The sequence below is a fragment of the Amblyomma mixtum genome, chromosome 5 (genome assembly GCF_055824585.1).
Source record: "Amblyomma mixtum isolate Tamu chromosome 5, ASM5582458v1, whole genome shotgun sequence".
NCBI lineage: Eukaryota > Metazoa > Arthropoda > Arachnida > Ixodida > Ixodidae > Amblyomma > Amblyomma mixtum.
In genome coordinates, this window is record NC_143016.1 from 128,757,569 (window position 1) to 128,900,712 (window position 143,144).

The 143,144-nt window shown below is 48.6% G+C and overlaps 6 protein-coding genes and 1 pseudogene across 9 annotated transcripts in view; 4 read left to right on the top strand and 3 right to left on the bottom strand.

Annotated features, from left to right (window-relative positions):
• Acsl (Acyl-CoA synthetase long-chain) overlaps nt 1-19,347 on the top strand; it is a 46,786-nt gene extending 27,439 nt beyond the window's left edge. Inside the window, exons 1-15 of one of the 4 annotated variants that reach the window (XM_089546004.1) lie at nt 2,827-2,960; nt 6,368-6,509; nt 7,531-7,734; nt 8,432-8,609; nt 9,068-9,174; nt 9,608-9,897; nt 10,499-10,516; nt 11,823-11,881; nt 12,043-12,107; nt 12,229-12,300; nt 13,483-13,622; nt 14,299-14,471; nt 15,516-15,779; nt 16,446-16,721; nt 18,135-19,347. In XM_089546004.1, the coding sequence (XP_089402130.1) occupies nt 6,375-6,509; nt 7,531-7,734; nt 8,432-8,609; nt 9,068-9,174; nt 9,608-9,897; nt 10,499-10,516; nt 11,823-11,881; nt 12,043-12,107; nt 12,229-12,300; nt 13,483-13,622; nt 14,299-14,471; nt 15,516-15,779; nt 16,446-16,721; nt 18,135-18,313 (2,160 nt within the window). In that variant the 5' untranslated portion in view covers nt 2,827-2,960; nt 6,368-6,374 and the 3' untranslated portion in view covers nt 18,314-19,347. Of the gene's footprint in view, nt 1-2,721; nt 2,961-6,367; nt 6,510-7,530; nt 7,735-8,431; nt 8,610-9,067; nt 9,175-9,607; nt 9,898-10,498; nt 10,517-11,822; nt 11,882-12,042; nt 12,108-12,228; nt 12,301-13,482; nt 13,623-14,298; nt 14,472-15,515; nt 15,780-16,445; nt 16,722-18,134 lie in introns of those variants that run through there. The other 3 variants (XM_089546003.1, XM_089546006.1, XM_089546005.1) reach the window with 3 other exon arrangements.
• Nucleotides 19,348-29,366: 10,019 nt separating this feature from the next.
• Nucleotides 29,367-44,955, top strand: LOC149343692 (uncharacterized). The gene is made up of 7 exons (XM_089547049.1): nt 29,367-29,375; nt 29,951-30,013; nt 32,098-32,200; nt 35,271-35,365; nt 37,002-37,106; nt 39,364-39,426; nt 44,824-44,955. The coding sequence occupies exons 1-7, from the start codon at nt 29,367-29,369 to the stop codon at nt 44,953-44,955; spliced, it is 570 nt and encodes a 189-aa protein (XP_089403175.1).
• Nucleotides 44,956-50,823: 5,868 nt separating this feature from the next.
• On the bottom strand, nt 50,824-52,497 carry LOC149343693 (solute carrier family 22 member 7-like). Its single transcript, XM_089547050.1, has one exon. It carries the CDS (start codon nt 52,495-52,497, stop codon nt 50,824-50,826), a length of 1,674 nt encoding a protein of 557 aa, XP_089403176.1.
• Nucleotides 52,498-57,180: 4,683 nt separating this feature from the next.
• On the top strand, nt 57,181-63,058 carry LOC149343694 (uncharacterized; annotated as a pseudogene).
• A 2,627-nt stretch (nt 63,059-65,685) lies between these two features.
• LOC149343695 (uncharacterized) lies at nt 65,686-87,417 on the top strand. Its single transcript, XM_089547051.1, has 7 exons — nt 65,686-65,694; nt 70,121-70,183; nt 74,216-74,318; nt 78,627-78,721; nt 80,231-80,335; nt 82,838-82,900; nt 87,283-87,417. The coding sequence occupies exons 1-7, from the start codon at nt 65,686-65,688 to the stop codon at nt 87,415-87,417; spliced, it is 573 nt and encodes a 190-aa protein (XP_089403177.1).
• Nucleotides 87,418-93,852: 6,435 nt separating this feature from the next.
• LOC149343696 (solute carrier family 22 member 7-like) lies at nt 93,853-95,526 on the bottom strand. Its single transcript, XM_089547052.1, has one exon. The coding sequence runs from the start codon at nt 95,524-95,526 to the stop codon at nt 93,853-93,855; it is 1,674 nt and encodes a 557-aa protein (XP_089403178.1).
• Nucleotides 95,527-131,616: 36,090 nt separating this feature from the next.
• LOC149343697 (solute carrier family 22 member 7-like) lies at nt 131,617-133,290 on the bottom strand. The gene has a single exon (XM_089547053.1). It carries the CDS (start codon nt 133,288-133,290, stop codon nt 131,617-131,619), a length of 1,674 nt encoding a protein of 557 aa, XP_089403179.1.
• Between the last annotated feature and the right edge of the window lie 9,854 nt (nt 133,291-143,144).

The window sequence follows — 143,144 nt, forward strand, 5'->3', positions numbered from 1 at the left end:
CGTTGTAGCGAAGCGTGGCAAAGCCGCTGCGATGGGTTTAGCGTAACGCGCGTCGTCGTGCTGTGGTCTTGCTTTTCGAGCGCTATTGTGAAGCTCTGAAACGAACTTCAATAAAACATGGTGCGGGGCTAGTTGGTAATTCATACTTGGTGGGAAGACAGCGCAGAAAACAACCACAGGGGAGGACAAGACACAAAAGAAACGACCCGTAGAGGGCGATTCTTTTCTTTTTTTTTTTTTTGACATACGCAGCTATTTTGGACTTTCTTGCACTTGTTACACGTCACCGTGCTGCGTCCCAAGAAGTAGTAGGCGGCAGGGCGCCGCCGGTCTGGTCGCCTTTTCGCGACTGTCTTACTTAAGCGAAGCGCTATAACGGAGGGTATACTATCGACGGCAAAAGTTAGCGGGACGCGATTTCTTGGAAAAACGCTAATTGTAGCTTCACCTCGATACCCAGCCACTTGATTTTGTTACCAGAGTAAGGAGCATGTTGGCCCCCCAGTACCTTCACACATTTCAGAGTTAGCTTGCGTGACTACGTCCGAATTCATTTTCTTCCGCATGCCCGCGTCCCGTAAACTTTTGCTGATGTTTTGAGGTTATATCGGTCCGGCCTGTTCAAGAGCAGTCCAGACAGAGCGCGCATGTCAGTCGCCCGGGTGTCCCGTGGGAACGCGGAATGCCCCCGAGTCGTTCCCCGGCTTCCCCTGTCCGCGGTTGTTGGCCGAGCCAGTGCCTCGAGAGGCGGCCTTGAACGGTCTTCGGCCGACAGCGAAACCATTGTCCCGTTCCTATATTCTCGATGATGCGTATAGGTGGTGAGGTTGTAGTATTCACGGCAGCAGCTGCAGGCTTTTCTTCCACGTGTGCCGGCGGAACCGGCGTGTTGCGCGCCTTGAAAATAAAGCCCCGCACTAAGCGCATTGTTCTTATCTTGTTCGCCGTGTGGACGCCGCGCATCTGGTGTGCGGAGACAATGGGCCTTCGCGCACCTGTGAGTGCGCGCAAGATGAAGCGAGGACAGATGGAGGGGGGAGTGCGAAGACGACAGTGACACGTCGTCACTTTCCCTCCGCAGAGTGTGCAGACCGATCTCGGGCCACTTGTACGAATTATAGGGGGAAAACTGTCTGGCCGCCTTTTTCCTGCGGAAATGCTATCCGTCTTCCGTTAAGAGCCCGGCGGCGGAGACGCGGAAAATGGGGGCGAGAAAAGTGTAGTGCGAGGTGACTCATCGTGGCGTTCTGGACTCGTTTCACTTTTTCCCTGTCGAGAACTTGGCCCGTGTATTAGCGACGGCATATTGCGTGGTACGAGACGGAGGTCCTTGCTTATTAGTTAGCGGCTCGTTTCGCGTCAGGCATAGCGTACGTGCGTGTTTCAGCTGAATAAGGTATTTCCTGCGCCAAAGCGCCCGGTTGTACCAATAGCCAGGCGCGTTATGCCCCCGTTAACCCGCGGCCGTCTGGTCGCGAGCATCACTCGGCAGTTTCGTCACAGGGTGTCTTCGTGGCATGTTTCAGGTGTCCGCCCGACGTGCGGGCTTCGGAAACGCGCAGCTACGTCGTATTCCCGTTACTTTCTGTGATCCTTCGCCTCTCCTGTCCAGTGGCCGCCTTTTCTGCGTTCCCGAGTCTTGTTCTGTTGCAGTGGTAGTATTACTGTTCAGCTCATCATCCGCTGGAATGCGTGCCGTGGACACAAGGTGCTATTGTTAGCAGCGGTGATCTGCGAGCCGCGCGGCTTCGGCACGCCGCGGTTACAATCTATCGGGTGTCGGTGCGGAACAACGCTGGGCTCGATGCGGCGATTGCTTAATGCTGCTGAGGGTTTGATCCGTTGCTTCATCTCTCTCTCTCGTCTCCCCATCAACGCTTTGTCTCGCCGCTTGTCTGCGATGAAAAGCTGCCTTTTAGCGCCGGTCATGGCGTGACGGGCAATTTGGCTTGAAGGAGTATTATTGGCTTTTTTTTTAGTCCTATTTCGACCGCTCATCGACGTGTCGTCTCGATCGTGATCGGTCGCCTGCCTGATTATAGTCCGGCGCCTAGCTGGCAGCGTCACCGCATTTCCCCTTACGCATACCAGGTCCACCATGCGAGGGACTTTCCATTTTGTGATGATGATGATGATGGGCTTGTGGAAAGATTTCGTCTCTCGTTCGCTTCGCGTGCACTTGGCTCTCGCCAGAGTTTACGTAGGAAATTCTGTACTCCTTGCCCGGGCTGCCCTGCTGCAACCTGTTGCCCGCGGCGGTGCTGCTGGTGGTGGTGGTCGCGTGGCTGTTTACCAGCCAGCGCACGTATCCACGTCGGGCTGGCGTCGTCTGCGCGGCCGCAATTATTCCGCTGTCGTCACGCCTACTCTCGTTTGACGTCATCGACGTCGCGCGTTTTCTTCTCCTCTCACTTTTCTCTCTAGCGCAGCCTTTCCCCCTCTCTCTCTCTCTCCCCCGCCAACCTGTCGTCTGCTCCATGCGCCGCCGCGAACTTGGCTCGCGCGCGCGCGCACCGTTTCTGCTGTGCTATCTATCCTGTGCCAGTGCTTGCGCACGCTACAAAGCGCGCCGCACACGAGCGCAGGTTGCGAAATCGCTCACCTGACGTTCGGCGCGCTGGTTTTCTGATCGGTGGCGTGTTCCTCTGGAACGGCGACTAGGGAGGGAGATTTATTATACGCGCGTCACATCGAATTCACTCCAATCGGCGCCAACTCTTTCTCCGATTCAAGTTCGCGCTCCCCCTCCTCCCTCGCCCGGTGACGGCGGAGGGAGTGCTTGGCGCGCGGGCTTTTCCTGCGTGTATCTTCGGCCAGGACGGCTATTTTTACGACGGTTTCCACCGCGGCGCGTGCATCTTTTTCCCCCGGATCGTTCTTAAGAGCAAGCTCGCGTGGCATATAGTGGAGCCGGTGTTTGCGCGCCCATTTCGTAGCATTGACGGACGCAGTGTGTACAGGTCAGTGGTTTCCGTTCGGCGCCCCTGCCGTTGCTTATTTTTGTTTACGCTCGCGTATACCAAGCTCTGCCGAGGCGCTTCAAGGACGGCCGAAGCCTGTGCTGCGGCGGTGTTTCTCCCCACTGTTGTTCCGGTGGTTCGTTTCGATCTTGAGGCACTTTTCGCGGTTTGGTCGAGTTGCGGTGACCACGATTAGGCGCCTGGCTCTTCTCCGTCTCATTCCCCTCTTGAACCCCGTCCTTCGGTACCGCGTAGACTGACGACGCTGCGGTCGAATTTCGATGGAGGCGAAATTCTAGAGGTCCGTGAGCTGTGCGATGTCAGTGCGCGTCAAAGAACCCCGGTGGACGAAATTTCCGGAGCCCTTCACTACGGCGTCTCTCATAGCCTGAGTCGCTTTGGGACGTTAAACCCCAATAAACCGAACCGGACGTATGTGGGACGCAGGTTACCAAGCGCTGGTCGTCTCATCCGGCGGGCTACGATAATTGAAATTAAAAAAGCGCTGGCCCTATTTGTGTTTGGCTCTCAGCAACTCATGGAAAGGCGGTGATAGCTCCCAAAGTCGATCCGCGCTGTCCGGTGACCACCTTGCCGCGCCTGGAAGCTTTTTCGCTCTCTGTTACAGAAACTCCCGCCGCGAAACTCGCGACGTTTTTCAGTGGCGTAAGTACGGTTAACGCACGTGGTTGCCTTGCAAGAGGCACTAATGCGCATTCGCGCTAGGCCTTGAATTATCGAGTTTGCCTTCGTTACTTTTATTTTTTTGCCCTGCTAATGACCGCAGCAAGCAGGTTCAGGTTTAGTGAACGGAGCGGTTTCACTTTGTTTCGCCAGATACAGTATGTCGTGAACGGTGGAATAGAGTAACACGTAGTTTCGTTTTCTGTTTTCTTTCCTCCGGCGCTCTATCTGCGTTGCAGTGCTGTTAACGGCTCCCGGGATTCGACACCGCTAGGATTTTCCAAGGATTCCCGCGAGGCCCTTCTCGCGCCTTACGCTCTGGGTTTTTTGTTCATTTATTATTTGGGGTTATCCCGGTCGGCCTCCCCCCAAGTCACTGATACCATCGACGCCGGTGACGGTTCGAAGCCGCTGCGTTTAGATATTATTTCGCTGGCGCTATTCTTAGCTGCCGCCCTGTGTCGTTTCGACTTCGCTTCAGACCTGTGCCGGTGCGTGTCGTTCTAGCCGGTTATCGTCAGTAACGGCTGCTTTGCTGGTACCGGTACCTGTGCATCATTTCTGGTAAGGTTTAAAATCCTACACTTCGGTAATGAGTGAAAGCCTCGTCGTACGGGGCCGGTGTCGGGAACACGAGGCGACCGGTCATGTCACGCTGAACTATCGCAGTCTGAAGCGGAGGGGGCGAGAGCACCTCGCGTTGAGGCTGCAGGCAGGTTATTTTCGGCGAGATCGTGATCTCCTCTGCTTATAACAGATCAGATCTTCGATGGCGTTCTGCGCCGAAGTTCGTCCTTTGTTTCAAGGAGACGCGTGTTTACATTTATTTCTTTCGTCGGTATACCGATGTTGCGGATTGTACATGCGTACTCGGCGCGAGAGCACATGCCCGATCGATGGCCTCGCCGATTCTTCGTTGTTGGGCCCCCGAGATTTGCCGAACCCGAGTCGGGTGCAGCTAGGGGATCTCGATTGCCGTGTTTCGATTGAGCGGAAAGGTGGTGTGGCGCTTTTGACGTAATTTCTGACGCCACGCACTCGGTGCGCGGTGAAAGAGGGACATTTTTTTTTTCTTTCCATATATCTGCTGCGATTTTGTGACCTAACTTGGTCCCACTCATGTGCGTGCGTGACTGAAATAGTGCGTAGCAGCGCCTCGTCTTCATTCTTGGCCGTAGCCTCTCGAGGAGGACCGATTACGGCCACTGATGAGCCTTGGACGCTTGCTGTCCCTGCTAAGTCATGTAATCGAAGCGAAGATTTCACTCACGCGAAGCTGCCCTTGGTGATGTTTGTCTCTGGACTGTTATCTTTATGCCTCAAGTAGGGACCCTCTTCAGCCTGGCACTAGTTCAAGATGTGTTGCATAATGATAGCGTGCTTCAGTGCTTGAAGGGTATTGTGTACAGTCAGGCAGCGTAGGCCAGGTATGCTTGCCTTGAAGCATGTTTACTCGCTAAATGCACTGCTAAATTCCACCTCCCCCTTTACTTAGCATGTGCACCATTTGGTTCGCTGCAGTGCACCTCTGCAGCTCCCTTTTGGTTCATAATTGGCTGCATTTGTGCTTCCAGTTCGTAAATCTCGGCACATTGAGTAAACCTCTCCTACTGTCCTCCTGAAATGTTGCATTGTTATGTGCATGTATATTTTAAACGGATGGCATTTCCTGTGCCCTTGTTATGCAGCATTATGTACACTGTGTTGAATTTTGTCTTCAGTATTGGCTTCATGTGCACTAACCTACTATGCGCTCAGATATCGTGCATGTTTGAGTTAAAAGTGCAAACCCTATCCTAAGTGCGACATTGCTTTGCAACGTTTTATGAACACAACTGAGAAAGCTGTGATGTGAAGTGCAGTGTTTGCTGCCGGCTGTTGTATTTTATTCGGACAGCCTCTTAATGATGGCTTTCATCCAGTGTCAAATTCAGCTAGTAACCGTAACCATAAGTGCTGCTGCAAAGGCTTTTCTGGGCTTGTGCATAGAGCAAATGGGACGTGCAGGCCTTCACTGCACCGCTGTGGCATCTCTTCCTTGAGCCTGTTGTTGTGGCGCAACATGAGATGCGTCCTGTCAGTTGCCATCAGTCACTGACTGGCTGCCAAGTTGCTTGTGTCTTGTGCCAGACCACTTGTCAGTGTGTCGTGCAAAACACCCTCTCGTCATTCACTCTCCAGAACATCTCTCCTGTGCTAGTCCTTCACACTGCCTTCTTTGCTAATTCTTTGAATCCACCCCAGTCTAATCTTAGTCGTATACTATGCCTGCCATATGAGCTTCACTCACTGATAAACGGGATCCTGTGTTCGCTGTTTCCATTTGTGGAGCAGTCTGTCTGCTAGAAGGGACCGCAGCAATCTTATCTTGCTCCTCAGTGTTATGTTTTTGCTTTAGCACGTGTCCCCCTTTTACTTTCCACTGTGCTTCCCAGTCCCTAATCTCCCTCCTTAGACCGTTGGATCTTGAGTGCTGTTCCGTTCCAAACATGTGTCCAAATTTTAGCAGGACCTGATAGAAGGCACAACTTGAGCAGAGTGGTGTGACACTACTGCCTCGTTGTATGTGTGCATATGGTGTTTTTTGGGCTTATCTTCCAAGTGATAAAAAAGTGGCGCGGCTTCTTAACTCCCGATCCACAAATGCTGCACTGGCTTTCGTGGCAGGGCAGTCCTTGGGGTACAGTCTGACTGAGCGTGCACATCGGTTCTGTCTCTCGCAGCTTGAACATGTCTAACCTGGGACTGGATTTGGCCCTGGGCCTCATAAAGGTCCTGGTGTCTGCGTACGACGTTGTCACACTCCCAGTCTACTTCGTGTGCCAGAGGCCGTGGGACTACTGGAGGAAAAAGAAGCTGACCTTTGTGAGTATAGAGCTAGTGTACTGCGTGCTTGCGGAAGTCATTTGTGTGTCTGGTACCAGCAACATTCTTCTGCCGGACATTGTAGCATATCGTGCTTGGGCCACTGATCATGGCAGTGCTGCATAGAATCTGATGTTTTCTGGTTATGTAACAAAGTTGAATACATTATTGAGGTAATTCCTGCGAAGCACATGTGAGAATTTATGCAAAAAATGTGGACAGGATAGAGGTGCCTGTCTTCTTTACTCTATGTAATTTTTAAAATATTTGCTTTAATTCTGCATCTGCATAAAATTCACTGGTCAAAATGAACACACCGCTGCTTGAGGTTTCACCTGTAAGAGGAATAGTACTGTAGCGGTTGCATTGGCAGATGTTACTTCAAGTAAAAAAAAAGCTAGTTTTAGCAGCTGAGTGAATTCACTTTTATCTTGGCACGTGAATCCTGCATGGTCCAGATGCACCATTGCTGCTAGAATTATTAAAAGTTATGCTATATCTATTTTGTGAACATATACTAGTCTTTCTAATTTTGTAGCCAGCTAGTGAAACATTTTTTTTAAGTGCTGTTAGCAGCAATAGCCTTATTGGCTTAACTGCAGAAATAGCCCCACAATCTGCAAAGGTCCCTCCTCCCCAAAATCATTTCATCAAGCAGACCCCAAACAGCACTTCCTGTTACTTGTTCCCTTGGTTGTCTCTTGCTGACATCACATCTCAGCAGTACATCATGGTGTTGCATGGCTTTTATGATCTGCGATGCTGCTATATGTCATAGGTGACATCTAAAAAGTATTCAGCAATGGCTTTCATAGTTTGTGCGTGGTTGTTTCTCGATGTCTGCCACTTATTTGTCTCGGTGAAGCTTCCGCATCCTGGCAAGCTTGGCCCTTGGGCGAGGACTTCTGTTTTTGCCTATGTGTGTCTCCTCTGAGTTATCGTACTGCTCTGGACATTCCTCTGGCTGGATGAGCTTATCAAGCTGCTGCCTGAGCCTCACCTTGGCCTCCCCTGTGTGCAGGCCAAGTGTGCGATCGAGGGGGACCCCAGTGCGCCCTATGTGCGCACCTACAGCAATGGGCTGGACAGCCTCAACGGAGTGCGCACCATGGACGAGCTTGCACGCAAGGCCATCCACACATTTGGCGACCGACCCTGCTTTGGCACTCGAGAGGTGCTGGGCGAGAGTGAAGAGAAGCAGGCTGACGGGAAGGTCTTCAAGAAGGTACGGGTTCTCGCACCCCTGTGACTACTATATTACTTTTCTTTAGTCTATCCTTGCTGCTCAAAACAGGCTTCCAGCCCTTGCAAATGGATTGCAAAGCTTGCAGTTGTCCATGCCTGGCGTTTGTGCAGTGTTTCGCTCTGTGCATGGCATTCATCACTTTAGTTGTGCTCAGTGCAGCGTTTGGGCCCTTGCTAAATTTGATGGGTATGCCATTGGGCAGCAACAAAACATGATAGATTACCCTGAGCACAAAACCATATAAGAGCTCTTTCCTGACAAAAGCAGATTTCGAGAATGCAAAATTTGTTTGTGGGAAAAACTCATTGTCCCCCCCTGTTATTTTTTTTTTTTTTTAAGAAACCTGAAGTAGTGCATGGTGCAATGACCCTCTCACCTTTCTAGAGTTGTTATACATTTACCTCTGGGTTTCGGTAAACACAAGTTAAAATGCAATGTTGACTCCCACTTGCGAACTGGAGTCAAAGCTGGGAAGGTGTTGCTTTCCTGTTCGTCATTTGCCTACTACAGCGCACCCTGCAGCCAGGTTTTTTGTTGTCATTGCGGATGCTCTTTGAAGCCCTGGGTACTTATACAGCCTCGGGCATCTCTGAGCAGTTTTGATGCGAAACTCTTGAGCATGCTCTTATGTGGCAGTTCCATAATTTTGGCTGCCTTTTTGCTACTCTGCCTGCAGCTTGTGTTGGGCGACTACAAGTGGCTGACCTACAACGAGGCAGATGAGAAGATTGACCTGATTGGACGTGGTCTGATGGCGCTTGGTGTGCGCCCCCGCCAGAATGTAGTCATCCTGGCCGAGACGCGCATTGAGTGGATGCTGGCTGCCCAGGCCTGTCTGCGCATCAACATCCCAGGTTGGTTGATGCCACTCTGGCCCTCTGTCTCACCATTTTTGCAGCTGTAAATGCAATGGTGCCAGTTATGGATGATATTCAGGTCACTAGTGGTGATGACGTAGCAAGCTTTAGAGGCCTTCAGCACTTGTTTTTCTCAGCAACTGCTAGAGTTGCATTCATAAGTATCGGTGACGTTTCATCGTGGCTTCCTTTTTCGTGCCGCTGTTCTCAAAGAACATGGAGCTATACCTTCCAAATGGGATGCCCATTCACCTAGCCTAGAGTTCGGGTAGTGATATTGTTTTATCTTGCCCATCCTACAGTTAAGACTTTGACTGACTGTCTGACTGCGGCAAGGCCATATGTTATACTTTTATCAAGCTTATGCTCGTTAACATGGCTACTCTCATTCCATTTCCTTGCATTCCTTGAATTGAATTGTTTAATATTCACTGTTCATGATGCTTTTTTTCCAGTGGTCACCCTTTATGCAACTCTTGGAGAAGATGGTATCATCCATGGCATCAACGAGACAGAGGCCACACATCTCATCACGTCCCATGATCTCATGCCCAGGATTGCAGTAAGTATCCTTTCATCATTCTTGCATTAGTTCTTATCCTGAGGCATTGAAGTGGCAATGCAGTTAAAAGGGTGCTGCTAATGAGTAGTATGCATGCACTAATAGGACTTGCTGCTCTGTGTGAGGCTTGAAATGCATTGTGCCATCACGCACAATACTGTAAAAAGAAAAAATACTGCCTTCATCTAGCATGAGCTTATAGCTGGTATTTTGTACGTAACGGGAGAAAACAGGGTCATACTTTGTGTCAAAACTTCTCTGGCAGATTTTCACTTAAAAGGGTTCAAGGTTTCATAGTCAAGCCAGTGGTGTGCAAATAGGGGCACATGGGAACGCTCGTATAGTTACATAGGATCACACTGTTGCTGAGCTACCCTTTGCAAACCATCATGATTGAGCTTCTGTGCCCTGCTTATCTCATCTTTGTTTTCAGAAAATTATCCACAAGATCCCATCGCTGACGCACGTAATCTACATGGAGAACCCGGTGGCCAAGGCTCCACCCGTGGCACCCGAGGGCCTGCGCATGATCCCTTTCTCCAAGCTGGAAGAGACAGGCCGCACGGCCGACACTGAGCTGCGGGGAGAGACCCCCACCACAGACGACATTGCTATCATCATGTACACCAGTGGGTCGACAGGCGTCCCCAAGGGAGTCATGATCACCCATGGCAACATCGTCACCACTGCTCGGGGCTTCAGCATCATCTGCAAGGATGTCGGGTAAGGTGCCATCCATCTTAACTGGTGCACGTAATTCAGATTATAGTTGTCCTTGCAAGAGATTCAGTGTCCCGTTGTGACAGTGCTGGTAGCCCACCATCCTCACTAGCTTTGGGCGGTGGAATGCACGTTGGGGCAGTAATGTAATCCCTGTTGCAGTGTGTCAGCACCAGCAGAATGTGTTCAGCTGCTGTTGATATGGAGTGTGCAGCACTGCCCCAACCTGTGTCACTCTCAGACTCAATTTTGTCTCCATGAAGCTAACAGATCTTGTGCTTGCAATTATTTGACTGACCATAACATTGGGATTTATGCTGCTACACCAAATAGCATGCCTTACTTCACTCTGACAAAAAAAAAAATTGTAAAAGCTTTTTATTATACTTTCCTCTGTGCTGACTCTTTGGGCTCTGATTGCACGCTGGTTTGTTAGGAGTAAGGCCCACGATAAGTATCTCGAGAGCTGTACAAGGCAGGTATTATGTCATGCACAAAATTTAGGAAAGCAAGGAAGTGGCAAAATGTAGCAATTTAACTGCTCTGCTGTGTCACCTAAGCTATTCTTCTTTTTTTTTTCCTTTGTGGCTTTCAAATGGAACAGCACGGAAGAGATATCTAGGTATTGTTGTTTTATGATTTTTTTTCCACCTGCACAGCGTGTGTGATCTGTTGCATAGAAAAAGCCTGTCGCTGTGCACTGTAACACGCTTTGCTACTGGTCATTTCGATCTAACGGTGTTCCCAGTCATTGCCCCGCTGAGTGTGTTGTTTTGGATCCTGTCCCGCCATCAAAGCCCTTCAGTGAAAACATGTTGCCGTTTCACTCCATGATGCTTGCGAATCTCTTGGCTTGCACCTTGGCGAACATGTGCTCCTTCTTGCCTTGATTGTCCTTTTTTTCAGCTGTGTTGTTACCAGTTGACAGCATCCTGAAGCCTTGCATTTTTAATGGCCAATTTTGCATTTTTTTTTTTCCTTTACAGCTTGGCCCTGTAAGCTTGTCCTTTCAGTGCTTATCCTATCCTTTTCTGCACGCATGGGCATGTCTTGTGTGACGATTCTGCATGTGACATTTTTTGCTGTTCAATATTCATATTTTTTAATGTGCGTTGAAGGGGCAGTAAAGCAGGTTTAGGACTTAATGGTGTAAAGAAGGTCTTATTAGACCTTATAATACATTATTGGACCATTCAGCTATACTTCAAAATTTTAATTTGTTTATAATGAATGCATCTGTGCAGAAAACCTCACGAAATTCTCCTGGTAACTTACACGAGCTTCTTTGATGGCATAATAGATTGCAAGTTGACCTTGTACCTCTGCCTTTTGCTGTTACGTATGCTATCATGGGCCAAATCGAGCCAAGCAAGTATATTGTCGCACTAGAGACCACCCAAAATCTGCACCTTCAAGGGTTTAATGTCTCAAATAACGTTGCCATTTAAGTCGCAGTGTCTGGAAACACCAGTTGCCTTATCTTATCTTTCTCTTCTGTGTCCCTTCAGCATGCAGAGAGTATGCATTGCATTGCTGTCACATAAAGCCATTAGCATATTTTGTGTTTTCACGCTTCTGGTGGTGTCCCAGTCGCTTCAAAAGCGAAATGGTACACAGTCCCGTGAACTGAGGGCGCTGCAATGTGGCCTGCTTGAACTTCAGGGCCATAGCAGACGTGTATGCGACTGTGCCGTTTAAATGTTTAGCACCCAGAAACTGTGTGCCCTTGACAAGGCTGGTGCACCCTCATTTCAGAACTGTGTCCGACTCGCTTTTAAGGCCACTCGTAGCATGTTCGTGTGCAAGCACTTGGGAGGGTCGTTGCGTGTGCGCCGTGTGGTACAAGCAGCTTTCCTCGTTGCCACAGCTTTCCCCCTCTGTGCTTTCTGAAAGCCTGACGTTTGCCCCCCCTTTCCTTTCCTCCACAGTGAGGCTGATTCATACATTGCATATCTACCCCTTGCACACGTCCTGGAGTTGGCAGCTGGTGAGTCTCTAATTATATCTCTTGAAATAAGTCAAGTTCAGGAGCTTTTTGTTTGTCAAGCTGTGCTGTTTTTTTCAATGTGGTGATTTCCTAGACCGCTTGATTTGAAAACGTTGCGCTACAGTTCTAAACTCTTTTTTTTTTTTTTTCTCTCTCTGCAGAGTGCCTGTCATTTGCCTTGGGAGCTAGGATCGGCTATGCCTCGCCCCTGACACTAACGGACAAGGTGTGTAAAGAGGCCTGGGCATTTTGCTTGTTGCATGCACCTGCGTCAATTCAAGCCCCAGGCAGTGTCTGTGCTCGGTCAGCATATTCATTGTTTCTCGTCCCACCCCTTTTTTTTGCAGTCTACCGGTATCCAGAAAGGCTGCAAAGGAGATGCAGCTCTGCTCAAGCCTACCATCATGGTGTCTGTGCCAGTGAGTTTTGGCTTTTTTTTTCTTTCTTGTTTTCGTGAAACGAGGGTCTCGTTCTTATTTTTAGTGGGCTATTTACCAGCTTAGTAGCTGCTACGCAAGAGATCCACAGTTCACAAAGCTTTTAGTGTTTTTAATAATGCTCCTGTTACAACCTTGCAACGCTAGTGATATGATGGGGGCGCCAATTTGTGCCGAAGTAGTGCGACTGCATGTGTCATTATAGCGCAAAACTTCACCTTGTTTGGAAATTTCTTCCGACACCCTCATCATGGCTGCTAATCTAAAAGCTCCCCTTAAAGGTGCACTGAAGATGAACCTGAACTTGTCTTTTTGCAGCGGGAACTCAATCTACACGTTCCGAGCATTCTTAGAAACTTCGATTTATTGCCCTGTGTGGCCAATTTCCGCAATTGAATCAAATTAACGCCTGGCTCCCGCCTTTCTTTTTAATTCTCCCTCGTACGGTGGGCGGAGTCGACCAACGCGGGGAGTGCCTTTCACCTAGTCCCGTGGCGGCTTGCCGCTCTGCCATCGGCGGAGTAATACGTAGTAGTCCGTAGAAGCAAATAGTCCGCACATATTTTTATTTCTGCGGGCTTATTTTGCGGTTATATTATCTGCAAATGAAACTATTTATTCACGGAAACCTAAACAAAATGAAGCGAAAGCAAAGCCTCCACCCGTGTTGGTAGACTCCGCCCACCGTACGAGGCAGAATTAAAAAAAAAAGGAAGGAGCCGGGCGTTAATTCGATTTAATCAGGGAAATCGGCCACACAGGGCAATAAGTCGCAGTTTCTAAGAGTGCTCAGAACGTGTAGATCGAGTTCCTGCGGCAAAAAGACGAGTTCAGATTCCTCTTCAGTGCACCTTTAAGAGAGCTCTCCCTATGAATACAGAGGTGGCAAAAGACTGGTGCCACTTTTCTTTCTTAAACAAGTTACCAGTCTAGTGTAGTTGTGGCATTTTCATGCCATGTAACGTGACACATCCTGTGCCTGCAATGCCGTACTGGTTCAGCTTTTATTAACAAAGCCCATAACCTAGGCTTGCAAAGATTCAAATTTCAAGCAGAGGCTTGTGCTGCGAGTAGAGGGCATCTGTTAGAAGTGCATATATTGCTGTTGAGGCTTTGGTGGACCTTTGCTGAAGGCTGTGCTCCTCTGTCTCTCTGCGCGTGCAGCTCATCCTGGATCGGATTCGCAAGAGCATCACAGAAGTGGCTGCTGCAAGGGGGCCTTTCTTCAAGCGCTTCTTTGAATATCTCATTTCATACAAGGCCTTCTGGCTTCGCCTGGGCTTCAACACGCCGCTGCTCAACAGGTGAGGCAACACTCCTGCTTAGTCGCGGCTTCGTGGTTTTTACTGATGTTTGGTGCAAGTTAAAGAAGTGACATGATGTGTACAAGTCGACACATTAAAAGGGCCAGTTTCTACAAGAAATTCCAGTGGCTGTTTTGGGGTCCAGGTTTCTTGAAAGAGTGAAAGTAGCTAATCTCTCGGTAAGACCTGAGCATTATCACAAGCTTCATGCAGGAAAACCTTAGGTATCTGCATGCTGTTTTGGCTTTTCTTTTTAAAAAAGTGAGCTCCGCAGTAGAGTGCAGGTCATCGGCATTCACTTGGCAGTGTTGATATAGCTGGCAGTTAAGAAGCATATTGGCATCCTGGGTAGCAGTTTTAAAATGGTGAATTGCAGATTTTTGTGAATTGCAGATTTTTTTGGGTCCATTTTTTATTACTCTAAGCTCCTTAAAAGTTGCTGTGTTGCTACATTTTCCTGGGTTGGGGATGTGATGGTAAGCACTGAAGGAGTACTCTTCTTTGCCAAGGTGGTCTGCAGGAATTAAGTGAACTCTAATTTCCACGACCACCAAATTTCAGCCTGGTGTGGCTGCCCAGCCCAAATTGTACTCTTACATTTTTCTTCAATAAATGTTGCCATCCTCAACTTGCTTCTTTTCCTTTTTTTCTTCTTCCTTGTGTGTCTGGGGGGCAGGCTGGTGTTCAACAAGATGCGGGCCCTCCTCGGCAGCCAGCTGAAGGTGATCGCCACCGGTTCAGCGCCACTCTCAGCTGACACACACGAGTTCATCCAGGCCTGCCTCGACTGCTACGTGGTGCAGGGCTACGGGCTGACCGAGACGGCTGCCGGCGCCACCATCATGGACTGTGAGTGGCTGTGCCTCCCTTGCGTGTGTGCATGTTGCATCTCGTGTCCACAGCTAAATACCGTGCATACTTGTGTAAGTGTCGCACCCCAAACTCCCGAACTTGGCAGCTGGTAATTTAAAAAGTCGACCAAAAGAATTTCTGTATGCACAAATTTGCTGCCCGCGTGGTACGTTCCACTGGTAGGTAATAGACGATAACTGCCTGAGACACTCGGTACAACCCCAGACTCGTCCCGCGCGCCAGACCCCGGAATCTCCTGGAACTGCAAACCACGGTGCCTCAGTGCAGCTCTAACCTGCCTTGTGCACTCAGTGTTGGCACCAAAAAGGACAAAATGTTATGCTGCGCAAAAGCTAATGGGGTGCACCCACACTAGGGGAGCATTTCCTTTTAGGGACACACTGCCCGCTAGGCTTGGCCACTGGCTGAATGTGTGTCGTAGTAGCATGCCATTCTCCTGATGTGTTGCTGGGTGTAGCATGCTTGCATTGAAACCGCAGCGAAAGTGCTTTGAATCCAGTCGCACCTTATCATGAGAGGCTAACCTTGTTACTGGTTTGCCATTGGGCAATGACTTCACATGAAAATGAATGCATAATTTATTTCCATAGGCTTTAGAAAAACAGGGAAGTGCACTGAAAAGCAGGCATGGCAAAAGCCACTTTATATACTGATGGCCGCGAGTCGCGCCCATGGAGCGCCACACTGAAACCTTGGTCAAGGCGTCGTTAGTGCCAGTTGATCGCAATATCTTCAGGGGATCTCAGTAACTTAGAATGGCATGACGTGTGGAAGTGAACTGATTTAGCGGCGTGTTTTACTTTGGGCGGTTAGCGGAGGTGCGTCTAATCATCTATGCGTTCAATTCGTTAATGTATTTGAAGGGTTCATCAGGGCTGCGCTAATTAATCATAAAAATGCATGTCAGTATAAAAGGGGGGATGCTACTGAGTTAGGTTTGCAAGAGTGACTTTTTTTTGTTTATTTGCACGAAGCACTGCAGCACTGTTCTGAAAGGGGAATCTCTTTTTTCACTTTCAGTGGATGACATGAGCTTTGGCCGTGTGGGAGCACCTCTGGTGGGTTGCTACATCAAGCTGGTGGACTGGGACGAGGCCAACTACCACGTGACGGACAAGCCGTACCCCCGCGGTGAGATCCTGGTTGGGGGCCCCTGCATCACCAAGGGCTACTACAAGAATGAGGCACTCACCAATGAGTGCTACAGGCAAGAGGACGGCATCCGCTGGTTCTACACGGGTGACATTGGCGAGATGTACCCGGATGGAACGGTCAAAATTATCGGTGAGAGTCTTCTCTGCTGCAATAGTAATGCTGTGCAGTTTCGCTACAAAGCTACCGGGTTCAATCCCGGCCGCGGCGGCAGAATTTCGATGGAGGCGAAATTCTAAAGGCCTGTGTACTGTGCGATGTCAGTGCACGTTAAAGAGCCCTAGGTAGTCGAAATTTACGGAGCCCTTCACTATGGTGTCCCTCATAGCCCGAGGACGTTAAACCCCAATAAACCCATAAACCAACCAATTTTACTTTTTTTTTTGTCTTTCAAATTTTTGAACAAAAGAAGCTGGAGCAAGGCTGTGGTTGAAATATGGTAGCTAGGCCTCTTTCTGAGGCTGGATTATGGTTCCACATGCTCCCTCTGTGCCCTTCAGATGCCTAGTATCTTCCTTTTCGCAAGCTGTGTATATTAATGTTATCCAAAAAATGGCCACTTGTAGGCACAGTTAGCAAAATCGTGGTACAACAAGGATATAGCGTATAAGATAAAACCATGTTGAAGTTCTTCTAAAACCAAGAGTTTAGCTATGCCTGTTTATCCTATGGCACAGACAGGATTGTGGTGTAAAGCGGAGAGACTTTCATCAAACGGATTTTGCTTTCCTGAAGCACTAATGGTGAAACTTTCTTGTTCCCTCCCCCAACCCCGCCCTCTACTGTTTCCATCCAAAGATCGCAAGAAGGACCTGGTGAAACTCCAGTTTGGCGAGTACATCTCTTTGGGCAAGGTGGAGACTGAGCTGAAGACGTGCCCGCTCATTGACAACCTGTGTGTGTATGGCAACTCGTTCCACACGTACCTCGTGGCACTCGTGGCACCAAACTCCAAGCAGCTGCAGCTGCTGGCCGACAAGCTGGGCAGGGGTCACCTGACCTTCGACCAGCTCTGCAACGACCCTGTTGTGGTGGAGGCGGCAGCAGAGGCCATCATCTCTCACGCCCGCAAAGGTAGGCACCACACTTCATTTGCTGCACTTAGGCACCCCACATCTGAGGACGAGTTGAGTTTCTCAATACAGTGGAACCTCAATTATACATCCCCCGGTCATGCGACGACCCGCATTTTACGACGAATTTGTGCGGTCCCGGCAAAACCCCCATAGGGGGTCAGTTTAGATTTTTCGAATTTAAGCACCCCCTCTCACTTTGGGCATCGCGATCGTGAAAAAAAGGGGGTGCTTAGAATCGAGTAAATACGGTAGGCACACTTTAGCCAGTCGATAACCGGGGCGCCTTAATCTTTCCGCCTAGCAAGAAAACCGCATGAGCCGCTGCTCCGCTGGCTGCTCCGCTGCTCACGGCAGCCTCAACGGCCATTTTATCTTGTTTGTTGAAGACTAGCACTCTGCCGGCAAAAATGTGCTGCATTTCTGTTCCGAAAAAAAAAAAAGTTAAAAAATATCGCGCTTGATTTTCGATTATACAACACCCGGATTATACGACGGTTTCGCGCAGTCCCCTGAACGTCGTATAATCGAGGTTCCACTGTATTGCCTAGAGGGCAAAGTGACACCACCGACTATGCAAGAGCACTTCATCCCCCTTGGGAATGCTGGGAAGAAGAGGTTTTGTATTTGGTTTGGTTAATGCTTGGCTGAAAACCAGTAGATGCACCGCAATGCTCTCTATGCGCATATAAGATTTTCAGTAGTGCGTTTCCTACTTCAATAAATTTGACGCAAGAGAAAGTACGGTGTTAGGCCGGCATGGGAAATTTCACACCATTTCTTCAAGGTTTGCCTCGTGAAGTCTTGTTAACGGCTGAAACCGTTTTATGCCCAACAGTAGCCAAGCGAAATGCGAAGCCTAGTCTTCCAGACATTCCTGCACTTCTCCAAAGTGGATGAAGTGTACTGCCACCAACCTTCTCTCTAGGTATAATGTTTGGAAATCATGACATTGTCTCTCTTAATTATGATCGTACTCGTGGGAGCTTGAGTGAAGAAGAGTGCATTTGTAGGAACAGGAACATGCAGTGCTACAGGGTGAACTTTGCACGACTTGGACAATGCCACAAAACAGGTTTCTCGAAGCACCATTGGTAGTTTGCTGACCATGTATTTACTTCAGATCCTTTGTTTCAGTTGGAGACTGATTGGGTGGCAGTGTTTTCTTCAGGACGAACAATTTTTTAGTGCATGAAAAGTCTGCTTAAGTGCAGTAGTACTAATTGCAAGCATACTTTAGCTGTCAGCGGCACGTGTATAACATTGGAACATTGGCTGTAGATATGCCACAACATTTAAAACCCGCAAGTCAGTGACAGTTTGATAGTATTCCTGGGAGGGTCTGTTGCATTCTGTGACTGGAGTGTCTGCATGGCAGCAGCAGCTTCATTCTGTCTCGTTGTTCTTTCGACAGCCAACCTGCAAAAGATGGAGATTCCAACGAAAGTGAAGCTGTGCCGCGAGGACTGGCAACCAGACACGGGCCTTGTCACAGCTGCCTACAAGATCCGCAGGAAGAAGATCCAACAATTCTACCAGAATGACATCGACGAGCTTTACGACACCTCGCTGCGGGCGTCCAAGTCCTCGTGAAGAACGGGTGCATACTGCAACGTGGGCACCACCACCACCATCAACCACCACGAGCAGCAGCAGTGCATTGCCAAGCACAAGCAACCACCGCCAGCAGCTGTTGTTTCGACTTGCATACGCACATGGGCTGCACGCACACACCACCCACGCGAGCGTTTCGGACTCTGTGAACACACGCGTGTGTAAATAGGACAGTCTGTACAAAGAACGACGGGAAAGATGCTTCTCTCCCCTTTCCTCCTCCTCCTCCCCTTGTTCCCGTGCAAGTGCAGCAAGCAAAGGAACTGTGATAACCGTTTGCATGGCAACATTGGAAACTGTGGGGGAGAGGGAAAAGACACCAAGCGCACACGGTCTTTTTTTTTTCTTTTTTTTTTTTCTTGTGCAGTGGCCAGTGCCGCTCTAGGCTGTTCTGAGGGGAGAAAACTGCTGGAACAGTGTTGCATATACACTTCCCCCTCCTTTTTTTTTTTTTTTTCTACCTCTGGTACGCACACTTTTCCCTTTATTTTAGAGTTGCGAGTCTTGTGTTCAGTTTTTGGAGGGGACTCTTGCATCCTTTGTTAATTTATTATACGCATGTAATAAAAAAACAAGGATGATTTTTGCATTTCCTGCAGAAGCAGTGTTCCCTGGTGAATGATGAGATTGGGGAAGTTTTTACCTAAAGGCTCAGAGGCCAATTTTTGTTAGTTTTTTTTCTTTTCTGTTTATCGCAACTACTGTTCTCACATTGTTCCTTGTATATAGCAAAAGCAGGTTTACTGCTCTATTTATGGCATTCTCTTATATAATACACTGTTGGCTAGTTCAGAGAACGGGGGACCATGTTGCGTGTTATTTGTGTGCTTATCCACTTTTATTCCTGGGGGCCTCTCTCTCTCTCTCACTGTTCTTAGTCTCTTAATTGTTCTTTCCTCTCTCAGAATGTGTTTGCTTGTCGTGACTTTTTAAAATTGCTCCGACTAATATTGTTGTGCCTTTATTTCCAACACCCCCAGCGAAAACAATAAATCTACAAGTGTTGGACAGCGGTTTCACCCCTCTATTTTCTGTGTGCATTGTCGTGGTGCACGAGGTGTGCGGCTGACCTTGGTGAAACAAGGCAAGCTTTCCTGTAATGTACACCATCTCTCAGCATGTGTGCGGCAAAGCGGGAGCTACAAGTGCAAGTTGATTTCTTCCAGCCGTGCATGGTTGACTTAGTGCACAAAAAAATTCCAACAATTACGATTCCCCCTAATGCGAAACTTCAGCGCAGCTTTGTTGGTGTCTCGCTTTGTAGGCTCATTGCTTTACTTTGCTGGGTTGTCTTCACATCTGGCGACAATATTAGTTTGAATGCACAGCATGCGAGAATGTTAAGTAGTTCGATGGCAGTATTAGAAGTCTAAGTGCAATGAAAAACGATCATGTGAAGAGACAGAGCAGAGTGGGTGAGGAAACAAACACGGGTTCTCTGGACATCCTAGTCAAATTCAAAAAATTGGCAGGGACAGGTCATGTAATACGAAGGCAAGATAACTGCTGGTCCTTAAGGGTAACAGAGTGTTCCAAAGTTGAACCTCAGAGTCACAAAATATCTTGCAAAAAAATCTCCAATACCCGCCAGATCACATTGATCTGGGTCCCCACCCATTCGGACCACCCTGGAAACGTTGCGGCGAACCAATTTGCCCGAGGATTCATAGTTAACCGGTGCGATACCCCAAGCTCAGGTCTGCCAAGGAGCAAGTGATAACCTACAAAGAAATTGCAACCCAATTCAAGAAAGACAGACATATCTTCCGTGAACCACATAGATCTCAAAGTAAAATAACAAATCAGTTGATGGCAGCTCCAGACACTTAAATACGTACACATGAGTTTTTTTTCGAAATGAGCCAAATCCACAAACCCGAAAGTAACGCAACCCCAACTGTAGTGGCAAGCTAAGCCAGTCAACTTTCCTTTAAAAAACAGATCAGAACAAAATGGGTCAAATTACACCAACTGAGCTAGCCCGCAGATCAAATTTCAAATCGAAAACGAGCCAAATCCTTCCACTGCGTGGATCGAAATGAGCCAAATCCGTTCAACCAATAGAAGACTGACCCGGATACCACGTGATTCAGCCAACATGGCAGCCTCCTTGTAGGCTCGTGCCGGCGGTGCTCGTGCGTGGTAGCGCGGACTGCGTGGTCTGTTTCGCGAGCTCCTTTGTTTTTTCAAGACTTTTGCTTTGACGTATTTAGTTCCGCATGGATTGCGACGGGTATGAAGAGGTCGGTGAACGTTCCCTGGAAGGCGTACTGTAAATGAGATCAACGTCCAACCTGAGTTTCAAGATTACTGAAGCGAAGGTTTTTTTACATTCAGAGAAATGTGACAGGCCGAAGCCCTCAAATTAGAGCCGAACCCCACTACAGGGTTTCGGCGTCTAATTTTGTATCGGTCCTAAAGAGGGGAAAGACCCTTGTACAAACTCCGAAACAGTGCGAGCTGTATGCATACCACCTCAACGAACTGAAGGTGAGAGACGTGACCAACCTTCTGGTGACTCACTTTGGTGTGTCATGAAAAGAAAACGAAGACCTTGCGTATTTTGAGGCTGCCTTTCGTCGCTGTCAAGAAAAGGAGCCCATGGCAAATTGCGAAGAAGGCTGCTTATGCTGCCAGGAAGACATGCCTGCTATCCATGTATGAGTGTAAGGCGGGTGACGCATACTTGTAATTTTTTTTCTGCTGAAGTCACAGGACAAGCATTTTTCCATATTGTTTTGAATGTAACCTGAAACATACTGCAGTTATAATAAAGTTTCGAGAAGAAAACTGGGTCGAATCTGATGCTTCACTTCGATATGAGCCAAATCCAATGTTTCCATTGTTGTATAGGCCAAACTATGCACGTAAATTTTTGGCGATTAAGGCTGTTCGACTGCTCTATCTGCCCCATAAGACTTGTGAGGTACTAGGTTGAATAGCAGCGCATTCCTTTCAGACAAGAAATTATGGCCTTGTTCTAAGTTTCTGTTTTGGTGGATCTGGCTCATTTCGAAAAAAAACTCTTCACATGTACTCCATATGGTTCCCAGAGCACTTAAACCCAATCTGTTTTCTCTGTGGGCACAAAAAGGAAGACAAGCCATCGCAGAGTGCAGCTCTCTACCCAATCGTAGTGGGAGGCCGCGCTGCTCAGCTCTGACCCGGAGGTTCAACTCTGAGGAGCGGCCGAAGAGGTCGCCGAATGATATCGTCGGTCGGCCACCTGCCGTCCGGCCTAGAAGAGCCCACCGCGGGGAGCGGAACATCTCCCCAACCCATGCCTAAGACCTCTTCTTTAATAAAGTTTACCTCCTCCTGCCCCCTTGGAACAGTGGACACCTCAGTCGTTTAAGCTACGTGGTGGTAGTGACAGATGGATGGATGGAAACAACTTTAGTAGACAAAAAAAATCTTCCAAGGTGATCTCCTACTGGTCCAAGAGTCCACAGGCTTCAGCTTCACATAAAGCCCGATCCACCAGCCATTTCTGGTGGGCAGGCTGAGCAGTCCCTAAAGCAGCCTCCCAGGAATGAGTGGTATTGGGGATGGGGGGTACTGCTTGTGGGGAAGGATATTCCCACATGTGGATAAGTGTGGCTCTGGGCACGCCAGAGGTGTTACAATGAGGGAGGAAGCTGACAGATGTGCGCTGCATGCGTTGGCATTGACAACGTGGCATAAACGCGGCACTGAAGCCATAGGGCGTCGGTGTTCGTTGTGTTCATTTAGACTCCGATGATTTTTAAGGAAGTGCGCATAACACTTCCTGGGTCAGTGGACGCCTGAATCACGCTTCGAGGTAGGTGGGGTGGTGAGAGAGAAATGTGGGCTGCATGCATTAGCGCTGACAACGTTGTGCCAGAAACGCGGCACTGCAGCATTCATTGGGTGAGCGAACTCGTGATCATCTATTAACTGCCAGGGTGGCAGGGTGGCCGTGCTGCCTATCCAGTGTCCAGAACGCTCTCAACGTTACTAACTTGGTGGACCGGTGCAACGCGGCTGCGCGCCAGGGGCCGTATTGCGGGACTGTTCAAAAAATTCGCTGTGGCTTAGCTTGGTTAAGCCCGGTAATTGCGAAAGCAATATCCGTACCTACGCCATGGTACAGCTGGTAGTGTAGCTGGTGGTGGTACTTGTGGTGATGCATCGGTTATCCAATCCAAACCAATGCAATCCCATCCATTCCAATCAAATCCAATTCAATCCACTCCTATGTAATCCAATCCAATGTAATCTACTTTAATCATGGATGAAGTTCTTTCCTTCCTCCATGACTTTAATCTAATCCAATTCAATCCACTCCTATGCAATCCAATGTAATCTAATCTAATCTAATCCAATGTAATCTAATGCAATCAAGGTCAATGGTGGTCACCGCCGCGGCACGGCAAAGGCGTGAAAGTGCAAGTAGTATTGCTTTGGTGGTCACCGCCGCGGTACAGCAAAGGCGTGAAAGTGCAAGTAGTATTGCGTTCGCAATAAAACGCCTCAATTAGCCCCGCCGTGGCCGGCGGCCATGTTGCTTTTTTGCTTCATGGGTGGCTGTCGTTTACGTGACGGGCATGACAGAAGTGATGACGTTGCACACCTAATTATGCTGGCGCAAATTGACTTTGTTTTGTGATCGCCTCGAGGCAGTACCGTGGCGTTTGTGACAAGTTTGTGGCAGAAAATGGCGGCGGCCGCGGCGACGCGAGCAACGGCGAAGGGGGTGCACGAAGACGCGTTTGACTTGCCGGACGAGCTGCTCCGACGCCTTTTTCGACTGGAGAAGCAGACTGCGGTGTGGCTGTGCGACGAACTCGCCGATGAACTGGGAGGGGTGCGTGCGAGTGCGCTGTCGGTGCAGCGGCGGGTGCTGTGTGCACTGCGGTAATTAGCGACCGGCGGTTTTCATGCTGCGGTTGGTAACGAGGCGCACGTCGGCATCGCACAGCCGACGTCACCTCTGTGCCACAGCTACATGCAAACAAAACATGCTTATGCTGGCAAAGAACTTTATTTTATGCGAAGCATATTACTAGAGCTACACTACAGCCCGTCGAGCGCGGCGGTGGAGCTACCATTGACCACGTGACGTTTAGCGTGACCACGTGACAACATGACGTCACAGCAGAGGAGAGATGGGCTGCCGGCTCGCGCGGTCGGCCGCGGCGGTGGAGGCTCCACATCAGAGGCGCGGCGGCTGACCACGTGACAACATGACGTCACAGCAGAGGAGAGATGGGCTGCCGGCTCGCGCGGTCGGCCGCGGCGGTGGAGGCTCCACATCAGAGGCGCTGCAGCTGACCACGTGACGCTACAGCAGCGGTATAAAGCTGAGCTTGCCTCGCTCTCCGGGCACTTACGAGGCGGCCAGGTGTTGGGATGCCGCCTAGAAGCAGGGCTGATTTGAACGAGAAGCGAAAGCTTCAGCGTGCCACAGAGACCGATGAAGAGCGGGATGAACGTCTGGGTAAGCGGCGTGCTCAATATGCGACTCGGCGACAACGTTCTACAACAACTGAAGAACAAAGCGAGGAACTTTACCAAACCTAGCCATCAATATGCTTCGCATCTGACTAGGCTTAACCTTAGCTAAGCCTCAGCCATTTTGTTGCTTGCAAATCGCTCTTCGTGGTCGTCTTCTGTTTCCCGATCGAGGAAAAAGAAACAGACGACCATACATCACACACTGCAACGCTTCACGCTTTGACACTTGTCATCGACCGTAAGAGCCGAACAACACAGACCTTAACAAGTTGGCTTCGTCGATTTTTCCGCACTTAGGTCAGCCTAGGAGGTAGGTGCACCGCCTAGGTCACGTGACCTTGTGGCGTCATCACAAAATGCCCACCGTATTGTGAGCAAACTGCCCACCGTGGCAGGTGTCTGTTAAATTATAGATTGGTCGCTCGGGTAAAGAAACCTGGGTCTCACAAGCCCCACCGGTGGCAGCACCTGCCATCGCAGGGCAGTACGGCGCATCGCTTAACCGCTGCACCAGAAGTGGTATGAGGACTCTCACGGATCTATGAATGTTAGCGGAGAGTGCCCAATTCTGCATATATGGGCATTTACCCATTAGCTATCGCGCCATATCCTTAAGACGTAGCTTATGTGCCCCTTCCATTTTTTTTTATTCTACGTCATCGCGCAAGTGACCAATCACTGTCATTGTTGTTTCGTCTTGCAGGCAATCAGCTGGAAGCCATCGTCATCCCGAAATAAATATCACCGTGATCTTCCTCGCAGAGGCTGTCTTGAACTTGACGGGTGGAACAGAATCCTTACGCTTCAAGGCCACCCTGTCTATGTCATTCTTAATTAGAATATTTTGGTTGTTTTTCTTTGTTTTTTTATGTGAATATTTTGTTCATCCAACGTGAACACACCTTGGACATGCCCAACTCTTCGCACCAGATTGTTTTCATGGACTGAGTAGCATTTTTAGCCTCGCTTCTGAATATAAATTATTCCTTACAAATATATTGCAAATGATGTGTTGCCTTTCTTTATCGTCCCACCTTTTTGCTCTGTTTTCGAGATGAAAGAGGCTACTGAGTAATATAGAAGCGCGTCAAGAATTCCTTAATTCACGAATCAGAGAAGTCCACGCGAGACCGATACCTGATTGCGTTGACATTCGGAAGGCCTGACCGCAAATAAACATGCGTTTTTGATACTTCAATGTCAAACTTTTAACTTAGTGAATCTTCTTTGTAGAAGGAAATGTTTTCCCGCAGTAATGCGTGCTAAATGTTTCCAACAGCCTTTCTCCGCTATCGACCTGCATCCGCGGAATTTCAATCATGGGAGCAATTACTGAGTGTAACCATATAGCTACAAAGGAAAGCAAAACCGGTTCTTCAGAAACTTCGCAGTTCACGAAAATTTCATCCCAGTACGGGGCTCGAACCAGGGACCGTCGACTCGCCAACTAAGCTGACCACAAAGTAAGATCAGCATATGACAAGGTGAAGCCACATTGATTACTACGCCCTCATCGTCGTCAATAACAACTCAAACCGGGAACTTGTTCAATGCGCTCGAATTTATAAAAGAGGAAAAATTACCCATTAACATCCATCCGAGCGTAGCCACACGTCTGCGCTAAGGGTTCTTCAACCTTGCTACTTCCTTCAAGTAACACTAGGCATGCCAATGAAAGCAATCTCAATGTATACCGATAACACCATGGGCGTCCGGAGGGGGGGGGGGGGGGGGGGGGGGGGGGGGGGGGGCAAGGGGGGGCGGCTGCACCCCCCTGGAAAATCACTCCCTCGAACCGTGAGTGATGGCCGCACGCCAGGGGCCGTGGTGGGCTCAGCCAAAAGGGTAAAAGCAGCTCCGCTTCCACGCTTTGGGTCACATCTGCGAAATGCCGCGTCCGGGCACGCGTCTTTATGCCGTTTTCAAACCACGCCATCGTTAGCTCTGTTGAAGGCCGACCTGTCGCAGACATACAGCGGCACCGGCGAGCATGTGTTTCAAGCCGTCTTGAAATGGGTGCCTGTTTCTTTGATCTCTAGACAGATAGCGACACGGAGGCAGACAGTGCACAGTGCATCTTGTTTTCGCCTTCGTTATGCCGGCCACCGATGAATTCTTCAGGAGGGAAAGACAAATCAGCCGTGTCCACCCCCGCTTTGTCGGGCTGCTCATGGGCAAGCGGGCGATCAGTTGGCGCCGCCGCCGCTCGCTGTGCCTCCGATCCACGGGAGAGCGCAGTGCGGTAGAAGCGCCGCTATCAGAATCTTCGGCAAAGGAGATTAGCATCTTTTGTTCACGGCGATGCAGTCTCCAGAGGCGCCCCCACACCAGCGTCCCTTGCGTCTTCTCCGAAAACCAGCGCCTTTGGTCAACGCAGCCCGATGGCGCCTGCCTGGCTCGCCTGTCACCTCTGGCTGGGCCTCAAATGACAACAGCGCCCGTGTACTGTGCGAGGTCAGTGCCCGGTAAAGAGACCCAGGTGGTCGACATTATCCGGAGCTCTGTACTACTCCGTTCCTCATAACCTGAGTCGTTTTGGGGCTCTGAACCCCATAAAAACACACAAAACAAATTTTCCTACCGGAGTGGCGAGTGTCCCTTCCCCTTGGAAGTCGCACGGAAGTAAGCCCTTGCACGTGTGCGCGCCTCTGTATTTGTGCTTCGGTGTTTTTAGTGGCCGTTTGTCAACGAAGCTGAGAACAACCAAGACAGTGGACGAGAAAACTACGAGCGGCGAGCAGTGTGCGTGCGGTTGCTCGACTGTGCGGATGCGCGAGCAAGATGGAGCGAGGTGTATGAAGCTGCGAGCGTGCATTTATCTTGTAAATAAGTTTTCGTTGTATGTATAGGCATCTTTTGTTTTCAACGTGCGCGTTCAACCGTTTTTCCAATCAATGTGTGTGACGAGTGTGCACCGAGAGCGTGTAATGAAGCACAGAAATGAATTTATCACCCGTGTAATCACGCAATTCGCCCAGAAAAATCCGTGGAGTCTACAGTTGCTGTTCAAGGAAGACTGACTGAGTGACTGTAGTTGCGTGTTTGTGACCATATTGTGCTGTGTGCTGGTCATCAATCCGGGTGAGTCGAGAACCCGTATGCAGCAATACTGAGCACTCTTCTCCACGAAGTGACAGTATATTTTTGGATTTTTTATTAATTTTAATTGTTTCTTCGTTGATAAACTGCAATGTATCTCTCCTAGCCACACTTTAATTTGCTGTTTGTAATTTTTATTTCATGTGTGTATTTCACTTATTTTTTATTTATATATAAATAAATAAATTCATACCGCAAATAGTGCCTTTTTGCTACGAACATGCCCCCCCCCCCTCCGGCGCCAACAACCAATGGGGCCCCCCCCCTGCAAAAAATTCTGCGGACGCCCTTGGATAACACGCAATATATACGGGCGTCGAACAGTATCAATTATCAACGCTAAAGCGTGGAATGTCATTCCATCTAGCATGAAACACTTATCCAACATTTCCCCCGCTTCAGAACGACACACATTAGCAGAACAGCGCACCGCACCCCTTAGTGAAATGTTCATATGTAGAAATATTGCATTTTTTAATGAACCGTAGCTAGCCACCGGCAAAGGATCCGGTTGTTTATATCAACGCGAATTTTGGGCATCTTTTCTGTGGATTAACAAAGAAAAAGTTACACAGCGTCTTCACAAACGCCTCTGGTATCTGCTCTTGAACGAATTTACAGCATCAACACTGAGCTCCTCTCTCGAATTCCGGCCTCTCCTTTACCCGTGGTGCAGTAAAGGGTGGCGATCACGCAAGCTTGAGGTTTCCTTCACGCGTCGACGTTGTCGCGTGCTTCACCTAAACTTCTACCTTCATAGATCTGGTCGGGCGGTCTCCCCACTGTGCCCGTTCTGCGGTGAACCCGAAACGATAGATACCTTCTTGTAGTCCTGCCGCCGTTTCTCCTCTTTACGGAGGCGCCTGCTAGAGCACCCCTTACGACAGCTCGGTCTAAGTCTGTCAGCTGGGGTTGTTGTGTCCCTTGGTGCTTCCTCCCTTGGGCACAGCAACTGGACTGCGCTCTCCGCCATTCAAACTTTCCTTTCAGACACTAAACGGCTGCCGTCCTAAGCTTGTCACGCCTCACAAGCTCTTACTTATGATCAATATTTATCTGCAACGAAAGCTTCCTAATCGTGGCACTTTTAGCCCCGTTCCCTCTTTCCGTCACCAGTCTCACAGTACTTGTTTACTTTATTTCAATTTGCAAATCTGAATCCCTTTAATTTATTTCCTTATTATTATTATTATTATTATTATTATTATTATTGTTATTATTATTAATTTGAAATTATTTTCCTGAGTAGGTAAATAAGAGATTTGCCGCCTGCTGCCGGGTTTTGCCCAACAAGCCACTGATGGCTTTGGCATGCCCGCAAATGTATTGTATTGCCTGACGGAAAATAAAATTATTATTATTATTACCGTCAGTTTTTTTATGTTTTCTTTATTTCATTGTTTAACGTTTTGAGCACCTGTCAGTCGCCGCCTGTGTCTTGGCCAATCCCCCCAGTGCTTACGCGCTATTGTTTTGAGGACAACAACAACAACAAACGTCGCCGTTGAAGAAAATCCACTCGCAAAATATCCATGCCCATTCATTCTGGACCTACCATCTAGAATCTACCATCTACCATCTAAACCTACCACAGGCACTGCGCATCTTCTGACTACGAAAACATTAACTCGGCTTCCTAGGCGCCTGTCGGAATGTCCAATATATTTAGGGCTCCGTAGGTTGAAGTGGATAGCGCTTGGTGTCGTGAAGCCAACTACTATTCTGAGGCCCAGCTTCTTACAAGTACTGTAAACGGGCGCAGACTGCGCAGAGAGAGAGATAGAAAGAGAGAAAAACTTTATTGAGGTAAGTGTGTTGACCCCCCCTTGGGTCCCTGGACGTCGGTCCCACTCTACGTCGAAACGTTCATTTGGCGTTTGTTCATGACGTCGGCACCACGAATCACGAGCACGACCTCCCAGTCGTCCCAACTTGATAACGCGGGCTGTGCCTGCGGGGGAGGATCAGCAGGGCAGCCGAAAAGGATGTGGGAGAGAGTGCTGTGAGGGTCGCCGCACAGGGAGCATGCAGGGGAGGTGCCACAGTTGTAAGATAGCAGCTGAGGGGATGAGAGAGAGCGGGTCTGGAGGCGTCTCAAGAGGATCGGTTGGGAGTGGGTAAGGACTAATGTTATCATTGCCGCTTCTGTTCCCTTCTTAATACCGGACAAGGGCTAAATCACGGAGAGCTCAATTTTACACCTGATTTTTAAGCAATTATTGCAAATGTTTAAGCTTACACGTCGAATATATTCTGCGTTCTAAATTTCTCTCTAATTAGTGATGCCTACAAAATTTTCGCTCGACTTCTGCAGCCGACGCTACAGCGTCCAGGTGCAGAGCACGTGTCTTTGCCACGCGAAAAGAAGTAGAAGAGGAGATCCGTCGCATTGGGCACCGCTGAGGATAACAACACTTTCATTTCCAACACAAAGAGTCCGGCCAACCGCACGAACATGATTGTGGTGAGTCCTTCTGCTGCTCACTTAGTTACCAGAACATGGGGCAAAATTTAGTGCACAGTGAACTTCTACTGAACGGACGCCCTTCGAGAACACGCGATGTGGCAACCACCGCTGCAGCGGAGCTAGTGAGAGGGCAGAAAACGCAGTAATGCTTCCCTTTTTATTCGTGCCGCATGCGCCTAGAACTAGCCGTTTTGGACGGCGCGCTTGGTTGCAATCAAAGTTCGTCCGAAACGGGAGGCGTGATGGCCAAGGACACCGGGTCCACATCTGCGAATTGGCCCAAAGACATGATCTCACACAGTGTTTTAAGAATTGTCAACTAGAACTTTGTTACGGGCAACTGCTTGCTCTCCTGGATCGAAGAAAAATCCTGAGTGATGCATTTTTCTGAGGCTCCTTCACCATGTTCATCACGGTCGCATAGTGCTTGTCAGCCCTTTTCCTATTCGGTTCCACTCCACCCCATTTTCTAGATTTCTAACATCAGCTGACAAGATTCCTGTGCATACTGCAAAAGTCTTCGTCGTCTTCGACTTTTAAGTGGCTTTCTCGCTACGTCTTGGTCTTTACAGGTCCCGATTTGCTGCACAGACCTGCCACTAACGTGGCTCCGCACTATTGCCGGATTCTGTGTGGTAAGGCTGAGTGTTCTTAAGCAGGCACTTACCACACTTTCTCTCATCCTCCGCTTTGTTGAACCGAACAGCGGGTACAATACTGACCCAAATACCTGTATTTATCATTATGGCTAAAGCGTGAGTACGAGTGCAGTGTGGGTTCTTGTCAATACATTAATGAACTTGAGCTCACCCCCTATGAACCTAATGTGCCACTTGATCACCTTTCCACTAATCTAGCTGACGAGCTCGATATTAGCCGGGGATGCCTCTACCTCATGAGCCACTAGCCTGCTTGGAATCGGCATGTAAAGAATGCACGCTTCCAACTTCCAGGAAGCAGCTTTTGCAGCCGTGATTAAGGACTCAGTCCTGAAAAAAGGCGCTGCCTTTGTGAACACGGCGACCATCAGCAAAGACCTTTAACTTGAGCTGCAAAGGGTTCTCTGATTAGTTGTTTTCTTCACACAACTCTTTTGCCTAAACGCAGTCGTTTATTGCGACACTGAGGTAGGCAACATTGTGAACGTAGTTCCCGTGTTTTCGTGAATAAAAATTTTGCCTCTGCGCGATATCCTTTGTATGGTTTCTGAAACACTGCTGCTGCGGGACAAAGTTCTTTGGATACAGCTTAGGTCTACATCCGGCAGTTTTCCAGCGAAGCTTAGTGTAGAGGCGGAGAAACTTCTTACACTTAAATTTTTGGCTAAAATTGTCTTAAGGCTATAGTACGCAGACAACATATTAACAAATAAGGTTTTTGAGGAGGGCTTATGAAATGTATGCTGTACACGTTTTGGACAAGAACCTCTAGCATTAATGGATTTACTATCAATGACAACTAGAGCTGTGTTTAGTTGTACCTTTTAACCTCTGCGACTCTAGCAGTGAAGCCTGACGTCACAATGCCTACGAACTTATCGGAAGAAGCCCTCTGTCTGTTTATTTCACGGGGATATTTTGCCACTGTTATTAGCTCGAAGAATTGAATCGATGTTGGCGATAGAGGGAACTCTGCCGCGATCGGTCTAATGCGTCAGCGAAAAGCTTTTCGGAAAGACATGAAATTCGAGTTCTGCGCAAGTCTTCAGTGACGCCTTTTTTACCTGGCGCAATGTTTCTTTTCCCTTGTTCCTTTTTTTTTTTCTGAGGTATGCCGGCCAAACCCACCGCAAGTAGAAATACGCGTCGTTGCCACCATCCATAGCCTCTGCACGCATGACAGCCCACGAATTTGCTGTTCAGCCCCCATGACTGGATCCTTCTTTTTGCACGCTTTTTTTTTTCATTGCGGTTGCATGCAGCATAGTTCTCTTACCGTGTGAAGCCCTTCCGCAACCCCCCCCCCCCCCCCCTTCACCTCGTCCCTTCCCGTTTCGTTTGTGTCGCGTTTGCTCTTCTTCAGCAGTTGTTAATAATGAAAATGCTTCGCCAACCACCAACCTCTCCACCTTCCAGAAGCTCCACCCACCACTCACCAACTTTAACCCTACAGAAAGCCTCCCCCCATCACCCACCCGTCTACCCACCAGAAGCCCCATCAGAAGCCCGTCACGAAAAAGTCACGAAAAAGTGACTCCAAAATCAAATGTAAAGCCGCAATAAGAAGGTGATGAGCGAAAAAGCCTAATTATTGACCAGTACTTCTAACACAGATTTGTAAAATCATATCGTATGATCACCTGTGCATATAGGTTTTTAAGAGCCCGTTACTGGGTTTCGCGTCGCAGTAGTTGCAGCGTGTTGTAGTCGCCGGCGTAACCGCTGGGTGCGTTGCCATGGGAACCACTCGGAGGACGGTTACCGTGGAAGGAGGTTGGTATAACGTAAGTGGAGGAATACGTAGCCAGTGTATAGCAAATGTATAGGGACAGCTAAAAACAGCGTTCTAGAAACCTACAGACAGAAAGTTGCTCTAATGTTTTCTACCTCACAATAACGTGAAATATAGATTCATTAATAGCTGTCGTTTAAACTCTCGTTATGCAGTGATAACCGTCCGGTGAATTTTTTACTCGCCAAACCTCTATTTCTTTTTGCTTCTTCACTGCACACGGCCGCTCTTTCCGCCACTCGGCTCTTCTTCCCCACTTCGTGCGCAGCTCTTCAACGTGGCCACGATCGGAGAATGCGTGTACAGCCTGGTCGAGAAGCGCGACTTTCCGATCACCCTGAAACCCTTTCCCACGTACTCCAAGGCCATTGGTGAGTGAGAGCATCGACGTCACTTGGATACGGCGAAGAGATCGCACAGCCATCACAAACGTTCCGCACTTAACCTTCTGGCAGACATGTACAAAGTTTCTGTGAAATCTGTCAGCGGTGATCAAATGATCTGTGCATTAGCTATACGAGGCACACGGGCTGTGCCTTAACAACATGCTGGTATTGCAAATTCAGTGTGACCAACTGTACGTACCTGGACCGCCAGCAAGTTTCTAGCAGAGTGACCCAGTCAATCATTCACTCATTCCGATCCGGCACTAGCTTACTCGAACAACCTATCGTTTACAGTGAATGCGTGAGTTGCGTAATATAATAAAGGGTTTCTCATGCCATTGAGTTTGGTTTAGCCTTCAAGTTGCTAGTCAATATAACCAAACAGCCCCGCCGCGGTGGCTCAATGGTTACGGCGCCCGGCTGTTGGCCCGAAAGACGCGGGTTCGATACCGGCCGCAGCGGCTGAATTTCGATGGAGGCGCAGTTCTAGAGGCCCGTGTGCTGTGCGATGTCAGTGCACGTTAAAGAACCCCAGGTAGTCGAAGTTTCCGGAGCCCTTCACTACGGCGATCCTCATAGCCTGAGTTGCTTTGGGACGTTAAGCCCCAGTAAATCAACAAACCAAGTATAACCAAACATCTTAGGTCGCAGAATGTTGCAGCCCTATCCTGATAATCGTCAGGTCTTCTAAAGACCAATTCACTGTGCAGCGCTTCCATGACTGCGATTTATAATAGTTCGTTTTAGTACTCATCTGCCTTTTAACTGTTTGTAGCTTGACTAAGCGCGCACATACTGGGCTGTGCTGCGCATTCGAAACAAGTTGCCTGTGTGAAATGCGCCAGGAGAAACGTTACTTCCCGGCATTGATGTAATATTCGGAGATTTTTTTTCCTTTTTAGGGAATTTTAGTAGTAAAATTGGTCGAAAATGGGATCTTCATGGGCTTCAGGGAAATTTTCGTGTTCTTTTTTCCAAATTGCTGGCTGGGAATGGAGAATTTTCGATTTTTTTGCTGTTGCATGGAACATCAAGTACTGTGCCACAGCCCTGTAGTATAGAATCACTGTGCCGGTAAGGTCGTTCCCGAAAGTGTGTAAAAACAACGCGCATGAACTTTGTAACGCCCGCCCTCATGGCGTTGGTGAAGAGAGACTCTCCTCATTGTTATTCTTATGGTTCTGTTTGGTTCTTCTATATTTATGGTAACAAAATAAAATTAGCTTTCGCAACAGTGACGGCTTTACATTTACAACCACCGGAGTTGTTGTGACGGCTTAAATAGCCCCTTCGTAATCGGATCTCTTTCGACTTATCCCGTGACCGCAACGCGATTTTATTATTTTTTTCTCCCTAATTCATCATTTAACGGCATGGTACTGAATAAGCAGGCTGGATTGCACGCCAGCTAGTCAAAACGTGCGAAACGACACGGGGTTTTCTAACTCGGGCAGCCATACCAGCGGTTAATAGAGAGATTTAGCATATCATCACCGTATATCGTATACCATCCAGCAGCCAACAGCTCACGGCCTTTAGTCGTGAATGGTATAAGATAACGCTGTGCTAAAGCTCTCTAATGATGACACTTCCGTTTGTCGCAAGTAGCCCTTATCTCGCGCGGGGCAGGAGAGGTTGGCCAGTGTGGGATCAGTTAATTTTCCGTTGAGGGCTTTCATTTTGCTTTCTCTTTTATTTCTCGTGTGGCTAAACGAACACGCCGTACTGTGCGTCATATGAGCAATGAGCACGCAAAAGCCAGAGGTAAATGTCATCCAGTGTGCATCATCCGAGGTGTACGAAGACCTGGATGTTAGAACATGTACCTTGTTTGTCATGAATTATTTGCTCCGTTTTCAAGTAAGGGATCCCAAGCTCCACGTCAGTGGTCAAGGACAGTGTTGGGTTCCCCGTCAGCGTGATCTATATTCAATACGCCTGAACTGCATCTATCGCTCCTGTCATCCTTCTCGTGTGGACGGATGCCACTGTAGCTGGTTTGGCATTAATGTATTCCGAACTTAAAGCAGTTACTCCGAACCTTCCTAGGATGGCGTGAATTCTTTTTTGAAGTCATACGTCCGATGCTCTTCCACATCCTCACGCCATCTTAATGTAGCCTTCGGAGATGCCGATTCATCCGCCAGAAACCCGTTTGAGTTGCCCTGTGTGGAACTACGAAAGCAATGTGCGAATAAAAGGCGAGGTGCCCTTGATGCAGCCCTGCCTTCATGAATGTGACTAAATTCCTGTTCCACTCGTTGTCCAATCATGCACGTGCGAAGTCTCTTTGATAATCAAAACTACTGACATCTGAGTCTCAAGAAATTAAAAGTTCACAAGTATCACGATATGAACGCTGTTGTCTACTAGTGTTTTTTTTACCAATCAACTCAAGGTGTTCATTCATCTCTCCGGCAAACCTACAATAATAAAGGAAGATATCGGTGTTCCGACAGGTCTGGAGGTATCTGTCACTGTAAAACGTGAAATAAATCGCAGCGTCACTCCGTATTAAACGGAGCCTGAAATAATTTCAATGGTCATGTTATAGTGCAAGAGGTCTGTAGAACTGGTCTTTGTGGGTATTCGAGTCAGATTTGAAAGGGCTGCATGGACCCTACAATATAGAAATAATATTTAAAAATCGCTGCTCGCAGTAGCTCGCAACCGATTGGGCGACACACCTCACCGCGCGTCCCCTAGCTACCCCGGTGACGTCAGTGGGGCAAAAGAGCCAGCCTCCGAGCTCACCCCGTCTGCCCCACTGACGTCACCGGGGTAGCTAGGGGACGCGCGGTGAGGTGTGTCGCCCTAATCGGTTGCGAGCTACTGCGAGCAGCGATTTTTAAAGATTATTTCTAAATTATAGGGTCCATGCAGAGCTTTCGAATTTCACTCGAGTACCCACAAAGACCTCCTCTACAGATCTGTTGCACTAGAAAATGCCGATCGAAATCATCTCAGGGTCCCTTTAAGTTCGTTCACGAAAAATAGCAAGGACACCTACGTGTTCCCTGCTACCAGCGGCATACTGTAAGATCCTGCTTTGCAGATGCCGCTACCACACGGAGGTTCACCATTGCCTACATCGTGATTTCCGCGTTCGCTGTCGGAGCGGACCTGGTCCTTCTGTTGCACGCCAGGAGGGTGCGTATTCCTTCGCCTTTGTGTGTTGGCGCAACGCATTCAGCGCTTTGACGCCTTATGGCTTCACTTTGTCAATCTCCTGTTGGCTTTGGTTTGTGGTAAAATTTCAGAGAGCGATCACATACCAGACGACACAGACGTTTTATACGCCAACTCAAACGCTGACGTCAAGGACCCTCGCCTCTGGACGAACTGGGCAGAGCACGAGTTGTGATGGACGAACTGGGGAGAGCACGAGTTATGAGGTAATACCCAGATACCCTCTCCTGGCCCCGCCCTCCACAGAAAGCAGGCGGCTCGAGAATGGAACATTCAGCCAGGACATCCACAAAAGACCGGCTTAGATAGAGCGAGTGCCGTGCGGTCACAGTTTAGCCTTAGCTGTGTGACGCATGGTCCTTTATCCGCGACCAAAGGCTGGCCTAGATATGTGAAGAAAGCAGACACTTGACCCCAAAAACACAGTGTCCTGATGCCATTGAGTGTCGCAAATGAGAGTTTTCGCACAGCCGCCGCGTTCCCTATTTGACTCCATTTCTCGTGGCGCTTGAGGTATATAACAGGGCGTTCCACGCCCACTGCTGTCGTTTGGTGTGGCACTGATGAAGGCTGTCATTGTTAGACTACACCCAACACAAAAGTACACCTATGAGTAAACGGCGAGACAGCCACCCCCATGGTTCAGATCTTTGAGCACCACGTGCGATATGTGCACGGAGGTCATGGGTTCGTATCCCACCGGCGGCTTGTGATTGCCTTTCCTATAATCTGTAAACGCGAGAAATCTGTAAACGCAAAAAAAAAATTGGCGAAGGCTTAGCTTTGGTTAAGCCTGGTAGGTTGCGAAAACAAAAGCGCAGCGCCTCCAACTGAAGGAACGCAGTGCGCCGCGTCTACAGGTCACGCGTGGCTACCGGCCGCCGCTGTGCGACGACTCAAAGCGTCTTCGGTATTTTTTTATATTTTGTTTTTGATGTTGTTGCGACTGAGAGGACGAAAACATAACCTACAGCTGGTATGACGTCACAGAGGCAGTAGCGCCACAGGTCCGCAACGCGGCAAACACACACCGTAACTGCAGCCGGGCTCTCTGAAGGAGCGAGTTGGTCGCCCATAATCTACAGCTGGTATGACGTCACAGCGGCAGTAGCGCCACATGTGCGCGGCGCGGCGTAACTGCAGCCGGGCTCTCTGAAGGAGCGAGTTGGTCGCCCATAATCTACAGCTGGTATGACGTCACAGCGGCAGTAGCGCCACAGGTGCGCGGCGCGGCGTAACTGCAGCCGGGCTATCTGAAGGATCGAGTTGGTCGTCCATATTCACTCCGCTAAAGGTCAAACGTAACTGCGGCCGGGTCACGCGAAGGCTTGAAAGCGCGAGTAGTATTGCTTTCGCAATAAAATGACCTGGCATACGGATCACGTCATCCAACGTCTTTTCAAAACATCGGTTCCGTTATCTTGAAGCCGCATTGCGGTTGCTGTCACGTGCGGCGCGTCTTACATAGAGTGTGACACGTGGCCACTGCAGCCTCAGCGATGCTCATTTGTGTTACTGCACTTGATGACCGGAATTAACTGGATACGAAGTGCGCTGTCTGGGAACAACACGCTCGCATCCGCCTTTTTTGTTCCAGCAACCAGTGAAGGCAGCACTGTGCGCGTTCCTGTACTGGAACATCTTCCACTTCTGCGCGGATCTCTTCATACTATCAGCCTTCTTTGTAGCCGTTCACAACAAGGTACGCACTCGTACAGCCTTGGGCGAAAGTCTTGATGCCAAGGGGGATTGCATTCCCGCCACGTAGCAGGGAGCTTGTCACGCCACTGAAGCTCTAAAACTCAGTAGGGTTAGAAGAACTTTTTCACTAACGCTTAAAAAAAAAGTTTTGTCTTTACTGGTGGGTGTTTAGGGCTCGACAGTCACTGTCAGCAGCAACCAAACCACGTACACTCAAGCCCAAAAACCCCTCGCATGTCCCTCCTTAATACCATCTCCTGTGCCAGATGCGGCCACCTTTTCCCCACGAACTACAAATTTACAACTGCAACTACAATTCAACACCGAGACGGCAAATGTCATGTCCAACATGACACTAAATAATGAACACTACCCCGTGTACTCGCCTTGGTTTCGATGGCTGTTGGGTTCCTTCAAAGGTACAACCGGCCAAATCTTTAACTGGTGTGACTTTTGCATTCCAAATTGCGCCTTGTAAAAGGGTTCTCGCGGGTAAACCGCTGGCATATTCATGCTTTAATATGACGCGCCTGATGACATTTGGCGGTCCATTCTTTTCATATTAAGCTGCAGCGGAGTAATTGCCTGATTATATCAAAATTATTAGTAATGTTCATCGTCTACTGCTACGAACAGCCAAAACAAGGAGGATGCGCTGCAATGGTTCCGGTGGCGGAATCGCGCTTACTCTGGGCAAATGACTTGTGTAGCATGGAAGGAGAGGTTGCTAGTTTACCCACAGGAGGAAGCGACATGAACCAGAACCACTGCTGCGTGTGCCGCTCATTTTGATTCTTCGTAGCTGCAGACGATGCGGATGTCTAATCATTTTGATCCAATCAGGCAAGTGCTCTACTTAAGCATAGCACGAAAAAAAAAATTGGCGGGGGCTTAGCTTTGTTTAAGCCTGGTAGATTGCGAAAGCAAAAGCGCAGCGCCTCCAAGTGAAGGAACGCAGTCCGCCGCGTCTACAGGTCACGCGTGGCTACCGGCCGCAGCTGCGCGACGACTCATAGTGTGTTCGGTAATTTTTTTTTGTATATTTTGTTTTTGATGTTGTTGCGACTGAGAGAAAGAAAACAATCTACAGCTGGTATGACGTCACAGCGGCAGTAGCGCCACAGGTGCGCAGCGCGGCGTAACTGCATCCGGGCTATCTGAAGGAGCGAGTTGGTCGCCCATAATCTATAGCTGGTATGACGTCAAAGCGGCAGTAGCGCCACAGGTGCGCGGCGCGGCGTAACTGCAGCCGGGCTATCTGAAGGAGCGAGTTGGTCGCCCATATTCACTCCGCTGAAGGTCAAACGGAACTGCGGCCGGGTCACGCGAAGGCTTGAAAGTGCGAGTAGTATTGCTTTCGCAATAAAAATAAGCCACCAAATGCCACAACACGCGTCAAATTACGGCATTAATATGCCAGCGGTTTAGCCGAGAGAAGCCTTTTACAAGGTGCGATTAAGGATGCAAAAATCACGCCAGTTAAACATTTGACCGGGTGTACGTCACAACGAGCCCGTCATGTCCCTACTCTTGGCTACGGAAGTCTGAGGTAGAATCCTATCTCACCCATCCGTTGAAAGGCACTACGGCGGTGACCTAGTGGTGGAGTAACCGCGTTTTATGCCGTATATTGTTACTTCGGGCACCGTTGCAGCCTGGAATTCACCGGTTTTATGCCGATTATACAGGTTTTCCGGTCAAGTACTCGTTTATCCTCAGGAGTGAGTCGCTCAGAAGAGATGGAGATGCCTGTACAGAACCTTCACGTCTCTATCAAGACAGCGCCCCTTTCAATGGCGTTCATCATATGACTACAGCTGACATATCATTCTTCCATCGCGAATATTTAACATAGTTGCATAGCTTTCCTCTACATAGCACTTTGGCTGGCCTCAGATAGATTTCAGTTTTCAGATTTCGATTTGTTTGAATCATTCCAGCACCATAGTATAGCAATAAGATCACTTCCGAATAACGTGAGATAGAGGCGTTTTAACAACGACCGCTGGAACCTACGCAGCTGAGCAGTCTTCTTTACCCTGGAATAGCTTTAAAAAAAAAAAAGAAATACCTCCATAAAGCTAGTGGTACGCTGTGTTGAGGCCGCCACCACGCTCCTTCGCTGTCAAAAGGGAAAAGAGAAGTTGGCAGGTCGTCAAATTGGTGCGAACACCGGTGGCTTAACAGTTGTATCAGTGTATCGCAGATTGCCATGACAACTGTTGACAGTCAGCGCTCTTCTTCTCGTCTTCTTGCAGTACAACACTGATGAAGCCATTAATTCGACACGTCCACATATCTTCGTGGCTACAGCGCTTCGTGTAAGTATGCCAGGGGCATGAGAACTGCATGCCAGTTCCCATTGCGGAAGATATAGTGCCTCGTTTAGAGCGCCAGCCTATAGCTTCCTTAGCCGCTGCGCTAATCTCAGTCAATTAATAGGCCACTTAATAGGAGTCAGTTAATAGGCTTTGCATACTAATGACGGCCTACGGTCTGTGCAGCGGAAGGATAGGGTGAGGGTTATAGGAGACCCCGTAAGCAACCACGGATAACGTCAGCATCGTACACTTTCTCTGGCAATGCCCGGCTTCGGCACTTGTCCGCGAGCACTATCTACAGACACATCTCATATCTCTGCAGGCGGAAGCCTCAGGCTAGGCAACACAACCGTTTTTTCGGCCTTGATGTGAAGAGTGGCTCGAGTGGCGGGAAAATTTCACTGCGCTAGCACTCAAGCCCACATTAACGGGAATAGTCGTTTGTCCTTCTGGTCCTTCTGGCAGGTGGTAACTTGTCCACCATGTTGTCGGTAACCTGACCAGGTGCGTGTATGTATACAAGGCGTCCAGGCTAACTTTAGCCAAGGGTTAAAAATTAAGATATTTGAGGAAGGCCAGCGAAACCACTTACATGCAGCTACCAGCCGGCTTGCGCATGTAGGCAATCTTTTGTATTGCTATTAATTAAGGAGTAATTAAGATAAGTTTTCTAAATGCTTAAATATTGACTCAGACGGCGGAGGTGAATAGCAAAGTTGGAGAGCCCCTTCAGAAACCCCCATTCTATTTATTTGCGATGAAGAAAGTCTCACGTGCATCTTTTTTCCGAGCTACAAAGAAAGTCCGCGAAATACAAAAAAAAAATAACCTGACTAGCGCATTCGCGCGCTACGATTGTGCTTCTCTCAATCCTAACTTGAGCTAACGAAATTAGCTGCTAGTATGGCGCGACGACCCCACTGGTCCGGCAGGCCGATATGTCGACGGTGGTTGCGACGCCCGCGCGAGCCAGACTGCAAGCGTGACGGCGCAAGTTACGCCGCAACCCCATTCGACATATCGGCCTTCCGGAGCAGTGGGGTAGTCGCGCCATACTAGCAGCTAATTTCGTTAGCTCAAGTTAGGATTGAGAGAAGCACAATCGTAGCGCGCAAATGCGCTAGTCACGTCATTTTTTTTTGTATTTCGCGGAATTTGTTTGGTGCTCGGAAATAGATACACGTGAGGCTTTCTTCATCGCAAATAAATAGAACGGGGGTTTCTGAAGGTGCTCGCCAACTTTGCTATTCACATTTGCTATTTAAAGTCAATATTTACGCATTCAGAATAATTACCTTATTTAGCAATTAATTATTTGCAAAACAAAAAAATCGCCTACGATGCGCAAGTCGGTTGGTAGGTGTATGTAAATGGTTTCCCTGGTCTACTTCAAATATTTTACTTTTAACCCTTTGCTAAAGTTAGCCTGGACACTCTGTGTATAGGAGGTATTCACATGACGTCATCCGCAAGGGGCGCTAGCGGCCGGCGCGGCATTCGCCATGTTGGTGGTCGCGCGCGCGGCAGCCGCAGCCAGCCGCAGCGTTTGAATAGCTGGTGATGGGTGAAATGTGAGTGTATTTCGCGTCTCGGCGCACGTAATTTCTGTCCGACCCGTGCCGCCGCGTGACTGAGTGAATATTCCGTGAACTGTGCGAAGCAGAAAAGAGCGGGCACGCTCAGAAGGTTCTACTTTGTGAAAAGGTCGACCCCCCGTAGGAATGCGGAGGCACCGGCATGGTGTGCGACGTATACAAGACTGCTGCCGCGCGTTGATTTCACCGGTATCGAGGCCCACCTTGTGCACGGCTTAAGTTTGCTGGCAGGCCAAGGAATTAAAGGATATAAACCTATGAGAGGGTGCAATTACTTGACAAGCGGGTGAGTCCAAGAGCCGTGCTGTGGGTGCCGACGTCCGCGGTGCCGACGGCCGAAGTGCCGTTTTTGAAGAGGTGAGTAATTCGAAGGGTCTGTTCACTTAGCTGTAGCTTAACTTGTCAGCTCTACCTGCTGAAAGTGACGTGTTACAACTGAATCTAGCGGAATGGCTGCACACTGCGTTGCTGCGAAAACGGTCTTGTGCATACGAAGCAGCGTTACGTAGCTACAATCAAAACTGCAAAACATTCTCGCTGTGTCTGCCGTTCGTGCTGCGAGCGCATGGCAGTATTTGTTTGGCCGTTCTGTCGGGTAAATAAGGCAGCTATGACGCTTTGCCTTTCTGCTGAAAGACCGTACGTCTGAGAAGCGTCAGCAGTTCGCGGACTACTTATCAATTTCTGCGGTGGCAGTTCTGGAATTTCGGTAATCAATCGTGATGTTTATCCACGATGTGCCCTGCATGACTAGCTGACAGTTATCAACTGATATTAAAAGCTGCAAGTCGTGTACGTTCTTGCGTGCAGCGCAGCCAGCCAGTTTTGCTGCCGAGTTGAGGCAGCTCGGTTATATCACGGCGCAGAAGAATTCTGCTGCAAGCTTCATGCACAATACGCGCTCCACAAAGATAAGTGGTCGCTGACGTATTCAACAACGTACAAATATGTTACGGATCACTAACAGTTCAGGGGCCGGGTACCTCACGGCGCACCGTGACACTGCGCGAGCTGGCCTGAAACGACCGCAAACATGGCGCGCCTGCCGCGACGACGCTCGCGCCGTCTGGTAGCGCGGCCTCAGTGAATACCTCCTATATACAGGCCGCCTTCTGTTATTCGCATCTGGTTTCGCCCGAAAATATGGCTACTACGTAGTTAACAAGTGTTTCCCTCCTGACAGGATGAGCAGAATGCGATGACGTCACACGGTAACATTTGTGAGGTAGCAACTGGACCACCTGCTTTTCAACTCACAACGCCGCCGCCATCGACGACGCCAGGTTTTAGCGTGACAGCGTTACGGCTGCTGTTCTGCAGAAAATCCTGCGTTTTTATCGGCGGCGTTATGAGGAGAAGCAACCTCGCTGGGCCATGAAGGTCACGTGGCCTGCGTAGCCACCCGATTGTGAGCAAACTGCCCACCACGAAATGTGGCAGTTAAATTAATGATCGCTCACGAGGGGTCGCTCGGGGAGAGCACCGTGGGTCGCAGAAACCCCACCGGTGGCAGCACCTGCCATCGCAGGCCAGTGGCGCATCGCTTAACCGCTGCACCACTGCGCCAGGAGTGATGTGAGGAATCCCAGGGAAGATATGAATGCATATATTGGTATTAAACCATTACCAATTTAGCGCCATACCCTTAGGCCCCCGTACCCTTAAAACCCCAGGTGGTCGAAATTTCCGGAGCCCTCCACTACGGCGTCTCTCATAGCCTTAGTCGCTTTGGGACGTTAAACCCCATAAACCAAACCAAACCAAACCTTAGGCGGAGCTAAAGTGTCACCTCCAGCTTTTTCTGCTTAACGGGAGCTGTGATTGATATGCATGCCTAGAATGTCTGTAATAAACAGTGTGTCATGCATAGGTACAGTCTTTGTCAAAATTAACCAGGCTGCATGGTTTTGCTCATCAGTCGTATATTTAAACTGCTAGGCTAGCCCACAGGCTCTAAATCTCTGTATGGTAAGGAGAACCCCTGTCCTCACCTTCAAAGAACTTTCCGACCTTATGGAAAGCCGTAAAGGCTCTACTATGCAAAGCAGAAGCAAGCCATGCAGCCTGGTTACTTTTGACAAAGACTGTACCTACTGTGCTTGATCCATGCCATGCAAACTCACAGAACACACAGAATACACGATGTACCTCTTCACTCCTATGGCAATATCATGAATGACAAAGCTTAACTCCGATAAACAATGCAAAAAAATGCCCACACAGTTAAATGCACCTAAATAACATATAACCTGACTACGCAAATCGACAATCATTTTTAAAAATTCAATTTTCTCGGCGATAATTTCGCCTTCTTTTTACTGCTTGTGAACATCAATATAGCCCGAAATTGTCGCAGAATTGATTTGTGCTCAGAACGCTGTAATTCGAAGGCGATCACTTTAGGCTTAACCTTTCCGGAATAAAGTTCTCTGCCGCAGCTGTTATCGCAAGAAGGCTAAGCAAACTACATCAGCCCAGCTGGCGTCTCGACTCCGAATTCGGCACTAACTTTTGTCAGAGACCAAGAGTCCATCACACCAGGATTGGTTTGCCGGTCTTGGTCCGCTTAAGCTGACATTGCTTGCGACCGTGCGTCACAAATTAACCGATGTGCATTCCTCGAACAGGCGGACTTGACGTCCCGCCTGTTCTCCGCCAGGTAGTTACATGCGGTGACCTGAACGCTCCGCATGTGCTACCTCGGACGATGAACAGCTGGACGCCCCCACTCCAGCTGTTTTGTGCTTTGTGTCGTGCGCGTACGTTTGTACTGTGACCTTCCAGACCTTCATGCGCGTGCGACCTGTATATATGTTTATATTTACCAGGTAGATATGTAAATAGATTTATTGACAGTGTACGTACCTCTTCCCCTGTCCTTTCTACTATCCCTTCCCCCCTTTTCTTTCACTTCTACACTCCGCCTGCTAGCCTTTATTTCACTGCCCCAAATCAGGTGCTTCCAGCTGCAATAGCAGATGCCGGGGCAGCAAACATTCTTTTACCTTCCATACTAAATGTACCAATAAATAGCCACTACTACTACTACTGCCTATGCGCACTGTACAGCCGGATATTTTTGGGCAGATTTCGCAATGCTTTTTGGAGAAGGTCCGACGTTAAAGGGCCACTGCATACGTTTTAGAAATCGACGAGCTTAAAAGGTTCGAATGTGTGAAACTTGCAGGTAACGTATGCGAAGCCCTTTTGGGCTAGCACTTGAAATGGTGACGTAATCACCCATTAAAATCGCGACGCCCATCGAGCTTCTCCGAAGAGCAGAATGCAAAAGTGGGCGACGCATGATGACGTCATCGAAGGTATCGGTACATTTCCAGAGCATAAACGCCTGCTTTGAATGGAAAAAAAGAACCCAATGCCATCGAAGGCAAAGCCTGCCGAACGTTGTTTGGCAGCATCCAACGAGGCACGGCAGGGTGTGGCTGACGGCAGCGGTAATTTGAAATCATACCTTCCGTGACGTCACACTGAACTTCCTCGCACTTCTCCAGTGCTTTGAGAAGAAGCGCAAGATTCAATCGTCGATTACGTCACTATTTTAAATGCTAGTGCAAAAAAAAAACTTGGCATGGTTTACCTACAATATTGATTTGAATCCTTGCATATCGCGAAATTCTCAGAAAGAGGTGCAGTTGCCCTTTAACTGCCGAAACTGCCTCAGTGAGACCTAAAATACCATGCTTACTATTATCGATTATAATATCCTGTCCTAGATAAGCCATTACGACACACAAGGTTAACAGCTGTGCCACGTCACGTTTTCTTTTGGTTTGTGTTGCAGCTGTCTATACTGTGCAGCGTGTACCAGACGTACAGCCTTTACGCGGCGTACCCCGACTACCGTGACTCATCTGAGACCACGTATGATGCCACGGGTACCCTTCGCCAGACCACCACTACCACCTATCGCTGAACGAAGCATTTCCCTGCTTAGGCCATTGAGCGTGTCGTCAGGGGCGGCTGTTTGATGTTGTGAAGAACGTATTATCAGCGTAATTCAACAGAACATCCTTTCGTCTTATGCACAAGTGCCTAATCGTTACTCTTATCTTGTGTTTGTAGCGCATGTAGTTGTCGATAATATTAAAATAAGGGACAAATTATTTGCGGCGAATTTTAGCTCGCAGTGTGCAGTGATACCCACTAAGAGGTTCTGATTCTGTTTAATGGGCGTGTTCGGGAAGTCGCTCTAGCCACAGCAACGTATACCTCTACTCTATCGTTAACGAAACGGCAGCTGAGCTGGCGGTGTCAGGGAAGTGGCGGACATCGCTTAACCGCAGCACCACTACGCCAGGAGGGACACCCAGGGATCTATGAATGTAATGCAGAGAATGACCTGCTTCATATATGGGAATTAAGCCACTACGCTATCGCGTCAGACCGTTAGTGCGGAGCTAGAGCGTCCCCTCCAATTTTCGAACCATATGCAACGTGCCGACCCCTACAATAGAGGGAAAGTTTCTAAAGTGAAATTTCAATTAATACTTGCAATTGCATGAATAGCTGGAAACATGAATAAAAGAAAAACTAGCGCCAAAACTAGACACAAGTTCTTGTGTCTCGCGCTTTAGCGCTTCTGTCTCGTCCTCGTTCTTTTCTCGTGGTGTGCATAGTTTGGCGCTAGTTTTTCTCTAATCCAAGTATGCACCAACAAGCCCAAAAAGAGGTGTTAATGCAGTATCTGGAAACAGTCTCGGATGCTATAATGCGTCAAAGACACGAAAATATTGATTTCCGCAAATATACTTTGGTGCGGCGGGTGCGGCTAAATGAGGCCGTGATACAAAATGGCGAAGATGTCGCCACCCTACTAAAGGAAGCTGCATCGAGGCGCCCTAGAAGAAGATGTAATTCGCCTGGTTAATTCTTGTGGAAACGAAGAAGATGCTGTAGGCTTCGTTTTTAGCGCAATTAAGGCATGTCTGATTATATTCATTGATTTCACTGATCAAGCGCTTGCAACACAAGGGCATGAGATACCGAGACTGGCAACATACAAATATCTCAGGGTACGGGCAAACGACCCAAGCAGCACAGATAATTGGGTGGTTTTACTATGGTCCCTTGTAGGACCGGCCTTTTGCCAATACATTTCCAATACTGGGCCGACTACCTGTGCTCCTGGGGGAAGGACAGGCATACATGAAAAAGCATGAGCAGAATGTTAGGGCGAAAGGGCTAAGAGGTTCCGCGATAATGAAGCTCAGGGCATTATGAAGATACAAGAAGTATAAAGTACTGAGCGGTGTTTGGAAAGGAATAAAGGTGCCAGGACTTAATTTTGTAAATGCACTTTTGTGACTAAGAGCGACACTTAAGTCGGGACTAGAAATCTGTTCGATGCTTACCACTGGTTGGCAAGAATAAAAGCGCAACTGGACGACACAAAGAAGGAGGAAAAACGACAGGACAGGCGCTAACTTGCAACACTTTACTGTCTTCATAAACCGCCGCGTATATATCAAACACAAGGGGGGGGGGGGGGGTTAAAGACAGATAGGGGAGAACACAGTTGAAAGCACGTGCGTAGAAACTCGAAAGTGGCAAAACAAGAACAGGTGATTCCGCAGACAGTATGCCATATCTAAAAACTGACATTCGTTTTTATATATCATGATCGACGGGGTGCTAACACATGCACTCCCACTTTTACATATTCGGTGCGATTCTATCAATTCGCATGCGATCGTGTCTTTACTTTTGCAGATTACACTTGTTTCCAGAGGTTTTGCTCCACATGCCTTCTTTTTTCCTTCTTCTTCTTTCCAGCAATCCTTACAGTGAAGCGGTAGATTTTACCCAGTCCCATTCTTTAATGACAGACTGTGTTCTCTCAAACGGTCATTAATACATCGCCCCGTTTGGCCGATGTAAGTTTTTCCACATGTCAGTGGGATGCTATACACAACTCTAACCGCACAATCTACAAAAGGATTAGCATGTTTCGTTTGGCAAACTTTTTGCTTGTCCTTATCCGGGTTAGTCATTCGGCACAATGCGGCGAGTTTCCTGGGGGCAGAAAAAACCACTGGCACCTTGTACATGGAAGCAACATGCTTAAGATTATGTGCAACTTTATGCGAATACGGGATCATTACTGGTCTAATTTTCTTTTCAGAGGTTCCACTTTCGTCTCTTTTTTCTTTTCGTACTTCACCTTTTTTAGCAAAGCTTCGCTGACGGAGCTCAAGACCGAAGGTGGGAAGCCCGCCTGTTTTAGCTTCTGAATCTGGGCGTCAAAGCTTTCCTGCGCTTTGTGGCAACACGGCTTCTTTAGAGAGGATTCCAGGCACATCAAGTCGACGGCACGCTTTATCGTTTTCGAATGCGTTGAGCCGTACGGCAACAGTTCCTTGCGGGCACGGGGGCAATATTTCCAGCATGCGCTTTCGTCATGGTGATGTCAATATCTAAAAACTGCAAACTATTTCCCTTCGGGAGCTCATAGGTAAAATCTAAGCATCCAGCGTGATTTTTAAAATCACGCTGGATTGTAAATCCAGCGTTTAAATCCAGCGTGTGTTCTCCCCCCCCCCTTGTGTTTGTTATATACGCGGCGGTTTATGAAGACAGTAAAGTGTTGCAAGTTAGCGCCTGTCCTGTCGTTCTTCCTTCTTCTTTGTGTCGTATTGTTGCGCTTTTATTCTTGCCAGCTATGAACCAACATGCCCCGGAGAGTGTTTTACTGGATTACCACTGGGTCCTTACGGCGAATGAGGCAGTACAGGGGGCATGGGCTGGACAGCGTTAGAAGCACGCGGGAAGCTCAGAGTAAAATGTAATTCGAAGAACGCCTGAGAATCCGCCGCAGCAGCTGAATGGTTATGGGGCTCGGCTGCTGGCCCGAAAGACGCTGGTTCGATCCCGGCCGCGGCGGTCGAATTTTTATGGAAGCGAAATCCTGGAGGCCCGTGCACTGTGCGATGTCTGTGCGCGCGTCAAAGAACCGCAGGTGGTCGAAATTATTCCGGAGCCTTCCACTAGGCGTCCCTCATAGCCTGAGTCGATTTGCGACGTTAAACCCATATAAACCAACCAAACCAAGGACGCCTGAGGAAATCTGACGATATGAGGTGGGAAGCTAAGGTATTTAAATACTTATACAGAAAGAGCATTGGCTGCCAGTGGTTTAAGAGGACTAGGAAACTAACCAGTAAGTATGCAGGAAACAAATGACGGAGAAAAGAAGAGCTTCCGACAACAGGTAGAAAAAACGCAGAACGTAAGAACTGGATTAATTAAATAGAAAAGAAGCAGACTAAACTTAGATAGAAATTGGAAAAGACAAATCAGGAAGGAATCGTTCCATGGTAACTCAAGAGGCAGCGCCTTACTCTTTGAAGCAAGAGCAAGGTCTCTGAGAACGCGAAGCTACAAAAAGAAATTGAATCAGTAAGATAACGCATGTGCAATGCGTGGTAAATCTGCAGAAACAATTATTGTACTAGAATGCGGAAGCATCCACCCGGATTACGATGCAGGCGCATTCACTCTTCCCGAGGTGCCTATAGGGCTTAGAGATAACAAAGGTCATGTCAATGAATCTGCTCTAGAAGCTAGCACAAAGGGATTGAAGGATTGTGGGTTCAGAAACAGTCTAGTGACGTTAGGCTAGAAATTCAGGATTAGAAACTGTATTTACAGAAAAATGGCGGTTTATAGATAACACTGTTAAGTTCGACGAACATGATTAGGGCAAATAAAGGGGAAAAAAATTCAGGGGACACTTAAGCTCCAGTTTGCGGCTATGACGCGGTAGCGTAATGGGCTGATTCCCATATATGGAGAATTGGCGATTCTCTGCATTCATAGATCCCTGGGAGCCCTCATACCACTCCTGGCGAAGTTGGTTGGTTGGTTTATTGGGGTTTAATTGTCGAAGTGGTGCATTTAAACGATAAGCCATTGCCCTGCGATGGCAGGTGCTGCCACCGGAGGGCCTTGTGCGGCCCATGTTGCTCTTACCGAGCGACCAATCATTAACCGCCACCTGCCACGGCGGGCAGTTTGCTCTCCATCCGGTGGGCAGGTTTTGATGACGCCGCAAGGACACGGGACCTAGGCGGCCCACCTGCCTCCTTGGTTGCTTCTCTGGGGATTTTTCGTCGATTTTGTCGCCCACGGTCAACGACGCCGGATTTTCTGCGGCACGAGCTCCTTGACGCTGTCCCTTTAAATATCCGAGCATGGTGGCAACCTGCCACCACCTCGTTCCAAAGGGGACGCTTCTAGCTTCCGTCGATCCATCTATGTAGGGTGCCTCGATGGGTTGTGAGGTGCAGGCATCCAGGCGCACTATGAAGATAACCGCCATGAATATTTTTCCGCACAGCTTCTTGCACTGAAGTGGAATTTAACCCACCGTACTGGCTCAGTGGCTGTGCAGTTCAGCTGCTGGGCATGCAGATACCATATCGAGTCACGGCCGCGGCGGCTGCTTTTCGATGAAGAGCAGTTTTGGTGCCCGGATATACTCCGAATTTATGAATGCCTTCTGGCCCGTCACAATGTGTATTGCTTATCTGGGTTCCTGGTGCCGCAGGTTTTGCTGGTAATGAGAACATCCGTCAGCTTGCCCGAGGGATTCATATCTGGTCACCTGTGCCAAGCCCCCGACCAGCGAAGGGGCTTAAATCCAAGTGAAATCTCAGAATAAGGAGTCTTCATCAACCCTTCCCTGAACTAGATGTGCCGCAAACTCGCATGATCCGAGAGGTCTAAGAAAATACCCTTTTTAGTACAGCTACATACCCTGCCCCTATCAATACCATTGAGCCCTCCTGGCCGCAACTGGCTCTTCCCATGTGAGGCTAGAGCATTGTCTTCCACAGTGCCCTGTGGCAATATTCATTCATTCATTCATTCATTCATTCATTCATTCATTCATTCATTCATTCATTCATTCATTCATTCATTCATTCATTCATTCATTCATTCATTCATTCATTCATTCATTCATTCATTCATTCATTCATTCAGAATTTATTTAAGACAACGAAAAGGTTGTCCAGGGTGACGTGGCAAAAGGCATACTTTGCCTGACGAGGCCACGCCACCCGGATGACAGGCGGCACCACAGGCTACAGAAACCAAGAAAGAGCATTACCTAATAGAACACACATTCAATATTTTTTACACAATACATAAGACATCCTTACAAAACACAGGCTTTCGGCGGAAAAACAAACAGCATACTTCAAAACACAATTCGACCAGAGCAGTATTTACAAAACATACACTAGTGATAGGTATACGTTCAGTTTTCACCTTTAAGTCTTTAATATCTTTATATGTCCCTCTAATCTCCTCCCTTCTCCTGATTGCCTGGCCATTTCAACTAAAAGACAATCTGCCCGTTGCGCTCCAGGCCATGAACATGTAAAACGATAATCTGCGTTCTCATTAAAATAAACTATTTCTCTATCCTCTCCGATTGAGATGCTTCATTGACTTCCGCTAGTTACTGCATTTATCATACTCTGATGAGCCCTTCGCAGGTTGCAAAACAGTGTTTTCCAGCTTAACATCAAACGTCGTCACACGTCATAAAATGGAGCTATCCACAATATATTTAAGGTCACTTTCATTTCCCTGTACAAATGTGACACATAATGAAACTATAGTCGGATAAATATCTTCGGATTTCAGTTAGTAGTTAATAAAAAATAACTGATGAGGCCTCACAGTCTCAACTCCGAAATGCAGTCGCAAGGGTCTGTCCATTTACATGCACCCGTGAATTGGCACCAGTTTCCATTGTTGATTCACGACGTTTCGCTCAGGACTCGTCACGCCTGGTCTTGCTGGAACTTCTGAGACGTGCCCCGAGCGTGTTCTTCATGTGATTGAGGGTCACCTTGCTCCCCTTGCTCTGGACGGAGCCACTCCCGACGATCCCTTTGGCGCACTCGACAGCGGTGTCGGGCGGCAGGCCGTGCAAAGCGATCAGGGATGCTAGCACCAGGCACGCGGCTGCGGCGAACGCCACGTCCTCACGGCCCATGCTCTTGAGAACCAGGGCGCTTGAGGCGCACAGGGCTCCCACGCGGCCAAATGCGAAGGTCAGTCCAGCGGCGCTAGTTCTCAGCGCCGTAGGGAAGAGCTCCAGGACATAGACGAAGAATACGAAGCCGCCGGTGTAGTAGAAGCCTATATCGAGCAATATCAGTGGTTCACTGATGATCGCCGATGGATACGCGACCGTGACGCTGAGGAGGCACTGAAGTCCGAACAACACCACGAACCACGCCATGATTACTGTGAGCATGGAGAACTTCATGATGAACAGGTGCATGACTGCGTAGCCCGAGACGTTGGCGAGAAACGACAAAAACGGACGCCAGGGTGTTTTCAGCGACGGCACTGAAAAAAAGGCGACGTACGTAGCGAAAGTGCAGGTGAAAGAGCAGGCACACATTGTAAGCGTACGTAATCTTATGGTGAAGTCGCCGAACAGTTCATGAACGATGGCGCTGCGACGGAGAGCATTTTTCTTCGCACTTTTATTCAGCTTCTCCACGAGGCACGCCGTGTGGGGTAAGGGAAAGTGGTTCGTCTTGGCCGCTGCCAACATGGCAGCCTCGACCGCCTTAAGCCGTGAATTCGCGATTAGCCAGCGTGGTGACTCGTCGACTAAGAAGGCAGCCGGGAGCAAGAGTACGCTGGGCAGGATGAAAAGCGCTTGCTTCACCTCCCAGTCCAGCTTCACGGGGATCATGACGACGTACCAGAGGTCGCCCAGCACGAGCCCGATTACCCCCGCGACGACAATGCGAAGTGGCCGGTGGTCGTGGGTGCTGACCTCGAATAGTACCACGCCGGTCATTTCCATGACAACCGTAGAGCTTCCGGAAGAGAAGAATTTGGCTGTGGCGTGCTCGGCGTAGCTCGTGGAAAGGCAGCTTCCTATCGCGGAGACGAAGAGTATCGCCAGTGATAGTATAAGGACAGGCACTCTGCCGGCGTAGTCAGCGGTAAGTCCTGCTACCATTGCAAACACGGCGGCCCCAGTGGTTTGAATCATAACCATGAGGGCGGTGAGCGGCTGCCTTTGGCAGACCAAATTCCACTCACTCACGACTGTGGTCTTCGCCCATTCGTGATCGTACTCCCACTGTTGGCACGGCACTCCTGTCGAGCTGTTCTGTTCGTTCGAATGCTCGTCGTAGATGTGGCATGGGTCTGACGTCCTGTTGGCTGGTGAAGGGACGATCGCGTCTCTCGATTCGTTCAAGGAAACGTCGGACTGCGGCGGCTGCTTGCACCAGAATTCCACATCTCCCGAGATCAGTGAAAACACAAAGGAGTGAGAGCTTGCCACGAAAGCAGCGACCGCACATATGAGCATCAGCCGGCTCTGGTAGAGCCCGTGTCCGAAGGCGTCACGACAATCGAAACACTCGCTGGTCAGCAAGTCCTTGGACTCCAGACGGGCAGTGGAGAAGAGGTTCATTTCGTATGCGACGCTGAACGGCGGGTTTTTACCTTGCGGCTTTTCCAGAGCGTCTCAGACGGACCGGGCACAAACCGAGCGAACAGCCTCTCAAACAGCTTCTTCTACTTCTTGTTCTTCTACCGTTGCCTGTTCGCAAAGGTGCAACTCATTTTTACTGAAGCTGCCATTGGAAGAACAGTGATTCGCTCCGGCTACTGCCCAGAGACAGCCGTTCTATACGCCTCAGTAGTGTAAATTCTGAAAAATAATGAGAGAAACTAAAATGACCAGGCATCTTATGTTTCAGTACTTGCGTGTGAGACGAGAACGATGTTTCATTAGATCTCAGGGTAGTCGCGTTAGATTTTGTCTATATTAGCATATCAATCGACTATTTTTCTAGCAGCATAACGTTTTTGCTGGAAATTACACAATGCTTGTTTTATTTAAAAATGCAGTAAAGGCTTTCGCCATCTCCAGGAGAGAAGACCAGAGGCGATAGCTGCGCTCCATCACCCCGCGAGTTACAAAGGCGCCCATTCTGCTGCTCGCACACTCACTAAGCTAAAACGCACGGTAGAAGCGACGGCGCGATTAATCCGCCGCTTAGCTAACCGCAGACAAGGGGTGAGGGAAAGTGATTTATGCCGACTAGCGCAGGCCTTTGTGCTAAGCAGGATACTCTATGCCACCCCTTATCTCAAATTTTCGAAAGCAGAAAAGAACAAATTGGATAGCATGATACGGCAGGCCTATAAGGCTGCGTTAGGACTCCCACTAAATGCCTCAACCGAAAGGCTTATGAGGTTAGGAATACATAACACCTACAATGAACTGAAAGTAGCCCATTTAATGGCTCAAACAGCGCGATTAGCCAATTCCAGAACTGGCAGGAGTATTCTTACCAGGTTCGGAATTAACTTTCAACCTACGAATACGATGCTAAAGTAGACTTACCCCGCGACTATAGGACGGCCCTACTAATCAAACCACTCCCCAAAAACATGCACCCCTTACACCATGAGGGTAGAAGACAAGCACGAGCCAAAGCCTTACATAACAAATACAGACAGTGCGCTGGAACACTTTAAGTAGATGCGGCAGAATACAAACATACCAATGCCTTTGCAATTGTGGTTGTGAACGAGAATGGTAACCACATCGTCTCGGCAACAATCAAAACGAAATCGTCTGAAACGGCAGAAGAGGCGGCTATAGCCCTCGCCCTAGCGCATACCCAAGAGAGCATCATCCTCAGCGATTCCAAAATGGGTATCAATAATTTCGCTAAAGGGCGAATTACAAACACCTCCCTTAGAATCCTTAACGCAACCAAATTCTCACCAAATTATTCCGAATTGATATGGGTCCCAGCCCATTCGGGGAATCCGGGGAACGAGGCAGCCCACAATAAAGCCCGAGGTTTCGTCGACCGGGCAGTGGATGAGTCTGGCTCCCTGAATTTCACGAAGGACTCCATGATCACATATCATGATCTCACCAATCATTTTAAACTAGAGAGGAGAATTTTCCCCCTCCAGACAAAAGACTTACTAAAGAAAAAGAGGTTACGTGGCGTCGTCTACAGACGAGATCGATACGCACCCCATCACTCCTCGCGCACATTTATCCATATCTTTACAACCCAAACTGCAAACACTGTGGCCAACGTGCCACCTACGATCACATCCTGTGGGACTGCAAAATAGAGGCACCTCCAGGTGATCTAGTTACAGCTCCTTCTCTCGAGCGGTGGGAGATCGTGCTGGCTAGCTCTGACCCCAGAACGCAAGTTTTGGCGGTGGAGTGAGCTGACAAAGTCATCGAGGGCTGTGTACTCTCGACCACTTAACGCGACCTCTTGCCAAGCTCTTTCCGGCGAATAAAATGTTTTACAATCAATTACGTGGCCCACGCTTTGCGGCATATCTCCCACATGCAGTATGACCCAGGCTCAGCTAGTCGGCCGATAGATGTAGTTGGCAGTTTTGCATCGCGACATGCATACTTCCCTGGCTAATGGCGTCATAAACAAGGAACAAAGTCTTTGACACTTGTAAAAAATTGTTCGTCAAGTTGCTAAGTCTCGACAGCTAAATAAACTCTGCTTTTAGCCGGGTTCCTTTAGATTCCTGTAGAACCGCCAGACAAACCCTATTTTCAGAAGAACCATAACGTGACGTCTGGGCAAACTTTGCCACTGTTTATTATAAGCAAACTGGGAAGACGAGCGCTGACCGGTTCCGGTGGGCAAAATCAAAGCCGTATCATGCGCGGCGGTCGACCCTAAACGTTTTGCGCAAAGCTGGCCGTTAGGTGAACAATGGCCCGCACTTATGGAGTGGGAGCTCTGTGGCAAACGTCGATCCATGGCCGAGACACTTGCCACTGTCAGCAACGAACGAATGAAACGCGAAGAAAACTGAGGTGGGAACACAAAACACCCTTATATTACCTCCTAGAGCAAATGGAAGTGATTAAAACTTCTGAAGAAGGGTCCTCGCGCTTTCGAAGTGCAATTGCCATCTCCTAGCATTGAGCTGCCTCTGGCTAAAAGTTTCTTATTTTGCTGCTCGCGGTTTAGTTGTCTTGTTCGCGTTTCATTCTTTGCTGATAACACAAGCAGTGGGAATACGGCGGTAGTGAGCGCATGATGATGATGATGCTGATGATGCTGATGATGGAAGACTATTGTTGCTACAGGGAGGTATGATTGGACCGGCTCAAGGGACCGGCCCTCACAAACAATAGCCAGTGAGAGGACTGTATTGGTGGGCAACTGGCTTGTTCCTTTCCTGTCGGCCACACTGCTGCTGTCCTACGCAATTGGTGTTCCGGAGGAATTCGCTCGTCGCATCCATGAAGCAGCAAGCTTCACACTATTTATTATACGCAATGTTTGGGTAATGCAGTGTCGCTCAAAACACGGACATCAAACAGTGCTTGAAAAAAAAAATTATTGATGATACCACTCAGACCGCCAGACTTAAATACATTATAGTATCTGCGTCCCGAGCTATAGTGGGAGGTGTGAAGGCCCAAAATAAAGCGAGCCCTTCTGCTGGCAACTGTGTGTAAAAGAAAAAAGAACGCATCATTTCCAACAGTTTTATACAATTTCTTATTAAATGACCCGCTTTGGTGACGTACAGGTTTATACGACGCTTATAGAGCCCGTTTGCAGCACATATTACGCGGGCTCTCATAAATACGATACGGTGTCTGCGGTTTTACGTCCTTGAGATAAAAGCAGGAAAAATATGCAGAAGGCTAGAAGTGGCGAGGACCTAAAAAGGCTATAAAACGACCCGCAAATCATCCATGATTAAAATACGTAAAGCACTGAAAGAATAACAAAACCCACTTGCACCATACCGCGTCATCCACTTGTCGGTCAGATATTCCGATTCGCGTTTTATGAACGCAGTCGAAAGAGTGCTAACGCAGTCTTTCTTTTATCTGGCAATGTTTTGGGCTTCAATGATTTCACCAATGATTATGTGCGCATTCTTAGCGAATATAGTGCATTTATCAAGCATTTGTTTACAGGTGCGCGTGGGACAATTAAAGGGCTACTGAAGCGGTTTTCGAATTCGATGAGTTTAAGGTTGCCGAATGTGCGAAACGTGCAGGTATAGCCTGCGAAATCGTTTTGCTCTAGCATTTGAAATGGTGGTGTAATCGCCGAATAAAGTCGTCGTCGGCGTTCAGGCTTCTCTGAAGTGCACAGCGACAAGCAGAGGCCCCGATAATGACGTCATGTATGACGGCAGTACGTTTCCAGCGAAGAAACGGTTATTCCATGGAAGAAAACCGACGCCATCGAAGGTGAAGCTCACAATGCATTGTTTGGCGCCATCTGACGACGCACAGCAGCATGCAGGTGTAAGCAGCGGACATCTGAAATTTCGGCAACAATGACGTCACTGCCGAGTTTCCCCGCACTCCTCCAAAGTAGTGAGAAGCAGCCTAAACATCGTCGTGGTTTTAATCGATGATTATGACACCATTTGAAAAGCTAGTGCAAAAATACTTTTCATGCTTTATCTAGATGCTTGATAAATTCGAATTATTAAATAAGCTCGAATTCTCGAAAAACCGTTTCAGCTTCCCTTCAAGACAGTGCACTTAAGACAGTTCGGTACATTAAGACAGTTCGGTATACATTACAGTGATGCTTATTATTTGTTATGACGCAGGTGTTTTCGTCTATTTAAGGGATGATCAAAGACCCACTTCCCGAGCATTTCACCCTAAAGAAGCCGAGCAGTAGGCCAAAGAAAAGCTTGTGTTGAGTGTATCACCAGTGGGTGCCCGGCGGCACTTGGAATCGAGCTCCACATCACCCGCATGCGAGGCGGATGCCCATACCATTAAGCCACTGCTACGGTCACACTATAATGCGCCTGCCGGTCTGGCGTATTTCTGCCACAGCTTAAAGACATTTCATAGAATACTCTCGCTGTGCACTCGACGTAAAGGAACTTACCTATGGTTGATTTTACGCACTGAATCTCATGTAATAGGAGCGATAACCCTGCGCAAAACCTTCAACAGCTTTTCAGGGGCCGAAAAAACCTCCTTGACCACCTCTATGTCCCTGTCTTGTTGCGCCGTTTCTTTTTTATAATCTAACTAATTGGCCAGGACCTAATTGTCGCCTTGCCCTCCCAAACCTTACGTACCCTATTCCTGGGTGAGATGGGTCGCTCCTCCTACTACACTGCCCCCAACACTATGGTAGCTCATGGTGGCTTGCATCACTCACGGGTTGGGTGACCATACCGTCGCCGAGCTGCAACCACAGTGCACCCATCTGAACCAGTGGTCTGGACCTGTGAGGCGTAATAGTTTTCTGTCACTCTCTCCCCGTTCGAAACAGTATACGCCCGTGGCAAAAGCAAGGTACGCGCTGCTCGAGCATATGAAGAGAGCCAACGCCGATTGTCGGTCCCGCGAGCACGAACGAGCACTTCAATTCGCATGCACTTTTGACCCGAGTCTTTTGCTTGTTATACAGGTCGGGGCTTCTTACATTGGTATTTAGCTCTGTTGATGACTATTTTCTGTGTGAGGCCATTGAGGATGGAAATCGTAGGACACTCTCCTGCACTCCGAGTTGCGTTGCGGAAACCAATCCGGAAGTCACGTGCTTTTTTCTCAACGGAGCGGCGAAACTCTTTAGCACAACAGCAACGTAGTCATGGAAAAGATGCCCGCAGCCAGCACGGCTACTCGACTGGCCGAGGTCGGAGATGTTTTTCCGCAATATCTGCCGTCTCAAACCGCTCGGCGGATGTGCGGGCGCTGATACTGCAACGGAGACGTTAATCGTTCGCGGCTCCTTGGCTGATCGATGGCCGATTCGGACGGCGGAGCCCTTACTTTCACGTTCAAAAAATGGGACGCAATGGTACATCTGAAATTTTCCTCCCCTATGGCGCGAAGCACCGCGTGCCTTGCTTGTCACCGACTCTAAAGAGGCAACGCTTTCAATATACTGAGCGTTTCAGCGAAGTTGAACCAAAAGTTTTGAAAATAGGCTTTTCAGGTGTGAGGGTGGCTTCTGCGGCACAATAATACTTGCTCTGGCGGACATTAAAAGAACAGGTGAATAAATTTAACAAGTTAGCCGCTAAAATAATTTCATATAATTAACCTTTTAACCGTCACAGTTAGTCAACCTTCGCTAAAACTAAAAAAAAACAAAACAAAAACAAAAAGGCACCACGCAAGCCTACAACAGAGCCCGAAAGAGCGCTTTACTCTGGCATTCAGCAATTTTCTTTGGCAGTTGATTTCATTCGCTGATGGTGTGTTGAAAAAATAAATAATGAAAGACATTTGTTCGGCAATTCCCTTATTTTCAATTGATGATCACGCCCCTTAGATGCAAAATCAGGAGGCAAAAAGTAAGTTTCCTCGTCTACTCTAACTATGCCGAAATACATTCCGAAGAGCGTTTACAACCGCATGTTTCTTTTCTGTGCCTGCTTAATAGTTCCCATCCCATTTAACCTATCCTTAAGGAATGTAACACTAGACATAAAGCTGTGATTATGAGAAACAAATCGAGCTGCACCTTCTGGGGCTTTAGTGGGAGATATAATTTCGTTTGTCATCGACATGTGGTTTATCCCAATTTGTGCATCACAGGCCAGGAGCGGCCACTGCGTGCACAATACCCTACCGAGCGAAGTGCGTCCACGAATGTCCTGGCCCGGTCAGGTACTACATATCACCGGTTGGCGGCGCTATAGCTGCTGGTGCAAAGCTATACATAACGCTCCCTCAAAAAAACAAAAAAAAATATTTTACAACAAAAGTTAAACCGTTCGGTCTCCTTAGGGTTTGCCAGTCGCTAAATGTTGCTGGCCTTACTATCCGGCATCCATAAGGGGTATGGTAAGAAACTGTTGAAGCGGGGTTATTGGTGCATGCTGCTGCGGGGATATTGGCGCAGCAAGCTCAGAAAATCTGGAAAACGTTTTTGAAGCATCTGTCAGTCGCTGCCTTTGTCTTGGCCAATTGCCCGCAGTGGATACGCGCCATTAACTCCTTGAGGACAACAACAACAACATTGATGTTCGGGGATGGAGTTTTGTCATAGCCCTCTGGTGCAGCCACATGGTACTGGAGCAACACTCGACGAAGGTCGAATGTGATATCGAGTGCTACAATGAGTGACACCTTCTTGGTTAGACCACCAGATATGAACGGTGCTGTGGTCTGACTGCCCGACTTTGTGTTCAAATCCATGTATCCACTGACCTTGCCGCCAAAGCTCCACCATCTGTTTTTCCTTCAACATGCATAAAGGGTTCGCTTCTCTGTCCTCGTGACAACGGGGACTGTCTTGATGAACACAAAGGCGATTGCTTACGTCAGCGCAGTTGTACTACGGTTCGAGTGGGGTGATATGCATTGGTAAGATTGTACGAATTTTACGGCCTTTTAGAAGTTTCGTTGGCGACCTGATTTTGCCCACTTGTGTGCTTCGAGCGTCGATCAGGACCGCAAAAAAGTCCCTCAAACCGCTAACGCTTTTAGTATTTAGCACTTTATTACCTGTATGGACCGTTCTACAAGTCCATTAGACCTCGGGTAATAGTTAGAACTATGGTTATGCCCAGATACTGCTCACACACTACACATCACACGCTGGGGCTCTACCTGCTGGTGCAGAGCTATACATTGTTGTCATTATGATACATAGGTAGAGCAGCTGTCCGCAGCAATCTTTCAGGGCTGACAGCGCCTGCATTACGAAAGCGTTTGCATTTGGGATGAGCATGTTAAACAGCGACTGGAAAATATGCCCCCGTTATACCTGCTCTTTCAGGAAAGACTTTGAAAAATTTAAAAAAATAGACCTTTTGGGGCAAAAACGTTGTTTTTACAGCATATTATTACTGTTGTTGGTGGACACTGGAAATCTGATGAATTATCTTAAATAGTAAGCAGGTAAACTTATGTTTGACAACTAACTTTTTAACTATCCCAGATAGGCAGCTGATGGCAATTAGAGATTTGTAGCCGCTCGTTAGTAATAGCCATATCAATTCTTAGAATTTCGAAAACGCGATTACCCTCCCCGCTGTGGCTCGACAAAATCTGGCTGCACCGTCGAAAATACATGCGCTTTCGAAAGCATGCAGACAAAGCAACCCCTCCAGTGAAGGTAGCTAGTCGAAAAAGACAAATTGTTTCGAGCCACAGCGCAAGGGCAATCGTGTTATCGAAAATTTAAAATCTGATATGGCTATTACTAACGACTGGCTACATATCTCTAATTGCAACCGGGCGCCTAACTCTACTAGTTAAAAAGTTAATATTAAAAATTAGTTAACCAGCTTACTGCTCAAGACGACTCACTGGTTTTCGGGTGTCTTTCAACTCTAGTAATACTCGTACTATACTCGTAATACTCGTACTATGGTAATACTCGTACTATATATTAACGATATTCCTTCCAGTATTTCCTCTACCATCCGCTTATTTGCTGACGATTGTGTAATTTAGTGCCCAATCACTAGCAGTACTGACCCTGGCATTCTTCAACAAGATCTTAACCGAATCCAAACTTGGTGCAAACGTTGGTTAATGTCTCTCAATATTTCCAAAACATGTTTCATATCGTCGGCACATGCATAATACTTCTAAATACACTCTTTTCGGTTCAGAAGTGTCGTCCGTCTCTTCCTGTAAGTACTTGGGTATTTCTGTAACGCAAAACCTAACATGGTCGTCTCATATCATGAACATCGCTAATGAGGCTAATCGTACCCTTGGTTTCGTACGGCGCAATTTACGATTTGCCACCCCATCCACCAAATCATTAGCATAGATAACTTTTGTCCGTCCTAAACTAGAATATGCTTCAGCAATATGGGATCCTGACCAGTCTAACCTGTCTTTAACCTTAGAAAAAATACATAATCAGGCTATCCGTTTCATTTATTCTGATTATTCATACTACACTAGTCTGCTTTAAAATCTAAAGCCAACTTACCCAGCCTTGAAACGCGACGAAAAATTTCTCGATTGTGCCTCTTTCATATGTTTTATCATTAATCTTTAGGAGAATCAGTCATGTCACCTGTTTATAACCTCTCAAGCCGTATTAATCACCATAAGGCGTCTACGCCCCCACTACAAGAACTACCGCTCATTCTTGATCTTTTTTCGTCACGTAATCCCGGAGAGAGAGAGAGAAACTCTTTATTGAAATAAAGAGAATTTAGCCGGCGTTAAAAAATTGCTGACTGGAATGATCTACCACAGGACGCCATGCATCACATCAACGCCATCCATTTTAAGAACGCTATCAAGACTGTTGTTTAACTGTCATGCCCATTCCTCATGTAATGTCCCATACCTGGGGCCTTTGAGGTATCAAATAAAAAAATAAAAAAGGCTATCACGTCATACCCTTGAGGCTGAGCTTAAGTCCTCCCTTCAGTTTTCGACGTGCAAGGTGTGCTACTCATAGCGGGAACATTTGAACGCGTTTTTCTGTGGCTCGCAGCTGACTGTGCGAGAGCCGGCAGGCAGTCTGCTATGCATATACCAAAACGGCAGTTTTCGCACATCGCAGAACCCGCATATACGTAATGTTCGTGGGGGAACTACACAGAAGCACGCGCTCTAGAGTTCCCACTAGAAATTGTCCGCCTTATCTTTCGCATAACGCAGGGAGATCAAGATTATTCTGGGTTCCAAATACGTGGTCATCAGGCCCGAGTTCATGAACTACAGTGACACGGAGCTGAGGCAGGCCGCGAACAGACACCTGCCGGACGACTCGCAGCTGTGGGCGAAGGACGTGCTGGTGTGTCTCCAGCTGCCACGGTTTGTCAGGTTCCGCGACAGCCTGCGGGACTCTGAGAAGGCGGCTAGCTTCAAGGAGTACATAGGCGTCTACGTTTTCTGGAAGATGGCGAACTTCGCGTCGCGCCCCATAAAGCACGAGATGATGGCGGGCTCGGACATGCTACTGAACAAAGACAGGCCATGATGTGTTCGAGCATGATCACAGCCGAACTATTGCTGCCCGTCTGGAAGCAGCACCAGGACAAGATCGACAACGCTTCGCGCCTGGCCGTCTTCTACATCATCTACGCACGAGTGCGAGGGGTCCTCGTCGACACCGTCGCTCGCCACGACAGGGACGTCGCCGACATGATAGCCAGGTTTGGGGACACGCTAGCCATCAGCACCTTCAACATGAGCCTCAGGAGAGATCTGCTGGAACACTTTTACAGGTTTGTGCCGCCGCTGCGAGCGTTTCTGGCTCTGCTGACTGAGGTGGCCGCCTCGACGATGGCGATACTCAAAAGATCCATGTTGTTGCCCAACACTAGCCTGATGCACTTTCCGCACCTCTACGACAACGTAGCCTTCCGACTGCCGGTGACGCGTGAGATCGAAGTCCCGCCGACATCGCTTCTCTGGCCGAAGTTCCACTACCAATACCCGGCCGCGGTGAACATGGCGCTTTTAGGCACGCTCATCGCGCGCAGGCTCCTCGATATGGGGTATCACATGTTCTTCCTGGTACGTTAACCTCCTGTTTTCTATTCAGTTTTTGCTTCTTTCTGTTTAGCATGCGGTGCTTCCGTCGCAGGACAACGGAGTTTCGGCGTGTGCCTACGTCGCTGTCGCGGTTCCCGGGCCCGCTGAAGGACCTGATGGAGACCGTGATGCGAGACCTGGCTGACAGGCTACGCCGCACCCAGAGCAGGACCGCACCGAAGGCAGAGGTCGAGGACCTCGCTCTCGTCGGGTTCGCAGGGCGCCTGGCGCACAGCGCACTGGCCACAGTGACGTCGCCGAGGCCGTCCAAGTACTTTTCGGCGATGCCCGGGGACCACCTCTTCTACACGGCCAGCTGCTTCAAGCACTGCCGCTGGATACCGAGGCCGCGTGAACGGGCTGGGTGCGATCTGGTTGCACCGAGACTGCCCAGCTTTGCCCGTGCGTTCGGTTGCGAGGACGCCGCCAACTCCACTGGGACCGATGCCCGAGCACTAACGCTTCCAACGATGACACCTATAGCATCGGAAGCCCGGCGGCTTGAAGAATGTGTTGCGGCAGTTTTCTTCCAGCCACTGTTCACTGCTGCTACTAATTTTCACTCATCTTCCTAACGCGGACATCTGTACATGATTTAAGCATTCTTGCGTAAGTAATGTACAGATTTTTGCGCAAATGGTGCGTCTCATGCTTATTGGAGTATTTTACTATTAACGCAAATTGTACTTCTGTATTGCTTCCTACGAACGAAAGGAAATACTCGAACGTCTTGAGATGTAAGAAAGTATCGCCATAGCATGCGAATTATCCGGAGTTTTGACATATTTTTGTTTCTTCTTTATATATGCAAAGCTCTTCCAAGCAGTTAGTGCCACCGGTATTTTCTTCATTTCTTGATGTAGGCTGTATAAACCATGATGCGTTTCTTCGCTTTGGTGCTGCCCTAAAGTGTGCATCGCGAGTTTTCGAACTTTATTTGGGTGGTTTTTTCGCTGACGTCAGCTTTGTTCAATGTAATCGCCACTAACTAATCGTGCATACATTGATTTGACATGTAGCAAAACAAGCTTTTTTTTAGAGCCTTTGCATTCAGTGATTTTCCTCCCTAATGTTCTGATGTGGTGCGCCCCCAAAATTTAGAAGACTTCTGGTATTCAAAGACGTCTCCACTTATAGATGTCAGCATGTTTTCAGCCTGGGTACTTTAGCATGCACACGGAAACCGCCGGTACGTTGGCCACGTGTTATGCACAATCTTCATGAAAGTGCTGCTCACAACGGTGCGTTGCGGTAGTTGTGAAACCTTCACTTCTCGTGCTTAAAAGGTGATGTCTGAGAGATAATCCATCCACGTGTTTCGCTTTTTTCCGTAACTTCAATTTCCTCTCAACGAATTGTTGTGTTAGCACTGTCTATGCATGCACGTTTGTCAAGGCGAAAAAGGTGCCGGGAACCGCGTATAGTGACTGAAATTGTTGCTTCGTTGGAACTCATCACCACCAGCGAATCACGTTCTAGGTGTTCGTGAACTCTAAGCACGCAGGGCTGTTTTGGTAGACGCACGTGCACAGTGACGTGAGCTGGAGTGGCGCAACGAGGTGAAACAGTGCGAAAGTTGGAGGTGTCAGTGGCTGCGCATTAATGGCACATAAGTGTGCTTTCTGTGCTGACATTCATTGTGGCGTTTAATTTTAGAATCTTCAGAAATAAATGAACCTACAAGTTTTAACCTGCATTTATTGGTTTGGTCATTTTGACTTTCCTCCTTCTGCCTCATTTTAATATTCCAGCTGTTTTATTTCTGCCCGCAGAAAACGGAGTTTCGTGCATAATAATGATTTTCCCTTGCTTCCTCCCATGCTGGACTAAAGAGTAATTCCACCGCACAGTTAAACGATTTTTTCGCTCGTGACGTCAAGAGCGTTGTAGTGTCTCCTGCTTGCGGTGGCCGAACTCGGACTACCTCGTAGTGATGCATGGTTTCGTTTCGTCCCGCGCAACATCGGCTAAAGCGCACTCTTGCTAAATCATTGAACCCATTTGCATCTTCTTATTCGCCTCCCTCCTACCCCCCGACCGCAACCATCACCAAACTCTACACACGAATACGGCTGAATGGGATTAAAGGAGTAAGCGGTCCTCTAGTGCACTCCCTTTCATAAGAGGGAGTGCGCTATAGAACCGCTTACTCCCATTCTACTCATTTCCGCTTAGAGTGCAGGAATTCGGTACTAGCACTTCTAGTTCCTCAGGAAAAGGCACAGCGCAAAATAGAAAGGACTAAAGAAGCGAAGAAAGAAGAAGAAAGAAGTCCGCTTCTTAAGTCCGCTTCTTTAGTCCGCTTCTTTAGTCCTACTTTGCGCTGTGCCTTTTCCTGGGAAATGTGCCGACTAGCCTTTTGCAATACACTTCTAGTTCCCTTGGCTGCCACCAAGTGGTGCATGGCTTTGAGTATTTAAGAATAGCGCGCTGACACCATCCGGGACGTAAGAAAGAAAATAGTGACCTCCCATTAAAGCGCTATAGGCCGCTAGGCTTAGCGGCAGTGGCCCGGATTCCCGGTAATGACCCTAGAACCAGCGGTTGGAAGGCATTCAGAAGGTTAAGGGTGGATGTGGGCCAAAAAAAAATTTCATTTTGATAAAAAAGTGTCATTTCTATGTTTTAACAGTATACCGGGAAATGCTGCTCACTCTGAGAGCTTTTCTGTCCACATGCTTGCACTTGTTAACGATTTAAAACACTTTCGAAGAACGTGTTTTATGCTATCTGTCAAGTTAGCTCATCTCGTTTCTGTTTTTTTCGATTGTTTGTTGCCTGAGTGCTGCATTTGCAATGATTTTGATTTTTCCAGTTTTTCCCTCCTGCTTGGTATGTATGGCTACAGTATGTGTCAGGTACATGCAGCTGCCATTTAGAAAGCAGGCTAGCCAAGATGGTGTGTATGTATGCTAATACCATAATCAGAAACGCCTGTGTGACATATTCTACATGCCAAACATGCAAGCAAGATACAATCGCATATTTATGGTACGAGTATAAAGTAGTATCGTTTCGGATAAATTGTGCGCAATGTAGATTTCAGATATTTGTAGCAAATGACTTATATTTAGAAGCGAGACTAAAATGCATACTCAGTCCATAAAAACAATCTGGTGCGAAGAGTTGGGCATGTCCAAGGTGAGTTCATGTTGGATGTACAAAATATTTGCATAAAAAAACAAAGCAACCAAAATACTCTGATTAAGAATCTGTCATGACGAACACTGACGAGAGCTGCTTTCAAGCCGCTGGTGACTGAGGATGAAACCTGCGTCTACCACTGGTACCCCGAGTGTAACAGGCAGGGTGACCTTGAAGCGTAAGGATTCTGTTTCACCGGTCAAATTCAAGACAGCCTTTGCGAAAAAGATCACGCTGACATTTATTTCGGGTTGACGATGGCTTCTAGCTGTTTGCCTGCAAGGGGAAACAACAATGGCAGTGATTGGTCACTGGCGTGATGACGTAGAATAAAAAAAAATTGGAGGGGACACTTAAGCTCCGCCTTAAGGGTATGAGGCGATAGGTAATGGGTAAATTCCCGTATGTGCAGAATTGGGCACACCCTGCTTGCCATTCACCGATCCCTGGAAGTCCTCGTACCACTCCTGGCGTAGTGGTGCAGTGGGTAAGCGATGCGCCACTACCCTGCGATGGCAGGTGCTGCCACCGGTGGGACTTGTGCGATCCAGGTCGCTCTTCCCGAACAACCTCTCGCGACCAATCATTAATTTGAATGCCATCTGCCACGCTGGGCAGTTTTGCTCACAATTTGGTGGGCGGGTTGTGATGACGCCACAAGGTCATGTGACCTAGCTGCCCACCCACCTCCTAGGTTGCTTCTCTGGGTTTTTTCGGCGATTTTCTCGATCACGGTCACGACGTTGACGACGACGCCGGACTTCCTGCGACACGAGCTCCCTACCGCTATCCCGTTGAAAGCGCCGTAGAAAGCTGGGTAACTTTTTTTTATTGTTTCATGAATATGCCCCCTCTCTCATAGCCTGAGTCACTTTGGGACGTTAAACCCCATAAACCAAACGAAACGACTTCATACCGCGTGCTCCGTTGAACAAGATGGCGTCTGCGATTGTGGGTTCGATGTTCGATTACTTCTGTACCTTCGTTCTTCTTTCCGCTTTGAGATTTGAAGACGCACTTTCGAAAACTCCAGCTTTTTGATGCTGTGTTGCCTTTCTTTATCGTCCCACCTTTTGCTCTGTTTTCGAGATGAAAGAGGCTACTGAGTAATATAGAAGCGCGTCAAGAGTTCCTTAATTCACGAATAAGAGAAGTCCACGCGAGACCGACACCCGATTGCGTTGACATTCGGAAGGCATGGTCGAAAATTTGCATGCGTTTTTGATACTTCAATTTTAACCTTTTAACTTCTTGAATCTTTTTTGAAGACGGAAATGTTTTCTTACAGTAATGTTCCGCTATCGACCTGCATCCGCGGAATTTTAATCATGGGAGCAATTACTGAGTGTAACCACATAGCTACAAAGGAAAGCTAAACAGGTTCTTCAGAAACATCGCAGTTCATGAAAATTTCATCTATAGTACCGGACTTGAACCAAGGACCGTCGACTCTCCTGGGCAGCGGCTCTGCCAACTAAGCGGACCACGCAGCAAGATCAGCATATGACAGGGTGAAGCCACATTGATTACTACGCCCTCATTGTAGTCAATAACAACTCAAAGCGAGAACTTGTTCACTGCGTTCGAATTTATACAAAAGGAAAAATTACCCGTTAACATCCATCCTAGCGTAGCCACACGTCTGCGCTAAGGGTTCTTCAACCTTGCTACTTCCTTCAAGTAACACTAGGCATGCCAATGACAGCAATCTCAATCTACCTATAACACGCAATGTAAAGGGTGTCCAAGCTAATTTTAGCCACGGGTTAAAATAAAATATATGAGGTAGGCCAAGGAAGCCACTTACATACATCTACCAACCGGCTTGCGCATCATAGGCAATTTTTTGTTTTGCAATCAGTTAATTAGCAATTAAGATAATTTTCCTAAATGCGTAAATATTGACTTTAGACAGCAAATGTGATTGGTTTGGTTTGGTTCTAGAGGCCCGTGTACTGTGCGATGTCAGTGCACGTTAAAGAACCCCAGGTGGTCGAAATTTCCGGAGCCCTTCACTACGGCGTCTCTCATAGCCTGAGTCACTTTGGGACGTTAAACCCCATAAACCAAACCAAACCAGCAAATGTGAACAGCAAAGTTTGAGAGCACCTTCAGAAACCCCCTTACCATTGATTTGCGATAAAGAAAGCCACGCGTGTACCTTTTTTCCCAGCTCCAAAGAAATCCCGCGAAATACAAAAAAAAAAATCACGTGACTAGCACATTCGCGCGCCACGATTGGGCTTCTCTCAATCCTAACTTGAGCTAACGAAATCAGCTGCTGGCAAGGCGCTACGACCTCAATGCTCCAGCAGGCCGATATATCAACGGTGGTCGCGGCGCCGGCGCGAGCCAGTTTGCAAGCGTGACGGTGCAAGTTTATTTATCTTCTTTTGCTTCTCAGTGGCGAATAAAACTCGTCGCATTTGTGTTTGTCACCTCTGGTCATTTCATAGCTCACAATTCCTGGCGCTTTCGCTGCGACTTGCACCGTCACGCTTGTAGACTGACTCGCGCGGCGCCGCAACCACCGTTGACATATCGGCCTGCCGGAGCATTGAGGTCGTCGCGCCTTGCCAGCAGCTGATTTCGTTCACTCAAGCCACGGTTGAGGGCAGCACAATCGTGGCGGGCAAATGCGCTAGTCGCGTGATTTTTCTTGTATTTCGCGGGCTTTCTTTGGAGCTCGGAAAATAGATACATTTGAGGCTTTCTTTATCGCAAATCAATGGAATGGGGGTTTCTGAAGGTGCTCTCCAACCTTGCTATTCACATTTGCTGCCTAAAGTCAATATTTACGCGTTTCGAAAAATTATCTTAATTGCTATAGAATTAGTTGCGAAACGAAAAATTGCCTATGATGCGCAAGCCGGTTGGTAGCTGTATGTAAGTGGTTTCCCTGGCCTACTTCAGATATTTTATTTTTTAACCCTTGGCTAAAGTTAGTGTGGACACCCTGTACACAGGCGTCGAACAGTATCATATATCAGCGCTAAAGCGAGGAATGTCATTCCATCTAGCATTAAACACCTCTCCAGCATTGCACCCGTTCCAGAAAGACGCATATTAGCAGAACAGTACATCGCATCCTTTAGTGCAATGTTCATATGTAGCCATATTGCATTTTTTTTATGAACCTAACTAGCCATCGGCAAAAGATCCGGTTGTTTATATCAAGGTGAATTTTGTGCATCTTTTCTGTGGAATAACAAAGAAAAAGAAAAGCTACATAGCCTCTTCACAAACATCGCCGTTGAAGAAAATCCAGCCGCAAAAACTCCGTGCCCATTCATTCTAGACCTACCATCTTGAATCTGCCATCTACAATTTAGACCTACCATAAGCACCGTGCATTTTCTGACTACGAAAACTTCAACTCGGCGTCCCAGGCGCCTGTCGGAATGGCCAGCATTTTTAGGGCTCCGTAGATTGAAATGGATAGCGCTTGGTGTTGCCAAGCCAACCTCTGTTCTGAGGCCCAGCTTCTTACAGAGTACTGCAAACGGGCGCAGACAGCGGCGAGGGCTAATGCTATGATTGCCGCTTCTGTTCCCTTCTTAATACCGGACAAGGGCTAAACCACGGGGAGCTCATTTTTACACCTGATTTTTAAGCAATTATTGCACACGTTTAAGCTTACACGTCGAATACATTCTGCGTTCTAAATTTCTCTCTAATTAGTGCTGCTTACAAAATTTTCGCTCGGCTTGTGCAGCCACCGCTACAGCTTCTGGGAGTAGAGCACGTGTCTTTGCCACACGAAAAGCATTGGGCGCAGCTGAGGATAACAAGACTTTCATTTCCAACACAAAGAGTCCGACCAATCGCACGAATATGATTGTGGTGAGTCCTTCTGCTGCTTACTTGGTTACCAGAACATGGGGCAAAATTTAGTGCATAGTGCACTTCTACTGAACGGACGCCCTTTGAGAACACGCGATTTGGCTATCACCGCTGCAGCGGAGCTAGTGAGAGGGCAGAAAACGCAGTAATGCTTCCCTTTTTATTCGTGCCGCATGCGCCTAGAACTAGCCGTTTTGGACGGCGCGCTTGGTTGCAATCAGAAAAGTTCGTCCGAAACGGGAGGCGTGATGGTCAAGGATACCGGGTCCACATCTGCGAATTGGCCCAAAGACATGATCTCACGCAGTGTTTTAAGAATTGTCAACTAGAACTTTGTTACGGGCAGCTGCTTGCTCTCCTGGATCGAAGAAAAATCCTGAGTGGTGCATTATTCTGAGGCTCCTTCAGCATATTCATCACGGTCGCATAGTACTTGTCCGATCTTTTCTTAGTCGGTTACACTCCACCCCATTTTCTAGAGTTCTAACATCAGCTGACATGATTCCTGTGCATACTGCAAAAGCCTTCGTCGTCTTCGACTTTTCAGTGGCTTTCTCGCTATACCCCTTGGTCTTTACAGGTCCCGATTTGCTGCACAGACCTGCCATTAACGTGGCTCCGCACTATTGCCGGATTCTGCGTGGTAAGGCTGCGTGTTCTTAATTAAGCAGGCACTTATCACACTTTCTCTCATCCTCCGCTTTGTTGAACCAAACAGCGGGCACAATACTGACCCAAATACCTGTATTTATCATCACGGCTAAAGCGTGAGTACGAGTGGAGTGTGGGGTCTTGTAAATACATTAATGAACTTGAGCTCACCCCTATGAACCTAATGTGCCCCTTGATCACCTTTTCACTAATCTAGCTGACGTGCTCGATATTAGCCGGGGATGCCTCTACCTCATGAACCACTAGCCTGCTTGCGTGTAAAGAATTCACGCTTCCAACTTTCAAAAAGCAGCTTTTGCAGCCGTGATTAAGGACTCAGCCCTGAAAAAAAAAAAAAACGCTGCCTCTGTGAACACCGTGACCATCAGCCTTAACTTGAGCTGCAGAGGGCTCTCTGATTAGCTATTTCCTTCACGCAGCTCTTTTCCCTAAACGAAGCCGTTTATTGCGACACTGAGGTAGGCAACGTTGTGAACGTAGTTCCCGTGTTTTCGTGAATAAAAATTTTGTCTCTGCGCGATATCCTTTGCATGGTTCCTGAAACACTGCTGCTGCGGGACAAAGTTCTTTGGATACAGCTTTAGGTCTACACCCGGCAATTTTCCAGCGAAGCTTTGTGTGGAGGCGAAGAAACTTCTCGCACTTACATTTTTGGCTAAAATTGTCTTAAGGCTATAGCACGCAGATAACATATTAAAAATAAGATTTTTGAGGAGGGCTCATGAAATGTATGCTGTACATGTTTCGGACAAGAACCTCTAGCATTACTGGATTTACCATCAATGACAACTAGAGCTGTGTTTAGTTGTACCTTTTAACCTCTGCGACTCAAGCAGTGAAGCCTGACGTCACAATGTCTGCGAACTTATCGGAAGAAGCCCTCTGTCTGTTTATTTCACGGGGATATTTTGCCACCGTTATTAGTTCGAAGAATTGAATCAAGTGAAAATCATTACCAAAATCTCAATAGGCTACCTGTTGGCGATAGAGGGAGCTCTACGATGTGCCGCGATCGGTTTAATGCGTCAGCGAAAAGCTTTTCCGAAAGACATGAAATTCGAGTTCTGCGCAAGTCTTCAGTGGCGCCTTTTTTACCCGCCGCAATGTTTCTTTTCCCTTGTTCCTTTTTTTTTTTTGAGCTATGCCGGCCAAACCCACCGCAAGTTATACACAAGAAATACGCGTCGTTGCCAGCATCCATAGCCTCTACACGTATAGTGAACTAGAATATTTCTAGTGGCGCGACCGCCTCCGCTGCAGAGGGCCTCGAGCGGAAGAAAGTTGCGGCGGCGCTGTAGTCGCCCGCACTTGAAAGCGCGTCAGCCGCGGCACCTTTCAGGCGGCCGTCGCGCTTGCAGGACACCGCTTCCGCCGATGTTTTAGGCGATTCAAGTTTACCACCACGAAGGGATGCAAAACTACTAAGGGACAAAAATGTTTGCTTTCCGCTTTCTGTCCCGTGTAGCTTCGTTGTGCATGTGGAAATATTCCGATGCTGTCGCTGGCGGACCGAAGAGTTCCGTAATTGTCTGGCCGGGGACAGCCGCTTCACATTTCGCGGTGGTATTCGTTGCAGTTTGCCTTGATTAGTATTGACCCTGTTTTATCCATGAACGAGCAAAATGAAAAAAAAAAGTGATTTTGCAAACGCTCACTACGATTCTCGCGGGCGGCTCAGCTGTATAGCTGAATGCAATATACATTCCTCGCTTCGCTCATACTCTTTGTATGGTAAATTTCATCTCACTGATGGTGCGCTTCACACAAAATATGTGATTGCGTCCTCGCTTTCAAGCGCCATTAAATACGAAATAAAAAGGATTCCCTGTCTATGATCAAGATACCACCGACCATGAGACAAGAGCACATAAAGAAGGTAGTTCGCCGTAAGTGAAATGAAACGGCGATTAATATTGTCTCCTTACTAGCATTTTGAAAGAAATACGCTTTGTCAAAATGTTAAAATTGCTCTCCGTGACTCATACGACCTCCTCCCTCTGTAACCAGCCTCGGAACTAGCTGCGGCATTTAATTACGCCGAGTCGTGGCGCTATTCTATTTGTGCTGCGTGTGTGCGTGCGTGCGTGCGCACGCGCGGGGCAGGGGACGTGACGCACCTGAATACCCTGTGTGGTACTGGATACATGTTCTTGGTTTATTAGGGAGATTCCATTATTTTTCAAAGCATTTAATATCTTCATCTATGCTTCTGTATCACAAGGAATTTGCACTGCACTTACTACTACTACTTGGTACGCACAGGTGCTTGGCACAGTCATGAACAACAAACAAAGTTTTCACAGACCACAACAATGAGTTTTACTGCACAATATGTCCACTTTTAAGCCGACCACTGCACAACAGCTTGGTTGATATGTGGTCATCATATGCGACTAAGCTTTAAATGCTGGTGCGACTTTCTGCGTGCTGCATCACGAGACTTATTCAAGCCTTTAACATAAAAGTGCATGCGGGTCACCACATAAAATCCAATCATGTTGGCTGTAAGTGTTTGGTTGTGCTCCTCACATCCAATAGCTGCAATGTGCTTGTTGTGTATGACAGACATCCATGATGCTGTCGTGATGGAGCTTGTTCGAGCTGAAGCAGCCTGTAAATATATCTTCAAGGTTGGTAATAAACTTGAAAAGTTTTATAGAGGGATAGAGCAAGCCACCGAAGTCACAGGCTCTTGTGAATACTGCTGCGTTCAGCATCTTTCCTTCCGAGGCAGGTAGTAGCAGCACGCTCCTGTGCTGTTCTCGCGTGGCCAGTTGTGCAACCTGGTGCATAACAGCTAGTGGTTTAGCCGCCGCTTGGGAGGCATCGTAAACACTGATGCAGAAAACGCACGCACGGAGCAACACACCACGACGCAAACATCGACACGCAACTGCGGGAGCAGAAGGCGCGCGCAGTCGCTTCAAGTGCGGGCGACGACAGCGCCGCCGCTACTTTCTTCCAAAGCAGGGTACGCGGCGCACAATAGGAGGCGCCTCCGCTCGAGCCACTGTAAAACTTCTAGTACACTGTACTACACGCATGACAGCCCCCGAATTTGCTGTTCAGCCACCATGACTGGATCCTTCTTTTTCATACTGGTGTGGCACCACAGGGACAGGGACAGAGACAGAGTGACAACAACACAAGTGCTCCTTCTTTTTGCATGCTTTCTTTTTTCATTGCGCTTGCATGCAGCATAGTTCTCTTACCGTGTGAAGCCCTTCCGCAACACCCCCCCCCCCCCCCCCCCCCCAATAAAGCATCAATTGCGAGTCGGCGCTCGTCCCTTCCCTTTTCGTTTGTGTCGCGTTTGCTCTTCTTCAGCAGTTGTTAATAATGAAAATGCTTCGCTAACCACCAACCTACACTTTCCAGAGGCTCCACTCACCAACGTTAACCCTCCAGAAAGCTTTCCCCCATCGCCCACTATTCTACCCACCAGAAGGCCGTTACGAAAAAGTCACGAAAAAGGTACTCCGAAATCAAATGTAAAGCCGCAATAAGAAGGTGATAAGCGCAAAAGCGTAATCATTGACTAATTATTCCAACACAGATTTATTGCGTCGTATCGTATGATCGTCTGTGCATATAGGTATTAAGAGCCCGTTACTGGGTTTCGCGTCGCAGTAGCAGTAGCGTGTTGTAGTCGTCGGCGTAACCGCCGGGTGCGTTGCCATGGGCACCACTCGGAGGACGGTTACCGTGGAAGGAGGTTGGTATAACGTAAGTGGAGGAATCCGTAGCCAGTGTATAGCAAATAAATAGGGAAAGCTAAAAACAGCGTTCTAGAAATCTACAGACAGAAAGTTGCTCTAATATTTTCTACCTCACAATATCTTAAAATATGGATTCGTCAATAGCTGTCGTTTAAACTCGCGTTACGGAGTGGTAGCCGTACGGTGAATCTTTTACTGGCCCAAACATCTATTTCTTTTTGCTTCTTCACTGCACACGGCCGCTCTTTCCGCCACTCGGCTCTTCTTCCCCACTTCGTGCGCAGCTCTTCAACGTGGCCACGATCGGAGAATGCGTGTACAGCCTGGTCGAGGAGCGCGACTTTCCGATCACCCTGAAACCCTTTCCCACGTACTCCAAGGCCATTGGTGAGTGAGAGTATCGACGTGTCAGTTTCAGTTTCAGTTTATTTCCCACAACAAGTACAGGGCATGTGCGAGGTGTGGCGAGGGTGACGGGATAAAAGCTGCGTCAAGGGCAGCTTGACTGGCCCCGTCGAAGGCGACATTATTGAGGCCCGTGTTGTGTGCGATGTCCGTGCACGTTAAGAACCCCAGGTGGTCGAAATTTCTAGAGCCCTTCACTACGGCGATCCTCATAGCCTGAGTTGCTTTGGGACGTTAAGCCCAATAAATCAATAAACCAAGTATAACCAAACATCTTAGGTCGCAGAATTTTGCAGCCCTATCCTGGTGATCGTCAGGTCTTCTAAAGGCCATCTAACTTTGCAGCGCTTCCGTGGCCGCGATTTATTTATAATGGTTCGTTTTAGTACTCACCTGCCTTTAAAGGGTCAGTCTACTCACCGAGATGAGTATATAAATAATGGCATATTCTGGTAGTTGGCACCCTATAACATCAATAACGAGGGATCTGCGCCCAGTTTAGGCGGAAATTTATATTTTATTTCGGCGTTAAAAGTCGCGTAAAAATGAATGGTGGCGACCCCAAACGTTCATTTTGTTCAAGAAAGTGGTAGTCTTTTTTTGTAGAAGCATAAGTGAATATACTACGCACGATTTGTATGCACCAATGTCAGAGAAATGCACGTTCTAGTAAACTGTAGAAGGCGTACCGCTCGCTTTTTCTGTAAGTCACATGAAATTTATAGTTACACGTACGCAAAACGCAGGCACATTCCCACTTTTAGTTCAGCGTATGCTAGCAGAGACGCAAAAATAAACTCAGCCTATAGTGGCGCCATCTAGTCGTCAGGACGGGAACCATTGCTGTAAACAAACCGACTCTCCACTTAAGCCTAGGAGCGGCAGAATCGTCACTCTAATTATTAAAATAGAGCAAATTTATCTCTTATATGTTTTCTTATAGGCGAGATGAGACGAAGCGAAAGACAGGCGCCCCATTTATGGCCAGTGAACGCACTGAAAAAGGCAGCAACACCGATAATTCAGTCCGAAGCGAGAGGTCCGGCTTCGACGGGCGCCGCCATGTTTGTCGCCCCGCGGCGGAAATCCAGATGGTTGCCAGATGAGACTACCATCTCATACAGATGTGTTCCCACATCAATAAATTCTATTTTAAAATGTTCTACCGCACTTCTTGGCACCACACCTGGCTAAACGGTAATTTGAGTAAATAGCTATCGGTTGCCGCAAAGAAAATATGGTCGATAAAATTCAGTAGACTGACCCTTTAACTGTCTGTAGCTTGACTAAGCGCGTGCATACTGGGCTGTGCTGCGAATTCGAAACGACCTGCCTGTGTGAAATGCGCCAGGAGAAACGGTACTTCCCGGCAGTGATGGAATATTCGGGGATTTTTTTCCTTTTTAGGGAATTTTAGGAGTAAAATTTGACGAAAATGAGATTCTCATGGGACTCAGGGAAATTTTCGTCTGCTTTTTCCAAATTTCTGTCAGTTTCCCAAACTCCTGCGGGGAAAAGAGCTATAAATGGAGAATTTGTGACTTTTTTTTTTTTTTTTTGCTGTGGCACGGAACATCAAGTGCTGTGCCACAGCTCTGTAGGAGAATCACTGGAAAGTGCGTGAACTTTGTAACGCCCACGCTCATGGCGCTGGTGTAGAAAGGCTCTCCTCATTGTTATTCTTATGGTTCTTTTTTCTTTTATATTTATGGCAACAAGAGAAAACTAGCTTTCGCAACAGCAACGGCTTTACATTTACAACCGCCTGAGTTGTTGCGGCGGCTTAAATAGCCTCTTCCCAAACTGATCTCTTTCGACTCGTCGCGTGACAGCAACGGGCTTTTATTATTTTTTTCTCTCTAATTCATCGTTTAATGTCATGGTACTGAATAAAGAGGCTGGATTACATGCCATCTGGTCAAAACATGACAAACGACAAGGGATTTTCTAACACGTGCAGCTAGACCAGCGGTTAAGAAAGAGGTTTAGCATACCATCACTGTATATCGTATACCATCCAGCAGCCAACAGCTCACGGCCTTTAGTCGTGAATGGTATATGATAACGCTGTGCTAAAACTCTCTAATGATGACACTTCATTTTGTCGCAACTACAGCTCGTCGTCTCCAGCGGGGCAGGAGAGGTTGGCCAGTATGGGATCAGTTAATTTTCCATTGAAGGCTTTCATTTTGCTTTGATTTTTTCTTTCTCGTGTGGCTAGACAAACACGCCGTACAGTACGTCATATGAGCAATAAGCACACAGAAGCCAGAGATAAATCACATAGAGTGTGCCTCATCCGGGGTGTGCGAAGACCTGGACGTTAGAACATGCACATTGTTTGTCACGAATACTTTGCACCGTTTTCAAGTAAGGGATCTCAAGCTCCACGTCAGTGGCCAAGGACAGTGTTGGGTGCCCCGTCAGCGTGATCTTTATTCAATACGCCTGAACTGCATCTATCGCTCCTGTCATCCTTCTTGTGTGGACGGATGTCACTGTAGCTGGTTTGGCATTAATGTATTCCGAACTTAAAGCAGTTACTCCGAACCTTCCTAGGATGGCGTGAATTCTTTTTTGAAGTCATACGTGCGATGCTCTTCCACATCCTCACGCCATCCTAATGTAGCCTTCGGAGATGCCGATTCATCCGCCAGAAACCCGTTTGAGTTGCCCTGTGTGGAACTACGAAAGCAATGTGGGAATAAAAGGCGAGGTGCCCTTGATGCAGCCCTGCCTTCATGAATGTGACTAAATTCCTGTTCCATTCGTTGTCCAATCATGCACGTGCGAAGCCTCTTTGATAATCAAAACCAGTGACATCTGAGTCTCAAGAAATTAAAAGTTCACAAGCAGCACGATGTGAACGCTGTTGTCTACTAGTGTTTTTTTAAGGCGAAAGCCTTTAATGCCTCATACTGTCGTTAGCAGACGCGTCGGCAGCCGTGTCGACAGACGCGTCGGCAGGAGTGTCGACAGACGCGTCGGCAGGAATGTCTACAGACGCGTCGGCAGCCGTGCCGACAGACGCGTCCGCAGAAGTGTCGACAGACGCATCGACAGGAGTGTCGACAGACGCGTCGGCAGCCGTGTCGACAGACGCGTCGGCAGAAGTGTCGACAGACGCGTCGGCAGGAATCTCGACAGACGCGTCGGCAGGAGTGTCGACAGACGCGTCGGCAGCCGTGTCGACAGACGCGTCGGCAGAAGTGTCGACAGACGCGTCGACAGGAGTGTCGACAGACGCGTCGGCAGCCGTGTCGACAGACGCGTCGGCAGATTCGTCCGCCTTTCGGCGTCACTGCTTAAAAGGCTCAAGGTTCCAGCATGAATAAAGGCGCATCTAGTGAATGCATGGGCTTCATAAATAAAATAAGAGGAGTAAAGTCAAGAAAAGGAAACTGAAAAATAAAAATAAGAAAATAAACAGGAATAAAAACAAAATAAAAATGAGATGTGAAGATAAAAATAAAAAACAATAAAATTAAGAAAAGGATCAAAAATAAATAAGAAACAAAATGTGAAAAAATTAAAAAGTAAATAAAAACAAACGGTGGCCAGGAAGCGCGCTTTCGCCTTGCAGCACTTTAGAGAGCCAAAGTGCCCCCGAATTTTTTACCAATCAACTCAAGGTGTTCATTCATCTCTCCGGCAAGCCTACAATAATAAAGGAAGATATCGGTGTTCCTACAGGTCTGGAGGTATCTGTCACTGTAAAACGTTAAAGAAATCGCAGCGTCACGCCGTATTAAACGGACCCTGAAATGATTTCGATGGTCATATTACAGTGCAACAGATCGGTAGAGGTGGTCTTTGTGGGTACTCGAGTGAAATTCGAAAGCTCTGCATGGACCCTATAATTTAGAAATAATCTTTAAAAATCGCTGCTCGCAGTAGCTCGCAACCGATTAGGGCGACACACCTCACCGCGCGTCCCCTAGCTACCCCGGTGACGTCAGTGGGGCAGACGGGGTGAGCTCGGAGGCTGGCTCTTTTGCCCCACTGACGTCACCGGGGTAGCTAGGGGACGCGCGGTGAGGTGTGTCGCCCTAATCGGTTGCGAGCTACTGCGAGCAGCGATTTTTAAAGATTATTTCTAAATTATAGGGTCCATGCAGAGCTTTCGAATTTCACACGAGTACCCACAAAGGCCACCTCTACAGATATGTTGCACTAGAATATGCCGATCGAAATCATCTCAGGGTCCCTTTCAGTTCGTTCGCAAAAAATAGCAAGGACATCTACGTGTTCCCTGCTACCAGCGGCATACTGTAAGATCGTGCTTTGCAGATACCGCTACCACACGGAGGTTCACCATTGCCTACATCGTGATCTCCGCGTTCGCTGTCGGAGCGGACCTGGTCCTTCTGTTGCACGCCAGGAGGGTGCGTATTCCTTCGCCTTCGTGTGTTGGCGCAACGAATTCAGCGCTTTGACGCCTTGTGGCTTCACTTTGTCAATCTCCTGTTGGCTTTGGTTTGTGGTAAAATTTCAGAGAGCGATCACATGCCGGACGACACAGACGTTTTATACGCCAACTCAAGGACGTCAAGGACCCTCGCCTCTGGACGAACTAGGCAGAGCACGAGGTTTGAGGGACGAACTAAGGAGAGCACGAGTTGTGAGGTAATACCCAGATACCCTCTCCTGGCCCCGCCTTCCACAGAAAGCAGGCGGCTCGAGAATGGAACATTCAGCCAGGACATCCACAAAAGACCGGCATAGATAGAGCGAGTGCCGTGCGGTCACAGTTTAGCCTTAGCTGTGTGACGCATGGTCGTTTATCCGCGACCAAAGGCTGGCCTAGATATGTGAAGAAAGCAGACACGTGACGCCAAAAACACAGTGTCCTGATGCCATTGAGGGTCGCAAATGAGAGTTTTCGCACAGCCGCCGCGTTCCCTATTTGACTCCATTTTTCGTGGCGCTTGAGGTATATAACAGGGCGTTCCACGCCCACTGCTGTCGTTTGGTGTGGCACTGATGAAGGCTGTCATTGTTAGACTACACCCAACACAAAAATACACCTATAAGTAAAAGGCGAGGCAGCCACCGCCATGGTTCAGATCTTTGAGCACCACGTGCGATATGTGGAGGTCATGGGTTCGTATCCCACCGGCGGCTTGTGATTGCTTTTCCTGTAATCTGTAAACGCAAAAAAAAATTGGCGAAGGCTTAGCTTTGGTTAAGCCTGGTAGGTTGCGAAAACAAAAGCGCAGCGCCTCCAACTGAAGGAACGCAGTGCGCCGCGTCTACAGGTCACGCGTGGCTACCGGCCGCCGCTGCGCGACGACTCAAAGCGTCTTCGGTATTTTTTTATATTTTGTTTTTGATGTTGTTGCGACAGAGAGAAAGAAAACATAACCTACAGCTGGTATGACGTCACAGAGGCAGTAGCGCCACAGGTGCGCAATGCGGCAAACACACACCGTAACTGCAGCCGGGCTCTCTGAAGGAGCGAGTTGGTCGCCCATAATCTACAGCTGGTATGACGTCACAGCGGCAGTAGCGCCACAGGTGCGCGGCGCGGCGTAACTGCAGCCGGGCTATCTGGAGGAGCGAGTTGGTCGTCCATATTCATTCTGCTAAAGGTCAAACGTAACTGCGGCCGGGTCACGCGAAGGCTTGAAAGCGCGAGTAGTATTGCTTTCGCAATAAAATGACCTGGCATACGGATCACGTCATCCAACGTCTTTTCAAAACATCGGTTCCGTTATCTTGAAGCCGCATTGCGGTTGCTGTCACGTGCGGCGCGTCTTACATAGAGTGTGACACGTGGCCACTGCAGTCTCAGCGATGCTCATTTGTGTTACTGCACTTGATGACCGGAATTAACTGGATACGAAGTGCGCTGTCTGGGATCAACACGCTCGCATCCGCCTTTTTTGTTCCAGCAACCAGTGAAGGCGGCACTGTGCGCGTTCCTGTACTGGAACATCTTCCACTTCTGCGCGGATCTCTTCATACTATCAGCCTTCTTTGTAGCCGTTCGCAACAAGGTACGCACTCATATAGCCTTGGACGAAAGTCTTGATGCCAAGGGGGTTTTTGCATTCCAGCCACGTAGCAAGGAGCTTTTCACGCCACTGAAGCTCTAAAACTCAGTAGGGTTAGAAGAACCTTTTCACTAACGCTTAAAAAAAGTTTTGTCTTTACTGGTGAGTCTTTAGGGTTCCACAGTCACTGTCAGCAGCAACCAAACCACGTACACTGAAACCCAAAAACCTCTCCCATGTCCCTCCAATTAACATGCATGTCCTGTGCCAGTGGCGGCCACCTTTTCCCCACGAACTACAAAATTACAACTGCAACCCAACACCGAAACGGCAAATGTCGTGTCCAACATGACACTAAAAAAGGAACACTATCCCGTGTACTTGCCTTGGTTTCGGTGGCTGTTGGGTTCCTTCAAAGGTATAACCGGACAAATCTTTAACTGGCGTGACTTTTGCATTCCCAATTGCGCCTTGTAAAAGGCGTCTCGCGGGTAAACCGCTGGCATATTCATGCTGTAATATGACGCGCGTGGTGGCATTTGGTGGTCCATTCTTTTCACATTATGCTGGAGCGGAGTAATGACCTGATTATATCAAAATTATTAATAATATTCATCGTCTACTGCTACGAGCAGCCAAAACAAGGGGGATGCGCTGCAATGGTTCCGGTGGCGCAATCGCGCTTACTCTGGGCAAAGGACTTGTCTAGCATTGAAGGAGAGGTACCTAGTTCACCGAGAGGAGGAAGCGAGATGAACCAAAACCACTTCTGCGTGTGCCGCTCGTTTTGGTTCTTCGTAGCTGCAGACCATGCGGATGTCTAATCATTTTGATCCTATCCGGCAAGTGCTCTACTTAAGCATAACACGAAAAAAAAAATTGGCGGGGGCTTAGCTTTCGTTAAGCCTGGTAGGTTGCGAAAGCAAAAGCGCAGCGCCTCCAACTGAAGGAACGCAGTGCGCCGCGTCTACACGTCACGCGTAGCTACCTGCCGCCGCTGCGCGACGACTCAAAGCGTGTTCGATAATTTTTTTATATTTTTGTTTTTGATGTTGTTGCGACTGAGAGAAAGAAAACGTAATCTACAGCAGGTATGACGTCACAGCGACAGTAGCGCCACAGGTGCGCAGCGCGGCAGACACACACCGTAACTGCAGCCGGGCTCTCTGAAGGAGCGAGTTGGTCGCCCATAATCTACAGCAGGTATGACGTCACAGCGGCAGTAGAGCCACAGGTGCGCGGCGCGGCGTAACTGCAGCCGGGCTATCTGAAGGAACGAGTTGGTCGTCCATATTCACTCCGCTAAAGGTCAAACGTAACTGCGGCCGGGTCACGCGAAGGCTTGAAAGCGCGAGTAGTATTGCTTTCGCAATAAAAATAAGCCACCAAATGCCACAACACGCGTCAAATTGCGGCATGAATATGCCAGCGGTTTAGCCAAGAGAAGCCTTTTACAAGGTGCGATTAAGGATCCAAAAATCACGCCAGTTAAACATTTGGCCGGGTGTACATTATGCGTCATGCTTAGACGGAACACGGGAGCGCGCGGCCTCTGCACTTTGCGAAGCGCTGCCCCCGACGGCCTGCAAGAGTCTGAGACAAATGTGCATGCCTAGTAAGCACGGCCGGCTGCTCTTTCCGCGCATGTGCCTGGAGCCGTTCCTTCTCGCCGCCTGTCAGCAGCAGTGCTTCGCGAAGCGCAGAGGCCACGCGCTCCCGTGTTCCCTCTAAGTATGACGCATATTGTACGTCACAACGAGCCCGTCATGTCCCTACTCTTGGCTACGGAAGTCTGAGGTAGAATCCTATCTCACCCATGCGTTGAAAGGCACGGCGGCGGTGACCTAGTGGTGGAGTAACTACGTTTTATAACGTATATTGTAACTTTGGGCACCGTTGCAGCTTGGAATTCAGCGGTTTTCTGCCGATTATACTGGTTTCCCGGTCAAGTACTCGTTTATCCTCAGGAGTGAGTCGCTTAGAAGAGATGGCGATGCCTGTGCAGAACCTTCACGTCTCTATCAAGACAGCGCCCTTTCAATGGCGTCCATCGTATGACTACAGCTGACATATCATTCTTCCATCGCGAATATTTAACGTAGTTGCATAGCTTTCCTCTACATAGCACTTTGGCTGGCCTCCGATAGTTTTCAGTCTTCAGATTTCGATTTGTTTGAATCATTTCAGCACCGTAGTATAGCATTAAGATCACTTCCGAATAACGTGAGGTAGAGGCGTTTTAACAACAACCGCTGGAACCTACGCAACTGAGCAGTCTTCTTTACCCTGGAATATCTTTCAAAAAAAAAAAAGAAATACTCCATCAAGCTAGTGGTACGCTGTGTTGAGGCCGCCACTACCCTCCTTCGCTGTCAAAAGGGAAAAGAGAAGTCGGCAGGTCGTCAAATTGGTGCGAACACCGGTGGCTTAACAGTTGTATCAGTGTATCGCAGATTGCCATGACAACTGTTGACAGTCAGCGCTCTTCTTCTCGACTTCTTGCAGTACAACACTGATGAAGCCATTAATTCGACACGTCCACATATCTTCGTGGCTACAGCTCTTCGTGTAAGTATGCCAGGGGCACGAGAACTGCATGCCAGTTCCCCTTGCGGAAGGTATAGTGCCTCGTTTAGAGCGCCTGCCTATAGCTTCCTTAGCCGCTGCGCTAATCTCAGTCAATTAATAGGCCACTTAATAGGAGTCAGTTAATAGGCTTTGCATACTAATGACGGCCTACGGTCTGTGCAGCGGAGGGATAGGGTGAGGGTTATAGGAGACCCCGTATGCAACCACGGATAACGTCAGCATCGTACACTTCCTGTGGCAATGCCCGGCCTCGGCACTTATCCGCGAGCACTAGCTACTGACACATTTCATATCTCTGCAGGCGGAAGCCTCAGGTTAGGCAACACAACCGTTCACTCGAAAGCGGCAGTCACCTTCGCCGTCTTGACGTGTAGAGTTTGACTCGAGTGGCGGGAAAATTTCAGTGCGCCAGCACTCAAGCCCACATTCACGGGAATGGTCGTTTGTCCTTCTGGTCCTTCTGGCAGGTGGTAACATGTCAACCATGTTGTCGGTAACCTGACCAGCTGCGTTTATGTATGCAAGGCGTCCAGGGTAACTTTAGCCAAGGGTTAAAAAATAAGATATTTGAGGTAGGCCAGCGAAACCACTTGCATACAGCTAGCAGCCGGCTTGCGCATGTTGGCAATTTTTTGTATTGCTATCAATTAAGGATTAATTAAGATAATTTTTTCTAAATGCGTAGCTATTGGCTTAGACGGCAGAAGTGAATAGCAAAGTTGGAGAGCCCCTTCAGAAACCCCCGTTCTATTTATTTGCGATGAAGAAAGCCTCACGTGTATCTTTTTTCCAAGCTCTAAAGAAAGTCCGCGAAATACAAAAAAAAAATAACCTGACTAGTCCATTCACGCGCTGCGATTGTGCTTCTCTCAATCCTAACTTGAGCTAACGAAATTAGCTGCTAGTATGGCGCGACGACCCCACTGCTCCGGCAGGATGTCGACGGTGGTTACGACGCTCGCGCGAGCCAGACTGCACGCGTGACGGCGCAAGTTGCGCCGCAACCACATTCGACATATCGGCCTGCCGGAGCAGTGGGGTCGTCGCGCTCTACTAGCAGCTAATTCCGTTAGCTCAAGTTAGGATTGAGAGAGGCACAATAGTGGCGCGCGAATGCGCTAGTCACCTGATTTTTTTTTGTATTTCGCGGAATTTGTTTGGTGCTCGGAAAAAGATGCACTTGAGGCTTTCTTTATCGCAGATAAATAGAATGCGGGTCTCTGAAGGTGCTCGCCAACTTTGCTATTCACATTTGCTGTTTAAAGACAATATTTACGCATTCAGAATAATTACCTTATTTAGCAATTAATTAATTGCAAAACAAAAAAATTGCCTATGATGCGCAAGCCGGTTGGTAGGTGTATGTAAGTGGTTTCCCTGGCCTACCTCAAATATCTTATTTTTTAACCCTTGGCTAAAGTTAGCCTGGGCACTCCGTATATATACAGGCCGCCTTCTTTAATTCGCATCTGGTTTCGCCCGAATATATGGCTACTACGTAGTTAACCAGTGTTTCCCTCCTGACACGAAGAGCAGGATGCGAAGACGTCACACATTTCTGACGTAGCAACTGGACCACCTGCTTTTCAACTCACAACGCCGCCGCCGTCAACGACGCCAGGTTTTAACGTGACAGCGTTACGGCTGCTGTTCTGCAGAAAATCCTGCGTTTTCGCCGCTCTCGGCGGCGTTGTGAGGAGAAGCGACCTCGGTGGGCCATGAAGGTCACGTGGCCTGCGTGCCCACCGGATTGTGAGCAAACTGCCCACCACGAAATGTGGCACTTAAATTAATGATCGCTCGTGAGAGGTTGCTCGAGGATAGCAACGTGGGTCGCAGAAACCCCACCGGTGGCAGCACCTGCCATCGCAGGGCAGTGTGGCCCATCGCTTAACCGCTGCGCACCACTGTTGTGCCAGGAGTGGTGTGAGGGCTCCCAGGGAAGATACAGAGTCTGTTCTGAAAGTAGTAGGACTGTTTTTTTCCTGGGCGAACGGGCGGACTAGATGCGGTCTGCGCGAGCAGGACCGTTGAAGGGGGATATTGGGAATGCTGGGGAAAATCGGCAGTCGGCTCTCGGCCGTTGAAGACAGCAGGTCGCTTGCATTTTGAACCCCTGTCGAAACATCTCGTCACGCGGAATCACAGAGCGTTTATACTGGATCAGCGATACGCAATCAAAGTTTGTGTAAATCTTGGTAAAACGGGCAAAGAGACTCACAACATGATTAAGGAGGTCTACGGTGTCGGTGCCATGGGTAGATCAGGTGTTTTTTGAGTCGAACAAGCGGTTCAGAGAAGGTAAGGAAAGAGTGGGAGACGTCGACCGCTCCAGACGCCCTTCGACCAGCAAGACCAAAGAAAATGTGTAGCGAGTGAAACATTTACTGAACAGTGATCGTAGGATAAGTATCAGAATGATTGCTGATGACATGAACATTCCTCAAACCCAAGTTTTTGAGATCGTGACAGAAAACTTAGCCATGAGGAGAGTGTTCGCGAATTTGGTGCCGGGAGTGTTGTCAGAGGAGCAAAAGGCCAACCGGAAAGCGATCTGCTAGGATCTTCTTCATCATGTGAATGAGGACCCCGATTTCTTGCCCAGCACAAGGCGGCAACGCTGCCTCAGGCCCCCTACAGCCCCGACTTGGCCCCACCAGACTTTTTTTTATTCCCCATAAAAAATCGGCGCTCAAGGGGAAACATCACGGATCGGTAAAGGCGGTTGAACAGGCCGTGACGAGGGAGCTGGACAGCATTCCGATTAAGGCGTTCCTAGAGGCGCACGAAAACTGGGAAACTCATTGGCAGCAGCGTGTAGGTGCGAAAGGGTGCTACTTTGAAAAATTCTAATCGTTTGTACTATTCTCTTGAAGTAATTTTGTTAAAAAAATTGAGTCTTACTACTTTCAGAACAGACCCGGTATGAATGCATATATTGGTATTAAACCATTAACGCTTTAGCGCCATACCCTTACGCGGAGCTTAAGTGTCACATCCAGCTTTTTCTGCTTAACGGGAGCTGTGATTGATATGCCTGCCTCGAATGTCTGTAATAAACGGTGTGTCATGCACAGCTACTGTGCTTCAATCCGTGCCATGCAAACTCACACAACACACAGAATACACGATGTACCTCTTCAATCCTATGGCAATATCATGAATGACAAAGCATAACTCCGATGAACAATGCAAAAAAATGCCCACACAGTTAAATACACCTAAATAACATATATCCTGACTACGCAAATCGACAATCGTTTTACAAAATTCAATTTTCCCGGCGATAATTTCGCCTTCTGTTTACCGCTTGTCAACATCAATACAGCCCGAAATTGTCGCAGAATTGATTTGTGCTCAGAACACTGTAGTTCGAAGGCGATCACTTTAGGCTTAACCTTTCCGGAATAAAGTTCTCTGCCGCAGCTATTATCGCAAGAAGACTTAGCAAACTACATCAGCACAGCTGGCGTCTCGACTCCCAATTCGGCACTAACTTTTCTCAGAGACCCAGAGTCCATCACGCCAGGATTGGTTTGCTGGTCTTGGTCCGCTTAAGTTAACATTGCTTGCGACCGTGCATCGCAAATTAACCGAAAAGCATTCACTTCCTGCCTATGCGCACTGTACAGCCGGAAATTTCTGGGCAGATTTCGCAATGCTTTTTGGAGAAAGTCCGACGTTAAAGGTCCACTGCATAGGTTTTAGAAATCGACGAGCTTAAAAGGGTCGAATGTGTGAAACTTGCAGGTAACGTATGCGAAGCCCTTTTGGGCTAGCACTTGAAATGATGACCTAATCACCCATTAAAATCGCGACGCCCATCGAGCTTCTCCGCAGAGCACAATGCCAAGTGGGGGACGCATGATGACGTCATCGAAGGTATCGGTACATTTCCAGCGCATAAACGCCTGCTTTGAAGGGAAAGAAAACCCAACCCTATCGAAGGCAAAGCCTGCCGAACGTTGTTTGGCAGCATCCAACGAGGCACGGCAGGGTGTGGCTGACGGCAGCGGTAATTTGAAATCATACCTTCCGTGACGTCACACTGAACATCCCCGCTGTTCTTCGGTGCTTTGAGGAGAAGCGCAAAATTCAATCGTCGATTACGTCACTATTTTAAATGCTAGTGCAAAAAAAAACTTGGCATGGTTTACCTACAATATTGATTTGAATCCTTGCATATAGCGAAATTCTCAGAAAGAGGTGCAGTTGCCCTTTAACTGCCGAAACTGCCTCAGTGAGAGCTAAAATACCATGCTTACTATTATCGATTCTAATATACTGTCCTAGATAAACCATTACGACACACAAGGTTACCAGCTGTGCCACGTCACGTTTTCTTTTGGTTTGTGTTGCAGCTGTCTATACTGTGCAGCGTGTACCAGACGTACAGCCTTTACGCGGCGTACCCCGACTACCGTGACTCATCTGAGGCCACGTCTTGTGCCACGGGTACCCTTAGCCAGCCCACCACCACCACCACCTATCGCTGAACGAATCATTTCCCTGCTTAGGCCATTGAGCGTGTCGTCAGAGGGGGTCGTTTGATGTTGTGAAGAACGTATTATCAGCGTAATTCAACAGAACATCCTTTCGTCTTATTCACAAGTGACTAATCGTTACTCTTATCTTGTGTTTGTAGCGCACGTAGTTGTCGATAAAATTAGTGACAAATTATTTGCGGCGAATTTTGGCTTGCAGCGTGCAGTGATACCTTCTAAGAGGTTCTGATTCTGTTTAATGGGCGTGTGCGGGAAGTCGTTCTAGCCACAGCAACGTACAGTCTTTGTCAAAAGTAACCAGGCTGCATGGTTTACTTCTAGCTCATGCAGTGGAGCTCTTACAGCTTCGCTGAAGCTGAAATGGTCGTTAAAGGTATGGACTGGGGGTCTTCTTATCTTCCAGCACCTTTTGATCTTAAGGAAAGCCACGAGGGCGCCACTGTACAAGCTAGAAGCAAACCATGCAGCCTGGTTACTTTTGACAAAGACGGTACCTCTAGTCTATCGTTAACGAAACAGCAGCTGAGCTGGCGGTGTCAGGGAAGTGGCGCGCATCGCTTGACCGCTGCACCACTGCGCCAGGAGGGACACCCAGGGATCTATGAATGTAGAAAATGACCTGCTACACATGTGGGTATTAACCCATTACGCTGTCGCGTCATACCGTTAATTTGGAGATGAAGTGTCCCCTCCAATTTCGGAACCATGTGCAACGTGCCGACCCCTACAATAGAGGGAAAGCTCCTAAAGAGTAATTTTAATTAATACTTGCAATTGCATTGATATCTGGAAACATGAATTAGAGAAAAATTAGCGCAAAACCATGTACACCACAAGAAAATGAGGACGAGATACAAGCGCTTGTGTCTCGCGCTTTAGCGCTTCTGTCTCGTCCTCGTTCTTTTCTCGTGGTGTGCATAGTTTGGCGCTAGTTTCTCTCTAATCCAAGTATGCACCAACTAGCCCAAAAAGAGGTGTTAATGCAGTATCTGGAAACAACAGCCTCGGACGCTATCATGCGTCAAAGACACGAAAATATTGATTTCCGCAAAAATACTTTGGCGCGGCTAAATGAGGTCATGATTCAAAATGGTGAAGATGTCACCACCCTACTAACGGAAGCTACATCGAGGTGCCCTAGACGATGTAATTCTTCTGGTTAGTTCTTGTGGAGACAAAGGAGACGCTGTAGGCTTTACTTTTAGCACAATTAAGTCATGTCTGATTATTATCATCGATTTAACTGATCAGGCGCTAACAACACAAGGGCATGAGATACCGAGACTGGCAAAATACAAATATCTCGGGGTATGGGTAAACGAAGGACAGGCCTACATGAAAATGGCGAACAAACTGATAGGACGAAATGGCTAAGAGAGACCGCGATAATGAAGCTCAGGGCATTATGAAGGTACAAAAGGTGTGAAGTACTGAGCGGTGTTTGGAAAGGAATAAAAGTGTCAGGACTTAATTTTGTGAATGCGCTTTTGTGACTAAGGGCAACACTGAAGTCGGGACTAGAAATCTGTTGGGTGATTATCACTGGGTCCTTCGGCGCAACCATGAATGAGGCAGTCCAGGGGGCATGGGCTGGGTTAGAAGCACGCGGGAAGCTCAGAGTAAAATATCATTCGAAGAGCGCCTGAGAATCCGCTTTGGTAGCTCAATGGTTATGGGACTCGGCTGCTGGCCCAAAATGGGACTCGGCTGCAGGCCCGAAATTATTCCGTAGCCTTCCACTAGGCGTCCATCATAGCCTGAGTCGCTTTGGGACGTTAAACGCAATAAACCAATCGAACCAATGACTCCTGAGGAAATCTGATGATAGGAGGAGTGAAGTTCGCGGTGCTGTATTTTGTTTGCCGCATCCGGTCGCGTTATTGGAATGCCCATTACGTTCTCTCTTGGGCCCTCCGCACAGAAGGGGGAGCGCGCAACCCAGTGGGATACGGGGGGGGGGGGGGGGGGGGGGGGCCGGACGGCGCCGTTACGGGAAAGGTCAAACTCCCCTCATGGACCGAGTCGTTAGGTCGCATCCCGCGTCACAGTGCGTGGCTTTTGTGTCATGTTTGCAGCGGGGTGCTTTGACATATTGTCACGCTAGCTGCAGGCATGAGGAGCGACGATGAGAAACAGATGGATTGATGAAATATGCTGGCAACAAATGCGTTAGCAGGCCTTCCATTATGCTTAGCAGCGCCGAGATGGATTGAAGTGGCTTTCCTTGAACTTGGGGCAACCGGACGTTGGGAAAGCGAGTGTTCGCGAAACTCGAAGCAGGAAAGCGTAATTCTCAAATCGTGATGGTGGCAAGTGTACATATGTGTATGGTGTCGCTATGAGTTACCTTCTTTCCCCATTCATTGATTGGTTGTGTTTTCCTTTCCCCAATAAGTTATTGGGTGGATGTTTGTACAGTGACCTGATTGGTTATTCTGCCCACCGAGGGCGGGGACTTAGGTTTTAAAACCAGCTGTTTCGGCAGGACCGAGGGCTGATTTCGTCACGTAGAACTACTCGTGAGCCAGTCAAGTGTAAATATGTTTTCTCCTTGCTTGTATCTTCCTTTGTGCTTTTAATTGTTATAAAAAGTTAACCTCTCCAGAAGTGTCCTCTTGCAATGTGATTGAGCAATTCGAATTTGCAAGACGTCAAGAATCCTACAACAATCATCTTCAACAGCAATTCCCCTCTACGAGATCTCAAGAGAGGGTTTCAACTGGCGCAGCCGTAAGTGGGGACATTTTAACTGGAGGTGGGAAGCTTTAAATACTTGTACAGAACGAGCATTGACTGCCAGTGGTTAAAAAGGACTAAGAAACTAACCAGCAAGTGTGCAGGAAACAAAGACGGAGAAATGAACAGCTTCAGACAAGAGGTAAAAAAAAACGCAGAAGATAAGAACTTAGATAGAAATTGGAAAAGATAAATCAGGAAGGAATCATTCTATGATAACTCAAGAGGCAGCGCCTTACTCTCTGAAGCAAGAGCAAGGTGTCTGCGAACGCGAAGCTACAAAAAGTAATTGAATCAATAAGATAACGCATGTGCATTGCGTGGTAAATCTACAGAAACAATTCAACTCCTCTACTAGAATGCGGAGGCATCCACGCGGATTTCGATGAAGGCGCATTCACTCTCCCCGAGACCCCATAGGGCTTAAATATACCAAAGGTCATGTGAATGAATCTTCGCTCTAGGTTAGCGCAAAGGGATTGAAATATTGTGGGCTCAGAAACAGTCTAGTGACGTTAGACTATAAACTGGAGGTTTATAGCTAATAACACTTTTAAGTTTGAGGGATTGCTTAGGGCAAATAAATGAAAGAAAAAATTCCTTGGGGCACTTAAAGGTGCACTGAAGAGGAATCTGAACTCTTCTTTTTGCCGCGGGAACTCGATCTACACGTTCCAAGCATTCTTAGAAACTGCGACTTATTGCCCTGTGTGGCCGATTTCCCCAATTAAATCGAATTAACGCCCGGCTCCCGCCTTTTTTTTTTAATTCTCCCTCGTACGGTGGGCGGAGTCGACCAACGCGGGGTGTGCTTTCGCTTCATTTTGTTTTTTAGGTTTCCGCGAATAAATAGTTTCATTTGCAGATAATATAACCGCAAAGTAAGCCCGCAGAAATAAAAATACGCGCGGACTATTTGCTTCTACGGACTGCTACGTATTACTCCGCCGATGGCACAGCAGCAAGCCGCCACGGGACTGGACTGGGTGAAAGGCACTCCCCGCGTTGGTCGACTCCGCCCACCGTACGAGCGAGAATTCAAAAAAAAAGAAAAGGCGGGAGCCGGGCGTTAATTCGATTTAATTAGGGAAATCGGCCACACAGGGCAATAAATCGAAGTTTCTAAGAATGCTCGGAACGTGTAGATTGAGTTCCCGCGGTAAAAAGACAAGTTCAGATTCCTCTTCAGTGCACCTTTAAGCTCCGCTAAGTATATGACCCGATAGCGTAATGGGTTAATTCCCGTATATGCAGAACTGGTCATTCTTTACATTCATAGATCCCTGGGAACCCTCATACCACTCCTGGCGAAGGGGTGCAGTTAAGCGATAAGCCACCGCCCTGCGATATCGGTGACAGGTGCTGCCACCGGAGGGCCTTGTGCGACCCATGGTGCTCTTACCGAGCGACCAAATCATTAACTGCCACCTGCCACGGCGGGCAGTTTGCTCTCCATCCGGTGGGCAGGTTTTGATGACGCCACAGGGTCACGTGACCTAGGCGGCCCACCTGCCTCCTTGGTTGCTTCTATGGGAATTTTTCGAGTATTTCTCGCTCACGGTAAACGACGCAGGATATACTTGGACATGAAGTCCTTGGAGTTGGACTCATTGGATCATTGGAGTTGGACAGTTTCCTAAAGAAGAAACAGATGGTTCTGTATGTTGACGCGTCCAAGTACAGAACGAAGGAAAACGCTAGTGCTGTAGCAGTAGTGAACGCCAATGGGAAGGTAATTACTGGTGCATCAGTGCGCACAAGGACAACACAAGCAGCGGAAGAGATCGCCATAGCTCTAGCCCTGACTGAAGCCAATCGGCAGGGACTGAGTTACTGGATAGCGACGGATTCTCAGGCTGCAGCGAGGGCATACAGAGATGGAAGGATCGGCCGAAAAGCCGCGAGGATCCTCTTCAAACAAAAACAACACAGACATGGATCAAACAACACAAACATTCAACACACCATCATTTGGTTCCCTGACACTGGGGTTGAGGGAAATCTCATGGCAGACACCATTGTCCGAGGGTTCACGAACCGGAGGGCGGGTTTGCCGGTCGAACCCTTCAGCACGCCAGAATCTTACGGGGAGGCAATGAAGGCGTTGATGGGAGCGCGCAAGAAGTACTCGGCTCCGGCGGATATCCTCAACAGAGAGCAGGCCACCACTCTCAGACGACTACAGACACCTACCCAAGCAGAGCCATGTATCATAAAATGTGGCCGAACAGATACGCGAAAGAGTGCGTGTGGATGGGGGCTACGCCACAACGTACCACGACACCTGGGGCTGTGAAAAAAGCCCTTTATTACCAAAGATAAATAGCCCTAGTCTAGAGCAGTGGGAGGCCCTCCTGACTGACTCCGACCCGAGCACACAGCTTATGCTGTTGACGAGGTCCAAGGCAACGGCGGAGGCCGACGGGATCCTGGAATAGGGAAGAGCGACCACTGGAGCTCCACATCTATCTATCCGCCATCCCCTACTCCCTAAATCTTCCTTTTGCAACAATAAATGCTTTTTACTGCTGCTACTTAACGCCATCGCGTTTAAAATCCGAGCATGGGGGCAACCTGCCACCACCCCGTTCCAAAGGGGACGCTTCTAGCTTCCGTCGATCCATCTATGCAGGGTGCCTCGATGTATCTCTGAGGCGCAGGCAGTGAGGATAGCCACCATGAATATTCCATCGCACGGAGTTTAGCACTGAAGTGGAATTTGACCCACCGCAGTGGCTCAGTGCTTATGCCGTTTGGCTGCTGAGCATGCAGGTACGATATAGAATCTTGGCCGCGACGGCCACATTTCTGTGAAAAGCAATTTTGGTGCACGGATATACTCCGACGTTATACCTTCTTGCCCGTCACAAAGTATACTGTTTATCTGGTTTCTTGGTGCCACAGGTTTTGCTAGTAATGAGCTCATCCGTCAGCTAGCCCGCGGGATTCACATCTGGTCACCTGTGCCAAGCCCCCGACCAGCGAAGGGGCTTAAATCCAAGTGAAATCTCAGAATAAGGAGTCATAAACCCTTCCCTGAACTAGATGTGCCGCAAACTCGCATGATCCGAGAGGTCTAAGAAAATACCCTTTTTAGTACAGCTACATACCCTGCCCCTATCAATACCATTGAGCCCTCCTGGCCGCAACTGGCTCTTCCCATGTGAGGCTTGAGCATTGTCTTCCACATTGCTCGGTGACAATATCCTTATATGTCCCTGTAATCTCCTCTCTTCTCCTGAGGTGCCTGGCCACCTTAGCCAAAAAACTAGCTGCCCGTTGCGCTGCAGACCATGAACATGCAAAACAGATAATCTGCGTTCTTATGAAAATAAACTATTTCTCTATCCTCTCCGATTAAAATCCTTCATTGACTTTCGCTAGTTACTGCATCTATCATAGCCTTATGAGCCCTTCGCAGGTTTCAAAACAGTGTTTTCCAGCTTAACATCGAACGTCATCACACGCCATAAAATGGAGCTATCGACAATATATTTAAGGTCACTTTCATTTCCCTGTACAAATGCGACACATGTCGGACAAATATCTTCGGATTTCAGTTAGTAGTTAATAAAAAAAAACTGATGAGGCCTCACAGTCTCAACTCCGGAATGCAGTCGCAAGGGTCTGTCCATTTACACGCACCCGTGACTTGGCACCAGTTTCCATTGTGGATGCCCGACGTTTCGCTCAGGACTCGTCACGCCTGGTCTTGCTGGAACTTCTGAGACGTGCCCCGAGCGTGTTCTTCATGTGATTGAGGGTCACCTTGCTCACCTTGCTCTGGACGGAGCCACTCCCGACGATCCCTTTGGCGCACTCGACCGCGGTGTCGGGCGGCAGGCCGTGCAAAGCGATCAGGGATGCTAGCACCAGGCACGCGGCTGCGGCGAACGCCACGTCCTCACGGCCCATGCTCTTGAGAACCAGGGCGCTTGAGGCGCACAGGGCTCCCACGCGGCCAAATGCGAAGGTCAGTCCAGCGGCGCTAGTTCTCAGCGCCGTAGGGAAGAGCTCCAGGACATAGACGAAGAATACGAAGCCGCCGGTGTAGTAGAAGCCTATATCGAGCAATATCAGTGGCTCACTGATGATCGCCGATGGATACGCGACCGTGACGCTGAGGAGACACTGAAGTCCGAACAACACCACGAACCACGCCATGATTACTGTGAGCATGGAGAACTTCATGATGAACAGGTGCATGACTGCGTAGCCCGAGACGTTGGCGAGAAACGACAAAAACGGACGCCAGGGTGTTTTCAGCGACGGCACTGAAAAAAAGGCGACGTACGTAGCGAAAGTGCAGGTGAAAGAGCAGGCACACATTGTAAGCGTACGTAATCTTATGGTGAAGTCGCCGAACAGTTCTTGAACGATGGCGCTGCGACGGAGAGCATTTTTCTTCGCACTTTTATTCAGCTTCTCCACGAGGCACGCCGTGCTGGGTAAGGGAAAGTGGTTCGTCTTGGCCGCTGCCAACATGGCAGCTTCGACCGCCTTAAGCCGTGAATTTGCGATTAGCCAGCGTGGTGACTCGTCGACTAAGAAGGCAGCCGGGAGCAAGAGTACGCTGGGCAGGATGAAAAGCGCTTGCTTCACCTCCCAGTCCAGCTTCACGGGGATCATGACGACGTACCAGAGGTCGCCCAGCACGAGCCCGATTACCCCCGCGACGACAATGCGAAGTGGCCGGTGGTCGTGGGTGCTAACCTCGAATAGTACCACGCCGGTCATTTCCATGACAACCGTAGAGCTTCCGGAAGAGAAGAATTTGGCTGTGGCGTGCTCGGCGTAGCTCGTGGAAAGGCAGCTTCCTATCGCGGAGACGAAGAGTATCGCCAGTGATAGTATAAGGACAGGCACTCTGCCGGCGTAGTCAGCGGTAAGTCCTGCTACCATTGCAAACACGGCGGCCCCAGTGGTTTGAATCATAACCATGAGGGCGGTGAGCGGCTGCCTTTGGCAGACCAAATTCCACTCACTCACGACTGTGGTCTTCGCCCATTCATGATCGTACTCCCACTGTTGGCACGGCACTCCTGTCGAGCTGTTCTGTTCGTTCGAATGCTCGTCGTAGATGTGGCATGGGTCTGACGTCCTGTTGGCTGGTGAAGGGACGATCGCGTCTCTCGATTCGTTCAAGGAAACGTTGGACTGCGGCGGCTGCTTGCACCAGAATTCCACATCTCCCGAGATCAGTGAAAACACAAAGGAGTGAGAGCTTGCCACGAAAGCAGCGACCGCACATATGAGCATCAGCCGGCTCTGGTAGATCCCGTGTCCGAAGGCGTCACGACAATCGAAACACTCGCTGGTCAGCAAGTCCTTGGACTCCAGACGGGAAGTGGAGAGGAGGTTCATTTCGTATGCGACGCTGAACGGCGGGTTTTTACCTTGCGGCTTTTCCAGAGCGTCTCAGACGGACCGGGCACAAACCGAGCGAACAGCCTCTCAAACAGCTTCTTCTACTTCTTGTTCTACCGTTGCCTGTTCGCAAAGGTGCAACTCATTTTTACTGAAGCTGCCATTGGAAGAACAGTGATTCGCTCCGGCTACTGCCCAGAGACAGCCGTTCTATACGCCTCAGTAGTGTAAATTCTGAAAAATAATGAGAGAAACTAAAATGACCAGGCATCTTATGTTTCAGTACTTGCGTGTGAGACGAGAACGATGTTTCATTAGATCTCAGGGTAGTCGCGTTAGATTTTGTCTATATTAGCATATCAATCGACTATTTTTCTAGCTGCATAACGTTTTTGCTGGAAATTACACAATGCTTGTTTTATTTAAAAATGCAGTAAAGGCTTTCGCCATCTCCAGGAGAGAAGACCAGAGGCGATAGCTGCGCTCCCTCACCCCGCGAGTTACAAAGGCGCCCATTCTGCTGCTCGCACACTCACTAAGCTAAAACGCACGGTAGAAGCGACGGCGCGATTAATCCGCCGCTTAGCTAACCGCAGACAAGGGATGAGGGAAAGTGATTTATGCCGACTAGCGCAGGCCTTTGTGCTAAGCAGGATACTCTATGCCACCCCTTATCTCAAATTTTCGAAAGCAGAAAAGAACAAATTGGATAGCATGATACGGCAGGCCTATAAGGCTGCGTTAGGACTCCCACTAAATGCCTCAACCGAAAGGCTTATGAGGTTAGGAATACATAACACCTACAATGAACTGAAAGTAGCCCATTTAATGGCTCAAACAGCGCGATTAGCCAATTCCAGAACTGGCAGGAGTATTCTTACCAGGTTCGGAATTAACTTTCAACCTACGAATACGATGCTAAAGTAGACTTACCCCGCGACTATAGGACGACCCTACTAATCAAACCACTCCCCAAAAACATGCACCCCTTACACCATGAGGGTAGAAGACAAGCACGAGCCAAAGCCTTACATAACAAATTCAGACAGTGCGCTGGAACACTTTAAGTAGATGCGGCAGAATACAAACATACCAATGCCTTTGCAATTGTGGTTGTGAACGAGAATGGTAACCACATCGTCTCGGCAACAATCAAAACGAAATCCTCTGAAACGGCAGAAGAGGCGGCTATAGCCCTCGCCCTAGCGCATACCCAAGAGAGCATCATCCTCAGCGATTCCAAAATGGGTATCAATAATTTCGCTAAAGGGCCAATTACAAACACCTCCCTTAGAATCTTTAACGCAACCAAATTCTCACCAAATTATTCCGAATTGATATGGGTCCCAGCCCATTCGGGGAATCCGGGGAACGAGGCAGCCCACAATAAAGCCCGAGGTTTCGTCGACCGGGCAGTGGATGAGTCTGGCTCCCTGAATTTCAAGAAGGACTCCATGATCACATATCATGATCTCACCAATCATTTTAAACTAGAGAGAAGAATTTTCCCCCCTCCAGACAAAAGACTTACTAAAGAACAAGAGGTTACGTGGCGTCGTCTACAGACGAGATCGATACGCACCCCATCACTCCTCGCGCACATTTATCCAGATCTTTACAACCCAAACTGCAAACACTGTGGCCAACGTGCTACCTACGATCACATCCTGTGGGACTGCAAAATAGAGGCACCTCCAGGTGATCTAGTTACAGCTCCTTCTCTCGAACGGTGGAAGATCGTGCTGGCTAGCTCTGACCCCAGAACGCAAGTTTTGGCGGTGGAGTGGGCTGACAAAGTCGTCGAGGGCTATGTACTCTCGACCACTTAACGCGACCTCTTGCCAAGCTCTTTCCGGCGAATAAAATGTTTTACAATCAATTACGTGGCCCACGCTTTGCGGCATATTTCCCACATGCAGTATGACCCAGGCTCAGCTATTCGGCCGATAGTTGTAGTTGGCAGTTTTGCATCGCGACATGCATACTTCCCTGGCTAATGGCGTCATAAACAAGGAATAAAGTCTTGGACACTTGTAAAAAATTGTTCGTCAAGTTGCTAAGTCTCGAGAGCTAAATAAACTCTGCTTTTCGCCGAAACAGATCCCTTTAGAACCACCAGACTTACCCTATTTTCAGAAGAACCATAACGTAACGTCTAGGCAAACTTTGCCACTATTTATTATTATAAACAGACTGGGAAAACGAGCGCGCACCGGTTCCGATGGGCAAAATCAAAGCCGTATCATTCGCGGCGGTCGACCTTAAACTTTTGGGCAAAGATGTCCGTTAGGTGAACAACGGCCCGCACTTATGGAGCGGGAGCTCTGTGGCAAACGTCGATTCATGGCCTGAGCACTTGCTGCTATTAGCAACGAACGAATGAAGCGCGAAGAAGAAAACTTAGGTGGGAACACAAAACACCCTCATATTACCTCCTAGAGCGAATGCAAGTGATTAACACTTCTGAAGAAGGGTCCTCGCGCTTTCGAAGTAAAATTGCCATCTGCTAGCATTGAGCTGCCTGTAGCTAAAAGCTTATTATTTCGCTGCTCTTGGTTTAGTTGTCTTGTTCGCCTTTCATTCTTTGCTGATAACACAAGCAGTGGGAATAAGGCGGGAGTGAGCGGATGATGATGATGCTGCTGTTGATGATGATGATGCTGATGATGGAAGACTATTGTTGCTACAGGGAGGTATGATTGGACCGGCTCAAGGGACCGGCCCTCACAAACACTAGGCAGTGAGAGGACCGAATTGATGGGCGACTGGCTTGTTCCTTTCTTGTCGGCTACACTGCTGCTGTCCTACGCAATTGGTGTTCCGGAGGAATTCGCTCGTCGCATCTATGATGCAGCGAGCTTCACACTATTTATTATACGCAATTTTTGGGTAATTCAGTGCCGCTCGAAACACGGATATCAAACAGTGCTTGAAAAAAAAAATTCTTGATTGTACCACTCAGACACCCAGACTTAAATACATTATAGTATCTGCGTCCCGTGCTGTAGGGGGAGGTGTGAAGGCCCAAAATAAAGCGAGCCCTTCTGCTGGCAACTGTGTGTAAAAGAAAAAAAAACGCATCATTTCCAAGTTTTATACAATTTCTTATTAAATGACCCGTTTTGGTAACGTACAGGTTTGTACGATGCTTATAGAGCCCGTTTGCAGCACATATTACGCGGGCTCTCATAAATACGATATGGTGTCTGCGGTTTTACGTCCTTGAGATAAAAGCAGGAAAAATATGCACAAGGCTAGAAGTGGCGAGGACCTAAAAAGGCTATAAAACGACCCGCAAATCATCCATGATTAAAATACGTAAAGCACTGAAAGAATAACAAAACCCACTTGCACCATACCGCGTCATCCACTTGTCGGTCAGATATTCCGATTCGCGTTTTATGAACGCAGTCGAAAGAGTGCTAACGCAGTCTTTCTTTTATCTGGCAATGTTTTGGGCTTCAATGATTTCACCAATGATTATGTGCGCATTCTTAGCGAATATAGTGCATTTATCAAGCATTTGTTTACAGGTGCGCGTGGGACAATTAAAGGGCTACTGAAGCGGTTTTCGAATTCGATGAGTTTAAGGTTGCCGAATGTGCGAAACGTGCAGGTATAGCCTGCGAAATCGTTTTGCTCTAGCATTTGAAATGGTGGTGTAATCGCCGAATAAAGTCGTCGTCGGCGTTCAGGCTTCTCTGAAGTGCACAGCGACAAGCAGAGGCCCCGATAATGACGTCATGTATGACGGCAGTACGTTTCCAGCGAAGAAACGGTTATTCCATGGAAGAAAACCGACGCCATCGAAGGTGAAGCTCACAATGCATTGTTTGGCGCCATCTGACGACGCACAGCAGCATGCAGGTGTAAGCAGCGGACATCTGAAATTTCGGCAACAATGACGTCACTGCCGAGTTTCCCCGCACTCCTCCAAAGTAGTGAGAAGCAGCCTAAACATCGTCGTGGTTTTAATCGATGATTATGACACCATTTGAAAAGCTAGTGCAAAAATACTTTTCATGCTTTATCTAGATGCTTGATAAATTCGAATTATTAAATAAGCTCGAATTCTCGAAAAACCGTTTCAGCTTCCCTTCAAGACAGTGCACTTAAGACAGTTCGGTACATTAAGACAGTTCGGTATACATTACAGTGATGCTTATTATTTGTTATGACGCAGGTGTTTTCGTCTATTTAAGGGATGATCAAAGACCCACTTCCCGAGCATTTCACCCTAAAGAAGCCGAGCAGTAGGCCAAAGAAAAGCTTGTGTTGAGTGTATCACCAGTGGGTGCCCGGCGGCACTTGGAATCGAGCTCCACATCACCCGCATGCGAGGCGGATGCCCATACCATTAAGCCACTGCTACGGTCACACTATAATGCGCCTGCCGGTCTGGCGTATTTCTGCCACAGCTTAAAGACATTTCATAGAATACTCTCGCTGTGCACTCGACGTAAAGGAACTTACCTATGGTTGATTTTACGCACTGAATCTCATGTAATAGGAGCGATAACCCTGCGCAAAACCTTCAACAGCTTTTCAGGGGCCGAAAAAACCTCCTTGACCACCTCTATGTCCCTGTCTTGTTGCGCCGTTTCTTTTTTATAATCTAACTAATTGGCCAGGACCTAATTGTCGCCTTGCCCTCCCAAACCTTACGTACCCTATTCCTGGGTGAGATGGGTCGCTCCTCCTACTACACTGCCCCCAACACTATGGTAGCTCATGGTGGCTTGCATCACTCACGGGTTGGGTGACCATACCGTCGCCGAGCTGCAACCACAGTGCACCCATCTGAACCAGTGGTCTGGACCTGTGAGGCGTAATAGTTTTCTGTCACTCTCTCCCCGTTCGAAACAGTATACGCCCGTGGCAAAAGCAAGGTACGCGCTGCTCGAGCATATGAAGAGAGCCAACGCCGATTGTCGGTCCCGCGAGCACGAACGAGCACTTCAATTCGCATGCACTTTTGACCCGAGTCTTTTGCTTGTTATACAGGTCGGGGCTTCTTACATTGGTATTTAGCTCTGTTGATGACTATTTTCTGTGTGAGGCCATTGAGGATGGAAATCGTAGGACACTCTCCTGCACTCCGAGTTGCGTTGCGGAAACCAATCCGGAAGTCACGTGCTTTTTTCTCAACGGAGCGGCGAAACTCTTTAGCACAACAGCAACGTAGTCATGGAAAAGATGCCCGCAGCCAGCACGGCTACTCGACTGGCCGAGGTCGGAGATGTTTTTCCGCAATATCTGCCGTCTCAAACCGCTCGGCGGATGTGCGGGCGCTGATACTGCAACGGAGACGTTAATCGTTCGCGGCTCCTTGGCTGATCGATGGCCGATTCGGACGGCGGAGCCCTTACTTTCACGTTCAAAAAATGGGACGCAATGGTACATCTGAAATTTTCCTCCCCTATGGCGCGAAGCACCGCGTGCCTTGCTTGTCACCGACTCTAAAGAGGCAACGCTTTCAATATACTGAGCGTTTCAGCGAAGTTGAACCAAAAGTTTTGAAAATAGGCTTTTCAGGTGTGAGGGTGGCTTCTGCGGCACAATAATACTTGCTCTGGCGGACATTAAAAGAACAGGTGAATAAATTTAACAAGTTAGCCGCTAAAATAATTTCATATAATTAACCTTTTAACCGTCACAGTTAGTCAACCTTCGCTAAAACTAAAAAAAAACAAAACAAAAACAAAAAGGCACCACGCAAGCCTACAACAGAGCCCGAAAGAGCGCTTTACTCTGGCATTCAGCAATTTTCTTTGGCAGTTGATTTCATTCGCTGATGGTGTGTTGAAAAAATAAATAATGAAAGACATTTGTTCGGCAATTCCCTTATTTTCAATTGATGATCACGCCCCTTAGATGCAAAATCAGGAGGCAAAAAGTAAGTTTCCTCGTCTACTCTAACTATGCCGAAATACATTCCGAAGAGCGTTTACAACCGCATGTTTCTTTTCTGTGCCTGCTTAATAGTTCCCATCCCATTTAACCTATCCTTAAGGAATGTAACACTAGACATAAAGCTGTGATTATGAGAAACAAATCGAGCTGCACCTTCTGGGGCTTTAGTGGGAGATATAATTTCGTTTGTCATCGACATGTGGTTTATCCCAATTTGTGCATCACAGGCCAGGAGCGGCCACTGCGTGCACAATACCCTACCGAGCGAAGTGCGTCCACGAATGTCCTGGCCCGGTCAGGTACTACATATCACCGGTTGGCGGCGCTATAGCTGCTGGTGCAAAGCTATACATAACGCTCCCTCAAAAAAAAAAAAAACAAAAAAAACATTTTACAACAAAAGTTAAAGCGTTCGGTCTCCTTAGGGTTTGCCAGTCGCTAAATGTTGCTGGCCTTACTATTTGGCATCCATAAGGAGTATGGTAAGAAACTGTTGAAGCGGGGTTATTGGTGCATGCTGCTGCGGGGATATTGGCGCAGCAAGCTCAGAAAATCTGGAAAACGTTTTTGAAGCATCTGTCAGTCGCTGCCTTTATCTTCGCCAATTGCCCGCAGTGGATACGCGCCATTAACTCCTTGAGGACAACAACAACATTGATGTTCGGGGATGGAGTTTTGTCATAGCCCTCTGGTGCAGCCACATGGTACTGGAGCAACACTCGACGAAGGTCGAATGTGATATCGAGTGCTACAATGAGTGACACCTTCTTGGTTAGACCACCAGATATGAACGGTGCTGTGGTCTGACTGTCCGACTTTGTGTTCAAATCCATGTATCCACTGACCTTGCCGCCAAAGCTCCACCATCTGTTTTTCCTTCAACATGCGTAAAGGGTTCGCTTTTCTGTCCTCGTGACAACGGGGACTGTCTTGATGAACACAAAGGCGATTGCTTACGTCAGCGCAGTTGTACTACGGTTCGGGTGGGGTGATATGCATTGGTAAGATTGTACGAATTTTACGGCCTTTTAGAAGTTTCGTTGGCGACCTGATTTTGCCCACTTGTGTGCTTCGAGCGTCGATCAGGACCGCAAAAAAGTCCCTCAAACCGCTGACGCTTTTAGTATTTAGCGCTTTATTACCTGTATGGACCGTTCTACAAGTCCATTAGACCTCGGGTAATAGTTAGAACTAGGGTTATGCCCAGATCCTGCTCACACACTACACATCACACGCTGGGGCTCTACCTGCTGGTGCAGAGCTATACATTGTTGTCATTATGATACATAGGTAGAGCAGCTGTCCGCAGCAATCTTTCAGGGCTGACAGCGCCTGCATTACGAAAGCGTTTGCATTTGGGAAGAGCATGTTAAACAGCGACTGGAAAATATGCCCCCGTTACACCTGCTCTTTCAGGAAAGACTTTGAAAAATTTTCAAAAATAGACCTTTTGAGATGTAGGGTCTGCTCGCGGGCAGGTCAAATCTCGCGCCGCTCACCGCGGGTAGCCTCGGACCCCTTCATCCCGAGTGGCGGGGCGGGGGGAGCGAGGCTAGGAGAAAGCCTTTATAAGGCGCGACCGGGAAGGCTCGCCCTCTCTTGCTCTTGGACCAGCTCTCTCGACACCTGACCCCGCTGCCCCAACGACGACCTACCTGCCATGTGAGAATAAACCGTTTTGTACAAAGTCCTGCCTCGAGTGACTGCCTGTGCGTCCCCGCGCAGAGGAATTGCCCACAAATAATGGCGCCCAGCGTGCGGTTTTAATTAAAACCTTGTGGACGATTTCTCTGCCGATTTTGGGACGTGCAGCCAGACTCGTGGCAGGCCCTCTTTGTTCGGGGCCACGCCGGACCGATAGGGTTAAGGAGCAGGTCAGGCGGAATGTTCGCGGGGTAGCGACTTGTGTAGTGTTGTAAATTTGTTAGGGGTTTTGTGTTATTTATGTAGTTTTCGGGCGTTTTCTGTTGTGTATTTCCGCGTGTTTGTAGATAGATTGTTGTGTATGTGAATGTTCTTGTTGCCATGAGCAGTTAGCCGGTGCGGCCGGACAGTTGGCGCGAACTATGCCTCCCAGAAAGGATGTTTCAGCCACGGCTTTGGATGGCGGGGCAGCCGGTAGTGAGACGGCCGACGCGGCGGCCGTAATAGGGCAGGTGACTGAGATGTTTGCCGCATTAGCCCGTCAGCTCGGTTCGGTGGCTGGCGCCAACCAGGCCGCAGCGTCAGTAGCATCGGCGACAGCATCGCGCCCGCGGATAAATATGGAGGTCCCCTCCTTTTCCGGGTACACGGACGAGAAAACAGTCCACGAGTTTTTACAACAACTCGAGGACTACCAGACGGCTCTGGGCGCCCCAGATGACGTAATGCTAGGGCAGGTCCTGCCTGTAGCACTCGTCGAGAGCGCGGCGCGATGGAGGCGCTGCCAGCCGACTTTCCAGTCGATGGCGGACTTCAAAGACCGTTTCCGCGCCGAGTTCTTGCCGCCTGATTATGAGCGCCGGATGCTGGAGGAGCTCGCGTTGCGCACCCAACACCCAGAGGAAAGCCTCCTCGAGTACGTACGCGCAATGCAAGAGCTGTACAAGAGGGCAGATCCGACGGCAACCGACCGAGATCAGGTTGCGCGTGTGATCAGGCAGTGCCATCCACGCTTCAAGCCGTATCTGCGGGGCCGCAGTTTTACAAACCTCGAGGCCCTAGCGCAGGAGGCCAAAACCGTGCAGGCGGATTTACTGGCCGAACTGCGCTACCAGCCGCACCCCAGGCCGGCCGAATCGCTGGAACCGGGATGCGCATGGGATGGAGGCCGAGAATGCGCGATGAGGGCTCGGCGCGCCGAGGTAATGGCCGTGGAAAGGCAGGCGGAACCCCCTGTTGTCCCTCGCGCGCTGGACCCGTACGCATTCGAGCAGCGGCGTCGTGCCGGCCTCACAGGCCGCGCGCCGAGCGAGCGTCAGGAAGGCGCGGAGAAAGGGGAGAGTCGTCCCCAACCGCTTCGTGGAACGAGGGGTCATCCGTCCACGCGGCGGGTGAACGACCGGCTTTGCTGGAATTGCAACCAGCCCGGCCACATGGCACGCGAGTGCCAAGCTAGGCGTATGCAGGGAAACGCCCGACGCTGGCGGTGATGTCTGGTGGCACCGGCCTTTCACCGTCAGCGGGAGAATTTCATGGTTGTCAAGGCGCTAGTCAGGAAAAGAACTCCCGCGCCGGCGACGGGGAGGCCTTTGTCCCGCTCGCCTGTAGAGCTCAGGGAGTCGTTCCGCGCTCAAGCCCTTTTATGCTAGTGCAGTTAGCGGGTCGATGCTACTCTGCACTCGTAGACACGGGCTCAACGCTGTCACTGGTCGGTGACGAGGTGTACGAGGCCTGCCGGATAGGTAACATCCGTTGCAGACCGGCCGAAACCCCGTTAAGCTTAGCAGCTGGGGCGGCAAAGGCAAAGGGAGCAATGCGTCTTACGATGCGCTTTGACGGCAGAAAGCGGAGACATCGCTTCGTCTATCTGCCTGGCTTGTCGATACCAGTAACTCTGGGAAGGGATTTTCTCTCGAGCGAAGGCATTGTGCTCGACATGGGGGAGAATGGCTATCGTTACAGCCAGCTCGCCCCCCTCATTCCCTTTGAAAGCGCATCCTTGCCCGGCTGTCCTGCACAAAAGGTGGGTGTCCACACCTGTGCGACAGAAAGGCAGGGGAGCTCCCTCGAGATGCTGAGAGACGGTGGCCCGTTAGAAGCGATTATTGCGTCTTTCTCAGGACCCAGTAGTCAGCGCCGAAGGCTCGCGGAAACTTTACTCCCGTTTTCGGATTGCTTCACGGAGAAACCGGGCAGAACCGACCTGCTTCAGCACGAGATTCAGACGGGTGATACGCGCCCTTTCAGGTGTAACCCGAGGCCGTTAAGTGCGCATAAGAGGCAGCTTCTCGACTGTGCCCTTGACGAGATGATTGACACCGGTGCGGTGAGACCCTCACAAAGTCCCTGGGCGTCACCAGTGGTTCTAGCACCGAAGAAAGATGGATCGGTCAGGCTGTGTGTTGATTATCGTAAGCTCAACTCACTGACGCCTACGGTTGCGTACCCTTTTCAGTCGATCGAGGCTGTGATGTACGCGTTAGGGAACGCGAGGTTCTTCACAGTCCTAGATGCAAGCAGAGGGTACCTGCAGATTGAGGTGGCCGAAGGTGACATTGAGAAAACCGCATTCACCTGCCACCGCGGGCTCTTCGAATTTACTCGACTCCCGTTTGGTTTGTCTAACGCCCCGAGCACGTTCATGCGACTGATGGACATCGTGCTGGGCGATGCAAGGTTCAACTACGCCATGGCGTACCTCGACGACGTTGTGATATTCTCACAGTCGTTCGAGGAGCACCTCATTCACCTGAATTCCGTTCTCGATAGAATGAGACGTGCCGGTCTAACCATCAATCCAAAGAAAGTGCAGTTGGCATCGAAGAGAGTGAACCTCTTGGGCTTTGTCGTGGATGATGGCACACTGAGACCGAATGATGACAAACTGCAGGCAATTCTGAACTACCCCCGCCCCATGGATGTGAAAAGCTTGCAGAGGTTTTTGGGGATGGTTACGTTCTGTTGTGTCCCCTTATTGCTTTTGTGTGTGTGCGCCCCCGCATCCTCCTCCTGTTTTGGGAAGCCACTCCCTCCCGTGGACGCTTCTCCGCTCCCTCCTTTCTTCGGGCGGCCAGTTCGGCTCCTGCCTCGGTCGACGCTGGTCGCACCCTCATCGGCTTTAAATAAACGAAGTCTTAAAGTACCGTGTGCGTCTTTCGCTGCATTCAACACAGCGACCGGACACGACAGTGGCGACGAGAAAGTGGATTCGACCCGCGCTACGCAACGCTATTGACAAGCCATGGCTACGCGAGGGTTTCCCAATCAGATACCAGAGTTCAACGGCTCATCGTGGTCATCGTGGGTTGGCCGCCTTCAGTTCTACTTTGAAGCTAACAACATCACAGACCCAGCCTTGAAGAGGGCCAACCTGCTGACGCTGTGCGGGGAGCAGACCTACGATACTGTCTGCGCCCTTATTCAGCCAAGCACACCAGCGGCAGTGTCTTACGACGACATCGTAAAAGCGCTGCAAAAGCACTACGACCCAAGGCCATCCGAGGTCTACAGCCGGGCTCGCTTCCAACGACGAGATCAACTGGGAGGAGAAACTGTGAGCGCCTACGTAGCCGCGCTCAAGAAGCTCGCTGCCGACTGCAATTTTGGAACGCTGTCGACAACAGCTACCGGGCAGGAGGGAGACGCAGCTTCTTCTGCTAACACCACCATGCTTCCCTTGGACGTGATGTTACGCGACAGATTTGTGTGCGGACTGAGTGACGAGTCCCTGCAGCAGCGCCTGTTCGCTGAGAAGGACCTCACATTCAGCAAAGCTTACGACATCGCCGTTCGAGCGGAGAGCGCCGGTCACCAGCAGAGAGGGATTCGCCGGAACACCGAGCCGGTACACCAGACAAGCAACCAGGTGCGCAAGCCTTCTGTTGTTGTAAAATCGGTCAAAAAGGCACAACGCTGCTGGCGGTGTGACGACCAACACAACCCCCAGGGATGTCGATTCCAGTCAGCCACGTGTAATTTTTGCCACAAGCGAGGGCATATCGAAAGAGCATGCATTACGAAACGGAGACTTGCCAAGATAAAGTCACCTTCCCAGCCTAATCACAGCGTCAACGCCTCAGAGAATACGCCGCTATCTGATCTCCATGGAACAACATCAGCAACACCATCTGTGTTGTACGACCTGAACACCATGAATCTCGGCACGCGACCGAAGATTTTTACAGAAGTAAGCGTACATCACCAGCTGATTAAGTTCGAGGTGGACTCCGGCGCAGCCTGTACTCTGATCAGTGAGGACACGTTCCGAACTTCATGGCCATCTGACGCACCCGCCCTGCAACAAGACGACACGCACCTGCGAACGTGGTCAGGACAGAATCTGCCACTATTGGGCTCTGCCAACGTGCAGGTTAACTACAACGGCCAGACCCATACGCTACCTCTGCTTGTTGTGAAGGGCACAGGATCAAGCCTTCTAGGGAGAAACTGGTTTTCTCCACTAGGCGTGATGATATGCGGCATACACCAGACGCCGAGCCAGAACATGGTTGAGCAACTGCAAGAGAAATACGAAAGAGTATTCTCGGAAGAGATTCCAGGAAACGAAGGGCCCCCGGTCACACTGGAGTTGTTGGACAACGCGCAACCCAAATTTCTGAAGGCCAGGCCGGTGCCGTTTGCTCTCCGAGATTCAGTTGAAAAAGAGTTGGACAAACTGGAGCAGCAAGGTGTCATCGAGCCGACGCAGCATTCAGAATGGGCCACACCACTTGTCGTAGTTCGCAAGAAGAACGGAACCATACGCCTCTGCGGAGACTACCGGAGCACCGTCAATCTTGCGACTAAAGCGTCCTCTTACCCGCTACCAACACCTGAAGAAGTATTCAGTGTACTGCGTGGCGCAAGAGTCTTCAGCACATTGGACCTCACCCAGGCGTATCAGCAGCTGAAGGTGAGCGAGTCAACTGCTGAATTATTGGCAATTAACACACTGAAAGGCTTGTACAAAGCCAAGCGACTGCCTTTTGGCGTAGCTGCAGCCCCGGCCATATTTCAAAAATTCATGGAGACAGTGCTTCAGGGCATCCCAGGAGTTTGTGTCTACCTTGACGATGTCATCATCAGTGGCACTTCCACTGAAGAGCATGCAGTGCGCCTAGAGCTCGTTCTCGAAAGGCTAGCAAACGCTAATTTGTGCATAAGCAAATCGAAGTGCTGTTTTGCGGTGCCAGAGGTGCAATTTCTGGGACACCGAATTGATGCGGAAGGCATTCACCCTACCGAGGACAAAGTGCGAGCGATCACAGAAGCACGAGCTCCAACAAACAAGCAGGAGCTACAGGCTTTTCTCGGACTCTTGACATTCTACGACCGGTTCTTGGAACAAAGAGCTACCGTGGCCAACGACTTATACCAACTCCTTCGGAAAGATGTGACATGGACATGGTCGCCACGCCATCAGCAGTCATTCGATGCCCTGAAAGACCTGATTCGAAGATGTACAGTCCTCCGCCACTACGACGAAAGGAAGCCTCTGCTTTTGGCTTGCGACGCATCACCGTACGGAGTCGGCGCGGTTCTATCGCAAACTGACGAGCAAGGAAGGGAAGCTCCCATCGCCTTCGCCTCACGTACGTTGTCGCAAGCAGAACGCAACTACGCGCAACTTGACAAAGAAGGGCTAGCCATCGTCTACGCGGCGACACATTTTCACCAGTACATTGCCGGCCGGAAGGTGACCTTTATAACCGATCACCGACCGCTATTGGGCATTCTGGGACCACAAAGGCCTATGCCACCAACTTTGTCTCCGCGAATGACACGTTGGTGCATCAAACTCTCAGCGTACGACTACGCTCTGGTCTACCGCAATGGGAGTAAACATCAAAACGCCGATGCGCTAAGCCGTCTGCCACTAGACGCAACTGTTGACGAACCATTTCCACCAGGAGACGTTCTGATGTTCGAAGCACTGCCAGAACCTCCGCTTACAGCAGGCACAGTTGCAGCATCTACGCAGAAGTGCGCAGCTCTCCGGCTAGTTTACACAGCTGTTCAACAAGGCAACGTGCATAAACTCAAAGGGGACAACTTCGACGCTTACCGCAGGCGAGCTACAGAGTTGAGCACCCATCGCGGCTGCATCATATTTGGGTCCCGAGTTGTGATGCCGAGAGAACTACGCGCACAAGCTATGTCTCTCATCCACGCCGGACATCGGGGCATCGTTGCAATGAAAAAGTGTGCCAGAAGCTACATGTGGTGGCCTGGCATTGACAACGACATCGAAACAGTGGTGCGAGAATGCAAGCCTTGCCAGAGCAGCCGGAGCGCCCCGCCGAAAGCTCCTGTCCCAGAATGGGAAAAGCCAGACACACCATGGCACACACTGCACATTGATTTTGCAGGACCAATTGAGGGCTGCACTTTCCTTGTGGTCGTAGATGCCTACACAAAGTGGCTTGAGATAAGGCAAATGGGACAGACGACTTCGGCAGCAGTCATTGACAACCTCCGATCACTATTTGCAACGTTCGGCCTGCCGCGCAAGGTAGTGTCGGACAACGGAACACCGTTTGTGTCTGCGGAGATCCTCAAGTTTTATCGCGACAACGGGATCTCATCAGTTACATCGGCCCCCTACCACCCAGCGACAAACGGACAAGCCGAGCGCTACGTAGCCGAGCTAAAACGCGCCCTTGAAAGAGATCAGACAGGCTCGCTGCAGCGCCGCCTTGCGCGCTTTCTCTTCAAGCAGCACACGACGGTTCAGAGCACAACAGGCGAGACCCCCTCGAAAATGATGTTCGAGCGTGAAATGCGAACCCAGCTCACAGCCATCCTCCCCGAGCCAAAGGCAGAGACGTTCCGGGAAGAAAAAGCAATTCCGCGCTGCGGCACGCTTAATGAGGGGCAGCGCGTCCTCGCCCGACAGTTTCTGAAAAAGCCACGCTGGGAGGAAGCTACAATTGTCAGACGCATAGGCCTGCGCTCTTGGCTCGTCAACATACATGGCACAGTAGCACGCCGACATCTCAACCAGCTGCGTAGATTTACGACGCCGTCTGAGAGCTGTCCGCCAGCGGAGAGAACACGTGCACCATCTTCCCACATAGCCTGGCACCTCTTCCCGGAAGAAGAGACTTCGCCCAGGACAGACCTAGGAGACACAGCGAACAACAGCCAGCCTACAAGTGTTTCTCCCCCGAGCGCACAAAGCCAGCGCGCCTCCACGCGTGAGCGCCGACCCCCTGCACGATACCAGGCAACTTTCTAAGGGGGAAGGAAGTGTTGTGTCCCCTTATTGCTTTTGTGTGTGTGCGCCCCCGCATCCTCCTCCTGTTTTGGGAAGCCACTCCCTCCCGTGGACGCTTCTCCGCTCCCTCCTTTCTTCGGGCGGCCAGTTCGGCTCCTGCCTCGGTCGACGCTGGTCGCACCCTCATCGGCTTTAAATAAACGAAGTCTTAAAGTACCGTGTGCGTCTTTCGCTGCATTCAACACAGCGACCGGACACGACACGTTCTACAGGCAATTCATCCCGCGCTGTTCGGAGCTTGCAAGGCCGCTGAACCTGCTGTTGCGTAAAGGCTCGAAGTGGGTCTGGGGCAAGGAACAGAGTGACGCATTTGTTGGCTTGGCTCGCGCGATAGCGAATACCGCTAGTCTGCGCCTCCCCGACCTGAACAAGCAGTTTGTCTTGCAGACAGACGCTAGTGACTACGGTGTTGGAGCTGTTTTGTTACAGGAACACGAGGGCAAACTGCGCCCTGTCGCGTTCGCTAGTCGCACGCTCACATCGGCGGAGCGGAATTACTCCGTGACCGAAAAGGAATGCCTGGCGATCATGTTCGCATTGTCGAAGTTCGACATGTACCTAGACGGAGCGGTCTTCACCGTGCAGACAGATCATCAGGCATTGTCTTGGTTAAAGAGGCTCAAGAACCCCGCAGGCAGACTCGCGAGATGGGCGCTGACGTTGCAACGTTACGCGTACGCCATCGAGTACCGCCGGGGCAGCTTGAACAAGGTGGCCGATGCTTTATCGCGCGCACCGTGGAATGCTGGCGGAAGCGCTTCAGAGGCGCAGCCCAGCTTTGTAAAAAGCGGCGTCATCGCTGTTGGAGAGGAGGAGAGGGCGGACGGGAGTGTCGAGCCCGGTTTGGAGAGAGAGGAGACGGACAAAGGTCCCGCACGGTGCTGTGACGGAAGGGAAACACAGCAGCTCGTGGCGGCGACCGCTCGCCTGCCTAGGAGCGAGGCAGAAAGAAATCTGTCTTGGGGAGTAGCGGTCAGTAGAGAAGAGCTGATCGAGGCCCAGAAAGCAGACGGTCTTTGCCAGCGGGTGCTGAAGGAGCTTGCGAGCAGCGCAGCTTGCACCGGGAACGCTGAGGGCAAGTACGACGCGTATCTGCTGGGCGATGATTGAAAAGAAAAGATTGAAAAGATTTATTTCAGCAGAGCAGTTACAGCATCTGCTGCAGGGGCAGAGGCTAAAGGCTGTGGTGCCTGACGAGGCCTCTGTCCCTCTGCAGTCGACGGAAGTGCAATACAAATTTGAGCATAACAAGAAGGTAAGTCACATAATTGAAAGAAATGTGGGTAAAGTATGCCATTATAATCACAACATTAACACAGTATGATGAGTACAAAAAAAAAATGCAAGGATATTATACAGAGATTTGTTCAGTAGACAATACATTGAAGGACACTTATAACAAAAATAAAGTGAAAAACCATAGTACAAGAGAAGGATACATCCTGTGTATGCATGTCATATGTACTCGTCACTCCCCGTACAAAACACCTGATATTATTAGGACATCTTTAATGTGCTTTTTGAATGTGCTAATATTAGATGCGAAATTCAAGTTACCTTCAAGTTTATTGAGAATCGAAGCCATTTGATAAGGAACTGTTTGTTTACCGTAATTGGTTCTAGTTTTTGGTATGCGTCTTTTATTGTGTCGGAAAGGATAAGTGGAGTTTTCTTCCCTGTCGCAAATGTGCAGCTTCCGGAGTTGTACGAACTGAAGTAGTTTATAGTAGTATAGCTGGTCAGCCCTCAGCATTTTATATTTTAAGAACAAAGGAGAAGTTTGTAGGAGCTGGTAACGTCCATAATAATTTTCATAACAACGTAATATCTTTTTCTGCAGTATTATGAGCTTATTGTAATTACCCTTTGTTGTGGTTCCCCACACCATCATCCCATATATTAGTTTTGAATAGAACAGGGAGTTGTACAACAATTGTTTTAGCCATAGAGGAATTATGTGCCCTACTTTGTATAAACATCCTATGGTTCGTGCTAGTTCATTTGTTAGATGATTCACATGTGGCGTCCATGACAATTCGTCCTGGAACCATACGCCAAGGAATTTTTGTTCTTTAACCAAGGAAAGACATTGGTCATCAAACTTAAGTGTTATTCTTTTGTGCAGTGGTTTGTTAACTGGGCGAAATACGATGAATGTTGTCTTTTTTGAATTCAGTTCTAGCATATTTTCCTTCAGCCAGCTGGACAAGTGCACTAGGTAGTTATTTACTTTGGTTTCGAGTGCTGTTATCTCATGCGATGTGAAAAAAATATTAGTGTCATCTGCATACATTCTGCATCTGGTGATTCAGGTATTTTCACAATATCATTAATATACACGAGGAAGAGCAACGGTCCTAATATCGATCCCTGTGGGACACCCTGAGTTAGTTTTAACTGTGATGAACTTGAGCCATTAATGAGTACTATTTGATATCGATCATAAAGATAAGAAGATAAAATTTGCAGGGCAACACCACGTACACCGTACATAGATAATTTGTGTAGTAAGATGTTGTATTGGATAGAATCGAACGCCTTTTTAATATCGAGAAAAAGTCCTACTGTGTATTTTCGATCCTCAATGTTAGAAATTATTTTATCCTTAATGTATAACAAAGCCTGCTCCGTTGATTTCCCTTTTCGAAAACCATATTGACTTTCTGTAATAATGTTCTGTTTGTCAAAAAATGACACTAATCGGTTATGAATGACACCTTCAAAAATTTTTGAAAGCGTTGGCAGGACGGATATAGGGCGGTAATTTGCTAAGTTTTCAGGGCCCGCACTTTTATATATAGGGGTGACTCTTGCTACCTTTAACTTTTGTGGAAAGACTCCTGTGGACAACGTAAGATTTATAATAAAGGCCAAACTAACGAATATCACAGCGGATATATACTTCAACTCAATCGGGCCGATGACATCGATTCCAGCAGCAGCATTATTTTTAAGCTTGTTTATTAACATTTCTACTTCGTGAGGAGTTGTTGGGCGCATATAAATTGACTCGCATAACGGTGTTATGGTCGATACTGACTGATCAGTGCAATTCTTTGTTGTACAGGCATTCGAGCCTACTTTAATAAAATGCATGTTCATAGCATTGGCGAGAGCATCACCGCGCACAATCTTGCCATCAATGGTGATTTAAGTAATATTTAAACACTTTTTAGTTCTTCCAGTGAGTGTATTTACTGCATCCCACACCTTTCTAGGATTTTCTCTTATGCTATCGAATTTACTATGGAAGTATTCTGCCTTAGCTTTCTTCAGATCGGATGTTAGTGCGTTCCGGTACTTTTTAAATTTCAAAAATAAACATGGGTCTCTTTTGTGCAAAAATTCGTGGTACATTTTGTCCTTTGTTTTTATGCGGCTGTAAAGAAGTGAATTCATCCATGGTTTTCGGAATTTTTTGTTTCTACGAGAAATGACGTTTTCTTCTGGAAATGCCACATCATACGAGGAACGTAACAAGGTGAAGAATATATCGAAGGCTTTGTTAGCGTCTTTTTGTTTATAGATTTCACTCCAGTCAACTCTTTCTATCAGACGAGCAAAGCGCTGCAGAGTTTCATCAGTGATTTTTCGACGCGTATGAAGAGCGCATCCGGGTCTTTCCTGGTTTTATTTTGGGTTACCGCAATAAAAAATAATGGCAAGTGGTCGCTCAAGTCAGATGAGAGCACTCCAGAATAAAATTCATGAGGTTCTAAATTTGTTACGCATACGTCTAACAGTGTAGCACTCTGTGTGGTTATTCTTGTTGGCATGCGTATGCTGTTTTCGGAATCGTATGTAGAAAGAAGAGTCTTTAGTTCGGTGGCGTGCAAGTCATTGGAAGAAAGGTCTATGTTTATATCTCCCAGAATAACGCATGAATATTGTTTTGCACCAACGAAGGAAAAAAACGTGTCAAGAAATTGCAAGAAGTTTCTTTTGTGCCCCATTGGAGGACGATACACAACTAAGATCACAAACTTCCCACCTCGTGCTCCTAGGCATTCAATATCTGGTGATATAAAGGAGAAATCTTGTAATATTTCATACGTGAGTGTTTCCTTAAAATATACAGAGATTCCTCCGCCTCTCTTGTGTTCGCGATATACATGCCGAGGAATGTAGCCGGAGAAAAGTGGTGCATCATCAGGAGTTGTAATCCATGTCTCGGAAAAGGCCAGGATGTCATAATTTATTTTGAACGGCTCGAGAAACGTATTTATATCGTCACTCTTTTTTTTAATACTTCGAATGTTCACATGCATTGCGGAAAAAGTACTATCTCTGCTGCTGTGCTGGTTATTGAATTCCTGGGTGCTATAGTAGCTATACATGCTTAACCTGTGGTGTGCTGGTGTGTTTGCTGGTGTTTCGCTTGCTACTCTTATGCAGTAATCAGGGCCGGGTCCGCGTGACTAGCGATTTGAATAGCCGACCCATGTTCTTCTTTACGGGCAAGTATTTTTCCGCCTGCAGTCCAAACGAACTTCCAACCGTTTTCCTTCTTTTTCTTGATTGCAGCAGAAAGCAGTACCTTGTTTGCCTGAGTTAGGTGTTCATTGACAAAAATTGGTTTTCCCGTTTCATCACCCAGCACAGTGGTATCAACTCTTTTTTTTCTGCATTTGTTCAGAATGTCATTTCGCTTGCTTCTGCGCACAAACCGCACGATGATGTTTTGCACATCTGAATTCTGCGTACGGACCCAGTGGCATGCATCGATATCAGCAGTATCAACTTTTTCACCAATATGGTCACCTATCTTTTTAACCACAGTGAGGGGATCAGTTCCGAAGGAAACACCTTTGATTTCTAGGTTGTTCAATCGTTGATATTGCTCAAGGTCTTCACATTTGCGCGCTAAGCGTTCGTTTTCTGCCTTCAGTTCCTGGTTCTGTCTGAACATTTCTTGCATTTCTTGCCTGAGCTGCTTTATTTCATCGGCCGTGTTCTTCACTTCGGTGCAAACATCAGTGCAGAATGAAACGCTGTCTTTAAGCTCGCGCATTTCAGCCCTGAAATCACGCTTAAAATTTTCAAATGCGGTTACCAACTCTTGCAGCTCCTTCATATCTGTGGTTTCTTTTTCACACTCTTTTCCAGCGTTTTTCACGTTCCCCTTCCCCATTCTAACACATCATGCAGCAAGGGCAGTATTCGGCAGCAGTGCACCACAATAACAGACAAAATACATAAGGTAGAAACAGTTGCACACTGGAATTCTCACCTGCAAAAGCAGAGAGCAGAGAACGTTCCTTAGACAGGTGTGGTTAGCGCACTGCCGCCGAACTGCGTGGTGGGCTCGTTGCGGATGCCTTTTTATGCCGTGAATGGCCCCGGAAGCGCTGATAGCCTCTTCCCCTGTAGATTTCCGTGACGTAGGTATGGCGTTGCAAGCGATGATCTTGCTTCCAGAATGCTATCTGTCTGGAACACGGCGAACGGGTTTTCGTTGCCAGGTAGCGCAGGATGCGGCGTGCAGAAAATCTGCAAAAGCAGAGAGCAGAGAACGTTCCTTAGACAGGTGTGGTTAGCGCACTGCCGCCGAACTGCGTGGTGGGCTCGTTGCGGATGCCTTTTTATGCCGTGAATGGCCCCGGAAGCGCTGATAGCCTCTTCCCCTGTAGATTTCCGTGACGTAGGTATGGCGTTGCAAGCGATGATCTTGCTTCCAGAATGCTATCTGTCTGGAACACGGCGAACGGGTTTTCGTTGCCAGGTAGCGCAGGATGCGGCGCGCAGAAAATCTGCAAAAGCAGAGAGTAGAGAACGTTCCTTAGACAGGTGTGGTTAGCGCACTGCCGCCGAACTGCCGCCGAAATGGCTTGCTGCTCCGCTATATTCCCCAACTTGACGAGGAAGAGGCGATAGCATCCCCTTTCCGAGTCGTGGTCCCGAGAAGGTTGCGGAAACGGTTCCTGCAGCGAGGGGGGACCCAAAAGAAACCGGATTTTTCGTATAAAAACTTTATTTATTAACTCTTGCACAAAATTCCTTCAGTCACCTTCAAAGTACTCTCCATGAAATGCGATGCACTTATCAAGTCTTTTTTCCCACTGTTTGAAGCATCTCTGGAACTCTTCAACTTTGATATCGTCCGGTGCCCTCTGCGAAGCTGTTTGTACGGCCACCACATCACCAAAACGCTTCCCTTTTAGACTTTTCTTCATTCTCGGAAAGAGAAAAAGTCGCACGGGGCTAGGTATGGTGAATATGGAGGGTGGGGAACGACAGTCCATCCCCGATAGGCCAAATAGTGAGTCACTCGTAAGGCCGTGTGTGCGGGGGCGTTGTCGTGATGAAGGAACCAGTCACCTGATCGCCAACGTTCCTTGCGTTTCCACCGCACATCCTCTCGCAGACGTTTTAAAACTTCCAAATAAAAGTGTTTGTTAACAGTCTGGCCAGGGGGAAGAAATTCCTGGTGCAAAATTCCTCGAACATCACAAAAGACAATGATCATTGTCTTCACATTCGACTTCAACTGCCTTGCTTTTTTTTGGTCTCGGGGAGTTCGGAGACTTCCACTGGCTTAACGCTTGCTTAGTTTCTGGATCATACCCCTAACACCAACTCTCATCACCTGTAATGACTTTGGTGAAGAAGTTTGGATCACTATCAATCTCTTTTTTTAATCCCTACTCAAATTTAATCGAATGTTCTTTTGATCTTGTGTGAGAATGCAAGGAAGAAATTTAGCGAAAACACGTCTCATTTGCAACTGCTCAGTCAAAATTGGCTGACAGGAGCTCCAACTCACCCCTGTCTGTTCTGAAATTTGGTCGATCGTGAAACGACCATCTTTGTTCCTTTTTGGCGGATTTTTTCAACATTTTCATCGTTTCGAGACCTTGAAGGATGCCCGTACCGAGCATGATCTTCGACACTCATCTCACAACGTTTGAAGCGCCCAAACCAGTCGGAAACTTGTGTGCGGCTCATAGCACGCTCTTTAAAAGTCTGTTGCAACATTTGGTAAGCTTCCGTTGCCGATTTTTCAAGCAGGAAATAAAAATTCACACACACACTCTGTTCTTTTAAATTTGCCTTAAAGATTTCGCAGGCGGAACAAAGTAACTGCAAGCGAAACACAACACTATGCTCAAATGTTTGCCTACAAATTTATGTCGTCTGAACAGCTGTTTCGTGAAGGTCTCTGCTATTGCCATCTAGCGGTAGAACTCTCTACTACGTCTACGAATGGTAGCGCGCTCTCAGTTCGGTTTCTTTTGGGTCCCCCCTCGTACTTCCATGACTCAGCGCTGGCAGGCCATGGCAGCGGCAGTAAGACTTACGACAAGTTATGCCGTGTCGCGACCTGGCCAGGCATGAGAAAGGATGTGCTGGGATACGCCCGTACCTGCCCGGTATGCCAGGTAGCCAAGCCTCGGGCGGGCAAGCCCGCTGGCATGATGAAGGCGGTAGTTAGCAACTACCCGTGGCAAGTAGTCGCGTGCGATATCATGGGACCCCTCCCTCGGTCCGCGCGCGGAAACCAATTCATCCTGGTAATAACGGACCACTATTCCAAGTGGGTTGAGGTTTTCCCCCTTAGGAAGCTTGTGTCGGAACGAATTTGGGAAAAACTGTTGGAGACTTTCACTCGTTTCGGTTTCCCTTCCGACCTGATTACAGACAATGCTTCTTATTTCACAAGCAAAGTCTTTGTAGACTCTTGTCGGGCGCTTCAAATCCGCCACAGGAGGACGAGTCCCTACCACGCTCAGAGCAACATAACCGAGCGGGTGAATCGAAATCTGAAGAGCATGCTGGTCGCGACGACCGAGCAGCACAGAGATTGGGACGCGCGGCTGTCCGAACTGGCGTTCGCTACAAGGACAACCGTGAACAGGTCAGTGGGTATTACACCCTCTTACTTGAATTTTGGGAGAGAGATCGCTTTTCCGCTAGAGAATGCCCTACTCGACGCGGCGGGGCCTGCGCCCCCTCCGCTTTCGCAGTACGCGGCAAGGCTCCGGGAGCGCCTGGAGGCAGCGCAGCGAGCAGCCCGCGAAAACCTCGATGTCGCGCGCATGGAGCAGGCGGATCAGTACAACAAAGGTCGCCGTCACGTCGTTTTCAACACGGGCGACTTAGTACTCAAGAGAACGCACCCACTTAGTAACGCAGCGCGCGGTTTCGCCGCGTCGCTAGCGCACAAGTGGGCTGGGCCGTACGAAGTTACGGCACGGACTACGCCGCTCACCTACCAGCTGCGGTTGTTGACAAACGGCGAAACCGCCAGTCCGGTGCATGTCGCTGATTTGAAGGCTTTCCACCTTCGCAAGGAAGATGGCTGCGAAGCGGTGGAAAATCAGCGCGATGCGGCGATCTCACCCCCGGGAGGACGAGCAGGTAGCGGTGCGGTTCGCAACCGACGCTACAACCTGAGGACCAGGTAGCACCCGTGTCTCTCGATCAGTTATCACTCGCAATGCTCTCGCCCTCTCAATATGCCTTCTAGGAAGCTCCAGCGGACCGACACCCGGGGCTCGGACTCCGGAAGGGATGGCAGACCACCGTCGAACGGTGGCCGCCATCAAGGCGCGCCACCCGGCCGGCGGCAGGGTCCACGCGAGTGGCGCCGGTTCCACGGCCGCGGTGGCCCCCACCGCCAGTCTAACCGCGCGCCTGACCACTGGAGAGAACCTCCCAGTGGTGCAGGACAACGCAAGAGGGCCAGTGACGACCAGGCGCAGGGCCCCCCTCAGCACCCAGCCGGCGCTTCGGCCGCCGAGCAGCCGCAACCCAAGCGGCCCAGGGTCCTGCGGCACGTGGCCACCTGGACCACGGTCGCCAACGGAGCGGCCATCTCTTACTGCGCGCGGTCCAGGTGGCGGGACCAGGCGCAGCCCCTTCGCGGCGGTGACCTCCAGGAATTGCCGCTGCCTTTCCGCGGCCTGACCCTGGAGGAGAGGGACCAGGAGCCCCCGGCCGTGTTTAGTGACGAGGAGCGGGCCGGCCTGTGTTCCCTCTGCGGCACACTTGTTGTGCACCGGCCCCGCCACGAGGCCGGTGCGCTGCATAGAGCGCGCAGGGAGGCGGCGGAAAAGCGCTTGGCGGCTGCAGCGCCTTCCCCCGCTGCGCCAATGCAGAGGGGCAGCCCGGGGGAGGCGGCCCTCCGCATCCTCCAGTCCAGCCGCCCAGACCTGCTGTCCCCGGCGGCCGAGGAGCTTTGGAGGGCGCTGCCGGCAGGGCCCCCAGCGGAGCCAGGCGCCTCGCTCCCCCAGGCGGCTCGTGAGGAGCCCATCCAGCCAGCGGTGAGCGGCCCCCCGGCGAGCACCCCTCCCCCCTGCGACGACTCTATGGACCCGGACCCGGAGGTCGTCGAACGCCTACTGGCGGACCCCGGGACGGACGTTAGAGGGGGGGGGGGGGAGAGTAGGGTCTGCTCGCGGGCAGGTCAAATCTCGCGCCGCTCACCGCGGGTAGCCTCGGACCCCTTCATCCCGAGTGGCGGGGCGGGGGGAGCGAGGCTAGGAGAAAGCCTTTATAAGGCGCGACCGGGAAGGCTCGCCCTCTCTTGCTCTTGGACCAGCTCTCCCGACACCTGACCCCGCTGCCCCAACGACGACCTACCTGCCATGTGAGAATAAACCGTTTTGTACAAAGTCCTGCCTCGAGTGACTGCCTGTGCGTCCCCGCGCACAGGAATTGCCCACAGGGGCAAAAACGTTGTTTTTACAGCATATTATTACTGTTGTTGGTGGACACTGGAAATCTGATGAATTATCTTAAATAGTAAGCAGGTAAACTTATGTTTGACAACTAACTTTTTAACTATCCCAGATAGGCAGCTGATGGCAATTAGAGATTTGTAGCCGCTCGTTAGTAATAGCCATATCAATTCTTAGAATTTTGAAAACGCGATTACCCTCCCCGCTGTGGCTCGACAAAATCTGGCTGCACCGTCGAAAATACATGCGCTTTCGAAAGCATGCAGACAAGGCAACCCCTCCAGTGAAGGTAGCTAGTCGAAAAAGACATAGGAAGCATAAGAGGGTTCTCACGCAGCTTCCACCCTCTCCGTTCGATGACGTTCTACGTCACACCAGCGGTAACTCAGGACGTTCCACGTCCGCCGCTTACGAACGTGGGTGGCGCTGATGAACACTCTCAAGGTTAGGTTACTTGTAAACATAAATACCCCCGAAAGCAGAAGGTTTGACAGCCGTCGCCGTAGCTCAGAGGTAGAGCACCGGACGCGTAATTCGGATATCGTGGATTCGGATCCCACCGGCGGCATGTGGTTGTTTTTCTTCTGCTTTTCTAATCAATTATCTTTAAGCGATGACATATTAAGTAATATTCTAAATTGATCAACACCACAAAATAAATAAATTAATTAGAAAAAAAAAATCCCCTGTGCCCCTTGGTTTCTGTGGCTGTTGGCTTCTGTCATACGTTTTATAGCGTATATTGCAACTTCGGGCACCGTTGCAGCTTGGAATTCACCGGTTTTCTGCCGATTATACAAGTTTCCCGGCCAAGTACTCGTTTGGCCTCAGGAGTGAGTCGCTTAGAAGAGATGGCGATGCCTGTACAGAACCTTCACGTCTCCATCAAGACAGCGCCCCTTTCAATGGCGTCCATCGCATAACTACAGCTGACATATCATTGTTCCATCGCGAATATTTAACGTAGTTGCATAGCTTTCCTCTACATAGCACTTTGGATGACCTCAGATAGATTTCAGTTTCCAGATTTCGATTTGTTTGAATCATTCCAGCACCATAGTAGCGATAAGATCACTTCCGAATAACGTGAGGTAGAGGCGTTTTAACAACGACCGCTGGAACCTACGCAACTGAGCATCTTTACCCTGGAATAGCTTTCAAAAAAAAAAAAGAAATACCTCCATCAAGCTAGTGGTACGCTGTGTTGAGGCCGCCACTACGCTCCTTCGCTGTCAAAAGGGAAAAGAGAAGTCGGCAGGTCGTCAAATTGGTGCGAACACCGGTGGCTTAACAGTTGTATCAGTGTATCGCAGATTGCCATGGCAACTGTTGACAGTCAGCGCTCTTCTTCTCGTCTTCTTGCAGTACAACACTGATGAAGCCATTAATTCCACACGTCCACATATCTTCGTGGCTACAGCTCTTCGTGTAAGTATGCCAGGGGCACGAGAACTGCATGCCAGTTCCCCTTGCGGAAGGTATAGTGCCTCGTTTAGAGCGCTTGCCTATAGCTTTCTTAGCCGCTGCGCTAATCTCAGTCAATTAATAGGCCGCCTAATAGGATTCAGTTAATAGGCTTTGCATACAAATGACGGCCTACGGTCTGTGCAGCGGAAGGATAGGGTGAGGGTTATAGGAGACCCCGTATGCAACCGCGGATAGCGTCAGCATCGTACACTTCCTGTGGCAATGCCCGGCCTCGCCACTTGTCCGCGAGCACTATCTAAAGACACATCTCATATCTATGCAGGCGGAAGCCTCAGGCTAGGCAACACAACCGTTTTTTCGGCCTTGATGTGAAGAGTTTGGCTCGAGTGCCGAGAAAATTCCAGTGCGCCAGCACTCAAGCCCACATTCACGGGAATGGTCGTTTGTCCTTCTGGTCCTTGTGGCAGGTGGTAACTTGTCCACCATGTTGTCGGTAACCTGACCAGCTGCGTGTATGTATACAAGGCGTCCAGGCTAACTTTAGCCAAGGGTTAAAAAATAAGATATTTGAGGTAGGCCAGCGAAACCACTTATATACAGCTACCAGCCGGCTTGCTCATGTTGGCAATTTTTTGTATTGCTATTAATTTGTATTGTCACCTTCGCCAATTCTTTTTTTCCCCGAACAGCTGCAGACTGGAACGGCCTTCCAAGCGACATTGCCACCATCACCTACTCATCCAAGTTCAATGAAAATGTAAAAAATTATGTACAGTTGTAAGAACGTTTTCTTTATATGTTACCACCCCTTATGTAATACCCTAGGCATGGGGCCTTTAAGGAAATAAATTGAAATGAAATGAAAATAAGGAGTAATTAAGATAATTTTTCTAAATGCGTAATTATTGACATAGACGGCAGAAGTGAATAGCAAAGTTGGAGAGCCCCTTCAGAAACCCCCGTTCTATTTATTTGCGATGAAGAAAGCCTCACGTGTATCTTTTTTCCGAGCTCTAAAGAAAGTCCGCGAAATACAAAAAAAAATAATCTGACTAGCCCATTCACGCGCTGTGATTGTGCTTCTCTCAATCCTAACTTGAGCTAACGAAATTAGCTGCTAGTATGGCGCGACGACCCCACTGCTCCGGCAGGATGTCGACGGTGGTTACGACGCTCGCGCGAGCCAGACTGCAAGCGTGACGGCGCAAGTTGCGCCGCAACCACATTCGACATATCGGCCTGCCGGAGCAGTGGGGTCGTCGCGCTCTACTAGCAGCTAATTCCGTTAGCTCAAGTTAGGATTGAGAGAGGCACAATAGCAGCGCACGAATGCGCTAGTCACGTGATTTTTTTTTTGTATTTCGCGGAATTTGTTTGGTGCTCGGAAAAAGATACACGTGAGGCTTTCTTTATCGAAGATAAATATAATGAGGGTTTCTGAAGGTGCTCACCAACTTTGCTATTAACATTTCCTGTTTAAAGTCAATATTTACGCATTCAGAATAATTACCTTATTTAGCAATTAATTAATTGAAAAAAAAAATTGCCTAGGATGCGCAAGCCGGTTGGTAGGTGTATGTAAGTGGTTTCCCTGGCCTACCTCAAATATCTTATTTTTTAACCCTTGGCTAAAGTTAGCCTGGACACCCTGTGTATATACAGGCCGCCTTCTGTTATTCGCATCTGGTTTCGCCCGAACATATGGCTACTACGTAGTTAACCAGTGTTTCCCTCCTGACACGAAGAGCAGGATGCGAAGACGTCACACATTTCTGTGGTAGTAACTGGACCACCTGCTTTTCAACTCACAACGCCGCCGCCATCGACGACGCCAGGTTTTAACGTGACAGCGTTACGGCTGCTGTTCTGCAGAAAATCCTGCGTTTTCGCCGCTCTCGGCGGCGTTGTGAGGAGAAGCGACCTCGGTGGGCCATGAAGGTCACGTGGCCTGCGTGCCCACCGGATTGTGAGCAAGCAGTTAAATTAAGGATCGCTCGTGAGAGGTTGCTCGGGAGGAGCAACCTGGGTCGCAGAAACCCCACCGGTGGCAGCACCTGCCATCGCAGGCCAGTGGCGCATCGCTTATCCGCTGCACCACTGCGCCAGGAGTGGTGTGAGGGCTCCCAGGGAAGATACAGGGTCTGTTCTGAAAGTAGTAGGACTGTTTTTTTCCTGGGCGAACGGGCGGACTAGATGCGGTCTGCGCGAGCAGGACCGTTGAAGGGGGATATTGGGAATGCTGGGGAAAATCGGCAGTCGGCTCTCGACCGTTGAAGACAGCAGGTCGCTTGTACTTTGAACCCCTGTCGAAACGTCTCGTCACGCAGAATCAGAGCGTTTATACTGGATCAGCGATACGCGATCAAAGTTTGTGTAAATCTTGGTAAAACGGGCAAAGAGACTCACAACATGATTAAGGAGGTCTACGGTGTCGGTGCCATGGGCAGATCAGGTGTTTTTTGAGTGGAACAAGCGGTTCAGAGAAGGTCAGGAAAGAGTGGAAGACGTCGACCGCTCCAGACGCCCGTCGACCAGCAAGACCAAAGAAAATGTGTAGCGAGTGAAACATTTACTGAGCAGTGATCGTAGGATAAGTATCAGAATGATTGCTGATGACATGAACATTCCTCAAACCCAACTTTTTGAGATCGTGACAGAAAACTTATCCATGAGGAAAGTGTTCGCGAATTTGGTGCCGGGAGTGTTGTCAGAGGAGCAAAAGGCCAACCGGAAAGCGATCTGCCAGGATCTTCTTCATCACGTGAATGAGGACCCCGATTTCTTGCCCAGCACAAGGCGGAAACGCTGCCTCAGGCCCCCTACAGCCCCGACTTGGCCCCACCAGACTTTTTTTTATTCCCGAGAAAAAATCGGCGCTCAAGGGGAAACATCACGGATCGGTAAAGGCGGTTGAACAGGCCGTGACGAGGGAGCTGGACAGCATTCCGATTAAGGCGTTCCTAGAGGCGCACGAAAACTGGGAAACTCATTGGCAGCAGCGTGTAGGTTCGAAAGGGTGCTACTTTGAAGAATTCTAATCGTTTGTACTATTCTCTTGAAGTAATTTTGTTAAAAAAATTGAGTCTTACTACTTTCAGAACAGACCCGGTATGAATGCATATATTGGTATTAAACCATTAACGCTTTATTTAGCGCCATATCCAGCGCATGCCTCGAATGTCTGTAATAAACAGTGTGTCATGCACAGCTACTGTGCTTCAATCCGTGCCATGCAAACTCACACAACACACAGAATACACGATGTAGTCTTCAATCCTATGGCAATATCATGAATGACAAATCATAACTCCGATAAACAATGCAAAAAAATGCCCACACAGTTAAATACACCTAAATAACATATAACCTGACTACGCAAATCGACAATCGTTTTTCAAAATTCAATTTTCCCGGCGATAATTTCGCCTTCTGTTTACCGCTTGTCAACATCAATACAGCCCGAAATTGTCGTAGAATTCATTTGTGCTCAGAACACTGTAGTTCGAAGGCGATCACTTTAGGCTTAACCTTTCCGGAATAAAGTTCTCTGCCGCAGCTATTATCGCATGAAGACTAAGCAAACTACATCAGCACAGCTGGCGTCTGGACTCCCAATTCGGCACTAACTTTTCTCAGAGACCCAGAGTCCATCACACCAGGATTGATTTGCTGGTCTTGGCCCGCTTAAGCTAACATTGCTTGCGACCGTGCATCGCAAATCAACCGAAAAGCATTCACTTCCTGCCTATGCGCACTGTACAGCCGGAAATTTTTGGGCAGATTTCGCAATGCTTTTTGGAGAAAGTCCGACATTAAAGGGCCACTGAATAGGTTTTAGAAATCGACGAGCTTAAAAGGGTCGAATGTGTGAAACTTGCAGGTAACGTATGCGAAGCCCTTTTGGGCTAGCACTTGAAATGGTGACGTAATCACCCATTAAAATCACGACGCCCATCGAGCTTCTCCGCAGAGCACAATGCCAAGTGGGGGACGCATGATGACGTCATCGAAGGTATCGGTACATTTCCAGCGCATAAACGCCTGCTTTGAAGGGAAAGAAAACCCAACCCCATCGAAGGCAAAGCCTGCCGAACGTTGTTTGGCAGCATCCAACGAGGCACGGCAGGGTGTGGCTGACGGCAGCGGTAATTTGAAATCATACCTTCCGTGACGTCACACTGAACATCCCCGCTGTTCTTCGGTGCTTTGAGGAGAAGCGCAAAATTCAATCGTCGATTACGTCACTATTTTAAATGCTAGTGCAAAAAAAAACTTGGCATGGTTTACCTACAATATTGATTTGAATCCTTGCATATCGCGAAATTCTCAGAAAGAGGTGCAGTTGCCCTTTAACTGCCGAAACTGCCTCAGTGAGAGCTAAAATACCATGCTTACTATTATCGATTCTAATATACTGTCCTAGATAAACCATTACGAAACACAAGGTTACCAGCTGTGCTACGTCACGTTTTCTTTTGGTTTGTGTTGCAGCTGTCCATGCTGTGCAGCGTGTACCAGACGTACAGCCTTTACGCGGCGTACCCCGACTACCGTGACTCATCTGAGGCCATGTCTTGTGCCACGGGTACCCTTAGCCAGCCCACCACCACCACCTATCGCTGAACGAATCATTTCCCTGCTTAGGCCATTGAGCGTGTCGTCAGAGGCGGTCGTTTGATGTTGTGAAGAACGTATTATCAGCGTAATTCAACAGAACATCCTTTCGTCTTATGCACAAGTGCCTAATCGTTACTCTTATCTTGTGTTTGTAGCGCATGTAGTTGTCGATAATATTAAAAGAAGGGACAAATTATTTGCGGCGAATTTTGGCTTGCAGCGTGCAGTGATACCTTCTAAGAGGTTCGGGATTCTGTTTAATGGGAGTGTGCGGGAAGTCGCTCTAGCCACAGCAACGTACCTCTAGTCTATCGTTAACGAAACAGCAGCTGAGCTGGCGGTGGCAGGGAAGTGGCGCGCATCGCTTGACCACTGCACCACTGCGCCAGGAGGGATACCCAGGGATCTATGAATGTAGAAAATGACCTGCTACACATGTGGGTATTAACCCTTTACGCTGTCACGTCATACCGTTAATTTGGAGATGAAGTGTCCCCTCCAATTTCCGAACCATATGCAACGTGCCGACCCCTACAATGTAGAGAAAGCTCTTAAAGAGTAATTTTAATTAATACTTGCAATTGCATTGATATCTGGAAACATGAATTAGAGAAAAACTGGCGCAAAACCATGTACACCACAAGAAAATGAGGACGAGATACAAGCGCTTGTGTCTCTCGCTTTAGCGCTGCTGTCTCGTCTTCGTTCTTTTATTGTGGTGTGCATAGTTTGGCGCTCGTTTTTCTCTAATCCAAGGATGCACCAACTAGCCCTAAAAGAGGTGTTAATTCAGTATTTGGAAACAACAGCCTCGGACGCTATCATGCGTCAAAGACACGAAAATATTGATTTCCACAAAAGTACTTTGGTGCGGCTAAATGAGGCCGTGATTCGAAATGGCGAAGATGTCACCACCCTACTCAAGGAAGCTGCATTGAGACGCCCTAGGAATTGTAATTCTTCTGGTTAATTTTTGTGGAGACGAAAGAGACGCTGTAGGCTTTACTTTTTGCGCAATTAAGTCATATCTTATTACTTTCATAGATTTTACTGATCAGTCGCTAACAATATAGGGCCATGAGATACTGAGACTGGCAAAATACAAATATTTCGAGATATGGGTAAATGAAGGACAGGCCTACATGAAAATGGCGAACAAACTGCGCCGTTATGGGAAAGGTCAAACTCCCCTCATGGACGGGGTCGCATCCCGCGTCACAGTGCGTGGCTTTTGTGTCATGTTTGCAGCGGCGTGCTTTGACATATTGTCACGCTAGCTGCAGGCATGAGGAGCGACGGTGAGAAACAGATGGATTGAAGTGGCTTTCCTTGAACTTGGGGCAACCGGACGTTGGGAAAGCGAGTGTTCGCGAAGCTCGCAGCAGGAAAGCGTAATTCTCAAATCGTGATGGTGGAAAGTGTACATATGTGTATGGTGTCGCTATGAGTTACCTTATTTCCCCATTCATTGATTGGTTGTGTTTTCCTTTCCCCAATAAGTTATTGGGTGGATGTTTGTACAGTGACCTGATAGGTTATTCTCCCCACCGAGGGCGGGGACTTAGGTTTTAAAACCAGCTGTTTCGGCAGGACCGAGGGCTGGTTTCGTCACGTAGAACTACTCGTGAGCCAGTCAAGTGTAAATATGTTTTCTCCTTGCTTCTATCTTCCTTTGCGCTTTTAATTGTTATAAAAAGTTAACCTCTCCAGAAGTGTCCTCTTGCAATGTGATTGAGCAATTCGAATCTGCAAGACGTCAAGAATCCTACAACAATCATCTTCAACAGCAATTCCCCTCTACGAGATCTCAAGAGAGGGTTTCAACTGGCGCAGCCGTAAGTGGGGACATTTTAACTGGAGGTGGGAAGCTTTAAATACTTGTACAGAAAGAGCATTGACTGCCAGTGGTTAAAAAAGACTAAGAAACTAACCAGCAAGTATTCAGGAAACAAAGACGGAGAAATGAACAGCTTCAGACAAGAGGTAAAAAAAAAACGCAGAAGGTAAGAACTTAGATAGAAATTGGAAAATATAAATCAGGAAGGAATCATTCTATGATAACTCAAGAGGCAGCGCCTTACTCTCTGAAGCAAGAGTAAGGTGTCTGCGAACGCGAAGCTACAAAAAGAAATTGAATCAATAAGATAACGCATGTTCATTGCGTGGTAAATCTGCAGAAACAATTCAACTCCTCTACTAGAATGCGGAGGCATCCACCCGGATTTCGATGCAGGCGCATTCACTCTCCCCGAGGCCCCATAGGGCTTAGATATACCAAAGGTAATGTGAATGAATCTTCGCTCTAGGTTAGCGCAAAGGGATTGAGATATTGTGGGCTCAGAAACAGTCTAGTGACGTTAGACTATAAACTGGAGGTTTATAGCTAATAACACTTAAGTTTGAGGGATTGCTTAGGGCAAATAAATGAAAAAAAAATTCCTTGGGGCACTTAACGGTGCACTGAAGAGGAATCTGAACTCGTCTTTTTGCCGCGGGAACTCGATCTACACGTTCCTAGCATTCTTAGAAACTGCGACTTATTGCCCTGTGTGGCCGATTTCCCTAATTAAATCGAATTAACGCCCGGCTCCCGCCTTTTTTTTTTCATTCTCCCTCGTACGGTGGGCGGAGTCGACCAACGCGGGGTGTGCTTTCGCTTCATTTTGTTTTTTAGGTTTCCGCGAATAAATAGTTTCATTTGCAGATAATATAACCGCAAAATAAGCCCGCAGAAATAAAAATACGCGCGGACTATTTGCTTCTACGGACTACTACGTATTACTCCGCCGATGGCAGAGCAGCAAGCCGCCACGGGACTGGGTGAAAGGCACTCCCCGCGTTGGTCGACTCCGCCCACCGTACGAGGGAGAATTCAAAAAAAAAAAAAAAGGCGGGAGCCGGGCGTTAATTCGATTTAATTAGGGAAATCGGCCACACAGGGCAATAAATCGAAGTTTCTAAGAATGCTCGGAACGTGTAGATTGAGTTCCCGCGGTAAAAAGACAAGTTCAGATTCCTCTTCAGTGCACCTTTAAGCTCCGCTAAGTATATGACCCGATAGCGTAATGGGTTAATTCCCGTATATGGAGAATTGGGGATTCTCTGCATTCATAGATCCCTGGGAGCCCTCATACCGCTCCTGGCGAAGGGGTGCAGTTAAGCGATAAGCCATTGCCCTGCGATATCGGTGGCAGGTGCTGCCACCGGAGGGCCTTGTGCGACCCATGGTGCTCTTACCGAGCGACCAATCATTAACTGCCACCTGCTACGGCGGGCAGTTTGCTCTCCATCCGGTGGGCAGGTTGTGATGACGCCGCAAGGACACGTGACCTAGGCGGCCCACCTGCCTCCTTGGTTGCTTCTATGGGAATTTTTCGAGTATTTCTCGCTCACGGTAAACGACGCAGGATATACTTGGACATGAAGTCCTTGGAGTTGGACTCATTGGATCATTGGAGTTGGACAGTTTCCTAAAGAAGAAACAGATGGTTCTGTATGTTGACGCGTCCAAGTACATAACGAAGGAAAACGCTAGTGCTGTAGCAGTAGTGAACGCCAATGGGAAGGTAATTACTGGTGCATCAGTGCGCACAAGGACAACACAAGCAGCGGAAGAGATCGCCAGAGCTCTAGCCCTGACTGAAGCCAATCGGCAGGGACTGAGTTACTGGATAGCGACGGATTCTCAGGCTGCAGCGAGGGCATACAGAGATGGAAGGATCGGCCGAAAAGCCGCGAGGATCCTCTTCGAACAAAAACAACACAGACATGGATCAAACAACACAAACATTCAACACACCATCATTTGGTTCCCTGACACTGGGGTTGAGGGAAATCTCATGGCAGACACCGTTGTCCGAGGGTTCACGAACCGGAGGGTGGGTTTGCCGGTCGAACCCTTCAGCACGCCAGAATCTTACGGGGAGGCAATGAAGGCGTTGTTGGGAGCGCGCAAGAAGTACTCGGCTCAGGCGGATATCCTCAACAGAGAGCAGGCCGCCACTCTCAGACGACTACAAACAGACACCTACCCAAGCAGAGCCATGTATCATAAAATGTGGCCGAACAGATACGCGAAAGAGTGCATGTGGTGTGGGGGCTACGCCACAACGTACCACGACACCTGGGGCTGTGAAAAAAGCCCTTTATTACCAAAGATAAATAGCCCTAGTCTAGAGCAGTGGGAGGCCCTCCTGACTGACTCCGACCCGAGCACACAGCTTATGCTGGTGACGAGGTCCAAGGCAGCGGCGGAGGCCAACGGGATCCTGGAATAGGGAAGAGCGACCACTGGAGCTCCACATCTATCTATCCGCCATCCCCTACTCCCTAACTCTTCCTTTTGCAACAATAAATGCTTTTTACTGCTGCTACTTAACGCCATCGCGTTTAAAATCCGAGCATGGGGGCAACCTGCCACCACCCCGTTCCAAAGGGGACGCTTCTAGCTTCCGTCGATCCATCTATGCAGGGTGCCTCGATGTATCTCCGAGGCGCAGGCAGTGAGGATAGCCACCATAAATATTCCATCGCACGGAGTTTTGCACTGAAGTGGAATTTGACCCACCGCAGTGGCTCAGTGGTTATGCCGTTTGGCTGCTGAGCATGCAGGTAAGATATCGAATCTTGGCCGCGACGGCCGCATTTCTGTGAAAAGCAATTTTGGTGCACGGATATACTCCGACGTTATACCTTCTTGCCCGTCACAAAGTATACTGTTTATCTGGGTTCTTGGTGCCACAGGTTTTGCTAGTAATGAGCTCATCCGTCAGCTTGCCCGCGGGATTCACATCTGGTCACCTGTGCCAAGCCCCCGACCAGCGAAGGGGCTTAAATCCAAGTGAAATTTCAGAATAAGGAGTCATAAACCCTTCCCTGAACTAGATGTGCCGCAAACTCGCATGATCCGAGAGGTCTAAGAAAATACCCTTTTTAGTACAGCTACATACCCTGCCCCTATCAATACCATTGAGCCCTCCTGGCCGCAACTGGCTCTTCCCATGTGAGGCTTGAGCATTGTCTTCCACAGTGCTCGGTGACAATATCCTTATATGTCCCTCTAATCTCCTCTCTTCTCCTGAGGTGCCTGGCCACCTTAGCCAAAAAACTAGCTGCCCGTTGCGCTGCAGACCATGAACATGCAAAACAGATAATCTGCGTTCTTATTAAAATAAACTATTTCTCTATCCTCTCCGATTAAAATGCTTCATTGACTTCCGCTAGTTCCTGCGTCTATCATAGCCTTATGAGCCCTTCGCAGATTTCAAAACAGTGTTTTCCAGCTTAACATCAAACGTCGTCACACGCCATAAAATGGAGCTATCCACAATATATTTAAGGTCACTTTCATTTCCCTGTACAAATGCGACACATGTCGGACAAATATCTTCGGATTTCAGTTAGTAGTTAATAAAAAATAACTGATGAGGCATCACAGTCTCAACTCCGAAATGCAGTCGCAAGTGTCTGTCCATTTACACGCACCCGTGAATTGGCACCAGTTTCCATTGTGGATGCACGACGTTTCGCTCAGGACTCGTCACGCCTGGTCTTGCTGGAACTTCTGAGACGTGCCCCGAGCGTGTTCTTCATGTGATTGAGGGTCACCTTGCTCCCCTTGCTCTGGACGGAGCCACTCCCGACGATCCCTTTGGCGCACTCGACAGCGGTGTCGGGCGGCAGGCCGTGCAAAGCGATCAGGGATGCTAGCACCAGGCACGCGGCTGCGGCGAACGCCACGTCCTCACGGCCCATGCTCTTGAGAACCAGGGCGCTTGAGGCGCACAGGGCTCCCACGCGGCCAAATGCGAAGGTCAGTCCAGCGGCGCTAGTTCTCAGCGCCGTAGGGAAGAGCTCCAGGACATAGACGAAGAATACGAAGCCGCCGGTGTAGTAGAAGCCTATATCGAGCAATATCAGTGGCTCACTGATGATCGCCGATGGATACGCGACCGTGACGCTGAGGAGGCACTGAAGTCCGAACAACACCACGAACCACGCCATGATTACTGTGAGCATGGAGAACTTCATGATGAACAGGTGCATGACTGCGTAGCCCGAGACGTTGGCGAGAAACGACAAAAACGGACGCCAGGGTGTTTTCAGCGACGGCACTGAAAAAAAGGCGACGTACGTAGCGAAAGTGCAGGTGAAGGAGCAGGCACACATTGTAAGCGTACGTAATCGGATGGTGAAGTCGCCGAACAGTTCTTGAACGATGGCGCTGCGACGGAGAGCATTTTTCTTCGCACTTTTATTCAGCTTCTCCACGAGGCACGCCGTGCTGGGTAAGGGAAAGTGGTTCGTCTTGGCCGCTGCCAACATGGCAGCTTCGACCGCCTTAAGCCGTGAATTCGCGATTAGCCAGCGTGGTGACTCGTCGACTAAGAAGGCAGCCGGAAGCAAGAGTACGCTGGGTAGGATGAAAAGCGCTTGCTTCACCTCCCAGTCCAGCTTCACGGGGATCATGACGACGTACCAGAGGTCGCCCAGCACGAGCCCGATTACCCCCGCGACGACAATGCGAAGTGGCCGGTGGTCGTGGGTGCTAACCTCGAATAGTACCACGCCGGTCATTTCCATGACAACCGTAGAGCTTCCGGAAGAGAAGAATTTGGCTGTGGCGTGCTCGGCGTAGCTCGTGGAAAGGCAGCTTCCTATCGCGGAGACGAAGAGTATCGCCAGCGATAGTATAAGGACAGGCACTCTGCCGGCGTGGTCAGCGGTAAGTCCTGCTACGATTGCAAACACGGCGGCCCCAGTGGTTTGAATCATAACCATGAGCGCGGTGAGCGGCTGCCTCTGGCAGACCAAATTCCACTCACTCACGACTGTGGTCTTCGCCCATTCGTGATCGTACTCCCACTGTTGGCACGGCACTCCTGTCGAGCTGTTCTGTTCGTTCGAATGCTCGTCGTAGATGTGGCATGGGTCTGTCGTCCTGTTGGCTGGTGACGGGACGATCGCGTCTCTCGATTTGTTCAGAGAAACGTCGGACTGCGGCGGCTGCTTGCACCAGAATTCCACATCTCCCGAGATCAGTGAAAACACAAAGGAGTGAGAGCTTGCCACGAAAGCAGCGACCGCACATATGAGCATCAGCCGGCTCTGGTAGAGCCCGTGTCCGAAGGCGTCACGACAATCGAAAGACTCGCTGGTCAGCAAGTCCTTGGACTCCAGACGGGCAGTGGAGAGAAGGTGCATTTCGTATGTGACGCTGAACAGCGGGTTTTTACCTTGCGGCTTTTCCAGAGCGTTTCAGGCGGACCGGGCATAAACCGAGCGAACAGCCTCTCAAACAGCTTCTTCTACTTCTTGTTCTTCTACCGTTGCCTGTTCGCAAAGGTGCAACTCATTTTTACTGAAGCTGCCATTGGAAGAACAGTGATTCGCTCCGGCTACTGCCCAGAGACAGCCGTTCCATACGCCTCAGTAGTGTAAATTCTGAAAAATAATGAGAGAAACTGAAATGACCAGGCATCTTATGTTTCAACACTTGCGTGTGAGATGAGAACGCTATTTCAAAGCGATCTCAGGGTAGTTGCGTTATATTTTGTTTACATGAGAGTCCAGATTAGCATATCCAGCGACTATTTTTCTAACAGTAACGTTTTTGGCGTAAATGGCCAATTACATACATTATTTTAAAAATGCATATGGACTTTATCTTCTCCAAGAGGGAAGACCGGAGGGCGATAGCAGCGCCCCCACCCAGCACCCAGCGTGCTACGGGGGCGCCCATCCTGCGGCTCCCTTATTTGGACCACGCTACGGCATCCGTAGTATTTTCAAGAGAGCACACGCCGGCCCGCATAGGCAGTACGACCCAAGCTGAGCTAGATGTATTTCTCGGCCGGCAGATGTACTGGAAGTTTGGATGGCGACATCCGTGACTCCGTGACTGATCATTATCATCATCATCAGCCTGACTATGCTCACTGCAGGGCAAAGGCCTCTCCCATGTCTCTCCAATTAACCCTGTCCTTCGCCAGTTGCGGCCATCGTATCCCCGCCAACTTCTTAATCTCATCCGCCCACCTAACTTTCTGCCGCCCCCTGCTACGCTTGCCTTCTCTTGGAATCCACTCCGTTGCCCTTGAGGACTAGCGGGTATCTTGCCTTCGCATTACATGCCCTGCCCAAGCCCATTTCTACCTCTTGATTTCAACTAGGATATCATTAACGCGCGTTTGTTCTCTCACCCACTCCGTGAATATATCACTCTAAACACAAATACACCTATATGGGAGTAATAAGGAAGTAAAGTTGTCCTCTGGCGCACTCCCTTTTATAAAAGGGAGCGCGCCAGAAGACAAGTTTGCTCCCTTTTTACTCCTTTCCGTTTAGAGTGGTACCACAAACAAGGAAGAAAGCCTTGGATACTATTTGTAAAAATTTGTCCGTCAAGTTGAGAAGTCTCGAGAGATACATAAACCCAGCTTTTCGTCGCAACCGATCCCTTTAGAACCAACAGACGCAGGCTATCTTCAGATGAATGATAACGCAACTTATAGGAAACCATTGCCACTATTGGCTATATCCGGACTGGACAGATGAGCGCTGACCGGTTCCGGTGGGCAAAATCAAAGCCATGCAACAGTGAGCGCCGGTCGATCATAAACCTTTTGAGCAGGAATGGCCGTTAGCTGAACCATGGCCCGCAATTCTGGAGCGGGACATCTGTGGCAAACGTCGATCTATGGCCGAGACACTTGGTACTTTCAGCAACGAATGAAACGCGAAGAAGAAATCTTAGGTGGGAACACAAAACACCCTTATATTATCTGCTAGAGCAAATGCAAGTGATTAACGCTTCTGAAGAAGGGTCCTCGCGCTTTCGAAGTGAAATTGCCATCTGCTAGTATTGAGCTTCCCCAGGATTTTATAAAAGTTGCTTATTTTGCTTCTCGTGGTTTAAATTTCTTGTTCGCGTTTCATTTCTTGCTGATAACGCAAGCAGCAGGAATAAGGCGGCAGCTGAATGGACCGTATTCCTGGGCAACTAGCTTGTCGTTCTCTTGTCAGCCACACTGCTGCTGTCCTATGCAAGTGGGGTTCCGAGGGAATTCACTCGTCACATCCATGATGCAACAAGCTTCACACTATTTATTTACACGACAGCGTTAAGAGCCCCGTGTCGCAAAAAAGCCGATGCCGGCGTTGTTGGCGTTGACGGCGTTGCAACACGAGAATCTCTAAATAAAAAAAACCTCGTGGAGATACGAGAAATCGAAGCCAGGTTTTTCAGACTGCGAGGCGATCATGCGCAAAGCACGCTACGAAAGCTCGAACCGACTGGACCTAGTGAATGCGTTGGGGTCTTTGACTTCGTGAAGTGTACAGAGGGCAAAACGCTTGTCTAGAACACGTTCTGGGCGTGTTTCGGTCTGAGCACGCGATATCTAGCAATAGCATTTAGTTAAAACTGGTCTGGATGTAAGCATGTGCAGCTAAACTCATTGGATTTCATCTTCATTTTTTGCTCCACTGGTCGCAGCGACTTTGGGATCTGCGGAACGCACAGCTCGGTCGTTCTAGACATGTGTTTTGCCCTGTTATGTACTGGCTTGTTTTATGGGGTTTAACGTCCCAGAGCGACTCAGGGCTTTAGAGACGCCCTTGTGCACTGATGCGTACATGAATAATTATGAGTGTGGGAATTTTGGGCCTTCCAATTCGCGTGTTATCAAGGCAATCGAAGGAGTGCTGACGCAGTCTTCCCCTTATCTGACAATGTTTTTGGCTTCAGTGATTTCACCGGTGATTATAATGTGCGCATTCTCCGCAAATATAGTGCATTTATCAAGCATTCGTTCGCTGGAGCACGTGGGACAATTAAGAGAGTGCACTTCAAGATGTCCCTTAACAGTTCGGAACATATTACAGTGATGATTATGATGATGATTATTACGATTATTTGTTATGGCGCAAGGGCACCTGTAGGCATAGAGCGGCATGGAACAAAGTGTTTTCGTCCACTTAAGGGGTGATAAAAGACCCATTTTCCAAGCATTTCATTCCAAAGAAGCCAAGCATCAGGCAACAAAATATTTGTACGCACTGCACCCGGCGGCACTGGGAATCGAACCGCCCACCTCCCGCATGCGTGGCGGATGCTCAAATCACTAAGCCAACTGCGGTCGCATTGTAGTGCGGAATCAGTTTTCATTCAGATACCTACCGGTCTGGCCAACGCACTTTTTGCCACAGCTTAGAGGTATTTCATACAAGAGTCTCGCTGTGCATGCAACGTGCTTGAAATTATGGTTTATTTTGCACACTGACTTTTATGTGACAGGGTCATTAGCGCTTTGCAAAATCTTCTAAAGATTTTCAGGGGCCTAAACAGCTCTTTGACCACCTGTGTATCCCTGTCTTGTTGCGCCGTTTTTTTTTTTCTACATTCAAGCTTGGCTAGGACATAACTGTCTCCTTGTCGTCATTAACCTCGCTTTTCCTCGGTGAGATGGGTCGTTCCTCCTGCTACGCTCCGCCCAAGACGTCGCGTGGTGGCTCGCATCACCCACTTGTTTGGTGACCATCACACCGTCGGCGAGCTGTGTGCACCCATTTTCAATGCGCCCATTTTAACAAAAGACCTGTACCTGTGAGGCGCAATAGTTTTCTCTCTCTGCCTCTACCAGTTCGAAACAGTAGACGCCCACACGACGCCCGAGCACGAATGGGCACTTCTGTTCGCATGCAGCACATATGACTTGAGTCTTTAGTGTTTGTTATGCAGGTCGGGGTTCTTACATTGGTATTTAGCTATGTGATGACTGTTGTCTGCGTGAGGCCATTGAGGAAGAAAAACATAGGAGAGTCCCCCGCACTCCGAGTTGCATTGCAGAGGTCTCTGCTCTTTCTGTGGGGAGGTGGCTGACACCTTCCACATGGTCTGGGCGTGCCAGCAAAATATAACAAGTTTTGTTAGCATCGTGCCAAAATACATGCGCTTTCGCAAAACATGCAGAGAAAACAGCACCTCCAATGCACATAACTAGTCAAAATGTCCAAATTTTGTCAAGCCACACGTCGAAAGGCCCGTTTGTAAAAATTCTGGTTCAGTTTTGCTGAAACACCTGGTACTACATAGGCTCCCTTCGGAAACCTTTAGTATGTGGCTGCAAATTCTAAAAAAAATCTGCCACTTGTTAGTAGCACGCACATTTATTTTCTTATCTTGCGCGGTGCCTTTTTGTTTTTGTTTTGTTGGTCGCTACTTATTACTTTCCTTTATTTTTTCTAAAGAGGCAGCCGAGACAAAAGGCTGAAAAGCCTACGAGGCCTCGGCACTTTAGCACTTTGACAGAGAAGACGAGTGAAATAATAGAAGCAAAACATACATCACAGCACAATTAGTACATACATGCGTAGAAATGTACAGACGCAAGAGCTGCCGGAACACAAACTATACAGCGAGAGTCAAATGACCAACATAACCACAATTATATATACAAGCAAGATCAGTTTCATGCATGCAATAATAAACTGCAGACGTGGGTGGATCGGGGCCCTACTGTAACTCACGAACAAAGCCATCCGAAAGAAGTTTTAGAAGGAACAAAATTCAACATTGTTGGCAATTAGGTAATGTTTAATGTTTCTTTTAAATGTATTATTGCTGACAGAAAAGTCAATGTCCTGTTTGAACCTATTGAGGACAGAGGGAACTTGGTAAATTAGTGTTTGTTTGCCATAGTTTGTTCGAACTTTAGGACTAAACTTTCTGTGGATTCGAAGGTCGTATCCTATTGAGTTGTTATCAGGAATTTCTACATGTAATTTCTGCTGATGGATATACTGTAACAAACTAAAGTGATAAATCTGATTGGCTTTAAGCATACTGTGCTTCTGGAATAGCGGTGCAGTATGCAGATATTGTGGGTTTCCGTAGTATCCTTCAATTGCTATTGGCGCCCTCTTTTGCGCGACAATGAGCCGGTTTAGGTTTTTATGTGTTGTTGTACTCCAAATAAGAATGCAGTACGTGAGTCGCGAATAAAACAGTGCATAGTATAATAGACGCTCGACAGAGACAGGTACTAAACCAGCGATTTTATATAGGCATCCGGCTACTTTACTTAGATCTTTAACTCGACTGGCAATATGAGCGTTCCAAGAAAGAGTTTCATTAAACCAAACACCAAGAAATTTTTGGTCATCCACTTGTTTTAGTTGTGTATTTTCATATCTGACATTTAAAACATATCCCTTTCAAGAGTACTCATTGGTCGGAATATAATGTAATTTGTTTTAGAAAGCTTTAAAGTGAGTTTATTAATCTGTAGCCAAATATGCAACTTTCTAAGATAAGAATTTACCAATTGTTCCAAGTGTGCAGCGAACGGTCTGTGAAGATACATTGGTGTCATCGGCATACATCACGAGGTCAGAGGATTCTATTATCAGATAGATATCATTAACGTATATAATAAACAAGAGAGGTCCTAATATCGATTCCTGAGGAACACCCAGCATGAGAACTAATTTGTCAGAACAGGTACTATTCACCGCGACATACTGTAATCTATTACTTAAATGACTCATCAGCAGATTAGAAGCTATTCCTCTCGCACCATAGGCAGATAGCTTTCGCAGAAGGATGTCATGTTGACATAATAAATTATTTTTAGCGCAACGGGGACATGTCATGTTGAACGCAGTCAAATGCTTTGCGAAAGTCTAAAAATAGTCCCAATGTGTATCTACGGTGTTCAATATTTTCAATGATTCTGTCTTTGACGGTTAATAATGCTTGTTCTGTAGATTTGCCTTTCATGAATCCATACTGAGAGGGAGTTATGACATACTTTGAAAAAAAAAAAAGAATGCTTTTAGCCTACAGTTTATGTCATTTTCAAATACGTGGTAATTGGAAATTTCATTTCTATCTCCTCATTTATGAACAGTACGTACACGCGCTATCTTCAGGTCATTTGGGAATACACTACTTTCTATCATTATATTAATGATATATGCACAAACTTTCACAAATTTCATTAATTTGCCATTCGCTCCCTATTTTTTTTTTAATTGTTATGCATTATACCTTTCCTTACGTCGGCCTCATGTAAACTACATGTATTCTTTACGCCTTGCAATAATGCTTTCGGGCGCTGCAGGTATTCTGAATAAATAAATAAATAATGTAAGCTGCTGTGCGCCTCTTGGTTAACGAGTCGTCAGGGACACTACACAAACGGCAACATCCAACAGCCCGACGCAGCTCGGAAAATCGCGCGGAAAGGCTTACAACAGACACATGCATTATGAATGCACGGAATGGACGGACGCATTTCAAGGAAATGCTTTACATTTCCCGAAATGTCTCAATATGGGAGTAGTTTTCACGAGGCACATTAAGTCTTATGCAACTGAACCTATATGCAGGTAAACCAGGCCCTTTCGATGCACAAGCAGTGCAAGAGAGTGGCTTTTTCTCGTGGTAGACCTGTTTTATAACGTAAACGAGGTGTGAAGGAGGCTGACGCGATGAGATGTGCTGCTCTGCGACTTGCTCAGTGTACTGCCTAGCGGAATTCGCATTTTTGGCACGTCCCCTGGCGCCGGTGGACACAGAGCATCCTGCGCAAGGTAGCTCTAGTTTGCCGGCGCTAAACGACAGAAAGTCGTAATTATGAGAAACAAATCGAGCTGCACGGCTTTGTGCCGTTTCTGGTTAGCCCACTGACCTTCTGGGGCTGTGATGGGAGAAATAGTTTCGTTTGTCATTGATGTGAGGTTTATCACAATTTGTGCATCACAGGCTACAAGCGGCCACTGCGCGCACAATGCCCTATCGAGCGAAGTGAGTCCACGAATGTCCTCGCCCCGGTCACATACTACACATCACAGGTTGGGGGCGATAGCTGCTGGTGCAAAGCTATACATAACGTTCCCTTAAAAAACAAAAAGAAAGAACTTTACAACAAAAGTTAAAGCAATCGGTCTCCTTAGGGTTTGCCAGTCGCTATAAGACTTGCTGGCTTGACTACCCGGCATCCATAAGGAATAGGGTAAGAAACTGTTGAAGCGGGGATATTGGTGCATGCTGCTGCTGGGGTATTGGCGCAGCAAGCTCAGCAAATGGAGGTTGAAGTGATACTGGCATTGATTTGTAATTTAAATCACTGTATCTGCAGTTTCTTTTTTACCTGCAAAATGTTTTTGAACACCTGTCAGTGGCTGCCTGTGTCTTGGCCAATTCCCCGCAGCGGGTACGCGCCATTAACTCCTTGAGGACAACAACAGCGTTATGTTCGGGGATGGAGTTTTGTCATAGTCCTCTTGTGTAGCTCCATGGTACTGGAGCAACATCCAACGAAGGTCGAATGTGATATCGAGTGTAACAATGAATGACACCTTCTGGTGTGATGGCCAGATATGATCGGTGCTGTGGTCCGACTGTCCCATGCATCCACTGACCTTTCCGCCAAAGCCCCACCTTCTGCTTTTCCTTCAACACGCACAAAGGGTTCGCTTTTCTGTCTTGATGAACACAAAGGTGATTGCTTACGTCAGCGCAGTTGTACTGTGTCTCGAGTGGGGTGGGATGCAAGGGTAAGTTCCTGCGCATTTTAATGCCCATTAGGAGTTTCGCTGGTGACCTGATTTTACCCACTGGTGCGCTTTGAGCGTTGATCAGAACCGCAAAAAAAATGTCCTTCAATCCTGTAACGATTGTAGTAGTGAGCGCTTTGCTATCTGTATGGACCATTGTACAAGTCCATAAGACCTCTGATAATAGAACTAGAGTTGTGTCCAGATCTTGCTCACACACTACGCGTCACACGCTGGAGGCTCTAACTGCTGGAGCAAAGCTATGCATTGCTGTCATTATGATACATAGGCAAAACAACTGTCCGCAGCAATCTTTCAGGGCTGACAGCGTGTGCATTACGAAAACGTTTTCATTTAGGAACAGCATGTCAAACAGCGATAGGAAAATGCGCCCCCGTTATATATGGTGTTTCAGGAAAGACTTTCAAAAATTTTTAAAAATGGGCTTTATGGGGTAAAAATATTGCTTTTGCATCAGATTATTACCGTTGTTGGCGGAGACTGAAAATCTGGTGAATTATCTTGAATAGTAAGCGGGTAAACTAACCTTTGATAACTAACTTTTTAACTATGCTAGATAGGCAACTGGTTGCAATTAGAGATCTGTAGCCGCTCGTTAGCAATATAGCCATATCAGTTTTTAGAATTTTGAAAGCGCGATTATCCTCGGCTCTGTGGCTCGACAAAATCTGGCTGCACCGTGCGAAAATGCATGCGCTTTCGAAAGCATGCATGCAAAGCAACCCCTCCAGTGAAGGTAACTAGTCGAAAAAAGACAAATTTTGTCGAGCCACAGCGCCAAGGGTAATTGCGTTTTCGAAATTGTAAAATCTGATACGGCTATTGCTAACGACCAGCTACGTATCTCTAATTGCAACTATTCGCCTAACTCTGCAAGTTAAAAAAGATAATTATTAAAAATTAGTTAACCAGCTTACTACTTAAGACGATTCACCGGTTTTCGGGTGTCCTTCAACTCTGGTATTACTCGTACTATGCCGCAAAGCGGTGGCTCAGTGGTTACGGCGCTCGGCTGCTGACCCGAAAGACGCGGGTTCGATCCTGGCCGCGGCGGCTGAATTTCTTGAAGGCGAAATTCTAGAGGCCCGTGTGCTGTGCGATGTCAGTGCACGTTAAAGAACCCCAGGTGGTCGAAATTTCCGGAGCCCTTCCCTACGGCGTCTCTCATAGCCTCAGTCGCTTTGGGACGTTAAACCCCAATAAACCAAACCCAACCAAACCATATTTTTTACCCCAAAAAGCCTATCTTCGAAAATTTTTCAGTGTTCGCTGAAACACCCGGTATGCCCGGCTGTAATATGTTGTCGTTGTTGTTGTTGTTAGTCTTTGAAAAGATGGCACACACACTGGGGGATCGGCCAAGAATCGGGAGGTAAAGGTTGCTATCCACCTGTACATACTAAAGGCAAAAGAAAAACGCACGGGAGAGCAACACCGGAGGGAGTCTACCACAAGGAGGACAGGGCTGCCATCTGCTTTGCTCTGCCGTCGCGAGAGGCTTGGGCGAAAAAGAAGAAACCGCCTGCCTCCGTCCTCAGTTTACAACACCGGCGCAGCCATGCTGCCCCAGTACAGAAGGCTATTCGGCCCCGGTCTGGGTCCTGGCTCCTCGCGACGTGTGCTGTCACCAACGCGTCAGTTTTCGTACATGAGGGCGTCGCCGGAACCCGGTGGCGGGAGCAGCAGGTTCGCGGAGGACCGAAAGGGGACCACCTCACCGCGCTCTGCCCGCGTGTTTATGGCGTCCGGCGCGACCAGGGCGGGGCCGCCTTCAGGGTCGACCGAGGAGTCGTCCACGGTGCGCATCCATGAGACGGCACTGGGATCGAGCGCGTCGCGCTCAACGTTTCGCGAGGAATACACCTCCATTACTCTGCCGGAAAAGTAAGCTTCCAGCGCTGTCTCTGCTTCTCTTCTCCGAATACTATGCGGGGCAACGCGCGGTAAAGGTCGCGCAACAAGTTCTGAAACGTTTAGCGCTTTGTGGAAGTAGGGCAGGGACGGAGGGATACACAGTTGACATGCGCAAGAGATTCTTGGGCAAAAATTTTGAATCTTGAAAAATTGTAACGTACTGTTATGGAAATATTCCGATGTGTAGCTAAAACTTTCTATTTTAATTTTTTTTCCATCGCTTGCATCGAGCAGTTAAGACTCCCATAGACCACCAATGAGGAACGCTTTGACGGTAGCAAAAAAGTTAATATAAAAATGCGTCTGTATATGGGAGATCTGCTCATATATTTGTTGTTATAGTGCAATCTTTCTTGAAAAAAATTGCGTTCGTAAACTCTTCTCCGTTCAAAAATGATTTTGTCCAGAACTTTTGGGTATGAGTGGGGAAAATACGACAGGGACCAAAACTCGACATTTTCTTACTTAGAGACCTCTAACTTTTAAATGAGCAGTAATATTAACTTTATATTTAGGTGGCATAACCCGCCATATGCTCACTGGCAATAACCTAATGTAAG

Bases quoted from the DNA above. Each gene is read 5' to 3' on its own strand.
- LOC149343693 (XM_089547050.1), bottom strand. From the start codon at position 52,497: ATGAACCTCTTCTCCACTGCCCGTCTGGAGTCCAAGGACTTGCTGACC.
- LOC149343697 (XM_089547053.1), bottom strand. From the start codon at position 133,290: ATGCACCTTCTCTCCACTGCCCGTCTGGAGTCCAAGGACTTGCTGACC.
- LOC149343696 (XM_089547052.1), bottom strand. From the start codon at position 95,526: ATGAACCTCCTCTCCACTTCCCGTCTGGAGTCCAAGGACTTGCTGACC.
- LOC149343692 (XM_089547049.1), top strand. The intron at 32,201-35,270 runs GTGAGTGAGAGC...CCTGCTTTGCAG, and splicing joins CACGTACTCCAAGGCCATTG to ATGCCGCTACCACACGGAGG. The intron at 35,366-37,001 runs GTGCGTATTCCT...TTTTTGTTCCAG, and splicing joins TTCTGTTGCACGCCAGGAGG to CAACCAGTGAAGGCAGCACT.
- LOC149343695 (XM_089547051.1), top strand. The intron at 70,184-74,215 runs GTAAGGCTGCGT...CTTCGTGCGCAG, and splicing joins CTATTGCCGGATTCTGCGTG to CTCTTCAACGTGGCCACGAT. The intron at 74,319-78,626 runs GTGAGTGAGAGT...CGTGCTTTGCAG, and splicing joins CACGTACTCCAAGGCCATTG to ATACCGCTACCACACGGAGG.